Source organism: Phaseolus vulgaris, chromosome 1 (assembly GCF_000499845.2).
Source record: "Phaseolus vulgaris cultivar G19833 chromosome 1, P. vulgaris v2.0, whole genome shotgun sequence".
In the NCBI taxonomy this organism is placed as follows: Eukaryota; Viridiplantae; Streptophyta; class Magnoliopsida; order Fabales; family Fabaceae; genus Phaseolus; species Phaseolus vulgaris.
This window is the reverse complement of record NC_023759.2, coordinates 12,751,956-12,896,134: the sequence shown is the minus strand read 5'-3', so window position 1 is coordinate 12,896,134 and position 144,179 is coordinate 12,751,956. Positions and strand designations below refer to the sequence as shown.

The following is a 144,179-nucleotide window of genomic DNA, read 5'->3' as shown; positions in this document are numbered from 1 at the left end:
TTCAAAAATACTCATAATGATGGCTTCTACAAGTCTTCATGGAAGGATAAAAACAAAATTTCTTCAAAAAAATTTCCTTCCAAATTTTCAAAGGAAACCACTTCTAACCATAGAGTTCCTAAAGCTTCCACCTCTACCCTTAAGTCACCCACCAAAACCTCAAACACAAAATGTGTTAAATGTCTAGGTTTTAGGCACATAGCTGCAAATTGTCCATTTAAGAAAACCATGATGGTAAAAGGACGGGGGGTTGTTGTGACCATAGTTCCCAATCCTCAAGGTCTAGTTCCCCTACCTCTTCAAGAAGTCAAAGTGAGGGTAATTATGAGTTGCCTTGTGAAGGTGATTTGTTAGTAGTAATGTGCATGCTTGGACAAGTTCAAAAACCTTTTGATGAAAGTCAAAGGGAAAATATTTTTCATACAAGGTGCCTTATTAATGACAAATTATGTTCCTTAATTGTAGATGGGGGTAGTTGCACCAATGTGGCAAGTACAAGAGTTGTGGACAAGCTTGAATTACCTACCATCTCTAAGTCTGCTGACCAGGAAATTCAGCAAATTCCTGAAGAAAAATAGCAACAAGAATCAATTTTCCAACAGGTATAATAGCAAGAAACTCAATGACTTTAACCCTAACAAATATACCTGCTTTGGTTGTGGTGAACAAGGACATATTAAAGCTTATTGCCCCAATAATGAGAGCAAAGAAAGAGCAACAAGCAAGAAAGGTGAAAAGAAAGGCAAGCTGAGAAATCCTACACTGCTTGGGAAGATAATGAAGTTCACGAGGTGAATAAGCTAATCTCTGCTTAATAGCCAAGGGAGAATTTGTCATGAGCAGTGTAAGTTCCAACACTTCAATTTTTTTTTGAAAACTACAACCAACTTCTTAATGCTTTTAAAGAAACTCATGAAAAAGCTAATAGGCTAGCCCTTTCAAATAACCGGTTGAAAGGCTTGAATAATTGGTTGGAAAATATAGTCAAAGCATTGGAAGAAGAACTAGAAAATTTAAAAAATGATTTTGAAAATCTGGAATTGATTTACAAAAACTCTTCTTGCCAATGTGACTAAAGTGTTTGTGAAAATTGTGAATCTATTGAAAAGAAGGTTCATTGCCTTATGAAAACTGTGGATAAGCTTTCAAAAGGAAAATAAAATTTTGAGACTGTTCTAACATCTCAAAATTGTGTTTTTGGAAAATCTGGATTGGATTTCAATCCACAGAGCAAGAAAAGTGGTATTTCAAAGCCTTATTCAACCATCTGGAGAAAACAATCGATTGAAAAGTCGAAGCAACTGGTTGTTTCATGTTTTTACAGTATGGAAAAGGGTCATTCTGTCAGATTCTGTAAAATTAGAAAGTTTTTTGTTTCCAAAGGTATTCTTAAATGGGTTCCTAAGAATTCTAAGGATTCAAATGATCCCATTAATGCCAATAGACCCGAATTTGTAAGGGAACCAAATCTTGCTACTTGATATTGTTTTTGTGCAGGTATTCCTAGAGACCAAGAATCACTGGATTAAAGGATCAAGTCACAAAGGAAATGATCAAGTTTGATTTCTCAAGTACAACTTTTAATTGAACACTGTTCTTGGAATCTTGTGGAATTTATTCTTGACTCATGTACTATGATTCTTAAATTGAAAACTTTCTCAAAAGCTATGAATTCATTTCTTTCATTTTGTACACTTAGTTCATTTTTTTTTTAAAATAAACTCTCCTTTCAATCTTCATACAAGAATATGTATGTGTAGCATTCTGAATTTTCATCTTTGTCAAAGCATTTGATTCATGAAAACTCCAAATTACTGTCACAAAAAAACAGTCTATTGTTTTCACGAAACAACCGATTGTTTCATTCTAACAACATTTCATTGCAGATGTTTTAAATCTCTGTGCAGTGTTTCTGTTGTTGATTCATTCTCAAAGCTGTTATGGGTCAAAATTGCTTTTATTATGACTTTGAATACGATCTGGTTGGGAGTTATTTTCATCATAAAGAGAAATATATTCCATATCTTCTTGAAAATTTAAGAAATTTAATTACTAGTAAAAAAAGGCATGTGTTGGTTCTGTGCATTGTGTTTGAGGGCTGACCTGTGCCATTATTCTCTCTGAACATATTCTTTTTGCTTTGGAAAACAACCCCTAAAAGCCAATTTTGTTGACTGCTTTTATAGCTTATATAATTGTGCCTGTTTAGGTTGTTTTCCTTCACAGAATCAACCCATTATTTTCTCTGCTTTCACTTTGAAACTGATGTTCTCTTCTACCTTCCTGAAATTTCCTCCTTACTCAATGGACTCAACACCTCTTTCATCCAAAAGAATGAAGACCTTTGGTGTGAAAAGGGTTGGACGCCTTAAAAGCTGGTTTTGTGAAAAATACCTACATGAAACAAGTAGGAAGACTATCAACAATCCAAAGCTCATTTCATTTAATTGCTTGAAAGAGCAAAAACTGTCTAAAGTGAGGGATTTCCTGAAAGAACAACAGCTAAAGAGGTTCCTTGAAATGTCTGAAAATATCTATCCAGACCTTGTGAGGGTATTCTACACTAATCATCATATTGTTGGTGACAACCTTTACTCACATGTGAAAGGGATTGATTTGGAGATCACTCATGAAGTTTGGACCGCCATTACTGAACTGAAGTATGCTGGATTGAGGATAAATAAAGGGAATATTGGAGTGGTTGAAGAATTCAACAAAATGGAGTTTTATAGAAGCTATTTGAAGAATCCACAATCCAAAGTGAGAAACTTTTGTGTGGGAGGCTTAAGGCTAAATGAGAGGCTTATGACTTTCATTGTTACATGGATGTTGACTCCAAGAGGAAGTAATCACTTTGTGCTGATCGGAGGAAGATCTTGTTTTCATTTATTGCATCATGAACAAGGTTAAGATAAACTAGATCCACATCATCAAAGAACATATGCTGAAATCAATGAGGTTAAGTGATTACCACTATCCATATGCTATCCTTATTTCTAAATTTCTACATGACTTTGAAGTTGATCTTGAGGAGGAGCAATCTGAAGTGGTCAAAAAATCACTTGAAGTCAACAATGGCTCCCTTAGCAAGACGGGTTTCACCAAAATTGGTGGAAAGTGGGTCAGCAAGGATGGTGATCAAGATGGATCCTCCAGTGGAGGTCATGCTTAAGATGGTGGAGAAGAGCAAGCTGATATTGTTGTTGCTGGTGATGTTGATGTTGGATTCCAAGCTAGAGATGATGATGCTGGTCCAAGTGCTGGAATCATGGGAGAACGCATCTCCTCTATGTCTCCATTTGAAAGATTGATGCTAAGAAGGATGAACTACTTTGTTGATGAGCAAGGGAGTCATCACGAGTTCTGTGTGGCACTTTTTCAGAACCTTGATGAGTAGATTGAAGTTGTTCAAAATCAGATTTTTGAGCTACAATATGCCAGAGATGATTGAACTTTTTAGTGCTTTACTTTCGTATTCTGTGCTAATTCGCTGCACAATTTTTTATGCCGTTTTAATCTGTTGAACAATTGTTTTAATCCCTTCTTCTACTCTATTTGTGTAGACAAATAAGGGGAGAATTATCTGATTTGAATGTGATTTGTATGCTGATACATATCTGTTTTAATCTGGTTTAAATCTGTTTAGCATGCTGCTGCAGAAAACTCTGATTGTGCACCTCATTCACACTAGTTTTTCACACTAATTTTTCTGGTTTTCTTTATATGAAAATCACATGGTGAAAACTGGTTCATTTGTGCTAGAGAAACCTGGATATGATTGCTCTCTGGTACATGCATTTTGTCTGTTTTGCTGGTACTTTCAAGTTCAACAGAACAACACAAGCAAACCAGGAATTTGTCTTCATCAAATAGGGGGAGTTTGTTGAAGATAAGCTTTGATATCTCCAAATTCATGAAGATTGGTTGAAGGCCTTGCTGCTGCTTGTGTGTGTGGGTTATGGGTAGTTTGAATTTGTAAATCCACTCTTAGTTAGGATCCAAAGTTGGTTTAAATCAAATCCTTTAAAAAAAAGTGTTTTACAAAGAAGTGGAAAAACAACCAGTTGTTTTATCGTTTCAATTGGTTGTTTTACACTTAATGCTTTTGAAACAAGTTTTGACAAAGCTTGAAATTGGTTGACTTTGTTGTCAAACCAATTCAATTGGTTGTTTCGATATTTCAACCAATTTTTTTTTGAAAATCCTTAACAAAAAGTTTGGTAAATCTGTTTTAATTGATTCAAAACTGATTTGACTCCTTCATTAAATGTTTTTAACTACCTTTTTGGAGTTTAAATAGTTAGTTTTACCCTCTTGACAGGAAGATATCATATTACAATCTTTCAAATCAGTTTTCTCCAATATTTACTTTAAGCTTTGGTTTGACTTGTCTAAGAGTGAAATATGACTGCTAGGTAATTTTGAAATTTAAAATTGTGATAGCTGTCGTTTTGTTGTCAAATTAATATAATTGTAGCGTAGACTTGTCTAATGCTAGAGAGATGATAGTATATAAGTGGTCAAATGACCCCAAGTCGTCTCCCAACGAATCCAATAGTGATTCCAGTGAACAAAATTCAAAACCTATCGGTAAACAATGAAAATTAGCAATAACAGTAATAATAAAAAGAGGGTTAAGATAGTTATCCAGAAAATATAAAAGAGATTTGAAACAGCAAATAAAAATTGGTTGATCCCAAGTTCTTCCACAATTGAATTCTTCACAGATTTTCTAAAGATTAATCCTTTCTCAATCCTCGAACAGAGTTAAACCAAATTGAACATGCGCCGACCTAATTTAATTGAAATTCACCAGTAAAACATGCGTCTACTGATTTAATCAATACCCACTTAGTTCCATGCGTATACTCCATGAGAGTGCTTATCTGCTCTCTCTTAAATCATGCACCCAAGAAATTAATTAGAACAATGCGAACTAACTAAGAAACAAAAGTTTAAAATAAGGAAGACTTTCAATCATGCGTTCAACTACAACTTCTCACAAAAACCAGTTTTTCAGGAGATTAGACTATTAAAACAACTTATATAAAGAATTGAAAATAAAAACTTTTATTGACTGAAACCTCATAGCTTAATGGGAAAGTACAAAGAAATAAAAAAAAAAAAAAAAAGTCATTTTTGTACTGATAGGTTCCACTTGTTTATGTGTATAGTGTGCATGATCAATGCTAAACTTCATGTTATGTTTAATTTGAATTACGAATGCTTCTTTGATATGGTACGCTGAACTTTCGTCTCTAACGTCTGCTTGTAGTGATATCACTTATTTAAGAACTTTTCTTATAATTTATTTTTTCCACAAATTAAAACATATTAAAAATGAAAAAAAAATGAAAGAATAAAAAAAAGTAATCATAATTATACATAGCATTCGTTCCCAGCTTGATTGATTTCTCTTCGGTTATTTTCTTTTAAATTCAAAACTTTTATTATATTTTAATTTTTTAAAATAAATAAAAGAAAATAGATGAATGACTGAAATTTAATATATAATTAAATTTTTAGTTGTACATTAACTTCAATTTAATGTAAATATCTAATTGTAAAAATAGAAAATGTAAATAAATAAAACAAAATAAATATTTAAAATAGCTATGTGCAAATAAAAAAAAACAAAGGAACCTAATTGTTCTTCCTTCTTTGGACTAACAAAACTCACTAGCTCTTTTTCTCTCTCTCATTTCCAATGGAGAAATAAACCCCATCTCAAAGGTTATCTATTGCTTTTTCCTTCGTTTAGTAAATATTCGTTTTTTTTAACACCTCTTTGTTATTTAACACATGATGGGGGTAAGAGTATCCTTCTTTTGTATTCCATCACTCTTCTCTATAAGTAATTCTAGATCTGCTTTTATACTAAGGCATATTTAGCTGCAAGGTCCTCAGCAAGAGAGAGATCAATTTGCTGTGTTCATAGATATAAGACTATAGAAGAACCTTTCATAGAGTTGAACAAGGTGGATCCAAGGCATGGAAAGAGGCCTCTCCCTTCTGATCATGCATCAAGGGAGAACAGGGAAGGTTTCAACTTCCCTACCCAACAAGGGGAAGAACCTTCTTCATATCCCTTTCTACATCCAATCCATACTGCTCATGATAGCACTCCTTCTACACCAATTCCACAATATGGCCAAATAACCACTTCTACCTTGATTGAGACACCGGACCCATCTCAGCACCCTTTAAATCAAGGTAAATTAGCCAGGTTCATGCACTAACTTTGTATTTTTCAATTTATATACTCTCTTCTATGTTATACTATGCAACCCTATTTCTCAATATCAGAGATCTACTTATTTAAATGGGTTTTCAGAGTATTTAAGATTTTTTTTATCACTAGCATCAGTGCAAGTAGCAAATCTGAATCTCTCCTTGAAAAAGGAAAAAATAAATAAATTATAAAGGTTGTTGAGTTGATGCACATGTAAAATATGTTTTAACTTGAAATACATGCCAAGATAAACGAGTTGAAATGAGCTTCTAAGACTCCCTTTTGTCGATCTTGATCCCTTCAATATTATAATATTGATGTTGATTGTGGGGACAAAGAGTTAGGTATTTTCAGTGAGCAATTGGATTTGTTAGGGTGACTAGTTGATGTGTTTTCTTAAATGAGAAATTGGAGGAAACCAAAACAAAGCATTCTTGTGATTGATATTGTTACTATTTCGTGCAATAATTGAAAGGGAGAAAAAGACACTATAGAGGAGTTCGGCAGAGACCATGGGGGAAATGGGCTGCCGAAATCAGAGACCCTAAAAAGGCTGCTAGAGTGTGGCTTGGCACTTTTGACACGGCAGAGGCTGCAGCTGCTGCTTATGATGCTGCTGCTTTGAAGTTCAAAGGATCCAAAGCAAAACTCAATTTCCCAGAACACGTTCTTCTTGCTTCAATACCACCACCACCTTCACGTTCTACTCAAAACATTAACAGCAACAATAGTTATTATGCTTCTTCTTCACCTCTTGCACCAACACCTTCACCACCAGCTTATCAACCACAACCACAGGAAGAAGCTTTTCCAAATCTAATGCAGTACGCGCAGCTTCTTTGGAGTAGGGATGATGATGATCTACAACGTGTTGCTTCAGGCCTTCACCATCATAACCCCAATGAGTCTTTCTATGATTCCAGTTCTTCAACTTTGTTCTCATCCTCCTCCACTTCTGTGACTCAGTCTGATCAACAGATTGGAGATGACGCGAGTGGCTCCAAGGAGGAAGATTTTTATGGTTCTTGCTTTTTTAGAGGGAGTGATTTTCATGGCAAGAATTGAACATAATGTTAAGTGTAAGTACTATGCTGCGTGTTGAAAACCTAGCTACCTTTTCTGTCTATTGTTTTCATAATTCAAATAATGGTTCTTACACTTCTTCGGCTATAAACTCACATTTTCACATCAGAAGTGTCAGTAAAACAGTGATCTATATATGTTTCAGATATTACATGTTTTTACAAACCATGGTTGGTAGAATTCATTACTGTGTGTTTTTAAGTTTATCGGGCATAAGCATAATTATTATCATGTTTGTAACCAGATAACTATATATATATATATATATATAACTATTTCCAATATAAAACTTCATACCTATATAATAATTTATACAACATTACTTTTCTGTTTATATTTAGTACTGTTATGACATATAAATTGACATCTAAAGAAGAAATAAATACAAAATACATTGTATGAGTTTCTGTAAACATAGAAATTCTCTTCTTCTTTTTTGGCCAGTGGTTAAGAAAATAATGGATGAAGTATTCTTACTTAAATTATAGTGAAAAAAACACTGATATCATTAACTGTTTTATTTAAAAATATCTGTCGTTTAAAATAATTCACTGATCTTTACAAAATTTATTATATATTGATTATCATTATAATTTTTTGCCTTTGATGAACAAAAGTATGATTAAAAGAGTTCAAATATATAATTATTTAAGTTTGATTTCAATGATAGATTTTTTTGAGAAAAAATAATTGAAATGATATATATATATATATATATAAATAAATAAATAAAAGAAATATTGATGTTAGTCTTCTAAAATTTTTTTGGGAGGTTAACATCAATATTTGTTAATATATATATATATATATATATATATATAAAATGATGTTTTTGTCATATTTAGACTATATATTATAATTATTTATATAAACTTCTTTTCGTAGTTTGCAGTCATATCTTACGGCATGATTCAACTATGTATACAAAATTTCAAAAGAAAAAAAAATAACACGCAAATGAAGACTTTCAAAGGTCGAAAACGAAAGTGATCCCTCAATCTTTTAATAAATTTTACGCATGTCAGGCACCATTTTAGTATTGCGTGTATATATATATATATATATATATATATATATATATATATATATATATATATATATATAACCCAGTCACTATTTATAATATGTACAAATCTGCTTGATAGTATTCTAGTAACAAATGAGATCGTAAATGAGACACGCAAGAAAGAAAAAATGTGTAATTTTTAAAAATTACAGGATTAAGTAATTAAGATGAGAAATTTATATAACTTTATGTTATATGCTAAAGAGAATAGGCCTTCGTAAAAGGTGGATAAATTAGATTAAAAATTGCTTAATCTTGACAATTGTTTCAATGGCTCAACATAAAAAAATTATACTCACTATTAAAAGAAAATTATTAAATAATAGTTAATTTTAAAAATAAAAATAATAATTAATTAATATATTAATTAAATTAGATATTATTTTATAAATTAAAAATGATTTTTATTTAAATTAATTTTTATTATAAATAATAATTTATAAATTGGTATTTAACATTAACTATTAAGATTTTAACGATTAATTATTTTAAATTATAAATTAATTTTTTAGTTTATAAAATATAATCTATAAATCTAGTAATATATTATTTTTGTATTTAAATTAGTTTTTATTTAATAATTTTTTTTTTAAGTATATAAAAGGAATCAAGCAAGGCCACTTGCCTCTTTTTATTCATAATAATAGTTAAGGGTTTTGTATGTGTCATAGGGAAGAAGTCTAAAATACCTATAAGGGGTGAAAAAAGGTAGAAATAAATGTGTTACAATACGCTACCATTTTTATATGCGAAGAAAACATGCAAAATATGGTAACCGTGAAAGCAGTTTTAAGATAAATTACCATAAAAGAAAATTGGGTGGGATTGGAGTTAGTGATAAATTAGGTGGGATTGGAGTTAGTGATAAATTGTCCTTCCTGTAATGAAAATTCCATTCATATATCTAGGAATACCGATTAGGGAAGTTCTAGGAAAATTAGGTTGTGGGTTAATATGATACAAAAGAAAAGAAAGAGATAGTCATAAATTAAACTTAGAAAATTCAAGGGTAATACACGATGGAAGGGTAAAAACCTAACATTTACGGGTAGGACCTGTTTGATTAAATTTGTGCTCACTATCTCTCCTTCTACAAATCCTCAAAGATAGTCATAAATTAAACAGAAAATTCAAGGAAAATTTTTATGCAGATGAGGATCATATGGAAAGAAAATATCATGGGTTAAATGGTTTGAAATTAATAAACCAAAAAATTTAGGAGGACTTGATCTAAAGGATATAAAGATTCTTAATGATGCATTACTAGAAGAGTGGAAATGTGGGTATGCAACCGAAATCATTGGACTATGGAAAATCATACTAGAATCTAAATATAAGAATTGGAGGGAATTAAATCAACCCAAAGTTTCAAAATGTGAATTTGTATGGTGGAAATATTTGAAAGTAGTATGAGTAGGACAAGAGCAATCATGGTTTGACAATAATATCAAGTGGAGTATATGAAAGGGAATGAATTAGTTTTTGGCATTGATAAGTATAATTCACAAACAAATCTAGTTGAAAGATACCCCCAAATTATACAACAACTTTAATCTTAAAAAACAACAATAGCTTAAATAGGGACTTGGAATAATCATTGTTGGGAATGGAGATTTCAATGGAGATGAGACTAGTTTGATTGAGAAATACCTGAAGTCCAATCTTTTAATAATGAAATGATAAATTTCACTCCAAAGATAATTGGAAAAGACAATTAAAAATGGAAATCAAAGGAAAGAAAATTTGCTCATATACAGTGGAAAAAGACATATAATATACTGCAACGGAATGCAAAATGCAAGTATGAAAAAAGAGAAGTTCTTTAAAGCATATGGAAAACTAATTTTATCCCAAATGTAAAACATTTTTGTCAAGAGAACAAATTTGAATAGAATTGCAACTAGAAATAACCTGTTAAGGAGAAGAGTGCAAATAACCAACAATTAGTGTGTGTGTTATCTAATAATCAGATAAAACTATAAACCTCTTTTCTTAATGTAAGATAGGTACAATGGCTAGAAATTTATGTGACAAGTGGGTAAATATCACAAATGTGCCCCCAAGCAATGTAGCAAATAATTTTAATCATTTCAATATATCAAGTATAAAAAAATGGGAACAAAAATTGAAAAACCATGTGGACGACTATAATAAGAGACATATAGGAATAGAGAAATAATGTCATTATATGGATGAAATACTTTATGGGGAGGACTTTTTTGCAAATGCACAACTAAAATCTTAGGCAAGGATTGCAATTATAGCAAGAAGATAAAAATTCTCCTACTCTGACTAGTGCGTCTATCCAAGGACATGCATCAATAACATACAAAAATGAAATCTTTATGCATAAGATGTCATGCGAGGAACTTTGAATAATGACAATAAGGTGAGGATAGGGTATAAATATTAAAGTGAACAAAAAAACTCAAACTTTAGTACACGGTTCTTGACTGATATTTTCATATCCAATTGAAATTTCATATCACAAGCATCCTTTCAAAATTCCCATTATTGTAGTGCTCTCAGTGAATGCACTATGTTTTGGTTATCTTAAATTCATGTAATGATGAAACATGGAAAGTTTGCAATGGTTTCTTCTAGCATGATAAAATTTCAAGAAAATTCTTTAAATTAATGTCAAGTAAAGGGGTAGAGTTCCCTTTGTCTTAGGCTATTTTCTGTCTGTGGTGTCCTCTATATAAGTTGCAAGGTGTCAAACACCTACAACTCGGGATACCATATCATATGATGAACTTGTAGCAACTTCTTCTCATTAGTTGGGAAAACAAAAATGTTTGGAGTGTAGAGCATATGAAGTTCAAAACATATTGTAAGGAACAATAAATCCCACACCGAGTAGTTGAGCCAAGTGAAAACCAAACTTTCTGACAGATAAATCTAGCACTGAAGCTTCCTAGTTAGACATCTAGCAGCCCAAAGGGAAAGGAACTACTTAGCAGTAAACCCTGTGCTAGATGATGGGAAATTTAGTTATCTCAAGTTAGGCGAAGCTTTGGCAAAACATGTTCAAAGCATCATTGTATTATCTGGAATAACATGTTATAAATTCAAACATCATACAAAGTAGGGAGAGAGGAAATACACTTTTGACTATGCTTTCCTATTGACTTCGAGAGAGTTCACTTTCGGTATGATAGTGTTCATATTCTAAAAAATGTATTTTGCTAAATGCACACTAGTAGGAGTCATCATTTTTTGTATTATTCAAATGCATATATGCTTTTGTACAATCTTTTGTAAAAGTGTTAGAGTACTCCAAATACTCTATAAATTCTTTTTGCTAATTAATATATATATATATATTATCACTCTCAACAATAAAAAAAAAATTTATAAGTTCTATCAAAGTAAGTGATTTATGTCTTTTAAAGTAAGAAAGTATGTAAAACAAAAATTGATTATGTTTAACTATGAAATATTTAATTTAAATTTATTACGTGTTGATATATCTTTAATATCTTCATTCACCATATCATGTTAATTAAGTGACCAAAGTGAAATTTTACAATAAAAAGATAAAATTAAATAAAAAATGAGACTTTTTTTCAAAGAGTTGCAATAGTTAAGTAAAATATTAAAAACAAAGATATCAATCCCTTTATTGTGCCATTAATGTTATTTTTACATAATTGAGAATTGAGAATTGAGAATTGAGAATGACATTTATATTCAACACGACAAGAAAATCATTAAATAGAACATATTTTTAGAGATAAAAAATAATTAGTTATTATATTAATTAAATTAAATATTATTTTAGAGACTAAAAAAATTATTAGTATCTAAAGTAGTTTATATTATTAATAAATAATTTCTAAATTGGTATTTAATTAGTTACCAAAATTTTAGCTGTCAACTTTAGAATCTAAATTTTTTTAGTGTTTTAACCGTGCTTGAACAACTATAATACACATATTGGAAACCTTCCAACACCTTGCATAGCTTGCCACATCCTCGTTGGTCTTGAGCGACATGACATCGTTTTAGTGATCTCAATGTGGTTCGTGTGGTTCTCATCAAAACTTATAACACATGCATACCAGTAAACACCTTGCTTAAACACTTAACACAATGATGAGGATCTTTAGAGAAGAGAGAATTTTCTTAATCTCTCCCTTGCTTAAGCTTCAAGTTATCGCTTAAGCTAAAACACTTCATAACTTAAGTGCCCACATTTTTTTATTCAACAATGATGAGCGATGAATGTAATGATTATACACCATTTTATATTGCTTGACCGACATTACTTCACTCGTCCAATATTCAGTCCAAGAATACTTAATCAATATATATACTTCACATTTAAACATTATTTCCAATTTCATATTTGTATATTTTCACTATCATATACAATTATTACACTATAATACAATCACACATCTATAAAATCCATTTACTGTATAAATATATCTATTAGCTCCTCTTAATTGAATTGAAGAATATGTACTAGAAAAGCATTTCTTCAACGACTTTTAGTTACTTGAGACAGTCTAGGTAATCTATTAAAGCAAAACCTACACTATTAGGATCTTCTCTTAACAATCCACTAAAAGAGGAGAAGAAACCTTAGTAGCGGTGATTTACTTACCAAATTCAGGAACTAATTTGTCAAAAATAATCTTTAACCTTCCAACTCCTAAAAAAGATGATCTAGTAGCACAAGGACAATCATAATTTTCTTATTTTTAGAAAGAGTACAAGGAGAAGAGTTTTATAGAGATAATATTTTGGAATTAAATTAGAAATAAACATTTAACTTATATTTATAAAATTCCAAATATTTATTCATTTAAAACCTATATTAAAATAAAACATGGGTCTTAGACTCTCCCTTAACAATAACAAAATTTCATCCTTGAAAAATAACTCATTATGGAAAAGGTAAGGGTAAGACTCTCTCGTCTTGTCCTCTAACTCCCACGCAGAATCACAAGTCTTCAGGTTCCACAACACCTTGATCATATTGGTATCCCTACCCCTAAGTTGTCTTATCCAATGATCTTTGACCCTCATAAGGTTAACATAATAAGATAAATATTCCCTAATATGAACCTTATCAAGTTAACACATAAGTTAGATCAGGTACATATTTTTTGCAGGTTAGATAGATGAAATATGTTAGCCAATTTGGCGAGATAAGGTTGTAAAGAAACCTCTTAACCCATTGAAGTTATCATTAGCATAATTTGACACGAGTCAATGAACTTAGGTATCGACTTCTTAGATTTGGGTTGCTTACCGTAGAATAATCATAAGACAAACCCTAAAAGACACATGATCACTTCCTATAAATTCTAAGGTTCTTTTTCTCTAGTATGCATAAGAAGTCTTAATATGATCATGTATTTTCTAAACCTTCTCATTAATTTGCACTGTTTAGTCAAGCTAATTTCACCATCCTGATTCCAACATAGAAATGTCCTACATCTCCTACCATATAAAGTTTCATATGGTGTTATCATGATACGTGTTTGGTAGTTGTTATTATATGTGAACTCCGCCAAAGGAAATATATCCTCACAGCTTCCAAGATCATCTAACACACATGTACTTAACAAATCCTCCAAAGATCGAGCAATCATCTTTGTTTGACTATCTATCTGAGGATGATAATCTTAAATGAGTCTTAATCGAGTCTCTATAACTTCCTATAAAGTTTTCTAGAACCTAGAAGTTAATCTAGGATCTTTACCAAATACTATAATTGTAGGAACTCCATACAATCTAAAAATATCTCTAATGTAAAATTGTGCTTGCCTCTTCATAGATATCTTTAAGTCCACTGGTAGGAAGTGAGCACTTTTCATCAATCTATTTATAATGACTCATAGAACATCATGTTTCTATATTGTCCATGGTAAATGAGTAACAAAGTCTACAAAAATGATATTCCACATAGGTATATGCAAATACTACAACGTATTTCTTACTCCTTAGTACTCAACCTTTGTGTTATAACAAGTCAAACAAGATGAGACATATTTGGCTACATCAGCCTTCAAACTAAAGCACTAAAATGATTTCTTTCAATCAAAATACATTTTTGTCATACTAGGATGAAAACTCAATACACTTGTGACTCCCATCTAGAATCATCCTTCTTAACTCATCATTTGTAGGCACACATATCTTATCTTTGAAGCTTGACATCCCACATGATCCAAATGAGAACTCCTTAGCTTGATCAATACCTAATAAATCTATAGTATGTCTAAAACTAGGATCATGCAACTACTTTTCTAATATCATACCAAGAAAATCATTAGTTACAACCAATTATATTCCAACTAATTTGATCATATATCATTGCTAAATCAAATTCATATATTTGAAGGCTTCTATTAAATCCAACTCTTGGAACATCATGTGAGATACCTACATTGTCTTTCGCTCAAGGCATAACTAACCACATTCATTTTCTCGGGATTATAGTTCAACTAAAAATCATAATCTCTTAGGAACTTCATCCATCTTCGCTATCTCATATTCAAATTATGAAAATAGGTCAAAATACAATAAGGGAGAGTTGAATTGTGTTTTAAAAGTTTTTGAAATTACTTGACAGACAATCTGTCAAAACAATTTATAAAGATTTTGTTCGTAAATCTCTCTTTCTTTTAGTTAATGTAGTATGATAATATGAACTGAACAAAGATAAAGGGCATAAATATTTATGGTGTGATTTTTATATTGGATCGTGTGTTAATGTTCATTTCTCAATCAACTAATTGAGTTTCAATAGGCATACTACTACTACAAGATATAAATAAGTATTATTTGAACCTCAGTCATTCTTGGTTAAAATTAAGTATTATTTGGACCACAACTACTTTTGGCTTAACATGGAGTATTAATTGGAAGACAACCACTCATGGTTAAGATCAATTATTTTTTGGAAAAACAACCACTCCTAGCTAAGACCAAGTGTTGTTTGGAACACAACCACTCCTAGCTAAGACCGAGTATTGTTTAAACAATAATCATTCTTGGTTAAGATTGAGTATTATTTATAAAACAACCACTCATGAAAAGAGCGAGAGGTTTACAAAGATTGAGATATAAAGAATCACAGGTTCGCAAACTAGAAGGAGGTAGTGTCTTACGATGTATACAAATGGTATCACTCTTCTATATTTCTCTTGAACATGAATAATGTTCTTCCTCACAATTTCAGGGCTAAGAAACGTTAGATCTTATGCTCGTTCTTGTTTCAAGGCTTTCTTCAACCTTTATTCTTCAAAGAGATATTGTTTATAAAGAGTTTGATAACAAAAGAGTCACTGCACATCCTTGGTAGTCATTGTGATGGTATTCTTCTATAATTATTTATTGCATCTGAGTTTGTTTTGAAACTTCAAGACACATTAAATTCCCTCCACTTAGCATCAAATGTGTGTTGCATCTTTGGCAGCACCTCTAGAACATGGTAGAGCTTCACAGGTTTAGGTAAGTGGCTTATCACTATCTTTGGATCAAAGCATAAAGCCTGACACAACTAATTGACTTCACAAAATGAAGCAACCTTCAACACGTTCTTCAAGAGATATTGATCTATATAAGGCATTGCAAGATCTTCTTTGAACGAATGAAGAAGCGTATAATCCTTGCAGGCATAAAATAAGCATTTATTAAAGTTTGACATATACTATGAAATGTTTAAAACAATAGATGAAGTATATTTATTGTCTTATTCAAGAAAATCTTATTTAACTAAGTATACTCGCTTGAGTTTGTTTAAGCAAAAGCTTATCAGATGACGCATGTGCACAACACTTGCATATGTGAGACAAAGCGCATTTTAAACAATGCTTGCACTTGCCCAACCACACAACTTGCATCTATTGGGCTAGACTTGATCTATTTCACCTCACATGATCTGATACACAAAATTATGTTTTATACTTAGTTGTTTAAGCATACAATCAAAACAAAAAAGGGACCACTGAACTTGGATCTAAAATAACCTTTTATGATTAAACCAACTTTTCAAACTCTTGGTATCATTGAACACATTAAATCTCACACAATTCAAATAATGCCTCCAAGATTTCAATGCAAACACTACTACAACCAACTTTAGATAATCGGTGGGGTAATTCTTCTAAAGAACCTTTAACTTCCAAGAAGCATAAGCACTATTTTATTTTCCTACATCAACACTTAGCCCAAACCCATATGAGAAGCATTACAATAAACATTAAAGGGTTTACTCAAATTAGGAATGATCAACACAAAAGAATTGGTCAATCTTTGCTTCAGATCATAAAAAATTTCTCAAGATCTCTTTGTCGGGATAAAAGTTTAATCCTTTTGGGTTAACTAATTTAAAGAAAACATTATCTTCGAGAATTCCTCTACGAATTTCTTCTAATAACTAGCCAACCCCACAAAACTATTGATCTCTAATACTATCCTTAGACACTCCCAATGCAAAATGGTCTGTTGTTGTGTGATTTCTTAGCATATACACCAACATGTGGTATAATGATGACATCCTTTATATACGTAAATATGAGTTATTTGTCAAGGGACACAAGTTTAAAGTAAATATTGTGTGTACACCTCTTAAGGATTTAGATATGATTTAGGTATGAATTGGTTATATGCTAATCACATTCTTATATATTGTAGCCAGAAGTCGTTGATTTTTCTTGTTCTTTAGAGGAATGATTTAATGTTAGCTCATTAGTTTCGACAAGATATTATAGGTGGTTCTAATTGTTTCATGTAGCTATAAAAAAATAGTGATAAATGATGATAGTTGTATTGTCACAGATAGGACGAATATCAAAATCATACCACCCTGTAAAAAAGAAAATGGCCTTCCGCCTAGCTTAGCTAAGAGTTAGATATATGCGTGTTAATATAATCAAATCAATCATACAAGGGTCGGACATAAAATATGGCTCAACCCTTCACGGATCAACTTGATCAAGGCCCATTGTCCATAACTTGGACCTGAAACCTAGAATCTTCATTATAACAAATAAGTCATCATGTAAGAAAATTGTTGATCGCCTCTAAGTCAATCTATGCAAATCCAAAAACGGGCCCAGCGGGAATTCTGGGAAGGTATTTTGTTAGCAAAGTTACGAGATCCATCAAACAATACCGATTTTCTATTACTCCACATTTTTCGACACGTGTAAAAGAGTTTTTTTTTTCAATACCTAGGAGTTCCTTTTAAAAACTCAAGATGATCATGATTTGTCTATAAACATGGGACAAATCTGACGGGGAAAAAACACTTGAACAATCTAGTTTAAGGCCACTCAAACCCTGAACTAGAACAATATTTATGGGATGAACATTCATGTTGTGCATGAGTTATGGATGTCAATCCTGATGAGATCCCAAAGTTGCCACCTTAGCTGGTGATATATTCCCCATGGATCTTGTTTTTGGTGTTGTGCTAGTGTCTATGGATCTGTACCGAATAATAAAAACTAAGTTGGTAAAGCTGAAGAAGCAGGTAAATGATTCATCAAACTAAATGTTTATCCTTGGGTGCTCCAATATTATTAATGACAAAGAAATATAGATCATTAATACTATGTATTGATTATAAGTAATTAAATAAGCTGACTATAAAGAATAATACCTTTTAGCCATGATTGATGATTTATTGAATTGATTCTTGGATCATTTGTATTCTTCAAGATTAATTAAAGGTGTGGCTATTGGCATAACATAGTGAAGGCATGAGGATGTGCAGAAGACAACTTTCAAGATACGAAATGATCATTATAAGTTTGTTGTCATGCCTTTTTAAGTGATTAATGCTTCTGCTACACTCATGGAATACATGAATAAGATCTTCAGAGTATATCTAGATCAATTTGTGATGGTTTCATAGATAACTTACTAATATATTCATGTACTCATGGGAAACATGAGTCACATTTTAGGATAGTGTTGTGTTTGATAGAGAAACAATTGTATGCAAAGTTGTCCAAATATGAGTTTTGGTTATCATGGGTGCATTTCTTAGGGCATCTGATCTTAGTTGAAGGAATTTATGTTGATCCTTCCAAATATTTACTTTAAACTTGTGTCCCTTGACAAATAACTCATATTTTACGTATACAAAGGATGTCATCATTATACCATATGTTGGTGTATATGCTAAGAAATCACACTACAACTCTCTTAAAAGGAGTTTCAACCGTTTATCGCATAAATTGGACACAAATGAATTTGTTTCTCCATAATCATACAACAGTGGAAAAGGTGAACCTACAATAAACATGAACAATTGTACCAAGCTATCAGATTTCAAAGCCTAAGTTGCACTAATGACAAAGAAATTACCAACCACCATGTCTTTGTTCACCTACCAAGGTTTCTTCTATATTGAACTAAAAGATGTAGTATGAGTCCCACCTTTCCAATCCTTAGCTAGATGATCAGGCTTACAACAAATTACACAACTCTTTTTAAGTCTAAGTATAATCTATGATCATATGGGGTTCATTGCCTCTGTAACATCTCAAGCAGAACTGATGTTGTGCTCTTAACCCACTCCTTCAGGGAGTCAAAATCTTTTGGTTGAAATGTTACTTCAAGCAACAATTTCTTGCCCTAAGCAACTCATAAATATTTGGTTCTTGATATGCTCTTAGTTATATGTTATTAACTTATTAATACCATATAATTTTGTTGTGTACACATAAGAGATAAAATGAAATAAAGGAAATTTACATCACTTTATAACTTTTAATTGGAAAATATATATTCTAGTATAATATTGTGTCAATTAAGGTTTTATTTACATGCATATTGAGTCTAATAATATAAAAGGTGTTTATAATTTCATGCATATAATTAAGTGGGAAGGTGTTCATCCCTCCTTGCACTATACTTCTTTTTTGCAAAATGGTATGTAATCTAGAACAAGGTTAGTGTTGGAGTCAAGTGTGAGTCCCACTAGGTAGAAATGGGTAAGAAAAGAAACATATAAAAAGAAAGACCCACAAACTTATAACTTTAAAGTTTAGAGTTGAAGGTGGTGTCTGGGTTATTTATTGGGTCGGGTTACCCGATGATCCAACTTGACCCAATCCAACCCAATTAGATTGAGTTGAGTTTCATTTATGAATGGGTCAAACCCGACCCAACCCAAACTAATTCACCCTTATGCGAGTTGGGTGACGGGTTTAGTATGCCCAAGATCCAACTCGAGACCCACTCTTATATTTATGTCATGGACAAATTGTGTTATGTTTTTCTTTGTGTTTTGAATTAGTTTGAGAAAACTTATTATGACTTGACTTATTAACTTCCTTGAAGCCTTGAATTAATTTTTTTTCAAAATTGTGGTACTTTTTTAAATTAGGTTAATACTTAAAAACTACAACTTCTAATAAAAAAAAGTTTTTTAAAATCTTAACTCAAATCAATCTCCAACCATCCATAGTGTCATGGTCTCTTATATAAATTTTCTCATGACTCGTTAATGTCAAATCTCCCAATATATCTCCTAAAAAAAACCCAACAACGTGTCAATCTCGTTACTCAAGAATTGTAACCATCACATAGTTACGAACATGATTTGCTTGTTTGCTAGGAATAAACTCTTGAAAGTTATTATGAATCAATGTATTTGTTACATTTGATAAAAGTATCCCTTCGTTTTTATTTTTTATCATTGGTGGGTATGATAATACAAATTAACCTACCTAAGGAGCAGATTATTGGTTACAATTTCCTTGTCACTTGGGTTGGTAATTATAATAATAGTCTTGTTGGTTGACCAAGTGGATATCGAGACCTGGTTCTATGTAATAGGGAATGTCATGGAAAAACTTGAAGAAACCCATGGTAAAAGATCCAAAAGCTAGGACAATCGAGATCAATAAGTGATACACTTGAGAACCATGGAGAACAAGAGTTAGTACTAATTCACTTGATTTAAGAAAACGTGAACATTGTCGTTGCTTATTTTCTTAATTTGATGTGTTTGGATGTATTTTTAACCATGCATGGATCATGGGAGTTGTGGAAATTGATGTTTAGAATACATAAATAAGTTCATTATTGTATATAAATGTGTTTACAAACCCTAATCAAGACATTTTAGTCATAATTAAGATCAAACTCTTTTTACAAGATACGTTGTTAGTTAAACACCAATTTTAATAAAAAAAAAACTTCACAATTTTAAAAAATTCAAATATAATAATTATTTTTATTTTGAATTATTCAATGTTTTCAAATATTTTTGTTTGAATAAAGTAATTTAAATTTTGATTTTTTATTAGTATAGATTATTTCAATTATTACCAAATATAAAAAATATATTTTAATATTAAAAATATTTAATAATTCAAAAATATTTTTGGTGATGTTCTTTAATCCATATTGGGCAATGTTATTTTTTTTTTATTTCGGTTGTTTAAAGTTATTTCTTTTAGGTTGTTAGTTAGGTTTCGGTCAACTTTTTTTACCAATGTCGGCTAAAAAATTATCTCAACTATCTTTGACCAAAAGAATCCTAGTAAAAGTTTGCTAAAAGCTTCCCATTTAAATTAGAAAAATATATACCAGTCCAACCTATTAGGGACCTCTACGGAAAAATAATCTCTACAACGGTCGACTAAAAAATAAGTATTAATAACCTTCATGAAGAAATTATAGTTGACATAACCGTAAAAATATAATCTTAATTCCATTGGTTCCCAAAATTTTTACTAATGTCGATCAAAAAAATAATAGTGGCTACATCCACGAAAAATAATATCAATGTTAATAAAAAAATATAAAAATTCTAACTTATATTAATTAAAAATAGTTTTATTATAATTAAAAAAATCTAGCTAACAATGATTGAGAAATAGATATTTTAATTTTGGTTGAGAAAATCTTTATTAACGTTAGTCAAGAAATAACCTTATAAATATTGATTTAAACAAACTTTAAGTAATATTGATAAAAAAATAATCATGATTGACATTAACTAAAAAAATTTCTTCTGATGTTAATAAAAAATATAATAATGTTGAAAAAAAATCCTCATTAATATTAGTTTAGAAATAACATTATTATACATTGAAAAAAAAAAAATCTTGACGATGTTAGCTTAAAATTAATTACAATAATTTTCAATTTCAAAGAAATGTTTATTAATATTAGTGAAAAAACTATGTTGAATTGGTGATGGTGAAACATTAACCGGAGTTGTCAACATCTTAATTTCTGTATGTAGGGATATCGTGTGCGGAAGTGTGATAATTTCAACCAAAGATTATGAGAAATTAAAGTAACAAAGAAAATAAGAATGATACCAAAAAATTTTAGGCGGAAAACCCCTTTAAATAGAGGTAAAAAAATAGAGGTAAAAAAACCACCGGCGAGAGAGCCAAAACTTCCACTATAATGGTACTGGGAGTACAATGAATTCCTCTCAGACTAATAGATAAATAGCCCTAAAACAATCCTCTCTATATGGTTAAACACTTACACCCAAGAACAGAAAATAGAGAGTATATGAAAAGAGAGAGGAAGCAGGTGTGTGTTGTTTGTTTGTTGTGTGTTACATTGCTTGAAGGAAACCACTATATATAGTGATTCTAAGAGACAACAATAATAAAGACAATTAATGGTAACTAACCTCCCTTTAATAACAATTAATTGTGAACGGTAAGTAACCTCCCAATAATTTCAATTAATTGTCAACGGTAAGTAACCTCCCATTTATGCCAAGATAATGGTAAAGGTGAGTCGTAACCCACAAATCTCCACCTTGACTTGCCTTTGACTGGAACACTCTCTCGCCATGAAGCCTTGATTGAGTATGGATAATACCAGCTAAGTTCAGGCAATGATAGAACTTAGCCGGTGGAAGTGGCTTTGTCAACATGTTTGCAGGATTTTCCGTCGTATGAATTTTTTCAACAAATTATATCTCCTGTATCAACAATGTCTCAGATAAAATGGTGCTTAATTTCAATGTGCTTGGTCCTTGAGTGATACTTGTTGTTCCTGGTTAAGTGGACAACACTCTGACTATCACAAAATATAACAAGAACATCTTGTTGAAGACCAAGTTCACTTACCAAGCCTCAAAGCCATATAGCCTCTTTCATACCTTCTATAGCAGTGATATATTCTGCTTCAGTGATGGACAAAGCCGCAATGGCTTAAAGTGAAGAATACCAACTGATAGCAGACCCACATAGGGTAAAAATGTAGGCTGAAAGTGACCTTCTCCGATCTAAATCACCAACATAGTCAGCATCAACATAGCCAACTGCTCCTCCGAGATTGGCTCTATGTTGATCAAATACCAAACCAAGATCTAGAGAACCTTTCAGATAACGAAGTATCCATTTAACGGCTTCCCAGTGTGCCTTGCCTGGATTATGCATGAACTGCTAACAATGCTAACAGCATAAGCTAAATCAGGTCTAGTACATACCATAGCATACATGAGACTTCCAATTGCATTTGAATACGGGACATGTGACATGCGCCTTTTGTCCTCGTCTGATTTTGGACACTAATCTGATGACAACTTGAAGTGGGCGGCAATTGGAGTATTAACAACTTTGCAATCTCGCATTCCAAATTTGTCAAGCATCTTAAGAACATACTTCTTTTGTGATAGAAAAAGTTTTCCAGCTTGACGATCTCTATAGATCTCCATTCCTAAAATTTTCTTTGCAGGACCTAAGTCCTTCGTATCAAATTCACTACTAAGTTGGGCCTTTAACTTGTTAACTAAAGATTTATCTCTTGCGGAATTCAACATGTCATCAACATATAACAACAAGTATATAAATGACCCATCAGATGTTTTTTGAAAATAGACACAATTATCATAGCTACTTCTGGAGTAGCCATGTCCAACCATGAAAGAATCAAACCTTTTATACCATTTTCTTGGTGATTTCTTCAAGCCGTAGAGAGGTTTCTTCAAACGACATACATGGTCCTCCTTTCCAGGAACAACGAACCCCTTAGGCTGCTGGATGTAAATCTCTTCCTCAAGATTACCATGAAGAAAAGCAGTTTTCACATCTAACTGTTCCAGCTCCAAATCATACAAGGCAACTAAAGCAAGTAATATTCGTATTGAAGTATGAAGAACAACAGGAGAAAATACTTTATTAAAGTCAATACCTTTTTCTTGATCAAAACCTCTTACAATAAATCTTGCTTTATTCCTTGTACTCTCAACACCAAGGATCCCTTCTTTTCTCTTAAAGATCCACTGGCAACTAATGACTCGTTTTCCTTCTGGTAACTTCACCAATTCCCATGTTTCTTTTTTTATAAGACTTCAAACTTCTTCTTGCATAGCAATAATCCACTTTGTTGAGTCATCACTAGAGATAACTTCAGAGTAATTCTTGGGTTCACCTTCTTCACCCATCTCTTATGCAATAGTTAAAGCATAAGCAATGTTGGCAGATTCTGCAATTAATCTTTAAGTTGGTTTTCTTGGTCTCTGTTGTGGAAGTTCTTGAGCCATAGACCACGGATGTGGTAACCCTCGTCGTTGAGGTGGACATTGTTCATGTGGACTCAAATGTTCATTTGTACCATCATTACCAGTGACTTGATCATCTTAAGTACTAGAGGAATTGGGAACGTTTTCCTCATGAGCGGGTGTTTTAATCTCAAACTCCACATTCTCTCGAGCATCTTCCTGGTCACCTGTATCAATTGAGGAAATGATAGTATCTTTTATAGAAGAGAGCATAGCATTTTCATTAAAGGTCATATTCCGACTGTGAATTACTTTATGAGATTCTGGGTCATATAAACGATAACCTTTAACCCCTAAGCCATAACCCAAGAAAATGCACTTCTTAACACGAGGTTCTAATTTTCCCTCGTTTACATGAGAATAAGCAGGGCAACCAAATATTTTAAGATTAAAATAATCAACAGGGTTACCTGACCAAACTTCTTCTGGAATGTTGCAATCAATTGATTTGTTAGGAAAGCGATTTATCAGATAACATGCCGTTGAAGCCGCTTCAGTCCAAAAAGATTTCGTCAAACCAGAATGGGAGAGCATGCAACGAACTCTCTCTAGGATAGTTCTATTCATTCTTTCTGCAACCCCGTTCTGTTGTGGAGTACTTGGGATGCCTTCCTTCTTGCAAAAATCATTGAATTCATTCGAATAGAACTCAAGGCCATTGTTTGTCCTTAGCCTCTTTATCTTCTTGCCAGTATGATTCTCAATCAATAATTTCCACTCTTTAGAAGTGGAAAATGCTTCATTCTTATGTTTGAGAAAATGCACCCACAGTTTTCGTGAGAAATCATCAATAATTGTCATCATATAACGACATTTACCTCTAGAGGAAACTTTTGACGGACCCCAAAGATCCGAATGAATATAATACAAAGTACCTTTGGTTCTGCGTATGGCTTTAGAAAAACTAACCTTTTTCTGCTTACCAAAAATGAAATGTTCACATAAATCAACCTTTCCAGTACAGTGGTTACCAAGGTGACCCTTCTTCTTGAGAATTAGAATTCCCTTCTCACTCATGTGGCCTAATCTCATATGCCACAACTTGGTGTTATCTTTGTTGGGTGAGGCAACAGCTGCAGAACCTATAATTGTTGAACCCTGCAACACATACAAACTATCACATCGAATTTCCTTTAGTAACACAAGAGCTCCTTTAGACACTTTTAAAACTCCACCTTCAGCTGAGTATCTACACCCATGAGATTCAAGGGTGCCTAAGCAAATGAGATTTTGTTTCAACTCAGGGACATATCTGTCACCTGTTAAAGTTCTAACAATTCCATCATGTGTCTTGATTTTGATTGTTCCTTCACCAACAACTTTGCATTGAGCATCGTTTCCCATCAAAACAAGACCATTATAAACTGGTTCATATGTGGTAAACCAATATCTATTGTGAGACATGTGAAAAGTACAACCAGAGTAAAAAATCCATTCATTTTTAGACTTTTGTTCAGTGTTGGAAGCTACAAAACAATCCCCATCAGATTCAGTTTCAACAATACTGGCTTCAACAGATTTTTCTGGTTGTTTACCATTTCCCTTATCTTCTCTATCTTGCTTATTTTTCAATTTATAACATTCAGAGATCTCATGTCCCTTTTTCTTGCAATAACGACAATATTTGGAGTTCTTGCCTCTAGATTTTGACCTAGATTTATGTTTACTGTTCCTACCTTTCTCTTGGTTTCTCCCTCTAACTACTAATCCTTCACCAGAACTTTCAGAATGAATTTGAGTATCAAATTTTTCTTTGGCTAGTAAATTAGTCTTCACATCATCAAAGCTTAAGGTAAGATAATTACCGTATAACATAATTTCTTTGAATTGTCGATGCGAGGGTGGTAGAGAAACAATAAGTAGAACAACTTTATCCTCATCATCAATTTTAACATCCAAATTTTCCAAATCAATTATGACGGAATTAAATTCATCAAGGTGAGATTGGATGGGAGTACCTTCAGACATTCAGAGTGTAAAAATTCGCTCCTTTAACCGGAGTTTGTTTGCAAGACTTTTGGTCATGTATAGAGACTCAAATTTACTCCATATGCCTATTGTAGTTTTCTCGTTGATGACCTCACGCAACACCTCACGGGACAAGCATAATTGGATTGCAGACAATGCCTTTTCATCCATCTCATCCTACTGCTCCTCCGTCATAGTGGTTGGCCTCGTCATTTTACCTGCCAGAACTTTCTTTAAACCATTTTGGGTGAGAACAACTAGCATCTGGACTCGCCAGATAGCAAAGCTGATTTTACCATCAAATTTCTCAATATCGAATTTTGACATTGTTGAACAACAAATCCTAGTTGAATTATCGAAAAGCTCTGATGTCAATTTGTAGAGATATCGTGTGCGGAAGCGTGATAATTTCAACCAAAGATTATGAGAAATTAAAGTAACAAAGAAAATGAGAATGATACTAGAAATTTTTAGGTGGAAAATCCCTTTAAATATATGTAAAAAAACCACCGGCGAGAGAGCCAAAACTTCCACTATAATGGTACTGGGAGTACAATGAATTCCTCCTAATAGATAAATAGCCCTAAAACAATATGAAAAGAGAGAGGAAGCAAGCAAGTGTGTGTGTGTTGCTTGTTTGTTGTGTGTTACATTGCTTGAAGGAAACCACTATATATAATGATTATAGGAGACAACAATAATAAAAACAATTAATGGTAATTAACCTCCCTTTAATAACAATTAATTGTGAACGGTAAGTAACCTCCCAATAATTTCAATTAATTGTCAACGGTAAGTAACCTCCCATTTATGTCAAGATAACGGTAAAGGTGAGTCATAACCCACACAGTATATTATCAAGTCAAGTCGAGGAGAAAGTTTAAAGAGATAGTATGAGAAAAAATATATAATTTTTTCAAATTCTTACATTTTAAATAAAATTTAAAACTATTTCGTTTTAATTAAATTATCTTTATAAATTCTATCAAAATAACATATTTTATTATAAAATATTTCAAAATTGGTTTTAAAAATAGGTTATTATTAGGTACAAAGTGTCGTATTCAAACATAATGTTATTGAATTGAATCAATTTGATTCTTATCAAATGCTCTCAATTCTTTGTGGCTCATTCAATGTGTTGTGCCTTCAACATGATCTCATTGTTCTTCCATTTTTGAGTACTTGAAGGGTTCCTGTGATTCTTGATATTATGCTTTTAAGGATCTGCAGATGTGACTTTTCTTCTCCATAGAGGATGTCCTTGTTATTAATGCTTCATTTCATGTTTCCTATTGTGGCATCAATTTTTGTGACATATATAATTCTTTTGGGACCGCATAAGTTGCATAGACGAAATGCACGACTTTTATGTTAGCAAGAGTCACCAACATGTCTTTCAAGCAACAATAAACGTAATTCATCTTTTCAATCATGAACTATAAGTATTATTTCTTGTCCTTTCCCATCATAGTGGAAAATCTCAAAAATTACCTAGATTGGAAGGAAGCAAAGAGGATAGAGGAAATAGATTTTGAAGCATTCATTTTCAGATCAAGATAATTTCATTAGAAATCCTTTAGTTTAGATATATGGTTAAGTAAACATCAATTATTATCTTAATTTCATTTATAAGTCCTTTAGTTTAGATACGTGGTTAAATAAAGATCAATTATTACACTTCAATGGAAACGTGAACAAAAAGGTCAAAAGGAAATAAAAAAACGCTTCTTATTTAACCTAAGTCAGATAAAGTACACATGTGGAACCCTCACTGAGCTTCTTACTTTGTGGTTTGCCAAATAAAAGTTAAATTATAAAAAAGAGAAATGTCACTTTTTTATGACTGCAAAGTGAAAAACTTCCGTTTATAATGTAAAATAATCTAATTTTAAAAATTTTCATCTTTTTATATTTTAATAAATAATTATTTTTCTTTTACGTTATAATATGGTGGAGAATAATCAACATAAGATTAAAAAAAGTATAGAGTTTACCAAATTATTTCTCACACCACACTTTTTCGCATTGAGAATATGATAAGTCATAAACATTATCAAAATAAATTTAAAAAAAGAAATTATATCTAACTGTTTAAATGTATACTCTATGTATATATTTTAATTGAACTATATTTTTAATTTTCGTTAACAATTTAAAAAATATAATTTACTATCAAAATTTATACCCTCCAAATTTGTGTATACAATATAATTAATTTGGGAGTGTCCATTAATAAATGATGAGTAGGTTTCTTGGGAACATGATAGAGTAGATTTAAGATAATATTTTGTTAATTACTTAGTTTGGTCGATAATAGAAATTTTAAAGTAAAGTTTGAAGTGGAATTGTTTTGGAAAGTGAAATAATTTAACAGCAGTTTGAGCATATGAGTAATGATAGTGGGAGCAGAAAGGTGGTGAGTCCGAAAAGTTTGAAGTATGAAGCATAAGCGTGGGATTGAGGGCACTAAGAGACATGCATGCGAGTTCAGAAGTGCAATAATTGATTGCTACGTTATTTGCTTTCGGCTCCATCATCGTCAATTTTTGCGGCTATCATCTTATTCTCTTTTCTCTTTCTCCCCTCCACTTTCACCCTTTTCTCCTCAATACCATCCACATTTTCCTTCTCTTCTCCCAGACAAACCCTTTTTTTTATTGGGTTTCATCATTTATTTAATTACGAAATTGATATCAGATTATTCAAGATTCTATATTAATAACATAGAAAAATAATTTGTATTATAAATAAAGAATACTTTTTATTTAAAAAATAATAATTTTAAGTGTAACTTAATTTTACAAAATCAATTCATAAAGAAAGGCTGATATATATTTTTATACTATAAAATATTTTTACTTTTAGTTAATATGAAATGTCCTACGCTTATTTTTCTTGTCAAAATCTGTCAACTCGTACTTAAAACTATATATTTATAGATTATTCGATAGCAGATGATATGATAAACTCAATCAATTCTAGTTAGAATAGACTTTAAATAATTATAATATCATCTTAAAAAGTGAAATTAATCTTAACCTACTATTATAAAAAGTGAAATTAATCTTAACTTACTATTATAAAAATAACTTATAAAATGAGGTTTTATATGTTATAAAATATATTTTTTTTAATAAATATGAAGAATTTTCAACAAAGATTTAGGTTAAATTGAAGAATTTAAATTCATAACAAGCATGAAGGTTCATGCACGAGAGTTCTTGGGGTGGGTGTAAAGTTAAGAAGAATTCTTGGTTTGGTCCTCATATGGAAAAGTTTGTTGAAGAAATCTTCAACGGATACTCTTGACCTAGTTGTTTTGTTGGACTCCATTCAAATACATCTATCCATTTTGTATAATAAAGAAGGCCTTAAATTAATTCAAGTAACTATAATTTTGAGTTTTAGAAAAAAATATAATTTTTTAAATTCAGTAATATTTGTATTTATAAATCAAAACATTTGATTTATGAATACTTAATTTAAAAAATACCACCACATTATTTTTTACGTGGTGTGTCTATTTGTAAAACCATACTTACTAAAGAGTTTTTATTTTGTTTTTTTATAATAATTTATATGTGATTGAATGGGAAAGAAGAAAATATAACAAGATAAAAAAAACTAAGGTAATATGTAATTAATTTTTTATAAAAACTAAAATTATACATTTATAAAACGTTAAGGATTGAAGAGTGAATTTAGGCCTACTAAAACAAATTAAGTCTAAAATTTCGTGTAAAAGTTTTCTTCTTCGTATTTTTTTCATTTTTATATCTCTATTAATAAAAGATTTAATCAAGTCTCTCAATTTTAAAAATGTAAAAGTATAGTCCTTTCAACTTTAATCCATTTTTAAAATTCCATTTTTGTTTGTTAAAATTTTATTATGTGTAAATCATCAATGTTTATTTATTAATTTTTTTACTTATTATATGATTATATATTTTTAAAAATTAAAAAGCTTAATTAATTTTTTTATTAATAATAATATTAAATAAAATAAATAAATAATAAAACTAAAATAGTAACTAAATCATTTTTAAGCTTACCACTGGACACTAAAATTATACATTTATAAAACGTTAAGGATTACAGAGTAAAATTAAGCCTCCTAAACCAAAAGTAAATTTTAAGTCTTAAAAATAAATGTAATGAAGATTTAATTAAAACACATTAATAATGTAAAGTTTTATTTTGCTTAATTATTTTCTTTTTATTTTTTCTCCTAGTAATAAAATATTTAATAAAGTCTCTCAATTTAAAAATTATAAAAATATAACCCTTTTGAAGGTTCAATTAATTCTTAAAATTTCAACAACCGCGACATTTTGTTTGTTGAAATTGATGTGATTAGTTTAATTTATAAATTGTCACTGTGTCATACTCGTGTACTCAAGATCTGGATTTGAATTTTTACTTAACCAAAATGTTAATATTAACTTTAATAATAATTATTATTATAATAATAAATAATAATTTTAAAGTATTGAGTGGGTCGTGGTTTGATTTTCTTTGTAACAAAATATTAATATTGACTTTACTAATTTAAAAAATAATAATAATATATAATAATAAATAATAATATCACTAGCACAAAAATTATAAAAGAGCACTCCTTATTTAATGCGGCTCAGCGCTTAAACGCATTCGTAAAAAACACGGTGACATTTTTTAAATTAATTTGATTTACAAATGCGGTTATTCAAATAGCCGCATTTGTAAATCAAGCGCTTCGATTTACAAATGTGGCTAAAAGTAATAGCCGCATTTGTAAATCGAAGCGCTCTAAACCCTAAATCAAAAAGCTTGATTTACAAATGCGGTTTTTACGTTTAGCCGCATTTGTAAATTCTTTTTACCCTAAAAATTTTACGCGCCTCAACAGTTTCGTAGTTTCTTTCTCGTTTGCACTCATCTCTTCTTCGTTTTCTCTCGTTTGCGAACTCATTGTTGCACTGATCGAATGTATTTTGTTTCCATTGCTCCTCAACTGCATTGAACTTCATTGCTTTTAATGGCTTTCGCTTTCCATATTGCTTTCATTTTTAATGGGTTTCGCTTTCCATTGCTGCATTTGAAGGTACTGTTCCATTGGCTCGTCGCTCTGCCACTGCTTCCGCCGCTGCCGCTGTTCCTCTCTCTCCCCTTCCACTCTTCACCAACAACGTTCACCCACAAGGTTGGTTTTTTAATTTTTTATTTTTTTTTTGCATTTTTTGGATTTTGTTTTATTTATTATAATTTATTGTGTATTTTAAATTTTATATTATTTAGTATTTATTATATTTCGAATTTGTATGTTTTTTATGTATTATAATTTGTATTTTTCAAAATTTATATTATTATAATTTATAATTTGAATTTGTATGTTTTTTTTATGTATTATGTAATTTATATTATTTAGTAGTCAGTTGTTACTTTATATGTTATATTTAGCAATAATACGTTCTGGTATTGAGTCTGAGGGTGTTCGACCCTCGGCAAACGCGTGAAATAGAACACTGATATAAAAATTCTAATTATTCCAGAATATATAATATGGATAGAAATTGGATGAATTTTGTTCGTATAAGTGAGGAGTACGAAAGAGGAGTAGAAGAATTTATATAATTTGCACAACGTAACGCGATTAATAGTGGTCATGATGGAGCAAAGATCAGGTGTCCGTGCGTTAATTGTTTGAATGGAATGATACTGGATGTTAATATAATGAGGGAGCACCTACTATGTGATGGGTTTCTTCGATCTTATACAACTTGGACATGGCATGGTGAATTATTAAATTTACCACGTGTTTCCGTAACTGAAGAATACGTGGGGTCCACCATGGATGAAGTAGTACACGATGATGTAGATGATGATCAATTGGAAGACATGATTCGTGATGTAGGAGCTGAGTCTTTTGCAAAAGCGCATGGATATGAAAGTATGTCAAGCGATGCAGAGACTCCATTGTGTCCTGGATCAACTAACTTCACACGGTTGTCGGCGGTGTTAAGATTGATGAATTTGAAGGCAATAAATGGATGGACTGATAAAAGTTTCACGGAATTGCTTCAGTTGTTGAAGGATATGCTTCCAGAGGGAAATACTCTACCTAATCGTTATTATGAGGCCAAAAAGATTCTTTGTCCAATGGGTATGGAGTATAAAAAGATACATGCATGTCCTAATGATTGTATATTATACCGGAAAAATTTTGAATTGTTGAAAAGTTGTCCGAGGTGTGGGTTATCACGTTATAAGTTGAAACAAAAAGATGATGATACTATTGAAGATATATAAAAGCATGGACCCCCAATGAAGGTTATGTGGTATATTCCCATCATTCATTGATTAATTTTAATTTGTTGATGTTATTTTGCAGGCAAACTTTGAAATTCCTGATGTGGAACCGCTTCGATCAAAGATTATATCCAATATCGGACTAATATTTCGTACCTTTAAGTCAAGACTGACTTCGAGATATGTTTTTTGGGATCTTAAAGAAGAAAATCCATGTTTAAAGTACAAACATATTGATGAAGAGACATGACGTCTTTTTAAAGAAAGCCGTCAAAATGAGGCTTGGATGGTAAGTGAAGTAACTTAACTTTTTTTGTTTATATAACATTAATAAGTTTATCTTATTTACTTCAGTTTGTTTATTTCAATTATGACAGGATCGTCGGAAGAAAGCTCAAGAGATAGCTTTGAAGAATGTTACCCCGCACGTTATGTCTCGTTCGGGGTATCAAAAACTTGAGCAAACACTGATGGTGGAAAAGGAGAAATCTAAACAGGGGGCGTTGTCTGAGAATGTGGAAACAGGGGTCACTTCTCCTCCATCACCACCTTTTCGCCATGTAAAATGGAAGAGTGCCCGAATTAAAAAGTCGGGTGCACCAAGTTCTGAACAATCTGGGGTTATCATCGAAAAAATTGTAAGTTATTTTTGTTATTTTCATTTATTTTAAAGAATTAATTATATTAATGCTTGAAAATATGATTTTTGTGTACTCTTGCAGGATTCCTTGGAATCCGACGGTAAATTTGTTGCTGAAGGTCGTCACGATATACTGGTTGAAGCAATTGGACGACCTGAGCACTGTGGTCGTGTTCGTGCAGCTGGACAAGGGGTCAGAATTAAACTATATTTTGGAGTTTCAAAACGACAATCATCCTCCTCCTCCAAAGAGAACGAAACTCAAATGAAGACTAAGATACATGAAGAATTAATGGAGGAGATGAGAAAGGAGACTGATTTGATGTGGCTAGAGATGAAAAAGGAGAATGATCGAATGCGACAAGAGTTTCTATCGCAACAACTTTGTGCTGAGCCGATTGAATCCCTTGTTAGTCCCACTCCCAAGAGCACAAAGGGGAGTTGTGCGGCTCCTCCAACATCAGGGGATGATATCAATGGACAGACGAAGGATTGTGAGCTACTGGTAGTGGGCGGCAAACTTCCTCGGGTGGTGGCCCTTGGAAAAGTCTATCAAGACGCCACCACCTTACATAACGTTCCTCTCTCCCCTGATGTGGCGAAGGTAACAGTTGAAAAAGTACGATTTCCTGATGCTTGTGTTCCACTACCTTCAGATGAGGTATCCACTGTGGCCGATGCATTTCAAACATTCGTTGCCTGGCCCAGAGAGCTCATTCGATTTATGCCCGAACCTCATGTAATAATTTCATTTCATTATATTATTTTTTATTTATATTTATATATTACATATAATTCAATACAAATGTTCTTTATCTTGTAGAAACCTTTTCGGCCACCAAGTCCGGAGAAGAAACGTGAGGTTCCAGTTGACGATCCTATAGCTTCATTAGGTCTCATTGCTAGTCAGATTGGCAATGAACATTTCCCAGTTTCGTGGGATGATACATTTTTTCAAATAAACACTGAACTGCCACTGATGATGTACGACACAGATTTATCAGAATTTATATCTGGGAAACAGGAGCTCAATATAAGTATAATTCAATTTTTTATGATGTAAGTATCTTTACCTATTATTCAATTTACTTTATGTTAAATTATTATTGATTATGCTTTAACTAAAAACTTGTAGGTTTTTTGCATAGAGTCTGTATCACTTAGGGGAAGGAAAATATGTATGGATTCTTAGATCCTGCATATATTAATCCCGTTGGACCAAACTCATATGAGACTCAAGCATACATCACTAACACCCTGGAAAAAGAGGGAAAACAAATTTATTTATGCCCTTATATTAATGAGTAAGTTTAATTATATGTCATCAATTATTATTATTTCATGTTTTAAATATTTACTAACTCTTTTCATGGATGATATAGGCATCATTGGCAGTTACTTGTCTTATCAATGGTTGATAAGACTGCTGTGTGGTTCTGTTCCCTACACAAGAAGATTCCCACAAAATTTAAGGATATCATTGATACGTAAGTACATTATAAACTTAACTTTGTATATGTTACTAATTAACCATCTACTAACGAGGTTTTTTGTATTAACCAGTTCATGGCGTGAATATAACATCCTAAAAGGTCGATCCAGTTCAAATAATTTGAACTGGATAAGAATAAAGGTTTGTAATTTTTTTCTTTCTCTATTATCATTGTTTATCAATATACTAACATATTACTTTTTATTGAATTATAGTGTAATAAACAACCAGGAAGCTATGAGTGTGGCTATTACATTATGCAATGGATGATTACCATTATAAGACTAGGTGTTAAATCTGGTTGGAAAGAGGTAATAACATGATATGTTAAATCATTTTTATAATTCTTGAACATATATATATATATATATATATATATATATATATATATATATAAACTAATTTATGTCAACTATATTTTGCAATGCAGTTATTCACGGACGAAGCACCAATGAATTTGGAAGGCATTTCATATGTTAGAGATTCTTGGTCCACATATTTCATAAATTTTTATAACTCTACCATAGTTAATCAATAGTGTAGGTTTTATTATGTTTGATTACTATTGTAAATGTACATTTTGATTCTCTCAATTTATCTCTATATTTTTGTATTTGTCTGGCTGGGTTTGATCATTATATGCAGGTTAATTTATATGGTTTAGGGACAATACGAATTGAACTTTAAAAAAAAAAACACTATTTACAAATGCGGTTATTTACCAAAGTCGCATTTGTAAATCAAAAAGCAAGATTTACAAATGCGGCTTTGGTAAATAACCGCATTTGTAAATAGTGATTTACGAAAGCGGCTATTTACCAAAGCCGCATTCGTATATCTAAAACCCCTAAAACCCCAGCTCATTCAGAAGAATATACAAATGCGGCTATTTCAAATAACCGCATTTGTAAATCGTATTTACAAATGCGGCTCTATAGCCGCATTTGTATTTATCTGATTTACGACTGCGTGCTGATCAAATGCGACTCTATAGCCGCATTTGTAAATGTGAAATAACCGCATTTGATTAGCATTTCTGCGCTACTGTATAAAATATATTAATAATAAATAATAATTTTTAAACAAAATATAATGAAAGGATTGGAAAAGAGAGAGAATTGAATAGAAAGGATCAATTCGAATTGCTCCCCTAGCACTAGTACAAAAGACGAAATCTACGACATCATATAAAGATGGTTAATAAAAAACTGTCGTAATAATAAAAGAGGTGGTGGTATTTTTGTAATTTTTTTTAAATTTTTGTCATTTTTAATGACGAATCCCGCCTGAACCGTCATTATATGTGTGTCTGTGTGTAATCTGCGACGGATCCTCATGAACTGACGTTATATGTGTGTCCTTGAACCTATTCATTTGTGTGGGCTCCTTACACTCTCACTCCACTTCATCTTCATCCTCCTCACTCTTCCTCACGCCACCCCTGCAACCACCACGATGACTAGGATTTTGTGGGTATTTGGTGGTGGGTAATTAGGGTTTTTTTCTCCTAGGGTGATGCTCCCTCTTCTATGTGGCTAGGATTATTTTTCTCTCTAGCGTTGTGAGATGTGGACAAATTCTTTCGATTTTTATATTTTTTTGGGTGTCTCAAAGATCAAGGTTATTCTTCACAAGCCAAGTCATCTTATGCCACTCAAGCACAAAAGAAGACTTTTGCACAAGCCTTGAATAATGCATGTGATATCCCTCTTTCACATTTGTCTTCTCTTTGCATCAAGAAAGATTTTATATTTGTTCAGATTGATGAAGACGTGTATCTCGCAGGTCTTAAAAATTATAAAAATCACCTTCATGGAAGAATAGTACTATCCAAAGGTACAAATATCTTATCCATATGGACGTGTGAAAAAAGTTGGTTCTTTCTTGAAAATCTCTAGGATCTTGGAAAGTTATTCTCTGGAAAAAAGGTTTTATGAATTATATCTTTTTCTCCCCTTGAAGGTATTAAAAGATTCATAGTAGTATGGTCTTGGAATCTCAATCTAGGTGCAAAGACCAAATTTTGCTTTTATTACAGATATTGAATTTGAAAAGTTGCCTCTATTTTGCTTTTCATGCAAAATGATAAGTCATGATATTTCTAAATGTAGACAATATTCTGATAACCTCAATAGCACGACCAAAACGCCTACTATTGTTTCCAAACCTATTGTTGTACAATATAAACATGTGATTGTCCAGACCAAAGAAATTAATGATGCCCCTCACAAGGAAGTGGTTGGTGTCACAAAAAAAAGGAATTATGTGGTAGAGGTACAAATATATGATGTACCTATTTGTAATGCAAGGGTGGTGGAAGTTGAGGGAGCTTCTATTGATCTTGATACTCTTGTTGAAGTTGTTGTTAGCCAGGTGGATAGTGGATATCTTGTTGGTCAAAAGTTTAAGAAATCTACTGAAGATATGGGGGTTGGTTCAGGACCTCAGGATGATATTTTTGTTGATATTCCCTATTTGAAGATGTCCATTAATATGATGATTTTCTATTAAAATAAATAAATCATTGCCTCCTGAAAATTTCGATCTTTTAGAAGGATTCTATTATCTCAAATCTACAACTAATGCAATAAGTCCTAAATTAGTTGTTGCCAAACGAGTTACTTCTAAATCTGTTTCTCAAGATTTTGTGATGGAGTATGAATTGCTCCACGAGGTTCCAAGCTAAATTGATGGAAGGAAGCTTGAGGATTTGCATCGAAAGTTATCAAATGAAAGAAAAATGGAACTGAATTAAAGGAAGTGCAAAGGTTGCATGAGTTGCTTGAAGAAAATATTCTTCAAAGGTTTCCCTAGCTCTAGATTCTTGGAACTCTAGAAAAGAGAGAGTGAGACAAGATAGTAAGAATTTTGAATATGCAAAGTTTCTTTACTCATATATTAAGTTTGATTTATTACAAGGCAACATTTATTTATAGTGCTTATGGTTCTAAAGATGACTATTAGACTCCTAAATCCTCTCCATTCATGGAGTGACATGTGGAACTTGCTTCTTAAAATCCTCTTCTTTCAAGGAGTGACATGTGGCAATCCTTGCTTCAAGAAACTCTCAAATTAAAAGATGACAAATGGCACAAGGGACTTTAAAGAGTCATGAAAGAGGCGTCTACTTGGAATACTTATAATGGTGCCATGTGGAGTCTTGAGAAGAAGCCATGTGGACATCTAACTTGGCCTTAATTTATACTTTTTACAAATATTTACAAGGCTAAGAGATAGAATAATATCTTTTATAAAGTTTTACAATATTAGGTGCTCTTAGTTTGAGTTGTGGTGGCTAGATATGTTGGGATGACCCTCTATTAGGCTCTCCCTCTTAAAAAAGATTTGTCGTCAAATCCAGATTATAGCTTGGGTATGCCACCACCTTTATGTTTGTGTTTTAGCTTTTCCTCCAGGGTCAAAGATTAACTTGTTGAAACAATCAAATAGTAAAATGAATGAAATATGTACAACAAAATTAAGAAGAAAAATGGAAGAAAGGATCTTTATATCAAGGTCAATATACTCCTTACTTGAGAGATAAAAATATACTCTTTTTATCCAAGGAGTAATTTTGTTTTTATTTTTATTTTCCTATTTTTCTTCCTTGTGAAGTTGCTTAATCTTTTGATATATGTTTAAATTCTTCACCAGGTTTGTTTCTAAAGGAGTTTTTAGCAATGTATGGTTCATCTCCAAACATAAGGGTCTCTTTAATCGACTCCTCATAAAAGTGTTCTAAAGAAGAAGAGTTAATTTCAATGTTTGCTTCAGCTCCAAACAATGATTTTTTTTAATGAAGTTCTTCAAAAATACAGTAGGAGAGTTCTCCATGTTCACTCCCAGGAAAGTGAGGCGCGTCACGAGAACTTCTTACGTACCAAGGTTTTCCTAGCCAATGCTTACACCAAATATTGCTCACTAAAGTATTATGAAAGAGCCTTCAAAATAATTTTCCTACTAAAGTATGTGTATGAATGGCAAAGTAGACCTAAAGACCAAAAGCTCTACATCTTATGCCTTTGCTTGAATTTTATGCTTTGGTTAACTAACCTTGTTTTGTCTTTTTATGCATGATAATAGGGAAGGACTTTGATTACAAGAAGTTGTGCGCTAAGTTTGGAAGCAGGTTGAAGGGTGTTGATGTTGGTTTGACTGTTCCAAAAAAGGATCTGGCCCCGGTCTCTAACGTGGCGCCGATCACTATCATCACAATTCTCGAGACTTCCACGACAACGTGTCAACCCAACCAGTCGACCTCTGCTCCTTAAAGAATAGTGGTGCCTCAAGCATAACCAAGTGACCCTCATCCTACCAAGCTACCAATGTCAAGCATGATATATTGAGGAAAAACTCATGTTACATATGTCAACCATATCTCCACCTTGGTGGCCAACTCGAAATCTTTATGTCACATAAACTTGAGTGCTAATTAAGTCCAAGGTTTGGGCAGTTTCCCCAATCCCTATGATTTCAAACTTCTCAACAAGGTCGAATTGATGGGTAGGTGGTCGCCGTAGGCATGATCGCCGGTTGTGTGTAGTCGGAGGTTGCTGAAGTTATACGAGTCAACATGATCTTCGGTCGACGAAACGGCAATCTCCATGTGTGTAGTCGGTGGTCGTCGTAGGTATGCAAAGGTCAACATGATCGCCAGTCGACGAAACGGCGATCTCCATGTGTGTAGTCGGTGGTCGCCGTATGTATGCAAAGGTCAACATGATCGCCGGTTGTGTGTAGTCGAAGGTTGCTGAAGTTATACAAGTCAATATGATCGCCGGTCGACGAAACGGCGATCTCCATGTGTGTAGTCGGTGGTCGCCGTAGGTATGCAAAGGTCAACATGATCGCCGGTTGTGTGAAGCGGCGTTCTGCAACATGATCGCCGATCGATGAAACGGCGTTCTCCATAGGTGTAGTCGATGGTCGCCGATGTTGGTTATTTTTTAGGAAGTCCACTTACTGTATATGGGTTGGGATACCCCTGAAGTATCCCCTTTAATTTTATTTATTCATTGCTGAACAAAAAAAAAAAAAGGTCGAATTGATGGGAACATTGGACTCTATCGAGGTGATGATGGCGTGGAGCTTGGCTATCATTCACCATTTGAAGGACTTGGTGGGTAAGAGTCTGGACATTGTAAATAAGATCTAAGAGTTGGAACACCAAAATCAAAAGTTGTTGAAAAACAAAGTGGAGGTTAACTCTTTTTTGAAGATGTAAACTTTGGCTTTGGTGCAAGGCCAAGGTTAAATTAAAAGGCTAGAGGTTGTGGTCGAGTTGCTGAAAAAAATGTATGACACCAATAAGAGTAATAAGAGGATAAAGGTTGCGGAGGAGGTGACCTTGGTGAAGGTGAAAGAGGCTGAAGATAACCTGAAAGAGGCGATAACTAAACTCCGTGAGAAAAAAGATTGATTGGCAAAGGCTGACGTGTTGCAGAAGATAGAGATTGTTGAGCTTGGTGAGACAAGCTTAAATGGTTATGGTGAAGGGTTTAATAAAGCAATTCGACAAAAGTCTCATTTTGTTTCTAGTTTATATGTTTCTTTATTTAAAATTGAAAAGATGTCGTCAACGGTGAGTTGATCGACGTTTAGATTGTAAATGTCTTCTAATGAAATAGTTTTTTCAATTTGATCGAGTATGTAAACACTAACTGTAACCAAGAAATTTGGAATTCTATTAAATTTCCAAGTGTTAGTCAACTAGTTATGAATGAAAATAATAATCGACCAACTTTGAACTAACTAGTAGCACAAATCAAAATAATTGACTAAGTTTACATCGATTTGTATTAATTTGTAACTGGATAACTTTGAACCAGTTAATACTTAATGAATGGTTAACTTTGAACTGATTAGCACTAAAGATATAGTAATCGGCCAACTTTGAACCAACTAGTATAAGTCATAATTGGTTAACTTCGAATCAAATAACAAGTTATAATCAACTAACTTTGAATCGGTTGAACATGCAACTTTGAACAAATTGTAACACTCACTTTGAACCGATTGAATAATTAGTTAACTTCTAATCGAATAACAAGTTGTAATAAGTTAACTTTGAACCGACTAAACATGCCACTTTTAACAATTTGTAATCGGCTAACTTTAAACTGACTACATATGAGTTATAATTGGTTAACTTTGAATCGATTGATGATCGACAATCTTTTAACCAATTGGTAAACAATCGAATAATTTCATTAGCCTATCCAATATAGTGAAAAATAATTGAATTTTATTTATTCATAGATGTGTCTCATTAAAATCTTACCCAACAAAACTCTCCTTAGGGATAAAATTCGAGTTACGGAAAAAGAGTATATTATCCTTGTTACAAAAATTGATACAATAAAATGTCAAAACTTAACTAAAATAAATCTTAAGATGAATGGCATTCTATGTACGAGGTATCAATTTTCCACTCAATTATTCTAACATGTAGGCCCCATTTTGGAGAGAATCAACAATTTGGTATGAGTCATCCCAATTCGATGCTAACTTTCCTTCTTATTTGTATCTTCGGGCATCACCGACTTTACACCACACTAGATCTCATATTTGGAAATTTTGTTCTCGAACTAAGATGTTATAGTGTCTAGCTGCCCTAGCTTTGGCAGTCTTTTCTCGTACCCGAGCTTCTTCATGTATTTCTTGCACCATATTGAGCTCAACTCTTAGGTTTGCATTGTTGTGGTGCTTATCATAGACTTGTCTTCGCTAAGAATTTCACTGAGTTCGACGGGAATCATTGCATCTACTTTATAAGTCAAACGAAAATGAGTTTCTTTTTGTTGAAGATTGTGGAGTACAAGAGTCTCCCGACAATATGTCTTCGGCCCATAAACCATTTGCTTGGTCGAGCTTCTTTTTCAGCTCATTCAAAATCACTTTATTGGCTACTTTTGCTTGGCCACTTGTTTGTGGGTGCTCTATGGAGAATATGTGGTGCTTGATGCAAAGTTTTTGCAAAATATGCTCAAAATATTTATCGATGAATTTTCAACCTATGACAATAAAATAAGGCAAACCATGTCTGCATATGATGTTCTTCCAAGAGAAATTTAGTACTTGTTGAGTTGTGATGGTCTTAAAAGGCTCTGCTTCTATCCATTTGGTAAAGTAATTGATGACAATGATCAAGAGTTTCACTTGTCCCTTGGCCAAAAGGAAAGGACCGAGAATGTCCATTCCCCAGGTGATGAATGCCCAAGGTGTGATGATGGAACGAAGCTCTTATGGGGTAAGTGAGTGGATAAGCCCAAATTTCTAACATTATTTACACTTTTGTATAAAGGAGTGAACATCTTTTCGAAGGGTTGACTAGTAGTACCTTGCTCATAACACTTTTGATACCATGCACCAAGCTCTAGAGTGTAATCAACATATACCTCGGTGTAACTCTACCATAATGTAGTGTGCTTAATCATCCAAGCACTTCAATAAGGATAGAGAAAATCCTTGTAGAAACAACTCGTCATTATACATGGTGTAAAATGATGCTTGTTGTTGTAGTTTTCTGCCCTCAATTGCATCATTAGGCCATACATCATTGGTTAAATAGTTGATGATCAACGTCATCCAATTAGAACTCTCAACATTGTCATGAAAGATATCATCATGATCCCAAATTGGTGTGTTGAGCATTTATTGTATAAATGTCCTATGTTGACCGACCTTCTTAGTGTTGGCGAGCTTTGAAAGGACACCAAATTGATTGTTCGCGATTCGGGGTACATATATGATGTCAAACTTATCAAAATGTCTGATCAAATTCTTTGCAATATGATAATATTTTTGCAATAAAAGATATTTGACTTGTCTTGTCACAACTGGGAATTGCTATGACACTTGAGTTTCTTCACTCCTAACTCATGCGCTACTTTTAACCTTACTATCAAGGCTTCATACTCAGCCTGATTGTTGGATGTATCGAAATTAAAATGGATGGTTTGCTCGAGTGTGATTTAATCTAGACCTTCAAGTATGATTCCATTTCACTACCTTTTTTGTTGGCAGATCCATCAACGTTAAAATCCACCATTCATGTTTAGCATCGATTTGCGGTAATTCGACGAGGAAATCGATCAAGAACTGAGCTTTCATGGGTCCTTCGCCTTTATTGGTGAGTCTAACTTTAGATAGCTCCACTGACCAAGACTTCATTCTACTAGCAAGCTCAGGCTTTTGTAGTACCTACTTGATAGGGTACATGGTACGAATGATAATGTTGAAGTTTCTAAAATAATGCCTTAGTCTATGGGCTAAAAAGACTAAGGTGAGGATGAGTTTCTCGATAACCTGATACATTTCTTTAGATGATTGTAGAGTTCGGCTAGTAAAGTGGACAAAACTTTATTTTTAACCATACTCGTAAACTAGGACTGAACACACTGTTGAGTATGAAACTGCCAAATATAGAATTAAAGTAGAATGTGGAGGAGGACTTACCAAGGTTGGTAATGAATCAATGTCTCGCTTGATTTGAAAATCATTTTATCGCATTGTTTATTCAAATCAAACGTGTTGGTGCCTTTTAATAACTGAAAAAATGGTTTGGGCTTCTTGGCCAACTTGGGGAGAAATTTGGAAAGTGCAACAAACTTTCTATTAAGCTTTAGAGCAACTTGAGATTACTCAGGCTCTTCATTTTCAAAATAGTTTCGCACTTATTCAGGTTGGCCTTTATTCCTCTATGTGTAATCATGAAGTCGAGGAATTTTTTGTCTCCTACTCCAAAAGAAACATTTTTATGGGTTAAGGCGCATATTATGTGCTCGGATATGAGTAAACACTTTCTCCAAGTCGGTTGGTGATCTTTAGCTGAGGAAAACTTAATTACCATGTCATCAACGTAAACTTCCATGCTGGGTCTAATATCACATTTGAGCCACTGGTTGTTCCTAAGGAAGTATAGCAAGTTTGTGGAACATAAAGTCTGGATCAATGTTGGGCATATCAGCTGGGCTCCATGCAAATAAATCAACATTGTTAAGGAGCACTTGTTCTATCTCATTCCTCAGTGCTTGACAAATAGTTTTCCCAACTCGTGTTGTTTGAGTGGGAAGAGAACCAAGTTGTACAATGATCATTGGTTCATCAAAATTGGGTCGATTTTCTTCGGCCTTGGGGTCCAAGTTGACTTGATCTTTGACTTCTACTTCACTGATAAGATGTATTTCCTCAATATTATGAACTTGTCGAGGAACTTCTTGTTGTTTGAGATCCTCGAGAATAGGCTCTATTTGTGTTGCACTACTTGAAGTTGAGGCCTTTACCAAATAAGGTGTCACCCACAAACTCTGGGTGTAACATTCCCAAACTATCTTGGGATTTGCCTTTATTGTAATGATGATGTCATTTTCTATAGGAAACTTCATGGCCATGTGCGAAGTGGGCACTACCGTGTTGAGCTGATTGAGTTTTTGGTGTCCGATAAGCCCATTATAAGAAGAATATGCCTCAACAAAGATATACCTAACAGTCAGTGTGCGCTATGTTGCATTGGTACGAAAAGTAGTAAGTTGATTTATATATCCCTTGGTGTGTACTCATTCCCCAACGAATACTAAAACCAGATACGAGTAAGACTTGATCATTGAATGGGACAAATCAAGTTTCAAAAAAGTAGGCCAATATAGGAAATCAGTCGAACTACCCTAATCAATAAGAATTTTACATAATTGCCAATTGGTGATAGTAGCTATAACGACCACTAAGTCATCCTGGTCGGGATTGTTAACACAAAAATCTCTATCTGTAAAGGTGATAGGGGTTCATGATTGAGGTGTTAAGGAGTTCATTGAGTTAATACTCTTAAGATGTCTCTTTTGTGTTGCTTTTGAACTTGCCCGCCAGCGAATCCTCCTGCAATGGTATGAATAATTCCACGAACTTCTTCAGGATTTTGAGGTTGTTCCCTTTGTTGCTCTTTTGTGGGTTGAAGGGGAGGAGGAACAGATGTTTTTATTGGGATTGGTGCTCCTCGACCCTTACCTTGATATCCTTCTCAAAAATTGACCTTTACCTTCCTATCCTTCGTCTCATCATCCTCATCTAGATTGGTTGTTCTGTACAAAACGGTTTAAAGCTCCTAATCAGATGAGCTCTTCAATCAGGTCACACACTTTGTTGCATGCCTTGATTTGGTGATAGCTACATCACTTTGTTGGATAAATAAAGAAGGTGTTGGTGCGGGTTGAACTAGTTCCAGTTCAAAGGCTTCTAAAAGCATGAATTCATGATTGTCATTAAAGGGTGTATATGTATTAAATCTACTTACACATCTCTTCTTGTTTTGTTCCTTAGCTCATTTTCTTTCTTCTACATTTTCTTCTATACTAATATACCTGACAACTCGTGCTCTGAGCTCGTCCATGTTGATAGGTGGGTTAGCATATAAGGAGTCTGAGAAAGGTCCTAGTCAAAGTTCAACCTTGATCGAATGCATTGCCATAATTGGGTGCAAATCGGGATATTCAAGGAGGCTTTAGCAAACTAAGTCATATATTGTCACAATGGTTCTATCTCCTTATACGAGGGAGGCCGAATTCGTGACTAAAGGTTTGCAATCCGCAAACCGAGAGGAAAACCTTGTACACAATGTATCAAATTAATCAATGAAATGTGGGGTAAAGAGTAATACCATTCCAAATTTGTTCCTTTAAAGTGGTAGGAAACAATCTTTAATGTATCCGAAGATCATCTAAAACAAGACTAGCCTAAGTAAGGTAAGCCTTTATATGTGTTGTTGGGTTGGATGTGCCTTCATATGTTTCAAAGTTCGGCCATCTCCAAGAATTTGGTAACTGAGTTTGCATAATTTCATCAATGAAAGGATGAAAGGAAGACAATGCTCGTATCCATGCATTCCCCTGTGGAGGCAGGAGTGCCTTGAAAGGGATTCGCTGAAGACAGGGTTGAGGGACATGTGTTTATGATTGAGTACTCGGTGTGACAATGTTTTGGTTATTTGTCTCTGATCCCTTTCTATGACTTGGTAATTGTTGATTGTTTGTAACTCATCTGTGTTTTTCATTTTGGGCTTCATTGATGGTTAGATGTGACTCAACCTCATGTTGAAGTTATGGCGGTGGGTGCTGCTCAGACCTTTAAATAATTCAGTCATGTTGTATTTGTTGGCGAATGGCTTAGATTTCCTCACGATGTTGCTCCTAGAAGGTTTGAATCTCGTCGTGATGTTGAGCCCGTAGTGACTCTATGTCCTTATCTGTTGGTGGCGTATCCCAGTGATAATTTGTTGTACCGTGGTTTCATTCTTTTGCATCATGGAGTCCATGTGGGCTTTTAGAGCTTTGAGGATTGAGGAATCCATTGCAAAGTGGGATATAGTTGATGTTATTTGACTTCTTATGAATACCATACAGATATGTTGTTGTGAGAAAGTTTTACCAGGATCCATGGTGGACACCAAATATTCTTACCAAGAATAGGATGGAGTAGTCCGAGGTGGAGAATCCGGTTTGTGCTAACGAGTTTATCTCTTCCTTCAAAAATTTCCAAACTTTGAGAAGTCGAGTGGAAGTCTACCTGCAACAAAACTGTCCAACATGTAGTCAGTAACTGTATGAAGAATATGTGTAATTATTAAATAAAAATATTGAATGAGTGAAAAGTACTCCTTTATATGTTATTTATGAACTTATGAACCCATAATTTACCTAAGTAGCCACTTTGATTATAAAAATAAAATTATTACTCGTGAACACATTGAGACAATTATTATTCAATATTTAAAAATATATACGATAACCGCAAATGATTGAGTGTCACGTAGTGAGAAAATATAAACTATTTCATAATTTTAGTTACAACTCAATACACAAATGAGTATGTTTTCTTCCATCAAATGTTTTTAATTAAGATTTTTTTTAATAAGATAATGATCCATTCTCAATTACTCTTTGTTCATTTCCTAATAATAATCCTCTTCGTGCAAAAGTGCAATTTATTTTGTACATAAAGTCTTATTGACATGTAATTTTTTAAAATATTAATAAGTTAATTAATCATTAAAAATTACAGGACAAATTGTATTTAAAATATAATTTTTAATAAAATTTATATCTTAAACAAAGCTTTTTTATTATTTTAAGAAAATTCGTTTTCCAAAATACAATTTTTTTCTTCGAAATAATCACTTTAAAAAGCGATTTCAAATTCAAATTATTTTTTCATTTAAATCGTATTTTAGAACACCATTTTTAATTTAGAAAAATAAAATTAAAATCATATTTAAAAAATATTATTTATATTTATATTTTTGAAATATCTGCATTAGGCAGTTTGCAAATTTATCTTAAGAACTAATGGTCACCAAACTAGCAGTTACATGCAAACTTGTTTAGTAAAAAAAGTGCTTTCACTTTCATACAACAATAGCAACTATTTTATAAGTTATAATTCTTAAATTTTGTGATTATTTAATAAAAAAACCATAAATATTGTGCATGAAAATTAAACTTGTGCTCATTTTACTTAATTTCATTGTTAAGTAAAGTTAAACTTTTTGTTACTAAGAAAAGTAGTTATTAATTATTTCTAACGTTAAAAGTTCATAAAAATATTTACTAATTAGTAAATATAAATTGAATAGCAATTATACTAGTTCGGTTGAAGGAAGGGAAAAACAAAACCAACATTTTTATTAAAACAAAATCTGCCGTCTGTGGGAATCGAACCCACGACCACGTGGTTAAAAGCCACGCGCTCTACCAGCTGAGCTAAGACGGCTTGTTATTTAAAGTGTAAATTTAATTAATAACATATAAGTTTAGTAAAAATATTAATATTTTGTGTTCAGTACGTAAAAATAAATATTTTTTATTTTTAAAATTGTTACTGCATACTATTGTATATATTATAATTTGACAGATTATTTGAATTAAACAAGATTATTGGAATAATTCTATACAAGTTTGTATAAGCACTAGGTTGTGTTCGTATTTCCAGAATTTTAAAATAGAACGATATATATGAAGTGGGAATATGAAAATAAAATGCATTTTAAGTTGGAAAATAAAGAATCTGTTATTTTATATGTACATAGAAACTGAGATAGAAAATAATAGGTCAGCATTTAGAAATTCCGAGACTTTAGTCAAATTCTACATTTAAGCTCTAATAAAATAATTCGTCAATTTTTATTTTATTTTTTAATATTTGATTTATAGGTTTGTTGGTTAAAGTTTAATGATAAGACAATTTCAATATTTCACTATATAATAGCTTATTTAATTACTATTTTGTTAAATAATTCATTTCAAATTAAAATTTAAAAACTTATCTACAATTATATATTTTAATATTATATCATAAAAATAAATAATTTATTAATATATTTAATACTTGTAATATTAATTCTTTTGTTAGAACTCTTTTCAGAATTTTTTATTAGGAGTCACCATCAATATTAATATTAAAATAATAATTAGTATAATTTAAGTTATTTATGATGCATTCTAGTTATCCTAGTAAAAAAGTCATAACGAAAAAATTGTACATAAGAAAAATTTGATAATGATTGACTTTTATAACCGTTAGTCAAAGTTTGAAATAAGGGAAATTATGACCGTTTTCTAAACAATCGTCGTTGTATGTTCTATTTCATTATCAAAACCATTACATTTTCATACGTGTTTATTTATTTTTCAAGTTTTTTCACTCTTTTTAATTCTAAGTTCAACAAAACTTGGGATAAGATTTTGATTATGTGTTTAACTAATAAAATATAAAGTATTTCATCTTAATTAATAGATGCAAGCTATATGACTCAAGCTATATGACTCAAGTTATATGACTGGATAAATGCAAATGTTTTTTAATGTGTTTTGTCTAATACACACACAAGTGTTATGCACTTCATTTGTTAAGTTTTTTCTTGAACAAAGATGTAAGCATGTATACTTAGTCAAATAAATTTTTATTTGACCAGACAATAAATATACTTCACCAGACAAACATAATCATTGATCATTTCATGGTATGTATCAAACTTATAAATATTTATTTCATGCTTGTAGGAATTGTATGCTTCTTCATTTTTTTTCAAAAGGATATTGCAATGTTTTGTCAACATCAAGGTCTCTTGAATAACATTTTGAAAGTTGTTCCATGCAAACACATTTTCTGTAAGAGGCAAGATGACAATGTTATAGAGTCAACTAGTTCTATAAGGCCTTATGCTTTGCTACAAAGGTAGAAGGAAACAACCTTCCTAGGCTTATGAAAATCTATCATGTTTAGAGGTGTTGCTAAATAAGGTACATACATTTACCATTAAGTCAAAAACATTGAATGCCTCTTGCAACTTCAAAGAATGCTCAAACACGGGAAGAAGCAGTAGAAGAAGACCCTCACAATGACTAAAAATGATTTGCAACGACCATTTCCTTCCAAGCTAAAGAAGGTCTTTTGTGAAGATTGAAAGTTGAAAAAGGTCTTGCAACGTGAACAAGCTCTTATATTTCCTAAGCAATTATTAGCCTTGTAGTTATCAGATAGAATAATGTTCATGTTCGTTAGCAATCTAGAAGAGTGTAAAATCATTGTATTCATCATAAGACATCACCTCTTTTTCGAGAGAGAAATTTATTGATATGTGATCACTTTTTATTAAACCTTTTGGCTTTATCCAAGAGTGACTCAAGTCCTATTCACAAGTGACTATTGTCCAAACAATACTCGTTCTTAATCCGGAGTGATTGAGTTCTAAACAATACTTAGTGGGTTAGGTATGAGTAGTTATGTTCCAAACAAGACCCAACAAGTTAGCCAAGAGTAGTTGCATTCCAAAATTATATAGTGGGTTAACCAACAGTGACAGTGTCAAAGTGTCCAAAAAATAAAAAACACATCACAACACACACATAAACTTAAAGGGTTAGGATATATCAGACAAAGGTGAATTATCAACAAATTTATTCACAAAGTTCTTTCTCCTTATAATTTCATAAAATGTCGTAAACTTAGTCACCTGATGGATGGTCCCACCTAAAACTAATTTCTTCTATTTATGAATTTTACCTCTCATGCAATAATTCAAATTCACAATTAGTTCATTTTGTGTTGTAATTTGTGAAATAAAATTTTATATTTACATATTTTCTTGAGATACGTAATTGTATTTATGTATGCATGTATATATTTCTTTTCCGTAAATCAATATTATTCATTTGTTAACTATCTTAATCAATAATGAGTAAACTTCGATCATTAGACAATAAAAATTAGTCTTTTAAGATTTTTCTTCAAATGATTATCTTAGGGTGTTTTAATCCATTTCACATCTTCCTTTGCTATGTCTAACAAGTAATGTTAAAAATTCATATTTATGTGCTTTTTTTTAAGAGAATCTTACTTATAAAATACGTCTTCATATTCATGGGATTTATATATAAATTTACAAAATTTAGTTATATTATATTTAACAATGTTGTCTACTAGAATAATATAAAAAGAATTTACATATGGTATGATTTCGGGAACGTTAAAAAAATAGTATGTGGCCCCGTGAGAGAGATATTAGAGCTTCCATCATGTAAGATTAACAACGATGATCTATGTCCTCTAAACGTTATTGTGAGATTCTACATGTCCATATTCCACTGTAATCTTGAAAATGAAGTGGTCACCACCATGAAAAATTGTCCCAAAAATGGAGATGTCATGTATACTTATTTAAAATCTCTCTATCCTTTTTAAAGAGAAAATAGTACACATGAAAGGCAAAGGAATTGAGAATAATTATTAATAATTTGTATGACACATAGTGCACATATATGAATATACAGTCCAACTCGTTATTTGATCTATGTGCATTAATTTAGTCATTCATGTACTGACTAGTTAGCATAAATGAGCTTCACTGTAAATTTCCATTTAATTAAATCCCCAAGGTAAAACCTCCAACTACATATAATTTAAATTTCCACTTTCTCAAAATAAAGTCATATGTAATATGAAACCATGAATACCTTATTCAGGTCAAATTAATATCAATCAAACACACTAATAAGGTTAAAGACACCTCACTTGACTTTAAACGTAGGATAAAACTAAAATTATCTTTATTCAAATCAAATAAATATAAATCAAATAGAATAATGAGGCTACTAGGGACACCTCAATAAGAAGAGTATAAAGTGAATAATACATATAATAATTGTCTCATTTCCTTTCTTGAATACTTTTGCAATGATCTTATGACATTTGTTTCTTCTAAGTTTTTTGTTTCTTTTTCAATAATGTGTGTACCCATATTATGGTAATGTTCTTAATTATAGTGTAATTTGTAATGAGTACACTTTTCTCAATTTATAACTTTATTGTACATTTAAAAACTTTTAATATGCTTTATTTTCAGTTTTTAAACCATTTTCTTTTAATTGTAATAAATTGGTTTCTCAATGTACTTAATTGCTATAATTTTGTATATTATTTAATATGACATTTGCTTATTTTTTTGGCCACAACTTATTTTTTATTAATTCAGTGTGCTGGATTCTACATTTCTAGGGCGTCAAAATGAACATATGGTTTGCTGAATTTCAATTCTTCTACTATTTTATATGGTTTTTGAAAGTTTAGACAAATTTTGTTCTATTTTTTAATATAAACCCATATAAATTTCAGTTGGTTAGTTTTAGCTTGGACTTTTGTAACTGAGCTTATAGGCCTAATTAGAGCTCTTAGAGCTACTTGTACAACTGATTTGAAAGCTTATATAGATAGTAAATGAGATTTAAACAAAGAGACTAAATTCATTTGTTTGGTTTTTCTGTTTTAGAAATTGTTTATTCCTTTCATTTTCTCTTAATTTCAAAATTTCCTTGAGAGGGTTGAATTTTGTATTTAAAACTTTTGAAAACATTTTGCAAAGCTTCATGTCCAAGATGTGAACAAATATAATTTAATGCAAGTTAGATGCATTGTCAAGTAAGTTTTCTAAAAGAATTGTTTTAAGCTCACATCGTTAAATGCAATTTTAAGCTCACAAATTAACTGTTTAAAAAAATTTCTAGAGTTAGTTACAAATTGATAACATGTAATTGTCGAGTCACAACGAGACGGTGAAAAAAGAAACTTTAAAGAATAGAGATGTTGTCACCATAGTTTATTATGGAAAACTATGGAAAAAACCCAAATGAAAGGTCTAAAGATAAAAGGATGTTTTTGAAAAAGTGAACACAACAAGATTTCCAGTTCAAGCTTTCGAACGCAAATGTCTATAAGTGAAATATCAGTTATGGATAACTTTATCCAGAAGTACATTTTGAATTTTGGATATGAATATCCAGAATGGTTATATGTGTTCCAAATTTCTAAATGCATAAGGGTATTTTGAGACTTACGGATTTGTATATCCGGAAGCTAACTGATATGTTTTTTTTTTTCAGCATTGCCAATGGATACAGTGGACTCAAACATGGGAATTTCATGAGAGATTGATGTGTGGGATGGAATAGATGATGTTGATCTAAAACAATCAATAACTTATAACGCGTTAGATAATGAACATAGGGCACATGAGTGTAGTGGGGCGTTTACTACAAATGAGGGGTAAATGTTAGGCGTGTGAACCTTATTGTGTATGAATGATTTTAAAATTTGGCATATGTTATTGTAGGTATTTCGTAATCGATATGAGTTTTTAGAGTGGGCGAGAAGTGTTGGTTATAGTTATGGGTTTTTTATTGTTATATTAAGGTCAGATACATGGATGGGACAATGAGGAATGATGACGTACGTATTATTAGGTTGTGAGAGAGGAGGTAAATACAAACGGTATAAAAAGGATGTAGATATCAGTCGAACGGGAAGTAGGAAGTGTGAGTGTCCTTTCAGATTGAGAGGCAAACCAGTCAAAGATGGTCAAGGGTGGATGGTTGAATTAATTTGTGGTTCTCACAATCATGATTTGGCAGAGACATTGGTGGGTCAATCGTACGCTAGAAGGTTAAGTGTTGAGGAAAAGGCTATGATTGAGGATATGACTAAAACTTCAATGAAGCCAAGAAATATTTTACTAACCATGAAAGAGAGAAATGAGAAAAATGTCACGACGGTAAAACAAGTTTATAATGCAATAAGTGTTCATCAAAGATCATAACGAGGTCACATTATAGAAATGCAACAGTTCATGTTGTTACTGGAGCGAGACATGTATGTGCATTGGTGTAGGTGTGAAGAGGTGTCAAATTCCGTGCAAGATATATTTTGGACACACCCAAATTCAGTAAAGCTAGTGAACTCGTTTAACATTGTCATATTGATGGATAGTACGTACAAAATCAACAAGTATAGGATGTCGTTACTTGAGGTTGTTGGGATTACATCAACTAGTTTCACTTTTTCCGTTGCATTTTGTTTACTAGTAGTAGAAAAGGAAAATAATTTTTTGTGGGCCCTTGACAGACTTAAAAGGTTGTTTTTTAGAGTTGATTCATACCATAGGGTGCTGGTATGTGATAGAGATATTGCCTTAATGAATGCAATCAGAATTGTGTTTCCTAAAGCTTATAATTTGCTTTGTCGATTTCACATTGATAAAAATGTGAAAGCAAAATGTAAAATGTTGGTGCATCCAAGAGAGGCATGGGATCAAGCAATGCAAACTTGTGGATTATGATATTGTTGAGGCCTTTGAAGATCATGTCGATGCTTTTAAATTTGTTTGTTCTCCATGACATATATTTGTTGATTATGTGATGGCTACATGGTTACGTCGACATAAAGAAAAAATTGTGAAGGCGTGGACAGATAAGGTGATGCACTTAGGAAACACAACAAGTAACAGGGTTGAGGCGGCACATTGGAGCATAAATAGATTTCTTCAAAATTCCATGGGGGATTTATGTTTCTGCTGGGATTCGATCAACAAGATGATTATTTTACAACATAATGTAATCAAAGCTTCATTCCAAAAGAGTCTGCATGTGATCGGACATCGGTTTAAGGTTTAAGCTTACAAAAAATTGTTAGATTTTGTGTCTAAATATGCTTTGAACCTTATTGTCAAAGAGTTTGATAGGGTTAAATTTGTGGGGTTTGATAAAAAATAGGTGTGGTGGATGAACTCTTACATGTACTCATGGTCTTCCGTGTGCGTGTCAATTGGTTTCGTTAGGTGTGGGTATATGCCACTTAAATTAGTACATGTCATGTGGACTCGATTAAGCTTTGAAGATATTGCAACTCAACAATGTTCATATGAATTGTCAATTGACAAAGAGTTTGAGGTGATCACGAAGTGCTTCAGAGAGTTGGACGTTGCAGGTAAGGTTAACATCAAAACTAAATTGCAAGAGATCGTTTTTCCATAGAAGACATCTATTTACGCATCACATGATAAGATCAAAACAAAAGGTTTTGTAAAGATGGCTCGTCCTACCAAATTCATGAGATCAACTAAGTGAATCCCTTCTTATTTTGAACATGTGGATTTCTTACACTCACAACATGATAGTTGTTTGAATAAAAAATCTAGTGAAGGACATTTACCACAAATTCTACTAGCACAATCCATTCCTTTGCTTAATCAATTCCCTGTAGGGTATCATCCATACATTCTTGATGTTGTCAATGTTAAGGATGATGTTCATTGTGGGCATGGGAGAGGAGTCATGGGTTGTTGTTCGAATGAATTTGTCAAAAGAACTAAGTGAATGGAGACAAGAATATGTTGAACTGTTTGGTGGTGATGAACGATATGAATACTTGAAGAAGTCGCTTTTAGTTGACCACATGTCTATGATACCAACCACTAACACCCTTTCATTTGTACTTTGCATTTCTTCATTTAACTATGTTCGCCATTTATACTTGCAGGAGGAACATATAAGTGGATGACAATTCCGGACATGGAATACGTTGTTGCTAATCGGTATAATGTCATTTTTGTTTCATTGTCCATGACACAATCATTGAATATTTTTCCTTTAAGAACCAAGCACCAAGTAACTTCACTCATCACTGAATAATTGCAATTGGGTACGTGCACAAAAATCATTTTGTCCAGGTATACCCTAAACAAATAAAAAAGCAAGTCATAGTGCTAACTTAAAAGTTATGTAACTTATATTTATAACTTTTATAGGTGAAGCTGAAATATGGTTGTTTAATTCCACCTACATATATATTGTGGGCATCACATCATTATCCTATGGCCCAATCTTGGTCAACATACTACACTAGTCGGATACATGTTTATACAAAAATAATGTTTATTATACGACATTTCTAATCTTAACATTTGTAATAGATACTTAATGTTTATTTTTTAGGATGTTTAGCCTCTTTTAATACATGTATTCACCTCATTTCTAATGCATATATGCGCTTAGGGAAGTATCGTATACAATTACGGATGGCAAAATCCTGAACACACAATGGTGACTACGGATGACAAAATCCAGAACACAAAATGTTGCCTACGGATGGAAAAATCCAGAACACACAATGGTGCCTAAGGATGGAAAAATCCAGAACACACAATGGTGCCTACGGATGGAAACATCTGAAACACACAATGGTGCATACATATATGTAAGTCCAGAATTGAAATCCTTGCTTACAAATTTGACCATGCGGAAGGCACCATCATGCTTTTGTATATGGTAAACCGAAAGCCAATTGTTATGAGGTTTTTTTTTAAAGTGTTCATGAATTAAAATCCTAAACCAATTTAAATAACATAAGTAAAATCGACATGAAATGGTATTGATAAGGTCAAAAAACATTGTTCATGGATAGAAATATTACATAATCAATAGTCGTAATACATTATCAATCATTGCTACGTGAATGTCTCCTGACATACACAACTCTATCATTCGTCGCTCCACGTGCTAACATGATGGCTGCTTGTATTCCTTCCTACACAGGGGCTACCCTCCACCACATCACCATCATTAAGTAATGGTTGCAATGTCTGTGTAATTCTATGACAAATACAAGCATGAATGTGATAATATTAGAAAAAAAATAACAGAGATGAAAATGTTAATAATGGTTCATACATACCAGAGTAAGATGTTCAGGAAGTGTATCCTTAGGATGAGTTGCCACTATTCCGTGGGCAGGTGATTCTGAGGGTACGAGTATAGGACGCTCATCCTCCACCATGTTAATCACATATAGATGTGATACTGATCAAAAACTGTTGAACGCAAGCGCCAGGATAAAGTGCTACGTCCATATCATGTATGACATAATCATGCAAATGTAGGGGTGACAATGCGAGTTATCCCGCACCGCATTTTTCCCACAAAATGCGGGTTGGGTTGGTCAATCCCGCGCTAGGAGTACGGGCTCATTTCACTAGCCTACCCCGCATAAGAAGTATCCCGCGGGCCTGCCTGCATAAGATTTTTTTTTCAAAAGTTAAAATTTCATTAATTATAAAAAAAACTTATTCCTACTATTGAAAAACTTATTCCTTTTTTTAGTACATTAAATTCAATTTTTTTAAAATTAAATTAAATTAAATAAAGGTCACACTCCAATAGTGGTGAATGGGGTATGACTTTTTTTTTACAAAAAAAAAACTAATTTTTTATTTACGCGGGCCAGCAGGCCAACCCGCCCCGTCCCGTTGTTGGCTCGCATGGGCTGCGGGTTATGCGGAGCAGGCCAAAGCGGGTTAGCGAACTAGATTAGTGAGCTTACCCCGCACTTTTTGGTAGTGGGCTGCGAGCCCATCCTGCATTGTCACCCCTATGCAAATGTAACCATTGTCGGTCCATTTCATCTGTAGTAGGATCTTCATCTCTAACTACATATGGATGCCGAAGGATGAACTGCGCATATCCATACTGACAGAGAACACATTCTAGCATGTGCAATTGTGTCCAATTTCCAAGCCTCAAATAACCAGAGAATAACGATATCCACTCAAATGGACGTTCTTCCCTGTGCTCATCGTATGGGGAAAATTGAATGGAACCTGGTGTCAATGTATCTAGCTACAATCGAACAACAACAATTGAAGTAACTCTTCATGGTTCATACATCCTACACTAAGGTTGGTCTTCAGAATACTGGGCTTGCATACATCTCATCCCTATAAGCGAGAAGTGTTCATAAATTCATCCTTGTAATAATGTCGCATAACCAACTAGTTTCCTAGTCTTTGCATAACTACAATCTCCTAGTTGCTCATACATGTGACTTAATGCAGTTGTCGCCCAAGAATATCCCCCGGTCATCCTCAAATCGACAAAAAAACCAAGATAAATCACACTAACTGAAGTAGCACTCTTGCTGGCGAAGATAGTGCAACCAACAAGGTGAAGTAAATAAGCTCTAGCAACTACAGTCCACTGCCTCTTTGAGCATGCGTCCTCATACACATCTCTTAACCAACTTAGGTGCACATGAGCTTCCCGACAGTGTCTTGTCTCTTCAGATGCAACACGGAGGGATTCTACCAATAAACCATTCCTCGAATCTGCATGTAAGGTCTGGTGCGTGTAAAAATGACCGACAATGGAAAAATGCAACAAATTTGACACATCATCAAGAGTGATGGTCATCTCCCCGATAGGTAAATGAAATGTGTTTGTCTCTGTATGTCACCTCTCTACAAAAGCACAAAGCAATCCTTGGTCTAAATTCTCATAACTAACATGATTCAGACCACCTAAGTCATACATGTCTACAACAGCCTGTATGTGCTCATGAGGTGCTCCTAACTTATTTATCTTTCTCCCGTGAGAAATGACCTTCAGCTCACCACGATCCTACAATAATCAACATATATCATCAATTAATACATACATAACAAAGACACTCAATTGATGTTCATTACTTACCAAATCATCCCATAACTGTCTGGCCACATGATCTTCATAATTAATCACTGGCCCTCCTAGATAGCCTTCATCATCAATTTCAACTTACGACGCGTCTCCTTCTCTGGTGGCTTCTTTGTCTGTCACCGCTGAAGTCCCTCACAAACGCTACCTGAACATTGCTTTCGAGATGTGTGTAAGGTTCTGTCGCTACCTTAGTGACCAAAACAATCAACGTGCTTGGTTGCTAGGTTGGTGTTCGTTTAAGTGTGTAAGCTTCCGCATTGCCTCAATGACCAAAAGAAGGCAGATTCTCCCTACACCATATAACTTTGGAATGGCACCCAACATGTACATGCGAAATGTCTAAAACACCCTTAATGAAGTGGAAATTAGGTTACACTTAAATGCACCCAACACCCAACAACCAAGCACAATGCATGTTTAGGGTTTATTCTTCTAGACATTGAGCCAAACACACACGAAGGTAACATTCAGGCAGCGTTTTTGAAGCACTTCGGTTGCGACAGAAAGGGGAGGCATAGCAAAAAGGCACCAGAGAAGGAGATGCGTGGCAAAACTGTTAGCTTTCTCATTTCTTGTGGGTTCCGGATATTTATATCCATAACTATATTTTGAGTTTCAGATGTGTATATCCGGTTGAGTTCCGGATGCTTATGTCCGGATGAATGTTTTCCTTGGTTAGTTCCGGATGACAATATCCGTAGGCAAACATGACACTTTCAAATACCAATATCCGTAGGCAAAGCTGACACTTCTGAATGTCAATATCCGTATGCAAAGCTCACACTTTCGAATGCCAATATCCATAAGCAAAGCTGACACTTCCATATGCTAATATGTGACTTCTGGGTATTGGCATCCGTAAGCAAATATATGACAAGGGCAAAGTTAGATTTAAAATGTTACGTTGGGTGCATATAGAAAATGATATGGTGCAGGCAGAAATTGCCCTGAAAGAATGAAGGTTGCTTGGCTTGACGGTTGGGTTGTGTAACCTAATTTTCATTTCATTAAGGATGTTTTGGTCTTTTCACTAGGACATATTGGGTGTCAATCTAAAGTGATATGGTGTAGGAAGAATTTGCCAAACAATTAGTAACAAGTAATAAAAATATTGGACGTAACAAGTAGACCCATATTAAAATCAGATGAGATGTCTATGTCAAAAACGTGTGGCAATTCGTAAAATGTTGAGCCAAACGAATACTTTACATCTTTTTCTAAAAGAAAAATAGATTTGGAGGTGTATATATAAAAAACAAGGGGCAAATATAAAGAGGTTGCATCTAATAAATGAGACCAACATTACTATAAAACTGGTTTTGTGTATATGAAAAGGGGGTGGCGAGTAACAGAAAGACTGTTTCTTCATGCACCTCTATATGTTTTTTTGTTACCCCCATACAAAATGTGAAAATACCTTTTCATCCTTCTTGTGTCACCCCCATAAAGTAGCTTCCAGATTATGTAATCTGGACACGCATTTGAAAATAAACTTCCAGATTACATAATCTGGAAGCTAAAAAAGACTTCCAGATTATGTAATCTGAAATATTATAGAGGGATATTTTTGGAAAAACGAAAATGTATGCAGGTGAGAGAAGAACATATGCAGGTGCAGGAAGAAACCGTCTAACAGAAATGTTAGACTCAAAAACGAACTGGCCCATACTTTTGTTTAAAGAAGAAGTAGTGGAAAGGAAGATTGTTTCTTCCTGCACCTCCATAGGTTCTTCTACCACCCCCCTACAAAACATGAAAATATTTTTTTATCCTTTTTGTGTCACCCCCATAGAATAACTTCCGGATTATGTAATCCAAACACACATTTGAAAAAAGACTTTCAGATTATATAATCCGAAAACTAAAAAAGACTTCCAGATTACATAATCCAGAAGACTTTCGGATTATGTAATTCATAAGCTAATTACAAATTTGAAAAAAAAACTTTCAGATTACGTAATCCAAAATATTACAGAGGAGTATTTTTGGAAATAAAAAAATTTATGAAGGTGGGAGAAAAATATATGGAAGTGGAGGAAGAAACCGTCGGAAAGGAAAAAGAGAAAGCCCAAAATCTAAACAAAATAGAAGAAGCAATGCACCCACAAAACTGAAAAGCATCTCTACAGAGTAAGCACTCACTTAAATTAAAAACTAATATGTAGTAATAAAATGGAACTGCAACACTTAGGTCCACCCACATGCCTTTAATGCAAAAAAAATAAAACTCCCTGCACCTATGTAATAAGCATGAAATGCACCAAATTACTCAGAGACCTTGTTGCTCTTGAAGAATTGAAAATTGTGAATAATTTGGCATTCCACAACATTTCATATAATCATTCTTTGTTTTACATCTCAAATCTATTTTCAAGTTTCAAAATTACAAAATCAGAAAGAACTTATTTTTCTCTTAAGATTAAACAGTCTGAATGACTTATGGATTGCAAATTTAAAAAGAACTCCAAATAATTATCTTTGAAAGCAAAAACGAAAATGCTATACACACAATTAACAATATAATGATTTTCAATTTAGTGTGCCAAAATTTTGCTTTCAACACCTTCTCCGTGAAGAAGAAAGAACACAAATGTAGCATAATTGCCATTTAATAGAAGGAGGGCAAAGTAAGAAGTTTAAAATTTGTGGGGTCTAGGAAGAAGTTGGGAGGTACAAAAAGTAATATAGTATGAATTCTAAAACCAGAAAACCGAAAGCATTTTGGGTTGAGCATAAGATTCAAGGTTAAGGCAGTTTCTTCTTGCACCCCACAATATTATACAAAGACAAAAATAATCCTATTATTTTTTAGAAACCCCAAAATGCACATAAGACCCATACTAATTTTTCTTCTTTCATTGCCCACAAATTCCACATACGGATCCCATTTCTCTCTGAACAGCGGCGGCGCAGTTCTATTTCTTAGCACAAGAAGGTGTTTTTTTTTTGTGGTCGGTAGTGTCTCGAATTATCGTTTCTGCAGTTTATATCTAGTATTCCAGATAATGCAGTTCAGTAATCTTACAGAATCTGGAATCCGCATTTGTTTTTTCACATTCTGGATTTGGAAATCCATAAATCTTCTAGATTGGAGAACTCGTAAATCTTCTAAATTGGAGAATCTGGAAATATTTCGGATTGAGGAATCCATAAATCTTCCGGATTGTGGAATCTGTAAATCTTCCAGATCCATCAATCCAAAAGTCAACAATTTATTAACAATTTGCTTCCAAACACTTCCTCTTCTGGAAATCAACATGATTTACTTCCGGATTTATGAATCCGTAGCACACTCCACCACGGTTTCTTTTTCCAAATAAAAGGTCAAGGTCAGTTTTGAGATTTTAAAAATTTAGGGGGTGCGGGAAGAAAAACGTAGGGGTGCAGGAAGAAGAAGCCCAAGGTTAATTCTTCCTGCACACGCTGAACTGTGATCTAGTTTTAAATTTCCAAAATTGTCTTCTATTCTAGAATTAAAAAAATGAAATACAAAAAATACATTTTGGAAAAGCAAAATCCAGAATAAATTTTGTGTTCCAAAAATAAAAATCATATAATTGAAAAATGAAAATCCTATTCTGAAAATAAAATTTGGAAACGTATTCTAGAAAGGAATTTTGAAATCCAGTGTTTCAAAAATCAAAATCCAAAAACATATTTCGAAAAGAAATTTCAAAATTGTTTTGATTAACACCTCTTTTTTTTGTTTAAGGACATCTTTGTCATTTAACGTAAGCAAGGGGTGCAGGTTTAAATTTTCATTGGATGCAGGAAGTAATTGTGAAGATTCAAAATGGTTGAGCCCAGCCCAAAGCGGAGACAAAAATGGCACTGAATAACCACATACGTGACATTTTTGTTTTCTCTTTAGCGAGTTTCGTTGTTGTGTAGAAGAGGTATAATCGCAGGGCGAGAAGCAACGAACGAACGAAAGAGAAGGGTGAAGAAGAAACATGTTGAGGGTTGCAGCAAAGAGGCTTTCGTCTCTCTCCTCCTCTCCATGGAGGGCCAACCACGCCGCCTCCGCGGTTCTCTCTCAGAGCCCCGTCGCGCCGTCCCTTTCCTCAGAGGAACGCAGATCCGACTCGTTTTCGCTCCGACCCGAATTCTTTCTTCCCCTCAGAGGTTAGGGTTCTCCTCTCCTCTACTTCCTTTTATCGATTCATTAGAAGCTTAGAAATGATTCGTTTCGCTCGTAATTTTTTTGGATCGTTCTGTTATTTTAATCTTAGGGTTCTTCTTCTTATGATTATTATCCTTGATTGGATGTTTTTTTTTATGCTTATGCTCATCTCTAAAGCTTAAATTTTTATATGATCGATGTACTTTTGCCCAATTTACATAAGTAGGTTGTAGCATCCGGAGGCATTTCGCGTTTGTAGATTGCAATTTTCTTTGTTCCCTTTGGATGATAGGTTTTGGATTTTTCATGGATATTATGAGAAAATGGCGTGGGATTCGTTCTCGTGTTTTCCTCTTGGAATTGTGAATTTCGATTCCAAGCTAGTTTTTTTGTCTGTTATTTCGTGTCTTGACTTTGTGTAGTACTTTTTTCTTGTTAATTCGTGGGTGAGGTTCGGTTTGAGTTTTCTGTATTCCATTGGTTTGAGGAAGTTTATGCAACCTTGTTGTAGCTGAATGTTTTAAGGTCATATATTCCCTGTCTAAGCAATTTAACTCTTTCTGATGGAAGGTAACTTATTCTGCTTCTATGATGGATGTTTAATTTGATGACTGTTTATCAAAACTAGAAGGGGTACCTATGACAATACAGAATAGTATAGACGGTTTTCTACTCCATCGAATTTTGTTGAAATCAAAGGATGTGGTAAGGGATCCATTTTGGAAATTTAAAGAAAGGTGGTGAAAACAGAAGTCTGTTTTTCCTAGTGGTACGGATGTAATCTAACCAGTCGTAGAAGTTGCTTCCTACCTGTTTTTATTCTTCTATATGTGGGACTACTAATTGGTAAAGTTTCATTGCTATCTTTAAAAATAAAAAGGAAACTATGTAAATAGTTATTAAGTTCTGATTGTTCTATGTGTGTGCCACGTGTATCTATTTGTATTATCACTATAATTTGGCATTCTTCTATGATTTTGTTTGAACAAATTTTTTCAGAAGCATTTATATAGGAAAAGAAAATATGAAGGAAACTGAATAAGCTTCTCCTTTAAGCTAAAATTAGTTTATGCACAAGTTAATTTGTAGTAGTTTCATCATTTCAGCTTCTCCGAGAGTTTATGTTAACTTGTGCATAAAATATATAGGAATTTTTTTTTCTTCTTATTTTTCTTCTCCTATAAGTGTGCTATTCACATATCTATCCTAATAGGGTCTATATTACTGGATCAATGATTTTTGGCAGAATATTTATGATTTCTATTATTTGTTAATTATGCTTATGATTTACCACTCTTTTATGTCGCTGGATGAATACTTAATTGCAAAGTATTTATGAATTTTGTTATTCCTTAACAAGACTTGTGTGTTATGGTGGGCTGAATCTGCAGTTGCATGTTATTTTGGGTTTTTGGTTTTGTAGTTTTAATTGTGATATCTTCATATGTTGATTATTAGGGTTCTGCTTTGTTTAAGGCTTACTTTTTCTTTGATTGATTCATATCATTTTATCTTGTCCAGGTTTTGCTACTGAAGCTCTGATCCACTCTAAAGAAAACAGCCTTATTCCTGAAATTCCTGCAACTGTTGCAGCTGTTAAAAACCCCTCTTCTAAGATTATTTATGATGAACACAACCATGAGCGATTTCCCCCTGGTGACCCAAGCAAAAGGGCATTTGCCTACTTTGTCCTAACTGGTGGCAGGTTTGCTTATGCCTCCTTGGTTCGTCTCCTTGTCCTCAAGTTTGTCCTCAGCATGTCAGCAAGTAAGGATGTTCTTGCCCTGGCTTCACTTGAAGTTGATCTCTCCAGCATTGAGGCAGGGTCTACTGTGACTGTTAAGTGGCGTGGAAAACCAGTATTCATCAGGCGCAGAACAGAAGATGATATTAAGCTGGCAAACAGTGTTGATGTTGCATCTCTTCGTGATCCCCAGGAGGACGCTGACAGGGTAAAAAATCCTGAGTGGCTTATTGTGGTTGGGGTGTGCACACATCTGGGTTGCATTCCCTTGCCAAATGCGGGTGACTTTGGTGGATGGTTTTGCCCATGCCATGGTTCACATTATGATATTTCTGGCAGAATTAGGAAGGGACCGGCACCATACAATCTAGAGGTACCAACTTATACCTTCTTGGAGGAAAACAAGTTGATGATTGGTTGAAAACCTTGGGCTGGTTCGAAGTGGAATGAGTCCACAATTTTTTTGATTTATTGGATAATGTCGAAATGTGCCATGGATATCTTTGGCCTTGGACTTCTCATATTTTATGTTTAGCAAGTGTTATGTAACTCGGAAATTTGAGTATTACTGCTTGACGAGGACTTGTATGAATAATCGCCTGACTTTTTTGCTTCTATGGATGTTTAATATCTGATGCCCTCAGGCATATTGCATTGTATTTTTTGCATATCATCTTCAATAACATTTCTGCTTACCAAATAGGTTGTTTAATACGACATTTTGATGATTGGTTATGCGTTCATTTACAACATTGAGTCTTGTATAGTTGACTTGGTCATATGCTTTTACGTTATGGTATGAAATGGAGTTATCTTTTGAAGGCTCCTTAATCGTAAAACCCCCCTTTTTTTTGGCTTAACTAGTACGTGACCGTTGCACGGTCACGAAGTTTTACAAAAAGTTCAATTTTAAATTATAATATTATAAAAAATCAAAAAATTATAATTTTTTGGTATTATATTGAATCTGGTATTAAAAACACAAATATAAGTACAACAATTATTTAGAATTTAAAATAATTATTAGATGTAAAAAAGATAATTGAAATTAATAAATATGAAATTGACAATTTAAAAAAAATGAAATGAAATATGGTAAATAATAATATTTTGGGATAATTGTTTTGTTTTGAATGTTAACAACATAATAAATATATACATAGTAATAATATGAGTTAGTCATAAATTGGTCCGTGTAAGAATTTTTATTTATTTTAATTTTTTATTACAGTAGAACATTGAACCAATTTAATATTTGTATTGAATAATTTAAAAATTCTATTTATTTTATATTTTTATTGAAATAGTCATTAAATAATTTATGATTTATCTTTCAATTAAATGATCATTTTGGTTTCAATATTTTTTAGAAAAGTACAATTTCGTCATTACATTTCAATATGTTCAGTATGATTTTATAGTTTTTTAAAAAATTTAGTGCAATTCCCCTTATGTTAGAATGTGATTATTATAATAGATTCACCTCAATTCCCTTTTCACTAGTCTTCTTCTCCACGGTTTTTCCTTCTTCTCCCTCTTCTTCTTCTCCTTTCTTCTCTTCCATCTTCTTGTCTTTCTTCTTCTTTTTTTCCTTCTTCTTCTCCTTTCTTCTCTTTCTTCTTCTCCTTCTTCTTATTCTTCTTCTTCTCTTCCTTTTTCTTCTCCTCCTTCTCCTTCTTCTTCTAACATAACATTAAATATGTAGAGAAAAAACACATAGAAGAAAACACATTAATAAAAGCACGGACTAATGACATGATAATAAATTTAAATTCATTTTTCTTTTAAAAATTTAATAAAATATAAAATAAAATCATTTTCAAATTAAAATTCTAATTGTCGTATTTTCTTGCTCTTTCGCTGATCAATCAGCTTTCGTGCAAGTGATGTCAAATTCTTTTTCTTCTTCCTCCTCCTTCTCCTTCTTCTCCTCCTCCTTTTCCTTCTCCTTCTTCTTCTTCTTTTTCTTCTAACATAACATTAAATATGCAGAGAAAAAGCACACACAAGAAAGTACATGAACTAGACACAGATCAGTGACATGGTAATAAATTTAAATTTACTTTACTTTTAAAAATTTAATAAAATATAAAATAATCATTCCCAATTTTAAAACCCTAATTGTCGTTTTTTCTTACTCTTTCGTTGGCCAATCAACTTTCGTCATTGGTGTTGCTAGATTCTCCTGTTGGAATACTTGGAAATTGATATACTTCTCCACGATCTTTTCCACTAAAGCTCGTGTGAGGTTTTCACAGGAAAACCTCAAATCTAGAGGATTTGTCCACATGTCCAACTTGTCTAAATACTTGAGCTTCTGTCGATCGGTGTGCTTCTAGAAATCGACGAAGGTGTGGTTGAGATCGTTTAGGAAAGTTTAAATATCAATTTCAAATATTGACTTCTTACTTCCAATTCTGTAAAACAATAAAACGTAAAACAGTATAAAACATAAAACAAACTAAAATCCACACATGAAACTTCACGATGGAGAAATTATATGAAACTGAAAAGTCCTCACACTGAAAATGTTTAATATTATTATTATAAATATTGTTAATAATAATAAAAATAACACTAATAATAATAATAATAGTAATTTTATTATTAAAATTATTTATATTAATTTTATTATTAATATTCCTATTATTATTAATATTATTATTCTTATTAATATTTCTATTATTATTAATACAATTTTTATTACTATTAATAATATTATCATCATTATTTTATCGTTTTTATAAAAGTTCTAATGTTAGACATCACTGTGAAACTTGACATCTTAGCTAGGTCAACACCTAAAATAACAACAATCATATGTCACCACATGAAAAATATTATTAAAAGAAAAAATAAAGGAAATACAAGTAAATATGGGGGAATTATATCAAAATTCATATATTAACAAAAACAATACATAGGTAGGTTACACCTATTAATAAAGAACTTTAAGAAAATACTAGATGGAAGCCTATTATACCAATGAAATTGTTCTCTATTAATAAATCCTAACTTAGCAAGCTTATCAGCACATGTATTCCCTTAACGAAAAATGTGAGAAACCCTAAATCTGATTTTCCCACAGTAATTAAGACAAGTGTTTCACCTATTACGAAGCATCCAAGGAACATTAGTCCTAGCACCAAATGCAACACAAACCAAGGAAAAATCACATTCAAGTCATACATTAGTAAGATCCATCTTTTGAGCTTCTTTAATAGCATGTATAAATCCATAAAACTCAACAACAAAAGTTGTCTGAACATCAAGAAAAGCATAGAAACAACCAATAAACTCCTCCATACTCCCATAGAAAATACCTCCACAAGTAGCGAGACCAGGAGAACCCCTAACAACACCATCAGTGTTACTTTTAACTCAACCTAGTGAAGGAAACTCTCATCAAGCAGGAAGAGGATGTAGAACTTTACCACTACGAGTATTAATACCAAAAAACTTAAGCACATTGAAATCAAACATATCATTTCTCATAGAACTTTTAGACAAATTTCCCACTAGATAAGTGAGATCTTTAATGAACGAAATAGCCTTAGAATATTTGATAGAGTAAGTTCATTTTTGTTTATTTTTTTCTTTCCTCTTTTTTCTCTCTAAGATTTTGACCTCCTCGCTTATCAATTTGACGATTGGAGTCTGCCATTGGATTTCTGATAGTGAACTCTACAAGATTACCCAATCAAAATCTTGTATAGGGTAAGTTCATTCTTAACTCATTTTTGTTTGAGTTAGTTTTGATTTGGTTAGGTTTGTCTTTAGTTTAAGCTTGCATGTGATGATTTTATCTTCAAATGTAGTCTCTGTTAGATCAGGGTCCTAGTGGTATAGTTAGATTTTTTATCAGAACTCTATGGTGTAGGTTAGGCTACCCTTAAGCTTTTGGTAGTTTGGAGTTCTTAGGGAGCATCTATTCAAGTTCAGGTAAGGGAAGCTAGTTTAAATTGTCAAAAGAATCCTAGGCTAGAAGATCTGGATGTGGGGGTGACGTGGCCACCAATCTCAAATTTTCTTGCAGGATTTCTTGTTTTTTAGTAGATTGGGATTTGTTTGAGATTGAAATCTGAAAGTGTAGATGTAATAGATGTTGTAGAATGTATATGAGTTTGGAATTGAATGAGTTATTGAATGTATTTGAATAGTTTGTTGAGTTAATTCAAATGAAATGTTTGTGAAAATTGGTTGTTTGATTTTAAATGACTTTGATTTAGAAATCAGATATATATATATATATATATAAGTATGTATAGATTGACATAATAGTTAATTGTTGTTAGGGTGTATTGATTTGTCAAACCCGTAATGAGACATCTTGATTCTACTAATATAATGGAATCAAATAGATGAAATTATTCAATTGGTGAGAGTCGATGGAGGTTCATATGACTTTGTCTGCGGTTTGAAATATAATTTGGTCTTTCAGGTCATATGAATTTACCCTGTCATACTAGATGATGAGATATTGAGATGTTATGTGCATGGTTGTGTGGATTTCACATCAAGTAGTATGACATGTGCAGATCTCAGGATGGTAATTTCAATACACGAGTCTTCCAGAAGTAGAGTCAAGTGTCTATGTGTTGTGAGATAGTAGAAGTCTGACATGTGAAAAATGAATTGTGAATTTTAATAGACACTTGATGGTTTGAGAAATTGTATGAGACTTGATGAATTATGTTTATTAATTTGAAATTGAAATTATTTAGAAATATTTATATAGCTAGTTTACCCTGTTCTTTGTTTGTGTTTGTTTCTTTATTTGTGATAATCGTGTTTTACACGGGAGCATATGAGGTTGCAGATAATAGAGCTCCTCAGTGAACAACTAGAGGATGAGATAGCTTTCATTTGAATGCTTTGTTTTGTTTTGAAAACTTGTTGTGTATATATTAAAATCCCTAAAAAAAGGGATATCTTTTTGAGATAGTTGTACATATTCATATGTTAATTACATATTGCTTGTTTTACTTTTATTTTATTATATATGGGTAAAAAAAATTAAGGGCATGAGCTGGTTTCACTAAGTTCATTATCATTTTATCTTTATATCTTTTTGTTGTTTTAGTTGTTCTTAATCACTAAATTAGTTTTATATAGTTTACATAGTAATATTAGTGATTGATAAATTAAGGATGAAGGAACGGGTGTATAGTCTATTCTATAGTTAGCATGGATGAAGCATTTGCTTGATATATGGTTAATACTTAATTTAACGTTCTTGGTAAATTTGAAATTGGTTGATAGGAGGCATGAGTTTAATTAAATTAATTTAATCCTATCAATTGATTAGCATACCTAGAAAGTAAAGTATATATCTAGAAAGTAAAGTATTTAGTACAAATGGTTCTTCTTTATTATTCAAATTAAGGTGCTTATCCTTTGTAGAAAGTAAAGTATTTAGTATAAATGGTTCTTCTTTATTATTTAAATTTATGTGCTTATCCTTTGTATGTAGCTTGTAGCATTGACCTTCTATATAAACAACTATCTGAATTAGCCCATAAACAATGCATTTCGTGACTAAAATGTTCTAGTTCAAGAATAATAACTTTGTTTTCAATTTATGAGATTTTATTCTAAGTGGATAGATGTTAGTAGTATATATTGTAAATTCACTTCTTCTTCTAATTATAATATTTATTGTTTTTGCATAAAAGAAATTGAGAGAACTCCTACCGACTGAACAGTTGACTTCTTTGCTTTAGTCGGTACTGTCTTTCTTCACTCCTTCTCCTCTAACTCCTTAGGTTCGGCCAAAATCTACTTCTTTCTCTCCCGTTCACCACCTTCAGTCAAGTTTTGTTTCCTTTCTTTACTCTCAGTCGAGAAGACACCTGCAAAAGGTGTTTTGACGTTCAAGTAAGTGTTCAGTATTTGGTGCATTAAATACTTAATAATTACGTACCTTTTCCTTGGAAGTTGTGCTTATTTAAATGGTTTTGATGGACCCTATTATTGTTGGACCGAGATTAGTATATGAATCATGATTAAGAGCGTATTACCTAGTTCTCCATACGTTTTACACATGTTAATCATCTTTTGATCTAATGCATTTTAAACATGTCGGTTGGTCGATACCGAGTATTGAGACATCTGGGACTCATCTGGTCCTGACTAGTACACTTGCCCCCCAAGCTCGAGAGATGTTTCTCAAATAGTCTAGATATGACCATTGTGTTTCTCAAGGTTAGGTATGACTGGACGTGTTGCAGCATCGGCATTAAAGGGACGTGTCTCATGATTACTTAGGGCTTTTTAGGTGGGAAACCGTACGTTCAAAATAAAAACCATTATATGTGAAGCGATCTAACGAATCGAAATAGAACAACGTTTCATCACCCTTGGCGGTTGAGTCCCCAGTGGTCCCCTACCCCACGTTCTTCACTTCTTCTGCTCCGACTTCTGAATTCTTCATTGTGGCGAGGTGTTTTTCATTTTCTCCTAGAGGTTAGTGATGTCTTCTTCTAGCTCTTTCGAGTCTTTTTTTTTTCTTCTACTACTTCTAATTTGTCCTCCTCCAAAACTCTATCGGTCAGAGTGATCGAGGGTGTGCCACTAGGTGTTGGCCCAGTTTATGTTGACAACCTGGTGGGGGCGACTGATCATTCATCAGACCTTAGCAATGGTATGCGTTGAAATGAGATAATGATTCGGCAGTGGTCGTCGATCGATATACCCATGTTGTTGTAAGTGAGTCGACCCATCGAGAGGGATTTGGTTGAGTTGATCACAAAGTCACTGAGTATTTCACTCTATTTCGCGACTCTTCCTTGATCTTTACCTTTGTGGAGAGTGTATGCTAGCTAAAACCGGATGTCGTGGATGGTATTTTAGTTGTTCACTATTTTCATCCGACCGATACGTTTGCCACGGTCGGTCTGAATCTGAAGCCCCTTTCTTCTTTTCTTATTCCTGCATTTTTTCCAACCTTCACTCAATATCGCCCTACCCAGCTTCATCCCAATTCATGGGCCTCACTACAAGTCTTTCGGCTTGTATGTGACATGTTTCGTCTCCGTCCATCTACTCAGACTTTTTTACATTGTTATAGTTCTCACTCGATCAACGCTATAAGTTGGTTATCACTTACTAGTCAATCGAACAACATTCTTCTTGCACCTTATGCCTCGTCATACAAATATTTTAAAGGAAAAATATTTAAGGTTTATATTGAGCCGGAGGGTAAGGAATTCTTCTTCGACTCAGAGGGTCAATCCAAATTTCCCTTTCACTGGACCAAATCTCCAATCCAGTATAAGTAATGGCCTTGTTCGTCTTCGAGCGTCGAAGACTTGGAGGTCCCTGGCGTTTTTGATAAATTTTCGAGAAAACTTCCTACCCGAAAGCTCTTAGTCGTGTATAGGTCGTCCCATCAGTTGCGTCGAGAGGCAACTGCCCTTTGGTTGAGGAATAGCCTTGAGACGGTGGCCAAGAACCCCCCATCTATAGGGGCGGTTAACTTGGCACAACCTTCAGGCGGTAGCAACTGAAATAACAAGAAGAGGAAGATGGCAGCCACCACTCGGTCTAGTACCCCAAGGTGCCCGCCTCCACCTCTTGCATCTCTAATCCATTTTAGCCCCATATTGTAGGTCGCCACTGCTAAAGACTTCACTATGTTACTTGGTGGAGGTCTTCACTTTGTCGAATGAAGAGCATGTGGTGTGGTCGACACCATGTCGGTCAATCAATACTAATACCAAGACATTTGAGACTGATCCGATCTCGACTGACTTATTATAAAAAAATTGATGAATTAATCATTACTAAGTAGAGGATGCTCAAGCCCATGAAGCCCAAGCCCAACAAGGGGTCCAAGCCCAACAAGGGGCCCAAACCCAACGATTCACTAGGAGCATGGCAAGAGCTTTGGAACAGGAGTATAATAAGATGCCTCTTCTTATTTTTTTTATAGAATAGGGGTGCGGATGTAATAAATAGGTGTAAGTAGTAAGGGAGGCTAGGGGGGAGTGTAGATAGGAGTTAGGAGGTACCAAACTAGGAAGGAAAGTCACACTTCCTTCATGCACTAGTTGGCGCCGAATTTGACTCTCATTTGAGGCACATTTGGCTTTGCATTTCAGCACCTTATAGGCTATAAATAAAGGTGTTGCCCTTGTACAATTCATATTTGGATTTTGAATTAGAGAGACTATACTCAAATTTAGAGAGAAATTGTGAGTTTTGAGTCTTCTTCTTCCTTTGCCTTATCTTGTGAGCAATGGTGAGCTTCAAGTGGCGGCACTCCTTCACTTATCTTGGAACAAGGCTCCAAGTGGCGTGAATAGCTTCTCCAAGTCTCAAAATCCAGCAAGCTCCATTTCTATAAGTGTTCTTCTTTCATTTCTTTAATTTTCATTCGGTAGCTTCTTAGTTTCTAGTGTTTCCTTTCATTTGTACCGTTTGAAATTGTGTTTCCAGCTTTGTTTCTTTTGTTCGGTTCAATTCAGTAGCTTATTCTTACATTTTTGTTCGGTTTTCCTTTCTTGTTCTTCATCATTGTTGTTTGATTCCATTTGACAATATATGGACTTCCATATGAGCTTTGGTTTGGTGCAAAGTCTTGGTGAGTTCTTGAATTAGAACATTGATCCAATTCTAAGTAAAGTGTCATTTCATGACCAACTCAAGTTGTTCCTAAGAATGTCAAAGAATCATGTATTCTTGTTGTTGCATTCACATCATGTGGTATCTAGAGTTTAGGCTTGTTTCTTGCTTAAATTTTGAGTTGTATTGCACTTTAGTTTCAAGAGCTCTTTAATTCAAGTTGTTTACCATTCTGTTTTAGGATTTATTTTGAGTTTTCTTGCTGTTTTTCTTTTGTTACACCAAGTGTTTGTGAAAAGGATTATGGCACTCATTGTTCATATGAGTATGGCTGCTCTTTTGGAATGGCTTTCTCCTTCCTAGAGCTGACCTTAAGCTTCCTTTCACTTGTTGCTATATCTTGCTATATGTCTTTTAATTTTGTATTCATGTCAAGTTTTGTCTTAGTCATGTTATTCCATAATTGTCATTACTTCTTGTAGTACTTTTATTGCTTTGATTGTTTCTTGCTTTGGTTTACTTTCTGTTTTTGAGTTTTTTGCTTGATCCTTTGTGCATTTTCAATTTTAGATTTGAGTTCATGCTTGTATTCTCATTCTATACAAGTTCCTTTACATACTTTCCATTATGTCTTTGTTAGTTCATCTTACTGTTTTTCATTCCTAAATAGGCTCTTCTGTTTTCTTACAAACGTGCTACTGTTTTCAATTTACTGCAATTAATTGGCTCATGGGAAATTTGTGAAAATTTGGATTTACATTCTTCAAAGTGTTACAAAAGCATAGAAAAAAGAATTACTCAAAAATTCAAAGTACACAAAAAATGATAAATAAAATACGAAGAGTGTACAATACTGCCGAAAAGAATACGGTAATTGGGCAGCAATTTTAAAAATTTATTTCTCTCAATTGGCTTACTGTTTTTACCTCATTCCAGTGTCATTATTGAGTTAAGACATTGAAGTTTCTGTGGTTAAATTTTCACATGCCAGTTCGCTTTCAATCATTCCAGTTAAATCTGTAAACATAACACAGTTTGCATTTAAAAAAAAAAATTCCAGTAGCTGTTTTCTGTTTTCTTCAATCTACTCTAGCACTTTTCTTTAGGACTCTTTTTGTGTGCCTTCTTTATTCATTGAGTTCCTTATTTTCTTGTTTGTCTTTCATTCATATTCTTTCTAGTTTGTCATACATTGCTCTCTGTTTTTGGTTTAGCTTTTCTTGTTTATACCTTTTCTTGTTTGTCTTTTTTGTTCTTCTTAAAGTTGTGTGGAGACTTGTTCTTAAGTAAGTTGGTTTGCTGTGACATTATTTCATTTGAAGCTCCTCCATTCTACAAGAAAGGCTTGGTTGAGGACAGCATACTTTCTTGGAGTGGATTGAGTACTTTCTTGGGCATTTTCCAGCAACCTATATCTCACTTTTATTTGTCTAACAAGTTTCTTTCACTGTTTGTTTTCTGTTTTTTGTATTTTCTGCTCATGACTCATTTTTCTAGTGGAGAGTCTTCCAAACCGTGCTCACCCCAAAAGGCAGCCCTTTATGAAGAGTTAAAGAATGTCAAGCAATCCAATGCTCACTATCTTGAGGTGATACGGCAAATGGAGGCAAGGCTCCAAAGTTTGGAGTTAAACCGTGAAGAACTACATCAAAACCGTGAGAGAAGACCTCCTCCTCTTCGGCATTCTTCAAGGCACTCTCATTCTTCTCATGGTTATTATGAAGACAATGCAAGGCCAAGACATCATCACCATGAAGAGAGGCGCCAACATGTGGCTGGCCTTTGTTCTCCTAATGTAAAACTTCCTAGTTTTAGTGGTGAAAGTGATCCCAATGCATACTTAGGATGGGAGGCTAAGGTTGACCAAATTTTTGATGTAAATGGGGTTAGGGATGAGCATAAGGTTAGATTAGCTTCTTTAGAATTTTTGGACTATGCCATGCAATGGTGGCATCAATACCTCATGGACATTGACCTACACAAGAGGCCGCTCGTGGTCTCTTGGAACGATTTGAAAGCATGTTTACGCGCTAGATTCATACCCTCACACTTTATGAAAGACCTTATGTTGAAACTCCAACGGTTTCATCAAGGCACGCTAAGTGTGGATGATTACTTTAAACAACTAGACACGCTTTTAATTCGAGTTAATATGGATGAGAGTGAGGAAGCTAAGATAGCTAGGTTTGTGAGTAGTCTTCGAAGGGACATTCAAGACGTGGTAGAGTTACAAGAATATTCTTCTTTGGAAAATGTGGTGCACCTTGCTAGTAAAATTGAAAATCAACTTGCAAGGAAAAATGCTTTCAAAAATTCTTCTAAGGATAACTACTACCACTCTTCTTGGAAAAATAAAAATAACTCTTTTTCAAATATTCCTTCTAAGGACTCTACTTTCAAACCTAGGGAGTCTAAGCCTTCCACTTCCAATTCTAGGCCTAAATCACCACAAAAATCATCTAGTAAGAAATGTTTTAAATGCTTAAGCTATGGACATATTGCTTCTAATTGCCCTTCTAAACGAGCTATGTATATGCATGATGGGGTAGATAGTAGTGAGCATGGGTCCGAATCTTCTAGACATTCCTCACCTTCTAGATCCCCAAGTGAGAGTGAGAGTGAAAACCCACATGAGGGTGACCTATTAGTAATAAGACGCATGCTTGGACAAGTTTTAAAACCTTTTGATGAAACTCAAAGAGAAAATATTTTTCATTCAAGGTGTCTTATTAATGATAGGGTATGCTCTTTGATTGTGGATAGGGGGAGTTGTGCTAATGTGGCAAGCACAAGAGTGGTAGACAAACTTGGATTGCCTACCATCTCTCATGCCAAGCCCTACAAGTTACAATGGTTGAGTGAGGTGGGTGAGTTAGTGGTGAACAAGCAAGTCCTCATTACTTTTTCCATTGGTAAATATAAAGATGAGGTCTTGTGTGATGTTGTTCCAATGGAAGCTACTCATATACTTTTAGGTAGGCCATGGCAATTTGATCGAAAAGTTTTTCATGATGGCTTTACCAACAAAATTTCTTTTAACTTCCATGGGCACAAAGTCATTCTTAAGTCTTTCTCTCCAAAGGAAGTCCATGAGGACCAAGTCAAAATGAGAGAAAAGAGAGAGAAAGAAAAAGATATAAAAAATTCCAAGAGAAGCCTTTTCATATCTTCCCAACAAGTTAAAAAGGTAATAGTTACTCACAAGCCTATTTTTTTAGCTATTCCTAGACCTATTGAATATGAGTCGACTAAGGATAGTCCCACATGTTTGGACCATTTGGTAAAGGAATATGAAGATGTGTTTCAAGATCCTCCTAAAGGCTTACCACCTCTAAGAGGGATTGAACACCAAATAGACTTCATGCCCGGGGTTTCTTTACCAAATCGCCCTGCATATAGGACCAATCCCCAAGAGACCAAAGAAATTCAAAGACAAGTTGAGGATTTATTAGCTAAGGGGTGGGTACAAGATAGCATGAGCCCATGTGCTATGCCTGTCATACTTGTCCCAAAAAAGGATGGGACATGGAGGATGTGTACGGATTGTCGCGCTATAAATAACATTACCATCAAATATAGGCATCCCATTCCTAGGTTAGATGACTTGTTGGATGAATTACATGGGTCTAAAATATTTTCCAAAATTGATCTTAAGAGTGGTTTACAATCAAATTCGAATTAAACATGGTGATGAATGGAAAATCGTTTTTAAGACCAAATTTGGTTTATATGAGTGGTTGGTCATGCCTTTTGGCTTGACTAATGCTCCTAGTACCTTCATGCGACTCATGCATCATGTTTTAAGAGCATTCATTGACAAGTTTGTTGTGGTTTACTTTGATGATATTCTTATATATAGCTTGTCTTTAGAAGATCATGAGTCACATGTTAGACAAGTTTTAGAAACTCTTAGGAAGGCAAAATTGTATGCTAATCATGCTAAATGTTTTTTTGCATTAGATCATATAGACTTCCTAGGGTTTGTGGTTAGTCATAGAGGGGTGCATGTAGATAAAACAAAAGTTGTAGCAATTCAACATTGGCCTACACCCACCAATGTCAATGAAGTACGAAGTTTTCATGGACTTGCTAGTTTTTATAGGCAGTTTGTGAAAGACTTTAGTACAATTGCCGCACCTTTAAATGCCATAGTAAAGAAGGATGTGGTTTTTAAGTGGGGACAAGAGCAAGAAAACGCTTTTCAAACTTTAAAAGATAAATTAACTAAAGCCCCCATTTTAGCTCTTCCTAACTTTGCTAAGACATTTGAAATAGAGTGTGATGCCTCTAATATAGGCATTGGGGCCATCCTCCTTCAAGAAGGACACCCCATAGCTTATTTTAGTGAGAAACTCAAAGGGAGTCATCTCAATTACTCCACTTATGATAAAGAACTTTATGCTCTTGTTAGAGCTTTGCAAAATTGGCAACATTATCTTTTTCCAAAGGAATTTGTGATCCATAGTGATCATGAGTCCCTTAAATATTTGAAAAGCCAAAGCAAGCTTAATAAGAGACCTGCTAAGTGGGTGGAGTTTATTGAGCAATTTCCTTATGTGATCAAACATAAACAAGGTAAAATTAATGTGGTTGCCGATGCTCTTTCAAGAAGATATAACTTGTTAAATGTTTTGAATGTTCAATATTTAGGATTTGATCACATAAAGGAACTTTATCATGATGACTTAGATTTCTCTCTAATCTATCAAGAGTGTTCCAAGGGCGGTCACAAAGACTTTTTTTTACATAATGGCTTTCTTTTCAAAGGCAAAAGACTTTGTGTTCCCCAAGGATCCATAAGACAATCTCTTGTTAGAGAGGCTCATGAGGGTGGGCTTATGGGACATTTTGGGGTAGCTAAGACCTTAGAAACATTGCATGAACATTTCTTTTGGCCTCACATGCGCAAATCCGTACATACCTTCTGTGATAGATGTATAGCATGTAGGAAGGCTAATCTAAGGTCCAACCCCATGGTTTATATACCCCTCTTCCTATCCCTACAATGCCTTGGGTTGATATTTCTATGGATTTTATCTTAGGACTGCCCAAGACATCGAAGGGTAAGGATTCCATCTTTGTGATAGTGGACCGTTTTTCTAAAATGGCTCATTTTATTCCATGCCACAAAGTGGATGATGCATGCCATATTGAAAATCTCTTCTTCAAGGAAGTTGTTCGTTTACGTGGACTTCCTAGAAGTATAGTATCCGATAGGGATTTTAAGTTCTTAAGTCACTTTTGGAGGACCTTATGGGGGAAACTTGGCACAAAACTTCTGTTTTCTACTACTTGCCACCCCCAAACTGATGGTCAAACCGAAGTGGTTAATAGAACTTTGGGTCAATTATTGAGATGCTTTATTTCCGGGAATCCAAGGGCTTGGGAGGATTTACTACCTTGTGTTGAATTTGCTTATAATAGGGTAGTAAATTCCACCACTAACCATTCTCCTTTTGAGGTTGTTTATGGGTTTAATCCCCTCACACCTCTAGATCTTCTTCCCATTCCTGTACTTGATGAGGTTCTATGCAAAGACGGTTTTGAAAAGGCTTCTTTTGTTAAGGATTTGCATAACCGCATCAAGTTACAAATTGAGAAGAAAGTTGGTAAGTATGCTGACACTGCCAACCAAAGGAGAAAGGCATTAATCTTTGAGCCCGGTGATTGGGTTTGGCTTCATTTGAGAAAGGATAGATTTCCTTCTCTAAGGAAGTCCAAACTTATGCCTCGTGGTGATGGGCCTTTCCAAGTTATCAAGAGGATTAATGATAATGCCTATGAGTTAGATATGCCCACTACTTATCTTGGTAGTAATTCTTTCAATATTACTGATCTCACTCCTTTTGCTGCAGGTTTCCCAAATTCGTGGACGAATTCTCTCCAACCCGGGGAGTATGATGGAAACCAAGTAGAGGATGCTCAAGCCCATGAAGCCCAAGCCCAACAAGGGGCCCAAGCCCAACAAGGGGTCCAAGCCCAACAAGGGGCCCAAACCCAACAAATCACTAGGAGCATGGCAAGAGCTTTGGGACAAGAGTATAATAAGATGGCTCTTCTTATTTCTTTTATAGAATAAGGGTGCGGATGTAATAAATAGGTGTAAGTAGTAAGGGAGGCTAGGGGGAGTGTAGATAGGAGTTAGGAGGTGCCAAACTAGGAAGGAAAGTCACACTTCCTTCATGCACTAGTTGGCGCCGAATTTGACTCTCATTTGAGGCACATTTGGCTTTGCATTTCAGCACCTTATAGGCTATAAATAAAGGTGTTGCCCTTGTACAATTCATATTTGGATTTTGAAGTAGAGAGACTATACTCAAATTTAGAGAGAAATTGTGAGTTTTGAGTCTTCTTCTTCCTTTGCCTTATCTTGTGAGCAATGGTGAGCTTCAAGTGGCGGCACTCCTTCACTTATCTTGGAACAAGGCTCCAAGTGGCGTGAATAGCTTCTCCAAGTCTCAAAATCCAGCAAGCTCCATTTCTATAAGTGTTCTTCTTTCATTTCTTTAATTTTCATTCGGTAGCTTCTTAGTTTCTAGTGTTTCCTTTCATTTGTACCGTTTGAAATTGTGTTTCCAGCTTTGTTTCTTTTGTTCGGTTCAATTCAGTAGCTTATTCTTACATTTTTGTTCGATTTTCCTTTCTTGTTCTTCATCATTGTTGTTTGATTCCATTTGACAATATATGGACTTCCATATGAGCTTTGGTTTGGTGCAAAGTCTTGGTGAGTTCTTGAATTAGAACATTGATCCAATTCTAAGTAAAGTGCTATTTCATGACCAACTCAAGTTGTTCCTAAGAATGTCAAAGAATCATGTATTCTTGTTGTTGCATTCACATCAACTGACTTATTATAAAAAAATTGATGAATTAATCATTACTATTTTTAATTGTGAAAATATGGATTCTTCTTGTAATAATATTAGAGTTTATAAATTTTTGGAAGTTATTTACATTAATTGATTAAAAAATTAAAATTATAAAATTGACAACAAAATTTCAATGAATCATGTTTCTCACACGGAAGAACTTATAAGAAAAAGAAAAAAAAAGATATATATATATATATGTTAAGTTTTTTAAAAAATATTTTTTACTTTCAGTTCTTATAAATAGGTTTGTTCAAAATGTGTTAACATTCAACAATCAAAGTATATCGTTCAAATAAATTTGGAGAAATTTAATTATTTAGCAGGGTGTTTTTTTTCTTTAAAAATCAATGTAGTAGTTTGTTAGATCGTGTTAAGAAATAATTTTTAATTCTAATTCAAATTACTATTATAGATTCTATATAACTATTATTATACTATAGTAGAAAGTACATTTTAAATTTAATTTTATAAAATTAAATTAAAAATAAAATTTACATCCCTTTATATATTATAAAATATTTTTATATTTAAAAATACATCTCATCTCAACCAATCTTGTTCGTATAATAAAATAGTAAATTAAAACATGTGACTGCCCCAGAACAAACCTATGATAAATGTTATGTCATTGAACTTATCTATTCCAAGCTGGTTGGTTGGAGAAGACGGGTAGAATCAGAACACTATATTATATGAGACTTTGTTCCCTCCATTACTGCCACTCCTCACCATTGGATACAAACTTTGTCCTTTATTTTAGGGGATCAAATTAGGAGGTCCTAGTGGGATTAATTAAAACGATAGTCTAGTCAAAATTCACTCAATACTTTTGGTAGCTTTTGAAACGTAAACTGATCAAATAAAATAAATTATGACTTAAAGTAAATTAGGTTTTTTTAAGGCATGTTCAATCCATCTTTTAAATCTACTTAAATTGCATTGAGTTATTTTTTGTTTAATTCACTTAATCCGTATTCTAAAAGGCTTTAGACTAAATTATTATATTGCTGAGTTTTGAAATATTGGCTGCAATTTAAGAGAGATAGTAGAAAAATGACAGAAGAATAGCACTAGTTAAAATAAATTAGCATGAGGATTGGTCTCGAATAGATACGATGAATATGATCTTACATCATATCCTTATCTGCTTTCTTTCTTTATATTAGAGCCATGTCGATCACGTTTTTGGGTTTTTACTTTTGAAAAATAATTTGTTTTTTTCAATTACAGTTAAAGAATTTAAGCATGCCAAAAAAAAAATTATAAATCATTTGACAATGACACGAATACACTGATATGATACGGATACAAACACAGAAATACGTATTATTTCTAAAATATAGGATACGAGAACACGAATCTATATATTATATAACTATAAATTATATAAATTGACAATAATGATTTATATGTATTAAGTATGTTTCAAAAAAATTTAGCAGAAAGATTTTTTTTTATGGCTGGTTTGAAAAGATTTGTTCATTATTTTTATAATCATAATAAAAAATTATATAATAAATTTGAGTTTTTAGAAAATTAAAGTATTTTTTTTTTAAATTGTGTTAGACCCGTGTTTGAATTATCTTAAATCTAATAAATATTTTTTTAAATTAAACACTTAACATATAAGTGTCCTACGAGTATCGTGTCCGATACGTGTGTCCGACACGGACACATCATTTAAGAAAAATGTCCGAGCTTCTGTCATGGCACTTTCATTCTAAATTATTATCTTTTTTGCTAAGATTAGTTTAATAAAAATAAAAAAATTACAAGTTAAGGAAAAGGTAAAATTATGTAGAAACGTTAATAAATTGTGAAAAACAATTATAGTAATATTAGTTTTGAGGAAGTGGAGAAAGAGATAAGCAAGTAGTAGCAAAGGACAATAGTGTAATTTGAAGAGAATAGCTTATTGGACTTAAATACTTAGATTCAGAGGATATTCTGATTCAGTTTCATTGGGTTCTTCTTCCTCATGTGTTTTCCTGTAAGTTAAAGAAGAGGTTGTGGCTTTGAAATTGAAGCCAACCAAGATCTCTTAACCTAATCTTCAGGTAATTTTTTCTTGTTAATTCTTCATACCCTTTTTCTTCTCTCAGTTATCTTATAGAAACTTCTAGTTTTTCACCCTTTTCTGTTATTCAATATTTAGCTATATCATAGAGACTGGAATTGTATCTTTGTTGTCAACATGTAACTTTTCTTTTCTTTTTTTCATTCTACAGAGAAGAAGGAGAAGAAGAAGTAACTAATAGTTATACATGTTGATGAAATAAATATTAAAAATTGAATTCAGTATATATAATTGATGTTGAGTATTTGATGCTATGCAGAGTGCAAAATAGGTGAGAAGATGAACATTCTTCGTTCTTTTTGGAATAGTCCCACAGGCCTCAAAACAACTCATTTTTGGGGTCCTGCCTTCAACTGGTCCCTTCCTCTTGCGGTACATTCTCTTTCCCTCCCTCTAAATATGAGAGTTTATTCTTGCACCTCCATATGTTTTTTTACATCTCTATATAAAATATGAAAATATTTTTTTATATTTCTTCTGTCACCTTCATATTTTGGATATAATTCAAACTCGAAAAAAACTTCTAAATTACATAATCCAGAAGTTAGAAAAAAACTTTTAAATTACATAATCCACAAGTTAGAAAAGACTTTCAGATTATATAATCCATAAGCTAACATAAAAAAATGACTTTCAAATTACGTAATCTAAAAAATATTATAATGAAACATTTTTAGAAATACAAAAATTTATTGAGGTGGAAAAATAACATATAGAGATGCACGAAAAAACAAGCATATTTTTAATCTCACTCTAACTTATCTATTAGTTTTAATTAAATTTAAAGCAAACAATTTGTAAATTTGTTTTTATTAAAAAAATATTTTATTGAATATTTACAATATTTTTATTTTCATATAAATAATTTGTCGTCTGACAACGTCAATAGCATCATATAATTTGCTTTCCTCTTTTGATTTTTTACTCTTTGATCAATTTACACCTTTTCTAATCTTGATCAATTCATTCTTAAATCTGTAAAATAGTTAGACAAAAATTAAAAAATAGTTTGAATAGTCAATAAATCGAATTTTTTAATAAAAATTTAATTAAAAATATTAAAATTTAAACTAAACCTATGGATTGTATATTATCATTTATTTCTAATTAAATTTTATTTTCTTCATATTCAAACCAATCTATTGTTACTCTTGATTAACACCAATTTGAAGCAGAGTTTGTGAGTATTATTTATCAGGCAGCAATGGACACAAAGAAACCACCGGAAACCATATCTGTGAATATGACTGGAGGTTAATTACTTTCACAAACATTCATTTGCAATTCAATCTATTGTCTTTATTTCCTATTTGTATAACGTTTCTTTTCTTCTTCAAATTTCTAAAATATTAAATACTTTTTTACAAAATTAATATTATTTACGTTTCAGTATTAATACTATAATATAATTACACCAGTATGTGTTAATATTTCTTGTTAAGTTATCTTCTAATTTTCACTAAAAATAAAAAATTAAATTTAGAAATAAAAAATAGTTAATCACGGTATTAACTAAAATAGATATTATTTTATAAATTAAAAAAAATATTAATATCTAAATTAATTTTTATTATTAATAAAAATTTGTATATTAATTTTTAAATTAATATATAATATTAACTATCAATTTTTATTTACTAATTATTTTAAATTCTAAATTACTCAGATTAACAACTAATTATATTTTTTTTTTAAATTAATTGTCATTTAATATTTTTTAAAAAAAATTCTCATATATAAAAATATATATTATTTATTTTATTTTATATAATTTAACTTATTGTAAAAATTATAATTATTCTTATAATTATATATGTATCATTACTTTAACATATTATTAGGTTTACATAATTTTGTTTATTATCTAAAAAAATTAAATATTTTAGTTGTTATACATTTATCGAAGTTATGCTATAAAAAAACTATTATATAAAAATCAAACATTTTAAACATTTAGAGTTAATTTTACGCAAAATGCGGTAGTTTTGTTTTAATTTATTTTCTAATTTTGTTATGTTTTAAATTTTTTATATTGATGTTATTTTGAATTTTAAATTGTAACTTAAAATAATGACTTAAAATAAAATATAAAAAAAAAGAATTTGAAACAAATGAGAGAATTTCCATTGTATAATAATATAGATGAAATTTATGTGGTGAATAGTTAGAGAGAGCTGAAAAATATGTTTCAAGGGAGGAAAATAATTAAAAAAATATTAGAAGAGTTTATTTAATATATTTAAAATAAATGAATTGTTTTAGTGCAGTTATGTGTGTTTATTCAGCATCATTCATGAGGTTTGCTTGGGTGGTGCGACCACGTAACCTTCATCTTCTGGTATGTCATATGACCAATGAGACTATGCAGTTATATCAACTCTCAAGGTGGTTCAGAGCTCAAAGGTACTTAAATTCAAATATTTTTCTCACAATTTCAATTTCACAATAATATATATTATAAAGTTTACACTTTAGAGATTAATCAAATGGGTATATTTTTTTTAATTTATGAAAATGAGTAAACTTTTAACATATTATACAAATAAATTGGCAGTACTTTTAACATATATTTTCCAAAATATTCATATATATGTAATAAATAAGAATCACATTAATAAAAAATATTTATTTAAAAAAGTTAGAAGAAGCAAAAGAAACTTCAAAAATATTAGATATTTTTAATATAAATTATTAAAAAATATCTCAAAATAAAAATGTTTACATAAAATAATTAATCAAATTATTAAATAAAAGATTTGAAAATAAAAAAGATGTACATAAAAGTTGAAAAACATAAAAATTGAAAAAATTAAAATGGAGATGTATTATGTGTAGAGCTTTATAAAATTTAAAAACTAAAAAAGTTGACTTGTGAGGACTCTTTTAAAAAATATAAAGATCGTGTTTTTTTAACAGTTTATTTATTTTAAAATCGTGTTTCTAAGCCAGGACTTACTTATTACATTTTTTAAATTTATTTATTCTAATATATTTGAAAAACCTTACTTGTTTAGTGAATATATAACTAAAAAATGCACTAACTCGATTTTCATTTTAGGATTAACTCTCCAAAATATTAAAGGATTGTATAAACAAATATTTTAATGTATACTTTTCTACTAGACCACATACATAATGTCTTATTTTTAAAAAAAAATATGTATATTACAATACATATATGATATAATATTTATAAAAACTATCAGTTAACATAATTTGAAAATGATTGCTAATTAACCTTATAACCTTATCCATTTATATAGAGACAAATACATACACACTAATATTATTTATTTGTTTGTTTGATATACAGGGTGGAACAGAACAAAGAGGAAATAAATGTAGAATGAAATAAAATTGTTTGAGCTTTGAAGTTGAAATAAAAATGTCTTATAGCTTCAAAAACAAGTCCTTCTATCATTCCTCATTTACCTTTAATGTTTTAATATGCTTTGTAATCTTCTCATACCATAACTTCTTTTATAATAATAATAATACTAGACTTTTTTTATGTTTTTAATGTAGTTAGCAACCTAATTTTAATTTATCGTTAAAATTTGGTAATCAATTTTGAAATAATAATTTTTCAATAAATTTAAAAATATTATTTGAATATAGTAATTAGTATAAAAAAATGATTGAAAGGTAAAATATTCAAAATTTAATCCTCTGAAAAAAATAAGGGTGAAAATATTGAAGGAGAGTCTGTCAGAAAACTCTGCACATCTAACCATTAATCACACTCTGATCACAGGGTCATGGTTCATCCACCAGACTTCAGTTCCTGTCTCCTTAGAACTCAAGGATACAGAGGTACGAGCCTATAGAACAAATCCTGTTCAAGTAAGGTCGTGACCAAATGCATTAGGTTTGCCTTTATAAACTTGTTCTCATTTTTAAACTTTTTCAATGTGGGACTATGTTATCTATGGCGAACACTTCCTTTTTTAGAAAAAAATCTGCTATGCTATTCTCAGTAAACTACAGTGATCATTAGGACGGGTGAGTTTAAAAAAACTGAAATCAACTGAAAAACTTTGAAAGAAAACAGAAAACTAGACTAGTAAAGAAAGTCAGCATATTGTTCCTCGTAGCTTCTTGAAGTTCCATTATGGCAAATATGGCATGTGTGGAACACTATCTCTGAATACTACAATTATCATCAACAATAATAAACTTCAAACTCAAAATATAAAACATTCAAAAATTACACACAAACTCACCTCAACCTCCATAAGCATCCAATGCAAGCTCTTTCATTACCACCAACACCACTGCTTAAGAAAAAAAATGAAAAAAAATTTGGACCATTTCTCGATTTGTGCGTGTCATCCTTGCGCAGGGGCCATGCTAATCTTCTCTGTATCGTTCCAATTTTATCGGATGTCCCCGAAGGGACAAGCATAAGTGTAGTTGGCATCAATATAAACGTTAATGTTATGGTAACATTATACGGTGTGGGACTTCAATGGGGGAACTAAATATCTTGCAACACAGTGGAAGGAAAGTAGAGTATGTAGAGGAACATGATGGACTGGAAATAGAGAAAAATATGTAAAGGGTGTGTGTAGTTCTTTCCTAACCTCTAAGATGAGCAGAGAAACATATAAGAAGAATATATTGTAATATCTATCCTTCTGTTCCTATTTTTTTCACTTAATGTATTAAAAAAATAAGATGTTATCAGAAAATGATTACACATTGCACACTGAACAAAATGAAAAGATTGAAGTCTGACGTTACAAGAAAACGTTACAGAGGTCTATCAGGCTACCTATAGGTGTTTAATTATATATGCATAACAACTGTCATTTTATTTTCTCAAAAATTATTTCAAAACCAATTTATTTTATAAAAATAACTTCATTTTTATTCATGCTTATGTTTCAAGTAGAAAACTAGTATATGAAATCGTGCCCACGTTGAATTTTGTTTTTGTTTTTTATTTAAATTTTCATTTGGATTTAGTCGTGAACCAGAATTTATATAATCCACTAAGGAATAATACATCAAAATGAATTTTTAAATTTATACCAAATTTTTATTGAACTATAAACTTTAATTTATTTAATAAATATTAAAAACCTTCTTAATCTTAAAATAAAAAATACTTTGTATTTTCTCTATTTAATATGTAAATAAATAAAGAATAGTATTCTATTAATCTATTCTTTTTCATAAGCTTTTGAATTAAAAAATAAACATTGCTATAGCACATTTTGGGAGTCAACTACAATTTTAAGATTTCAAATATAAGATATTAAATATAATAAAGTTTTTAACTAGAAACAATAAAAGCAACAAAAATTGTAAGAAGTTAAAACCTTACATATAGAAATAAATGTCTTTTTATTTGGAGTTTAATTGTTCAGCTAAACTTAGTTTAGTGATATTTAAAATATGCAGTATTTAGATGTTTAATACTAGGATGGTTTTATTTAAACTTGGTAGTTTTCTTCTAATAAAATAGGTTAGAGACATTCCGTTAAAGTCATTTTAAAATACTTTACACAAAATAACTTAATAAAAAATTATACTGTAAAGACTTCGAGAATTCTTTTAATAATGGAAGTAATACGATTAAAATGGAATATGGATATTTTAATATTAAAGTAAAAAAATTATAAATAAAAAATGTTATTATTTAAGTTTCATTTAAAAAAAATCTTACCCTAACTGCACTACTAGCAACCAATACAACACATATACATATCTCCCAAGATATTAAAACACCCCCTCACATAACATAACATAATGTAGCAATGAAAAGCATCAAAATCATAGCTAGTGTGTTGCCTCTACTATTGGTTGTGCGATTGTTTAGTGTATATGATTTTGCCAATTTTGGATGAGTATAAAAGAAAGAGAAAGAGTTGTGTTTTCTTCAAAGTTGACTATGAGAAGGCGTACGACTCGGTCAGTTGGGAGTTCATTTATTACATGCTTTGGAGGTTGTGTTTTTGCGATAGGTGGATTCGTTGGATAAAGGGATGTTTAGAATCAGCATCTGTTTCAGTTCTTGTGAACGATAATCCTACCAAGGAGTTTCTCCCTATGAAGGGTCTCCGTCAAGATGATCCGCTAGCTCCATTTTTTTTTTCTTATTGTGGCAGAGAGATTGGCTGGGGTGTCAAGGATGGCTGAAGAAAAATCTTTGATTAACAACTTGGAGGTTGGCAGGGATAAAGTGAAGGTTAGTATGTTACAGTACGAAGACGATACTTTGTTTTTCTGTGAGGCTAACACCAAAAGTATTTTCAATATTAAGGCGATTTTGCAATGCTTTGAGTTTTCCTTTGGGCTTAAGGTTAATTTTGTGAAGAGCAAAATTGGCGAAATGGGGATGAGCCAACTTTCGCTTCGCCGCTTCACAGCTATCCTTAATTGCGACGTGATGGTTTCTCCCTTTGTTTACTTGGGGCTGCCGGTTGGTGGGTGCCATAAGTGTAGTAACTTTTAGAATGGGGTGATAAAGAAAGTTCAGGTCAGGCTAAGCAAGTGGAAAGGGAAGTGCTTGTCGTTGGCAGAGAGGATTTTTTTTATCAAATCGGTCATTTCTGCTATCCCATTATTCTTTTTGTCTCTTTTTAAAATGTCTTTCGGGGTAGCAGATAAGTTGGTAAAAATTCAAAGAAATTTTCTCTGGGGGTGGGGCGCTAAAGGAAGGAAGATTGTCTGGCCTCTTGGAATAAGGTTTGTAAGCCTCATGAATTCGGGGATCTGGGCATCATTGATTTAAAGGTGTTTAATCTGGCACTGCTGGGTAAGTGGATCTGGAGGTTGGGTTCGGATAAAGGTGGCTTATGGAAGGAAATTCTCGTTTCTAAATATGGCAGTTGGAGAAGTTTGAGAGAGGATGGGAAAAGTCGTAAGATCTCTCTTTGGTGGAAAGATCTAAAAGAGGTGTGGGCTTCGGAGGGGTGGGGTAGAAACTTTGAAGATAGGGTCGAGTGGAAAGTTGGGGATGGAAAGGATATTTATTTCTGGGAGGACAATTGGCTTGGGAGCGACGCGTTGAAGAAAGAATTCCCGAGACTGTTTTCTCTGATTTTAGTCAAAGATGCAAAGGTGGCTGAGCTTGGGTCCTGGTCAGATGGCATGTGGGTTTGGCATTTAGCTTGGCGTAGACTTTTGTTCGTCTGGGAGAAGCCTTTGGTGGAACAACTGCGTCAGGCTTTACTTTTGGTTAGGATGGTTTCGAGAGAGGAGGATAGGTGGGTGTGGAAAGGTGAGGGTCTCCAATCGTTTTCTGCCAGCTCTGCTTACTCTCTTGTAAGGAGAGATTGTGTGGTGGATTCCTCTTCGCGTTTCGGTAAGTTATGGAGTTGTAAAGTCGTACCCTCTGCCTTATTTACTGCTTGGAGGGTGTTGGAGAATAAGATCGCTACTAAGGCCAATTTGGTAAGGCGTGGGGCGGTGGTGGATAGCTCTCTGTGTTGCTTGTGTGGGAAGGAGGAAAATCATTACCGTCACTTGTTTTTCGAGTGCAGTTTTGCTTTGCGGGTTTGGTGCTTGTGCTTTAAGTGGCTAGATGTGTCGTTTGTGTACCACATAGATCCTATTTCAATCTTTGTTCAGTTCAGGATGAGCCAGTCTTCAAAGTTGATTAATGATGTGTGGAGCTCTATCTGGGTTGGGGTAGTGGGGGAAATTTGGAATCACATGAATTTTATAGCTTTCAACAGGGGGTGGCCGACACGTTTGAAGTGTGCGCTTTGATGCAAGCTAAGGTTTAGTCTTGGATTTCTGCAAATTCACGTTCTGCTCCGTTTCCCTTTTCCAATTGGTGTTTAGAACCTTTGGAATGTATGAGTTTGGTCGTTTGATGTGTTGTTAGGTTTTTCTTGTATGGTTAGCGATAAGGGTGCTAGGTCGGTGTTTTGTGCTAGTCTCTGGTTATTGTTTTCTGTATAAGGGTTGAATCACCCCTGAAGTGGTTCGCATTTTATATTTAATTATTATTGCCGATAAAAAAAAGGTTAATTTTTTTTTCTATCTTAACGTTTAAATCTTAATTGGTATAATGTGTTATCGATTAGTCTATAGAGTGAGAGATTATATGGATTTCATGTTAGTGATGTATGATTTGAGATGAAAGTAAATGAATAATTGTATATGATATAATGTATGATGTAGACAGAGTTATTCTCGGGAAAGAGAATATACGCTAAGATATATAAGATATGTATTGAATTCGAGATTCGTCTAAAAGGAAATATCCTGGCACTACTGATATATAGATGAAAATTATTAGGGGGAGAGTCGATGGAGGTCCATATAACTGAGTATGTAGTTTGAAAAGTAGTTCGTCTGACTAATCATATGAATTTACCCTGTCATATGTCATATGGGAGAATTTAGTTCCTATTTAATGTAGTTATTTTGAAGAGATACATAGTGAAGGTAGAATGACGAACTCTGAATCAAATTCAACATATGTCTCTGAAAAAAGTAGAGTAAATGTTATTTTGTGTGTCAGTAGCATTCTAGCATGATTTGTAAATCATATATGTTATGAAATACACTTGATTATGTGAAATATTTGAATAAGTTACAATAAATTTGAAGAGATACTTATTATATTTCATTAACATTATATAATAAAACAAAATTTAATTAAGTTTCAAATTTCTTATCAAGTTAAAATATTTTGGATTAAATTTTTCACTAATTTTTATTTATTTAATTGAATTTTTAAATTTTTAATTAAATTTTTGCTATATAATTTTTTATTAATTAAGTAATTCAAATTTTATCTTGTCAAATTATTTTTCTTATTTTCAAATTTGTTTAAACACTTAAAATTTTGTTATTAGTATAAAATACTATTATAATTAATATAAAACAACAAATATTTTTTATGAAAAAATATCAATATCACCTAGTTAAGAAAAACAAAAATATTATAAACTTGATTAAAAAATATACAAAATTAAAATTCAGTTAAAAATACTTAAATTTATAAAAGATTAGGGCATTTCTTGGTAATCTTAACCTGCACATGTTAAACTGCAATCGTAAAGCGCACCTGACGAAACAGAGGCCAATGAAATTATAAAAAACATAAAAGAAAATTTGGACCACGATTTGTGCGTGTCATCCTTGCGCAAGGCCATGCTAATCTTCTCTGTATAGATCCAATTTATTGGATGTTCCCGAAAAGCAACAACTTTCCTCCTTTCGCGGTATATAAAGTTCCTAACATGTATATATTTAGACAATGTGGGACTTTGGGGATAAACTACTACACTACCAAAAGCTTGCCGTACACAAAGAGAGCTAAAAATCTTAAAATACTGTTACAGAAAAGCTTAAATGGTGAGCATTGAGTAACAGTTTGAGCATAGAAGGTACAAAGGATAGCAATAAATTGTTCTCTTGCATTTCTTTTTAACTGTTCTTGCTTTTATTTCGTTTGCCATTTAACTTTATTTTTTCAATTTTTCTATTTCTTCTTTCTGTTTCTGTTTGTTTGTTTAGTGCTGATTTTAAATTAGAAGAGAAAAAATAAAAATTTAAAGTTGTTTGGTTAGTGTAAAATAGAATCAAAAAGTGATGAAAATACAAGAGTGTATGTATCTTATTTTAAAGGAATACAAATTATATCTTTTACCATTCATCTTTTTTTCCTATGCTTTTTTTGTCTTCATAAATTTTATTTAGGTGTCAATATATTTGTTTTGACACACTATAGTTAAGATAAATTGATAGGTTAATCTACTATTTTTTTTACTTTTTTGAAAAAAAATTATTAATATGTCTAAGACATTAAAAAAATCATTTAGTTATATAAGTTTTGCCCAGTTAATTTATGTTTTTAATGGGATAAATTGATAAGATTTTTACTTTAACATATTAAATTAGTTAATTATTATTAATAAAAATAATAATTTGTAAGTATCAATAGTTTAAATTATTATACAGTGTTTATAATTATTTAAATAATATAATATAAAAAGTAGAATTATTTAAATTATAGTATTTATATTTTGATAAATTTAAAAAATGGTTGATTTGATATAACTTATCCTATCAAATTGGTGATGTGGTGATGGGTTGTCTATTAAACCCAATTCACTTTGTTATCTATAATTTTATTATTATTATTATTATTATTATATTATATTGTTCATATATCATACACATGAAATCCCTTTTAAATAAAATGCAGGAAATACTTTTAATAAAACTTGTATCAAACATTTAATTAGAAATTAACAATACTTTAGTCGTGAAAAAATTATCTATAAAAACCTCAATATCTTATGTTAAGGTTATTATTTATATTTGATGTAAAAAAATGGTGATACAAGAGTTTTTTTTTTAATTTATCACCACTTGAAGTCTTATCATAATATGCTATTTAACAAAACTTATTCTTTTTTACTGCACCTATTCAAGCTATACTTGTAAAAAAAATAAAAGTTTTTAAAAGACAATTTAATCTTTCATTCTTATTTTTTTTTTCTTGTTTTTCATAAAAAAAACTACACTAAGTCAATAAAATTCAAAGAAGGTAACTAAGAAAAGAGTTTTACAACTAATACTCCTTAACATTTACTTAAATAAGTAAAAAGATATGAAGAGTTTTTTCCTTAAACCATCCAAACTCTTATACTTTGTGTTATTTTCATTGAGAAAAATTGAGTGAAAAAATTGCAATGGAATTGATTGATGTGATGAAAAAAATTAAATTAATTGGATAATATAATAAGTTATAAAAATTTGTTTGGTTTAATTTTAACAAGAATATTACAACACACCACCAAGAAACTCAGAACCACAACAAATAAAAACATAATGCATGTTTTGAGATTCTAATTAGTTTTCAATAATTTATGGTTACTGTTGTACTTGTTTGTAATTATGTAATTTTATAAGCATTATTAATGAGCCTAATGTTACTCATCTTATTGTGATTGTTACTTTTTTTTTTTCCTATTTGAATAAAATCGGCAGCAACTTTATTTTAGAAATTATTTTTTTCATTTCAAACAAAATAAAAGCATAACATTTCTACATGAGTACTCAATATTAGTCTTTTAAAATCAATATGTTTTTTAGAATATTCAAAGTTGTTATTTCTAAATATTACGTTTCTAAATAAAAATATAATAAATATATTATAAAATTTAGTTTATATCGTGACTTACCAGATAATTAAAATCTTCATCTACATAATACGTTAAAAATTATTGATTACATGTTGAGTTTGATAATTAAAAATTTTATTTACATCAAATTTAAAAAAAGTACTAACTTATTAATTATTATATTGAGTCTTTGGAAATTTTTTTCATTCACATGAAAAATATTATTATCATTTTAAGTCTTAAACTTACTTAATAATTAAAATTTTCATCCATAAAATGATTGATTATCACGTTGAATTTATTAATTACCATATTAATTTTTGGATTTACTTGGTAATTAAAATTTTCATAATAATTTTAAAAATAATTTATTATCATGTTAAGTGTGAAAATTATTTGATAATTACAAATTGTAATACAAAAATACGGTAAGGATTAAGAAAAATAGTCTTAGGGTAGAAGTGGTACAATTAAGATGACACTAGAATATTTTATTATTAAATTTAAAAGAGCATATAAATAGAAATTCAGTTATTCAGGTTTCATTTTAAAAAGAACCTACATCTCTCTAAAAAGGTTTTTTTTCCTTTCCTCTCTCTTCTTTCTAAGATTCTGACCTCCTCGTTCATCAGTTCAACGATCAGAGTCCACCATCAAACTCTTGGCAGTGAATACTACAAGATTGCCCCATCAGATTTTTTAGCTCAGGGTCCCAATGATATAGTTAGATTTTTTATTAGGACTCTGTGGTGTAGGTTAAGTTACCTTTAAGTTCTTAGTGGATTTGGAGCACTTAGTGAATATATGCTAAATTTCAGGTAAGGGAAGCTAGCTTTAATTTCCAATAGAACATTAGGCTAGAAGATTTGGATGTGGGGGGTGACGTGGTCACCAGTCTTAAAACTTTATTTCAGGATTGTTTGTTTTAAGTATATTAGAAGTTGATTGAGATTTGAATGTGAATTTTGATATATGGTAGATGTTATAAAATTATAATGTTGTTGAGTATTGGTTGTTTGATGTTGATTTAGAGTAATTATTAGCAGGGACTTTGTTATTTTGGGTGCACTCTGGTGTGTTTTAGCTCACTCTCAAATCTTTTCGTTCAAGCCAAAAGTCCTGGGTGCACTCTGGTGCGTTTTAGCTCACACTAAAATCTTTTCGTTCAAGCCAAAAGTCTTGGGTGCACTCTGGTGTGTTTTAGCTCACACTAAAATCTTTTCGTTCAAGCCAAAAGTCCCGGGTGCACTCTGGTGTGTTTTAGCTCACACTAAAAATTTTCGTTCAAGCCAAAAGTCCTGGGTGCACTCTGTGATATTTTAGCTCACACTAAAATATTTCGTTCAAGCCAAAAGTCCTAGATGCACTCTGGTGGATTTTAGCTCACACTAAAATTTTTAGCTCAAGCCAATTAAATATATATTTTACTATTATTATTTTAGCATAGTTTATTTTGGATTTTTATATTTAAATGATTTTTTGGATATATTTGGATTGTTTAGAAAGTTTTAAAATAGATGTTATGGTTGAATGGTGTATTGATGAGTTAAATGAAGTGTGCAATGATGTGAAAGTAAGATCAAGATATAGTATTTTCAGGAAAGAAAATATCGTGTGAAGATTGTTTAGAATGTGCATTGACTAGAGATTCGTCTAGAAGGAGATATCCTGACTCTACTAAGATAATGAAATCATATAGATGAAGTTATTGAGGTGGTGAGAGTCGAAGGAGGTTCATATGAATGGGTAAGTTGTTTGAAAGATAACTAACTTGACCTGTTACATGAGTTAACTTTATCATACTAGGAGATATATGATATTGAGATTATTTATGCGCATAGCTGTGTGGATTTCACAGTGATATAGTATGACAAGTGCAAATCTCTGAGTCTAAGTCAACGCACGAGTCTTTCGGAAGTAGAGTAAAGTGTTTATGTGATATGAGTCAGTGGAAGTCTGACATGTGAAAGATGAATATTGAATTTTAATAGACACTTGATGATTTGAGAATTTGTATGGGACTTGATGATTTATGTTTATTAATTTCAAATCGAAATCTAGCTTACCATGTTATTTGTTTGTGTTGTTTCTTTATCTGTGATGATCGTGTATTTACACAGGAGCATATGATGTTACAGGTGATAGAGCTCCTTAATGAGAAGCTGGATGATGAAAATATTTTATTTTCTTTTGATTTTATGTAAATATTTAAAGTCTTATAAAGAGAGATATATTTTGAAACATTTTAAGAAAGAGTTGTGGACATATTTGTATTTTGTTTATATATTTATTTTAATATTTTATACAGATTATAGATTTTAGATGTGGAAAAAATTAAGGATATTATAAATACTCATTAAAACAATTAAAGATTAGGGATATTATAAATACTCATTAAAACAATTAAAAATCTCAACTAACAAAGTCTTCTTAAAACAATCATGTAATTAACATTGTCAAATAGATAAGTTCATGAACATTTTCTTGGTTAGATGTTGTAACGTGCTAATATTTTGGATCTCATTTTTCCAACATTTTTAATAACAATAATTTGATTAATTCCTTTAAATTCTAAATTTAATTCAAAGGTACTGAGTTTAAATAGTAAAGTAAAACAATTCACTATTACAATTAAAAGATTTTAACTCAATTTTTGTATAGAAACTTATTTATTTATTTATTACTTTTTAATTTTAAGAAAATAATATTTATTTATTAATTTATAGTGGTTACATAAAAAATTTACAAGACCCCAACAACTAATAATGGTTAAATAAGTGGCAAAATTTTACCCCAATGAAAAATTGGAATAGTTTCATAAACAAATTGACGTTACAAGCTTTAAATTGATGTAATAAATAATTTAATTTATATAATTTTAACTTTAACAAGTCTTTAAATTGTTATAAATAAAAATTAATTGTAATAAATAATAAAATTACATCACTAATTGAAAGGGGTGTGCATAATTCATTATGTCTAATTAATTATGTCTATTGGGTTTCAAATGTACCATTTATATCATCATATCCTTTGAGATTCTCTATGGGACATATCTATCTCACTCTTTCATTTCTACAATGGGAGAATAATTTCCTTGAAACAAACTATAGGTACTCTTAAAATCAAATAAGAAAAAAAAAGATAGAAATGAAAAAAAAAAGTATAAAAATGAGAATAAGTAGTTTTAAATTATAAGGTACTTTTTCATAAAGATTTAAATTGATCACAACTAGTTTATTTGAAGGAGTATATAAAATTGATAAAAGTACATGATGAATTTAAAGTGAATTATGAAAGTTCTCTATTGCCCATTTATTATGATTTGAATTTGGAGGAAGTGTGGTGGGTTGGATCTTCTCATGCTTCCTCTCATAGTATCATTAACTTCATTCATTGCTGAAGTGGTGGTAAGTGGTGGTGGTGTGGATCTGGACCTCCTGGACTGGTTCTTGCTATTTGATGAGCACCATCAGATTTCAAGAATTTGGAACTTTCCAGAATCTTCTTTAGATTTGGAGCAACCTTCATTTGTTGCAAGGAGTAATAGTGAATTGCATCTGGACCAACTATACTTTCTTTTCTCATATGAGTTGCAATTGATATCACATTATCACTGAATAATGCCAAAACAACAATTATTATAATTGTTTTTGAAGAAATCATATGCAAATTTGCCATTTCTTAAAAACTATGAAAGAAATGATAGACAAGTTTAAAGCAAGATAAGTTAGTCATATATATATATATATATATATATATATATATATATATATATATATATATATATATATATAATCAATTCAATTCTAACTTATTAAAATCATATTTCCTTTTTTGGAGTTACACGCCATTTCCTTTGTTGAAAACAATATCTTGTTTTCAAACTTAAAAAAAAATACCACATTCTGTTTTGGAATTCAGTATACAATTTGACTTGTTTTAGATGCTTTCTAATACCACATATTGTTTTATATATTTACTAAAGTGGTGATAGCATTTATTAGAGTGATGATAAAAATACCAAATTCAATTTTGGAATATTTTCTAACTTCATAAAAATACCACCCTCTATTTTGAAATTCAGTGTACAATTTTACTTGTTTTAGATTTATTTTCAATGCCACATCTTGTTTTAGAAATTTATTAAAGTGATGGTAAAATTATCACATTCAACTTTGGAATATTTTGAAAACTACATATTGTTTTGAAACTTTAAAAATAATATCATATTCTATTTTGAAATTTAATATACAATTTGACTTGTTTTAGATTGTTTTCCAATACCATATACTCTTTTAGATTTTTATAAGAGCACAATCATTATTATACTTGTTTTAGAGGTCTTGCCAAGCCCAAAATTCCTTCTTAGGTCGTCAACAATAAAAATTATGAGAATATATTTACATAAATAATAAACTAATATATTTTTAACAATTTTTCAGTGTCACATCTTGTTTTAGAAATATATTAAAGTAATTATAAAATTTACTTGTAATGACAAAAATAGAACATTTAATTTTGAAATATTTTGAAAACCACTTCTCGTTTTCAAACTTAAAAAAAGTCATCACTACTAAAAATATATTAAATAAAAATTAATTTTAAAAATAAAATAATTAATTACTATATTAACTATGAATTATATATTATCTTATAAATTACTTTAAATATTGATAACTTTTTTTAATATTTAAAATAATATCTAATTTAATAAATAACTAATTAATTTTTATTTTAAAAATTAATTTTTAATTAATTCATATTTAATAATTTTCTTATGTTATACATCCTAATTTGAAATTCAATATATTTAACTTTTTTTTCAATACCAGATTTTGTTTTTCTTCTACAAATAATCATTATAATTGTTTTAGAAGTGTAAGTAATACCAAAAACATAAAATCTGAGGTCGTCAATGATAAAATTTATGGAAACGTATTCGAAATGGTATATATATTTATTCAAAATGTTTATGAATTCTAATTAGAATTAATGATATATTAACTAAAGTATCTGTTTACTCAAAGACTAAATGAAAAGAAAAATATGCTTTATTAGTGTGCGAGTATTACAATTCTTTCTTCTCTTCATTAATATAAATTGAGTAATGTTTTCTTATAATGTCTTCTCCTCATTAAATACTAATATAATGAATGGTATGAAAAAATTTCTTATAGAAAAATATATTTATTTAAAAGATCTTTATTATAAAAAAACTAGCGGAAACACAACACATGTGTAATCCGCATTTTTCTTTTCTATTCAACTCCCACGATGATAGAAATCTAACATGCATAAATAATGTTGGATGAGTTGAAATTGAAAAGTAAAAAATAACATGTAAAAGAAACATAATGAATTGCTTAATCAACATTTTTTTTCCTCTGGTTTGAATTTCTCTTCTTCTCCAAATTTTTTTCACTTCTTCCATTGGTGATTTTGGGATCGAAGAGATGTTCACGTTGAGGTTAAAATTTATTTGATGGTAGATATAAAAGAATGATGGTTTTACCAAAAAATAGAGTTGCTTGAAATTGAGTGGAGAGAGTGATTAAGAATTAAAAGTTATTTTATTTGATATGTGAGATTTGGTGTGATAATCGAATGAGGGTATGTTTTCTCTTTCTTTCTTTTGTTGTCTTAAAATAAGAAATTAAGGAAAGGGGGGAAGTTAGTTTGCATATAAAAGTTGTCCCTTAACATTAATTTAAAAATTAAAAATAAATTTATTTTTTAAGAAATTCATATGAAATGACAAAATACTCTATTGTACTAATAAAATGAGATATATTAAATAAGAGTATGAACATACAAAAAATTATATACACCGAAAAAACGGTTATGAAGAATTTTTTTATATGTATATATAGGTATAGATATATGCATTATTTTAATTGGATATAGTTTTTTTGTGATTATCTTAAGATTTAATTATGATAATATTAGAATTAAATACACTTGAATATACTTATTTATAAAATTAATATTATAATTTATATTATTTACAATAGTTAAATATGAACAAATTATATGAAGTAATAAATTTATTAAAATGATTAACCTCGTGATCTCTATTTACAGAAACTATGAATAAAATATTACATTTATTAATTATTAAAGATAATATTATTTTATATTTTCAATTAGAATAAATAAAACTTAAATATAGTTTTATTATAATTTTGATCTTATATATATAACAATGAAAATGAAAGAGAATATTATTGTACATCTCACAGTTAAGATGTTATTATTTTTATGACAGACTATTAAAACAATCATATAATATAATTTACGAGCAGTTCATTAAAATAAAATAATTTTTAGATTTATTTGATTAACTATTAATAATATAATAAAGGTATAATTACCTTATTTATTTTTATTTTTTTGGGGAAATAGTCAATTTATTATAGGAAGAGCAGAAGGATGCCATAGATCCGAAGTCGATGACGATGAGGGCATGATCTGTCAGGCCATTAGTAAGTAGGGGTGGCAATGCGGGCTGACCTGCCCCACATAGGTCCGTCCCGCATGTCCTGCATAAGAGTTGGTCCACATAAGAAATATTTATTAAAAAAAATATTTTTTTAAATAAAAATTTTGAATTTTTTTTATTTAGATGCATTAAATAAATGGTCTCATAATATTATTTTCATGAAACATGTGTAGTAAGATGTTATTAAAATTTTCATAATGTAAAATATGAGACTACATGAAGAAAATATGGGGGTGTAGAAAAAAAAATTATACATTTTAAAGTTATGCGAACCAACCCGTTCCGCCCCGCACTTGGCCCATGCGGGCTGCGAGTTATGCGGGACGGACCTAAGCGGGTTGAAATAAGCAACCCGCCCTGCATTTTTTTGCAGCGGACCGCGAGCCGGCCCATTCCACTTTACCACCCCTGTTAGTAAGAGCTCCTTCATGGACGACGATGACGAAAAGTCCTTTGTGGGCCCGAAGGATGTCAGCATGACCGTGTTTGGTTTCAATGACGTGGTGGTGGTGGAGGAGAAGGTGAAGTCGAAGGTGAAGAGCGTTGAGGACGCGCTTTTGTTGAAGAGCATGGGAAGAAGGATTTCGCTTTTAAGAAAAGGTTGGGCCGATTGGTTTGATAAAAAAAGTGATTTTTGGAGGAAGGAGAAGATGTTGAGGTCTGGTTTGGAGGGATTGAATCCTCTGCATAATCCCATTATCCAAGACCCTGATGATTTTGGTGTCACTAGAATCACCAAGGCTGATAAAATCATCAAAAATTCCATCTTACTCACTCTTCCAATTTCTAACTCTTTTCTCTTATAGGAAAATCATCTTTCTTAGTCCTTACTTTCAAGCTTCTTGCTTTAATTTCCAATTGTCATATTGCATGCTTCAAAACACTCATTCCAGATTCCAGTTGAATCAATTAATATGATCATTGATGTAAAAATTAAGATTTCAATTTATCAGCTATCTGGGTTTTGTTGGAATGTGGAGGTTGCATATAGGTCAAAAAATTGGCTGTGTTCACAGAGAAGAAGTTGTGGAGAACTAGAAATAACATGTTGTTAGGTATAAGGTAAATGAGCTCAAACCTATCCATGTCTTAGATATTCACGCAGATATATTATTCCATCACACCATTATGTAGTCACTGTGCTATTGGTCATATTTAAGACGAATTAACGCCATACTCTAGCTATCTTCAAATGCTACCAAAAGATCTATAAATACCATTTTATTACCAGTTTCAATCACATGCACCCTTATAAGGGTGACTTTATATGCTTGGGGAAAAAGTAGTTTCTAGAAATATTTCTTCTTGAAACCCAGGACACATGTAATTCACATGTAGTTGTTAAAAATATATTCAGTTATGGTCCAACTTAGCGTATTGAACAGTCGGTTTAGAAATGAAAAAAAAAAATCCTTCATCACTTATGCAAGTTTCTCTTAGCAATCTCTGCATTGCATCAAGAGTAAGGGGGGAAACTTTATGCTGACCTACCCACATTGTGCACTGAACTCCGATCACTGAGTACTTTGTCTAGTACAATTAATAAGTATATATTTTTGTATTAAAATTTTATTTTATTATTAATTATTATTATTTTATTTTATTGTAATATTTGTGTTAGATAAATTTATTTCATAAGAGTAAATTCAGAAATAATTCCATGTTGAGGTGACTTTCCCTTTGTTTCTCTTCATTTTAAGGGGAGCAGATACTTACTGTTCACACTTATATCTTTTCTTTCTCTTTCCCACAAAAATCATGGATCCAAATGACTGTTATCCTCTCATATATATGCTTATTAACAGTACATCCACAGAAGCAAACAAACCCTTATGCTGTGTTTGGATTGAGGAGTGGAAGTGTGAGGATTTGAGGAAGTGGATGTGTGAGGATTTGAGAAGAAAGTGTGAAGAAAGTGAGTGTGTTTGGATTGAGGTATGTTAGAATGCATTTATGAAGAAAGTTTATTGAAGTTTGTGAGTGATGTGATGGTTTTGAGAATATTTTTATTTTTTTAAAGGTGTAAAATGTAAGATTATAAATTCACCATTTTCGTTAAAATAATAGAATAATTATAATATTGGTATTTTTTGTGTGGATGAATTAAAATTATTAGTAGTATAATCCGATATAGTTCAATAATTAATTTCCAAAAAAAAATACAAGTTAGTTGACCGAAGAATAATTTAAATGAAGAAAAACAAAGGAAAAGACACATTTGCATGAGGTTATTTTCGAATTTATCCTAATTAAATAAATTTAACTGGCACAAAAGAGTTTTCTAATTAGATTTTTTAAATTTATGAATATTTAAATTATTTATTTCTGTATAACAATTTATAATTTGTACATATATTCAAAATTTTACATGAAAAATATTTTTCATCAAGTAACTAGTATATTTTTTTTAAATTAATTATTTAACTATATTGAATTATACCACTAATAATTTTAATTAATCCAAATTTAGACAAAAATATCTAATATTTAATTATTCTACTTTTTATAAAAGACAAAGATAAATTTGTAATTTTACATTTTACACATTAAAAAAATAATAAAAATATCGTCACAGTCATCACATCACTCAAACTTTCATCACGAATTCATTTTAGCATACCACAAGCCAAACAAAATCACTCTTTTCACACTTTCCTATCAAATTTTCACACTTCCACTCCTCAATGCAAACAGAATCTTACATATATGGGTAAATTTTGTGTCGTTTCTATGTAAATTGGTAAAATTTATAAAAAAAAATTAAAAAAATGAGTAAATCGTGATTTAAAATATGATTTTTTATTTTTTAAAATGAAATAGTGTTTTGAAGCACATTTTTATTTTTTATTTTTTATTTTAATTGATATCGTGCTCAAAAGTATGGTTTTTTTATTTTTTTAAATATTTTTTTTTGTTTTTCTATATTTTTTTTGGTTTATATTTAATAATAATAGTTAATTATAAAATTTTAAAAACAAATAATATAAAAGAATTCAATATGCATTTGCTTCATAAGTTTAATTTATATGCCATTATTATATATTCAAAGATATCTTTTTATTATAAAAATTTATGATTATTATTTAAATAAATATTTAGTTAGTTTAAGTAATTAATTAATTATTTTTTTTTTATTTTTTATTTAATTATTTTCAAATTTATTTGTAATTAAATTTATTTAAATAAATGATTTTTATAATAAGAAAAAATAAAAGGTAATTGAATATATAATAATAGTATATAAATTAAATTTAAAAAGCAAGTGCATGTTGCATTTTTTTTTATGTTATTTATTTTTAAAATTTTATTTAGTAAGTTAGATATAATTTAGGTAGTTTATTATTATAATTTAGATAAATATTTAGTAAGTTTAAGTAATTAATTAGTTTACTTTTGAAATTGTATATTTAGTTATATGTAATTGAATATAATTTAGATAATTTGTTATTATAATTTAAATAAATATTTAATTAGTTCAAGGAATTAATTAACCTATTACTGTAATTTAAATAAATATTTAATAATAAAATTGAAAAAACCAAAAAAATTGAAAAACAAAAAAAAAATTAAAAAAATAAAAAATTGTGCTTAAATTTCAATTAAAAACATAAAAAAGTTATACTTCCCAACCAGACTTTACTTAAAAAATATTGAAAATCATCTTTAAATGCACAATTTACCCATTTTCGTAATTTTTTTAAAAAATATCCATTTTTACAAAAATAAAACAAATTTATCCCAAATATGTAAATTTTCCATATGTATCTCTGTCTCTCTAACCAATGACGCACAACGTGACTACTTCCGTTAACATTAGTATGTGGCTACCAACAAATGACATTGTAATCGAGTAAAAAAAAATTAAACATAACTGATGTCGCAAAAACAATAACTAATTACTTGTCCAAAAATAATTCAACACTGATTTTGCACTTCACAACACATATTCTTAATAAATTATGACTTAAAAACACATATAATTAATTATTGGATTTTGGATAATCCATTAACTTAAAAAAACTCTCCATAATCCATTATGTGTGTATATGTTCAATGTGAATAATTAATTATCTTTTTCATTACTTACATCCAACTCAATAGAATCACACAATCTATCTATAATACGAATAGAAGACACTTTCTGGAAGTGACAAGTGGTACGCTGTAAAACTTACACGTGTGCAAAACCCAATTTCTTTAAATCTTCTCCTTCTTTATATACTTTTAGCGTTTCTCTCTCTCCTATTTCTCTACTTCCTGGTTTCTCTTTCTTTCTCGTTGCCTTTCGGCCTTCTTCATTTCATTTCGGCCTTCTCCTTCTCGAGGTGATTATTGCTTATGTTATGTGGATTCTGTTAATCTCATTTACGATTTCTTTGTTCCACAACATAAAAATGATATTTTTTTTGGTTTTTCTTATCAAAGTTTCGTTCTTTTCATGTTTTTGCTGATTCTTTTCATCTCTTTTACCGTTTCTTTGCTTCTTAGGTTTTAGACTACTTTGGGCTACTTAGGGTTTGGACTTCCACTCCAAGAGATCTCCTTTTTGTTCTTAAACTTTTTTTGTAAAGTTTTTTAGACCTTTTTTCCATCTACATTTTAGTTTGTGCAGCAACTGGTAGTGGAAGTGGAATGAATTTTCGTTCATATCCATCGTATGTTCAAGCACCAAGGTGAAATCTTTTCCTTCGTCTGTCCTCATGGTTGTTTTCATTGTTCATTTTTTTGCTGATTTAATCGTTTATGGGGTTTTTTTATTGGGCTACTTAGGGTTTGAACTTCCACTCCAAGAGATCTCCTTTTTGTTGTTAAACTTTCTTTATAATTTTTTTTTACAAGTTTTTTCCATCTACATTTCAGTTTCTGCAGCAACCGTTAGTGGAAGTGGAATGGATTTTCGTTCATATCCATCGTATGTTCAAGCACCAAGGTGAAATCTTTTCCTTCCTCTGTCCTCATGGTTGTTTTCACTATTGATTTTTTTGCTGATTTAATCGTTAATGGAGATCTGTTTTTTGGCTACTTAGGGTTTGGACTTCCTCTCAAAGATATCTCATTTTTGTTGTTAAACTTTCTTTTTAAACTCTTTCACACCTTTTTTCCAACTATATTTTAGTATTTGCAGCAACCGGTAGTGGAATGGATTTTTCTTCATATCCATCGTATGTTCAAGCACCAAGGTGAAATCTTTTCCTTCCTCTGTCCTCAAGATTTTTTTTTTGGCTACTTAGGGTTTGAACTTCCTCTCAAAGATATCTCCTTTTTGTTGTTAAACTTTCTTTTTAAAATTTTTTACACCTTTTTTCCATTTATATTTCAGATGTGCAGTAACCGGTAGTGGAATGGATTTTCCTTCATATCCATGGTATTTTCAAGCACCAAGGTGAAATCTTTTCCTTCCTCTGTCCTCATGGTTGTTTTCATTATTGATTTTTTTGTTGATTTAATCGTTAATGGAGATATTTTTTGGCTACTTAAGGTTTGAACTTCCTCTCAAAGATATCTCCTTTTTATTGTTATACTTTCTTTTTTAACTTTTTTACACCTTTTTGTCTGTGCAGCAACCTTTAGTGCAATGGATTTTCCTTCATATCCATATATCCATCGTATGTTCAATTTGGTTCTGGATGGAGGGAATTTTGTCAAATCCATGTAGTTTGTGAAGGCGATAAATTGATCTTTGATAGTGGAATAACCCCAATTCATATGATGGTGTTGTTAGTGCTGTGAAAATTCAAGATTTTGTTCTTCTGAATTTAATGTGCTGATTATAGAGATTCAATTTGTATTATAGAGTTATGTAATTTGCAAATTGTTGTAATGTCCACTAGAGAAAATTAATTCTATTTACTTTATTTTAGTTATCAAGTTTTGTTTACATGCATGGTCAAATTATGTAACTTCATATTAAATATTATTATGTAATGTTATTTTGTATTTTTTATTTCAATATGTTACTTTATAGTTTACTTTGAAAAGAGATGAAATGTGTGTTATTTTTTTATAATAATGTGTTGGCATAAACAAGTTAAACTTCATAAAAAGTTATTATTCAATTTAATGTATTTAATTATATTTAATGTATTTAATTTTATTATTTGCATTAATGTATTCTTAAAAAAAAACATTATTCGTATTATATTTCAAATTTCAAATTCAATTTTGTTTTTAATATTTGTGAATGGTTATTATGATTCTATATTATTAATATTAATATTTCATAATGTATCCATATTAATATCATATTAATATTAATATTCAATATTTACAATTCCAATATCATTAATTACCTTTCTGATTCCTATAAAATGTATATTATTTCTATTATTTAGCCTTTGATTCAAGTTTGAATAACATTCATTTTATTATTATTATTATTAATTATTAATATTTGTTTTTTGAAATTTTCAAAATTTACAATTCCAATATCATTAATTACCTTTCTGATTCATATCTTCTTTTTCTGACTTCTGCTGCACACTTATTTCCAATTTCATTATTATTATTATTATTATTATTAATACTCTTCAAATATTTAATTTTTCAGATTTCCAAAATTTAAAATTTCAACATCATTAGTTACCTTTCTGATTTATATAAAATGTTCATTATTACTATTATTTAACATTTGATTCAAGTTTGATTCAAAATCCTAAATAAATACAAAATTTAAATGATTTAATATTTTACACAAATAAAAATTATTTTAATTTATAAAAGTTAATTGAAAATTTATAAATATCAAATATCATTAAATAAATGTAAATTTCCAGTCATTTTGGTTTTTCAACTCATCCAATAGTTTACTCATTGTGGTTTCTTGCAATACTTCATTTATTGTGTTTTTTTCAGCTGCATGTAAAGTCATTCATTCTCATTTTTTATATCCTCAAAACAGTCCATTGAATGGAAGTGATTCTTTTTGTTGGATAAATAACATGTTTTATGTTCATTCTCTACACCATAAGACCTTTATTTTTGTTGTTTTGGTTTGTGTTGTTAATAGTCAAGGTAGGACCATAAGAAGTGTTTGGTTAACAATGAGGCTGAAAGGGGATAAATGTTTCATCTTTTATCTTTTTCCGGAGAAATTGTTAAGAAAGTTTGTATTTTTAATGTATTAAAGTCGAAGATAAGTTTGTTTCTTCATTTTTCACGTTTGCATGTTGATAAAGTTTTCATTTTTACACAAATATCTCATTTGGTTTAAAACACTTTCTCTACAAATTTTGGATCTGACATTCCCATTTTCTACTTTCAGTAAACTTAGATATGATTTTAAACCTTTATCTGCGTGCGTTGCATTGGCTTTTTTGTTTCTATTACCTTCTTGGCTTAAGTCATTAATGTTGATCTCTGCGCTTTCTATCTCACTTTTTCTCCTTTTTGATTTCTTTACGTTTTCAGTAATTTGTGAACGTCACCGCTACTTTCATAGGTTTGTTTCTTGATTTTCATGTTTTCAAACAGATTGCACAGTATATCAAGCACCAAGGTAAGATTTTTTTTCTTCTTTTGTACGCATGGGAAAGCAAGAATGCATCGTTCAATGAATTTGGTAAGATTTCCCGATTATGGATTTTGTTCTTTTATACTTTCGTTCTTTTGTACACATGGTTGCTTTCATTATGGGTTTTTTGGTTTTTTAATCGTTAATGGATTTTTTTTTGGGTAGTTAGGGTTTTGACTTTTTGTCCGTATTTCAAATTTTTCATCTGAAAGACATTTTTTTTCTGTTGTTAAACTCTTTTCTAAAACTTTATCTGACTCATTCTAAGGTTTCCACCTTTTTCTGTTTATGTTCTTCATCTGTGTATTTTGGAAATCTGTGTATTATTTCAGAAATTTCTAAGCAAGGATTCTTTTTTTGTTTGCTAAACAAAAAAGCTCTTTTACAAATGTCCGAAACAAACCTACCTAAAATTTTCATTTTTTTACGTAGTAGGATTTTCAAATCATGCTAGGAATTTAAAAAAGGTTGTACTTTGTGTTTCTTTTTAGTGTGATTGTTTATACATACATGTCCTGTTCAAATGTCTTTTTTATGCAACATAATAATTATATTTCCTGCAGTTTTCATGTTTTTAAAGTCAAGCAACAATTTCATTAATCGCAATGCTAAAAGTAAAAACATGTTCTTTTGAATCTAAAAGCAAATTGGTTTGCACGCTTTAAAGTTTCGATTTTTTATATGCTTAATCTCTTTTGTATAAAACCTGACATACTTATTTTGTTTTATTATTATTGATTCTTGAATGTGTTGGCATAGTTTTGTCTGATACATTTTTGTAAATGTGTTGGCATACCATTACAATAATTTTGAAAAAAAAAATTTATTTGAAACCCTAAACCTACCATACTTAAAGACTTCCAACACCAAAAATCATGTTTTCAATAATTTGACATATTTTTTTATGTATTTATTGATTTGTTATTTTATCCAATAGTTGGCATAATTTATTGTGACCAACTGCATATGGTTGTTTCCATACAAAAACACACATTATTATTTCAAATTGCAGGTAAGCAGAAGCCCATGATAGTGTATTGGCTTGGTGTTAAGAATAAGATTAACTTCGTTTTTGTACCATTCAAATGTTATACAATAGAAATTTAAATTAAATGTAATGTAATTTCCATTTAATATATAATGTGTATTTTGTTATCTCTTATTTTAATTTTAAAACGGTTGTGAATTTATTTATTGTTTATAATTTTAATTCGTTTTCTCCATAAAAATTTTGAAAGATATATTCATACTAATTTTTTGTTAATCAAATTAAACAAATATACGAATTACATATTAAATCTAAATAACATTAGATTTAAATGATAACAAAGATAATGGCATTTCCATTTAATATGTAATATCTATTTTGTTATTTCTTGTTTTTGTTAATGAAATCAAACAAGTATACAAATTACATATTAAATATAAATAACATTTATATTTAAATGATAACAAAGATAATGACATTGATTTTTATTTCATATTATTTTTATTCCATATCATTTTATGAACATTGAATAAATTGTAAGGCTTAAAAATTAATGAATAAAATGAGAAATAAATAATTGTAATTATAACTTCATTACTTAACACGAGTTATGTAAAATTATAGTTTTTCAGACTTTATATTGATTTTGCTCATGTTAAATTCTATTTTTTTTACTTTTAATTATGCCTTTCATTAGGTTTATTATTATTATTATTAGTTTTATTATTTATGTTACTACTAATATTTAAGTTTTGTGTATGAGATGTTATCATTTCCAGAAAGTATGTTGCTTAGAAATTTGTTTCTGTCAAATTTATTGTCTTTGTCATTTCCCTATATTATTACTAATATTTAAGTATTATTGCCTTTGTCATTTTCTATACTCTGACATCACTATTTTTTCATTGTCCAAGAAGAGTTCTCTGAGGTCTTAATTTTTGGGATTCTGCGTGATCTTCATCATCAACTTAAGAAATCATATTTTTTTTATATCTTCAATTATAATAATAATAATAACTGAAGATTTAATACAATATGTAATATTATTTATATAAATTATTTTAAACTGTATTAATACTATTATATTATTTATTACCATTACCCTACAATATCTGACATACATACAAACAGTATCTCACATTTATCCAAGACAAGTCATTTCACATTTCACGTCTTTATTTTTGTCATTCCAATGCTCTTTATCATCAACTTAAGAAATTATATATATATTTTTAATTGTCAATAATAATAATAATATCTTAATATTTTATAATAATACCTTAATATTTAATACAAGATTTAATATTTATATTTCTGATATAAATTATTTTAAACTATGTTTTATTTATGATTTCTGATATAAATTATTGGAAGCTATTTTTTATTATTGGAAACTGCGTTTTCATTATTCATTCATGATCTGCAGGTAAACATATCATCAGTGTGTTTTTGCGTCCTGAATTCTTCCAATATGTTGGTATAAATTTAAACATATCATCAGTGTGTTTTATTTAGATTGCTTTTTTTTCCTTACATGTTAGGTGTTTGATTTTATTTTATTTTATTCTTTTAATATTATTTAATTTAAGCATATTAGCAAATTAAATTCTTTGCATGATTAGAATAGACATGTATGTATTTAATTTTAGTTGTTGAAGGATTCCAATATATAGTTTTGCATATGTTCTTATCCGATATTTAGATTGTATTTTTCATTTAGTCGCTATTATTATTCATATGTTAACACTGTAATCCTGTTTCGGTCAAGAAACGTACTTTCGTATTATATTATATATTTTCATATTTATATTAGATTATTATGTTTCTTTTTTTTTTGGTGCACGTTTATTGTTTTTAGAGAATTAAATGCATATATTGATAACAACAGGAATGCAACTCAGGTTTCAATGACAGAAAAAAACGCACACATCTTTCCTATTGGAGAAAAAAAGGTAACACAGGATAGTATTTTTAATTATGTTGCTAAAGACGTTCTGTCTACTTAAACCAACTCAAAAGTAGGTTCTTATGTTGTTTTACCTTTCTAAAATAACTAATTAAATTATTTAAAATTATAAATAAATACAAATTCTAAATTATTAAATTTCATACTTAAATAGAAAATTACAATAAAAAAATTATTGAATGTCATACTTAAATAAAAATTTACAATATTTTTTTTATAAATTATTTAAAATTTTAAACACATACAAATCTTAAATTATTTAATGTTCAACTTAAATAAAATATCTAAAATAAATTAAATTATTAAATTATTTTAAATAATAATAAATAATAATTCTAAATTATTTAATGTCCTATTTAAATGAAAATTTAAAATAAATAAAATTTCAAAAATATCCAAAATCCTAAATAAACACAAATCATAACTTATTATGTTTAACCTACCAGGTATAAATTTATGTTTTTCTCAAAGTTTATAAATACCTTCTATGACATTAATTTTTTGGTAGGCCTTATAATGGAAGATGCTCAAATACAAAACATTTGTCTTCTACAAGTAGAAGACTTATTAATTTCAAATGATAAGTCTTTAAAAGACTTTAGCAGTATCACAACCTATTCATTCAGATTCTTATTTATGAGAATAAATCATTATTGATGAATTAAATCATGACAAAATAAAAATGTCTGAATTGCATTATTTTCTTTTTCAATCTCTAACTACTGAGCAAGTGGATCTCTATCAGAATATAATGACAACAATATTGTCAGAAGTTGGCGGTTTTTTTTTCTTATACGATTATGACAGCACATGAAAAACTTTTATGTGGAAAACTTTATCTCCTGCCATTAGATCAAAAGGGTTGATTGTATTGAATGTAGCTTTTAGCGCTATAGCTTCTTTGTCACTTTTAGGAGGGAAAACAACTCATTCTACCTGCAACATACCTCAAGGAAGTCTTCGTGCCAGATTGTTGATTGAAACTAAATAAATTATATGGGATGAAGCTTCAATGATCAATAAATTCTGTTTTGAAGCTCTGGATAGAACTCTAAGGATGTCATAAGGGCTGAAAGTCAAGAGAACGCTTATAAACCTTTTGGTGGTAAAGTCATTGTTATGGGAGGAGATTTTGGGCAGATATTACCTGTTGTAAAAAATGGATCAAGATATGCCATTGTGAAGGCAACAATAAACTACGCGGAGTTATGAAAACATTGCAAAGTCTTGAAACTTACAGAGAATATGAGAAAAAGCAGTGAGAAATCAATGCAAACTGCAACAAAAATAAAAGAGTTTGTTGATTGGATACTTCATATTGGAGATGGAGATATGAACGTAAATAAGTTGGGACAAGCAACTATTGAAATACCAGAAGCATTTTAATTCTACATGTTGAACAACCTTTATTGCAATTGCTTGAATTTATTTATCCAGGCTACATGCAAACTCTTAACTCTGATGGATTTTTTGACGATGGTGCAATATTGTGTCCTACTAGAGAATGTGTGGACCAAGTGAATGATTTATCCTCAATCCCTGGAGAATAACTTAGTTATTTAAGTTCAGACACCCATTGCCAATTTGATGAACAAGAAAATGCTCAAAATGAGTGGTTTACAACAGAATATTTGAATGATATCAAATGCTCAGGAATTCCTAATCATTTTGTTAAATTAAAAGTTGGAGTTCCAATAATGCTTCTAAGAAATACTGATCAAGCCAATGAACTTTGCAATGGAACAAGATTACAAGTAATTCACTTGGGAAGAATGTTATTGGTGCCAAAGTTATTACTCAAAAAAATATTGGTGATAAAATATTTATTCCTATAATGAACTTGACTCCTTCTGAATTAGGTCTGCCTTTTAAGTTTCAGAGAAGACAATTGTCAATATCTTTGTGCTTTGTTATGACAATAAATAAAAGCCAAGGTCAAACGCTTAATAAAGTTGGTCTATATCTACCACGTCTAATGTTTACACATGGACAACTATATGTTATTGTTTTCATAGTGAAATCCAAGAAAAGGTGGAAAATATTGGTTTTGGGTGATAATGAAAATACCGGTAATTCAACTACTAATGTGGTTTATAGAGAAATATTTGAAAATGTTTGATACATATTGTTACAACCATACATATCCTGTATGAAAATTCTTTAATCCAAAACTATTCTTATTTCTCATCTCTTTGTTCTAATATATGTAGATGAATTTAACAATTTCTATACGTTTCTTTTTTTTTGTAATAATAGGTTTCTTCTTATTTCTAATAGTAAATCTTTCAACGGGGCTATAATGGATAACCAAAAAATGTATAAATTTATAACTTTTTAATAAATTTAATAATTTTAATTGTCTATAATTTTAGTTTGATAAATTTGTTTTCTTCTAAATGGTTTTAATACAGGAATTTCATAGTACTTAGTAACACAGAAGTGCATATTCACTACAGAAAATAATTAAGATATTATACTTTACACAGGTTCTATATTATAATATTTTACACATGTGTTGTTACATAACGCTTCCTGAATAAAGTGATCGGACTTCAAATATGGTTTTTTATTTTATGTGTTATGTATGTTTCATATAACAATACATTACATATAAATATTCTTTGGATATACCGTGTATATTAGTTAAAGTATTCAAACATTAAATTATGTATTAAAAGATTAGTTGAATTAAAACAATTAATTGTTGTAGTACATTCAGATAGGAATTTGGTTGTTTGTTTACAAAAACAATCAGGACAGTCACCACATCAATGACATGAACAAAACTTAATAGACGTTTTTGTTAATTAAAATTAACCTGAATTGTATATTTTCTTTAAACTACTAAGACAGAAGCTATGATAGGTATTCAATCATTCTTCATAGTTTTAGATATTTCCATGTGTTTATTAATTATCGAGGGTTACATTCAGATCTTTTTTATTTTTTTTTTACTTTTTGCGATAATTCAATTAACGTGTTGTGCTAATTGAGATGTGTTGACATTAAATATAATATTGATCACACTCATATTATAGCACCTAAAAAAAACAACTTTGTAGTTTATTTTGTATTGTTTTTAGTATGTTCTGTTGTTTTACTGAGTATTTCTTTTGTTACAAAGCTTTAAATTTAACAATATTTCTTATTTCGTAAGTGTTGTTCTGGATATTATTTTATGATTTATAGGAAATTGTTGCAAAATTGTTGTACGAATTGAGTGTTAAATAGAGTTGTGAAAAAGTAATCAATCTGCTGCATTATTTCTCTATCAGTAATTACTATAATTCATCATATGCTGCACTATGTGACAAGTATTATGACAAAAGTGTTTATTTAATAATAGGAAGTAAGCATACATTTTTTTCCAAAATCATGCATATATGTACGATTATACATTTTAAGTTATGACTTGTTGTCTTTAGAAAAATGTGTTTACCACTTTCTATGTGATTAACATGTATAATAAGGCAGCTACACCAAAATATGAGTTTTAAATTTTCAGTTTTCATTACTACCTCATAAGCATATTGTATCCTATAGATAACAGTACATGTCGTTAATTTTTACAGTTATCAAATGAGTTAACTTAGTCACATCAAAATAAAACTTCATTTAGAAAACTCATTTTGTTATGAAGAGTATTCAAATAAAAGGTATATTTAATTAATAACTTTTATTATTTGCGTATTTAAGAAATCTAATTTAATTATTTTTCTAACATTATATGTGTTCATCAAAATATGAAATTCAAAGGAGAGAAACTAGCATCATCCTAAATTGATAAATAATTTGGATGTATTCTTAAATTATTTACTAATATTTAATGTAATTTTAATTTATAATTATAATTGACTCTACCATCATTCTTAATTAATTTAATTTTAATATATGATAAAAAATAGTTAATTTAATATATATAATTTATTATTTGTTATTATAATATTATTATTTAAATATAAAATATTTAAAATATTCCTATTGCAGGGTCAACATACATACTAGTAATGAGAAAAGAAGGGAACATGTTCCAAAAAAGGTGAAAACAAGTGTGATCTACTAGGATATAATCTCATTTTTTCACATTGTAAAGTAAAAATAGTTGTATGAACTCTCGCAAATCACCACTCATAAATTCGCTCAAATTAAGGATACAAACATCCATGAAATTAACATCTACTTCTTCTACAGTGACAGGAAATAAGTGGAATCAAACATAGTTATTTTAGTGTAAAAAAAATAATTTTTAGTTTGTCATTATTAATAAATATTTTATTAAAAAAATATTTTAATATAATCATGTTCATATTTATTATTCATAATTTCATCATGTTTTTATGAAAAAAACACAAAGAAAAATAACATAATTAATTAATAGATAATAATATATTGACAATTCACCATTTTTATATAATCATATTATAATTTTTAATATTATTATTGTTTTTTATATTATTTAATTTTAATTTTATCTTTTATTTTAAATATTTTACATCATATATACGACTCTAAAAATTATCAAATATTTTTTCTTAATTAATATAATGATATGAAAAGACAACAGGCAATATAAAAAATATCAAGGTATGTCTAAATTCACTTTCAAACATTGAAAATCCATTCAAATACTATTAAAATTTTATTTCTAGCTTGCTTATAAAATAAAAAATATCCAAACATTCATATGTTACAGTTCAAACCTAAATAATCTGTATAATTTTTTAATCAAACAATTTACTAAAGATTAATTGTAACATTTTTATAAACAATCCTTATAGCTATGGACAAAGTTACCTAATTATATTGTCTATGCCTTGTTTGGGGCTTTGTAGCTCTATACTGAGAATTCATCATTGGGTGGGGGAAATTGAAGCCAAGGTTGAAGGAGCACAAATAAGCATTGAAGGATTTTATTGGCAAGGGAAGGATGAGGAAGCTAAAAAAGTGACAATTTGTATGCAACATGGTAAACAAAAGTGACAATTTATTGACAATGTATGTCTAAATTCACTTTCAAACATTGAAAATCCATTCAAATACTATAAGGGTTTGTGTTGATAGATTTTTATTTCTACCTTGCTTATAGAATAAAAAAATTCAAATTACAATCCAAACCTAAATAATCTGTATAATTTTCTAATCAAACAATTTACTAAAGATTAATTGTAACATTTTTATAAACAATCCTTGTATCCATGGGCAGAGTTACCTAATTATATTGCTTATGCCTTGCTTGGGGTTTTGTAGCTCTATAATGGGAATTCATCATTGGGGTGGGGGAGATTGAAACCAATGTTGAATGAGCACGAAGAAGCCTTGAAGGATTTTATTGGCAAGGGAAGGATGATGAATCTTAGAAACTGTGGTTGAGACGGAAGAATGAGGTTGCAACTGAACTAAAGAAGAATAATTGTATGCTTTACGATAAATAACTACGAGTCTCATTCTCATGATACATGAACTCATTGTGAGACTGTAGTTGTAGTACATGCTAGGAATATTATGTATGCAACATGGTAAACAAAAGTGACAATTTATTGACAAGGTATGTCTAAATTCACTTTCAAACATTGAAAATTCATTCAAATACTATTAAAATTTTATTTCTAGCTTGCTTATAAAATAAAAAATATCCAAACATAAAGTGTTAAATTCATATGTTACAATCCAAACCTTAATAATCTGTATAATTTTCTAATCAAACAATTTACTAAAGATTAATTGTAACATTTTTATAAACAATCCTTATAGTTATGGACAAAGTTACCTAATTATACTGTCTATGCCTTGTTTGGGGTTTTGTAGCTCTATACTGAGAATTCATCATTGGGTGGGGGAGATTGAAGCCAAGGCTGAAGGAGCACAAAGAAGCATTGAAGGATTTTATTGGCAAGGGGAGGATGAGGAAGCTAAAAAATTGTGGTTGAGACGGAAGAATGAGGTTGCAACTGAACTAAAGAAGAATAATTGTATGCTTTACGATAAATAACTACGAGTCTCATTCTCATGATACATGAACTCATTGTGAGATTGTAGTTGTAGTACATGCTAGGAATATTATGTATGCAACATGGTAAACAAAAGTGACAATTTATTGATAAGGTATGTCTAAATTCACTTTCAAACATTGAAAATCCATTCAAATACTATTAAATTTTATTTCTAGCTTGCTTATAGAATAAAAAATATCCAAACATAAAGTGTTAAATTCATATGTTACAATCCAAACCTAAATAATCTGTATAATTTTCTAATCAAAATATTTACTAAAGATTAATTGTAACATTTTTATAAATAATTATGGTATCTATGGACAAAGTTACCTGATTATACTGCTTATGCCTTGCTTGGGGCTTTGTATCTCTATATTGAGAATTCATAATTGGAGTGAGGGAGATTGAAACCAAGGCTGAAGGAGCACAGAGAAACATTTAAGGATTTTATTGGCAAGGGAAGGATGAGAAACCTCAGAAACTGTGGTTGAGACGAAAGAATGAGGTTGCAACTGAAGTAAAGGAGAATAATTGTACGCTTTACGATGAATAACTATCAATGTCATTTTCAAGATACATGAACTCATTGTGAGATTGTAGTTGTAGTACATGCTAAATGGTATACAAAAGTGACAATTTATTGACAAGGTATGTCTAAATTAACTTTCAACATTGAAAATTCATTCAAATACTATTAGCGTTTGTGTTGACATTGCTTATAGAATAAAAAATATCCAAACATAAATTGTTAAATTCATATCTTACAATTCAAACCTAAATAATCTGTATAATTTTCTAATCAAACAATTTATTAAAGATTAATTGTAACATTTTTATATTGTTACTTTTTTATTAAAAAGATTTAATAATATTTTTTAAATCTCACTGGTTGAAAAGTTATACATTGAAGATGAGACATGGACACATAGATAATAAATGATTAAAAGAAACAAACAAAAACAAAACAAAAAAAGACAAAAATGGGAGTTGTTATGGCAAGACATCATTGCAAACTCTCCTTCTTATTTTGTGCGAGTAATGTAAACAACAACTCCACGCCCGTTCTTCTTATCCTTGTGGTATTGAGCACACCACTCTTAAACGTGCGTCGATTGCGACGCGGTTACTGGTTACTGCTGTTGTGGAGATCCAAGCCTTGACGTTCTTCAAGCTCAACCTTCACGACGCCGTTTGATGTGAGTTGATTTTAAGATTGCACATTTTATAGGTTGTACTTTGTGTTATGACTTTTTGTTTTAAGCAGAATATGGTGAGAAACCCATAGAAGATTCTCACTGGACACGAACTTAACCAAGTGGTTAAATAAGTGTGAAGGTTCACTTCTAGAGGGCAAAGAGAAAATGTAATTATATGGTGTTGATGATGATGAGGTGCGAAATTAAAACATATAATGGAAAGCAACAAGATGGAAAAACCAAAAAGGAAAAGAAGAACACAAGAATATAAGAGGAATAGAAATGGCGCAAGGAAGAAATAGATGAAAAGATAAAGGAAGCTTATGGATGATGATGGTGGTCATGCCACTTGGAGTGGTGGGAGACTCCAAGGTGAGTGGCGAAGAGTCGCCACTTGAAGTGCACAAACACCCAATATAATATCCACAAAAAGAGAGCACTCAAGACTGACTCAACACTCTAACAAAAAAATATTTTCTATTCAAAAATCAATGTGTGATTTACAAGAGGGGAGACACCCTGTTTATAGATACGAGTGCCTTAAAGAGGAAAAGAGGAAGTGTAGGGGTGTAAATGACCACAAGCTTTTAGAAACTAGGTCAAATGTGAGCACATAGGGGAGTCTTCTAGAATCTAGGTTAAAGGTGAGCACATGGGTGAGTTTCTAAAAGTTTGGTTAAAGTGGACTTTTGCGCAAACCCAATTTACTAAGTACACAATTTTCTAGCTTATTTTTCTAATCGAAGCTCAAAGTAAGCCCATTTTATTTACTTAACTTGTCTAGTAAGAAGATTAAAGGGAATAACAATTGATATTCTGGTTCATGTCACATCACATAAGTTAAAAAGTTTGTAGACTCAAGATTCAACAGAAAAGAGATAGTGGTGAAAAGGGTTGGTTTGAATGATTGAAAAATTATACATTCAAATGAGAGAGGAACATAAATAATAGATACTTAAACAAATAAATAAAAATAAAATAAAAAAAGACAAAATTGAGAGTTATTATGACACGCACATCACCACAAACTTTTTTTTTTTTGAGTAATGTAAGCAATGTGCTAAATCATATATGCACACTAATATATGATTCGATTATATGTATATCACCATTAATGTCTAATTATATGTACGCAAATAATTATACTAAATAGGTAAATTATAACAATAATAAAATTTAATAAAACATATCATTTAAATATATACCATTAATGTATGTACATAAAAGATAGTGTTTCATCATAAATTAATACATATAATTTATTTCTCACAAACTCCATATCGTTATTATGTATATTATGAAACGTATAATTAAACAACCCAAATGTACATATATCACCCAATATATAAATAATCAATATATGTTTAATTATATGTCTACATACATTATCATGATTTACAAATATCACTAATCTTAATTTGTAACTAATACAAAACTAAACTAAAAAGAAAGAAATATAATAATAATAATAAATAATGAAAAACTCCTGTAATCAATCCTAAAAAAATATTTAATTTTTAATCTTTTTCTTCTTTTCCACAACAAAGTAGTATTGCCACATCAAAACATGATTAGAAATTAAGGTGTGATACATCTATATGGTATAAGAAGAAGAGAACATATTTATATTAATATTTTATACACTATTATTTTTTATGTATCACACCCCAATTTATTTTCTACAGTGATTTTTTTACTAAGTACACCATTTTCTAGCTTATTTTTCTAATCGAAGTTCAAAGTAAGCCTATTTTAATTACTTAACTTGTCTTGTAAGAAGATTAAAGGGAATAACAACTGCTATTATGGTTCATGTCTTGTTCTTCCTCTGCTGAGGCTCTTATGAGATTTGGCAGGACCTTGTTTTGCATGTCGAGATGACAGACCTAGTTGTGAAGAGTTTGTGGTGTCCTTAGTCATTTGTTTGTCGAGTTGGTTTGTATCACCGTTGGAGGTCTCCACAACCCCGTCGGATTTCCTTGACAGTATGATAATATATGTTTAACTTGCTTGGTCTTTTCTAATAGAAGAAGGGAACTTTCGTTTGAGAGCAAACATAGGAACACAACGAATGACACTTCTCCTTCTTTTGCCTTCTTATTCTTCGAAAATAATTTCTCATAAAAAGATTGTGGGTTAGTCGTTTAAAATAAGAGTTAGAGGGAAGTGGGGAGGTTAATAAAAAAGTGGGAGAGTTAAAGAGTGAGAAGTTAAAATATTTTTGAAAGACATTATAACAAAATGCAAAGAAAAAAAGAAAGAATGAATGTTCACAATTTAAATTCAAAACTACTATGCTAACTGCTTTATCAATTACAAAATGACAAAATAACCTAAATAAAAAGAAAGAAAGAGCATTCTTTCACCCTCATTAGATTCTCACACTAAATTTCACATATCAAATAAAATAACATTAATTTCCACTAAGTATCTCCACTCCATTTGAAACATCTCTATTATTTGGTAAAATCATTATTCTTTTGTTATTTTAAATTTAATAATTATGATAAAACTATTTATTTTAAATTTTTTTTTATTATTATATAAAAAAAAGGAAAACACAGATGTGCATATATTTCCACTATTCTAATTAACAAGGTACAAATTAGTTTTTATTTGGAATAGCCACTTTTGTCCTTGGTGACCAAAATTCAAAACTAGCGGTCCCCTCAGTATTGAACCGGACAAGGTTGCAAGGAACAAGGAAGTGGCAGAATCGTAAATATAGAATTGGTGATATGCCTCTTTCGGTATTTCACTGCATCTTCTGAAAATCACATTTTCCCGCTCATTTCTTCTTGTTCATCTTCCTCTTCCTCTTCTTCTTCATCTTCATCTTTCGCTTTCCCTCTCTGCATCTTTTCTCTCTCCCTTTGCCTCTGTCGGCAACTTTCTCCTAAGTATTTCGGCAATGCCAGATTTAGGGAACCTGTCTCTGTCTTCGACTCTCACACTCTCTCACTGCTCCTCCGATGTCGCAGACGCTCCCGTCAAAACCCTACCCGATGCCTTCGTTTCGGAGCCTGCCTTCGAGCATCGGGTTGTTAAGCGCACCCGCGGCTCACTCGATCGGGTCAAGAAGCCCGCCTCTCACAAAGCCTTCCAGGATCGCCTCAAAGATCCCTTCTCTCATCCATTTCTTGTTGGCGCTCCCAAGATGGTATTTTTTTTACTATGTTTTCAAATTTTTTTTCAAATTAATGATTAATTATTTTTGCATGCAACTAATTGGTATGTGCGTGTGTTCAGGAGGAATGTTGTTTTTGCCGCCATTTTATCTACCCTGGTGAGGAGGTAGTGTGTTCGGTTCGCGGATGTGACGCTCGCTTCCATTCTGAATGTGTAAAAGATTCTGTTGGAGCTACCAGTCTGAAAAAATACAAGTGTCCACAGCATGTAGGTTTTTAGTGAATGCAACATTGGTCTCTTTCCTACTGACATCGACCCTCACTTCCTTAATACACTGATTTGCCTTTGGACATATGGATTACACGATGAATGGACACTTTTTTTTAGATATTAGCTTATCCATGCTTTCTCATGTGAATTATTGTTTTCTTCTGACTAATGAAATTTATAGAAGGTAATATTTGATTTATCATTTTGCTGATATTTAACACACTCAGTGAATGTTAGATTATTTGTGTCTTGCCATGAACTTGGGGTGGTATGAACACATGTGGAAAGGGAGATTGATCACAAGTTCTATAATGTTGATGTGTGCTAAACTCTTCCATAAGTACACGGTCAAACTTTTGAATAATTTTCATCATTTAACAAGAGCTTAATGAATAGTTATTGGATTAAGCTGTTTACTGAACCGCATCCACAGTCTTTTTCCTTATTTTGTCTTCCTTGTCTTGCCATTCTCTTATCGAGTCCTTCAATGGACAGGTATGCTTCATTTGCAAGCAAAAAAAGCACTTGAGGTGTGTACGATGTAAAATTGCGTTCCATAATAAATGTGCACCATGGCCAGATGCAGTTTTGCTGCTAAAAGATCATCCTGGTCTAGCTGTTTGCTGGAGGCATCCTTCTGATTGGCGCTTGGATAGGAAGGTCAATTTTTTCTTTTCACCAGAATCTTTTACTGTTTCTGCTTATTGATTATACTGCAACCTGCTGTATCTCCTTCAGCTAGATTCCCGCTCATATTCAAATTCAGTTATTTGTTCTGCTTAGAATATCTAATCTTGTGTTTCTTTATTTACCTCGTCCCATCTTTCCTTTTAAAAATATCTCGGTATTGGTTATGGTTCCAATGTCACTCCACAGTCGTAAGTTTTATTGATGTTTTAATTGACTTGCTTGTCACATGTGCAAATATATGCCTTTTAAGGTTTAAAACTGCTTCTACTTGGATTGATATCAATTTTTATAGCCTCACTTGATTTAGATATTTCTTTTCAAAGTTTTATTTTTTTATTGGTATTTTTCATTGATTAGGCTGGCTGACAGGAATGTTGTATTTGTTGGATGGGCAGCCTGATGCTTCAACAAGTGACATTTCGGTAAGGCTTGTGAAAAATATTTTACATCTAATGCACTTACATATATATATATCCTGTTCTGACCTTTTTCGATATTTATGGATGTAAGATGAATAATATATATCGTGTTTGAGAAAGAAAGGAATGTATATTATTAAATTAATTAATACAAACTTCTGAAGGATTCTGTATTTTAATGACTTTGATTGTTCATTATATATGCTGGTTTCTTGTATGTTTGAATGAGTGAAACCAGCTTCTTGCGTAAGAATTTTGTAGTATTGTTAATATATGTTTTGAAAATTTCCTCTCATCTTTTTCCAGGAAGTATTTTGTCGCTTGCCTCTTCCATTTATCAGTGAGGAGTTTAAGATCGATTCCTCCTGGAAAGACATGGACAGTAAGATGGAGCAGCCACCACCATATGTACACATAAGACGCAGTATCCTACTTGTTTTCTTGTGTGCTATAGGGAAGCAGCTATTATATTTAATAAATTTAGAATTTGTGTAGCCCTTTTAGAATGTTAAGTAAAAGAACTTGATTTTTATTCTTGGTCTAATTAATAGTTTTCAAGTTAAGTACTTCACTGCTCATCATGTTGCTAGCCTGAATTAATATCAGATATATACTTAGTAAAGAAGAAACGTAGTAATGTGGATGATGGTGCAGGGTGCACCAGTTGCAGTTCTACATGTTCTGATGATTGTGTGTGCAGGTACATACATGTACCGGAGTCTTTTTTCTTTTCGATGAAACTTCTTGTAGATGTAGATGATGTAGACATAGTGTAGGTCTTTTAATTATCATTGACGATGAGTTATTTTTGTATTGCTTATTCTACAAATAAATGATTCCTTGCCAACTCCTACAAACAGGTAAAGAACTAAAGTATCCTAAATGTATAATCGTAAAAGATAAAAAGTTAATTTTAAATCAAAGTGTATTTTGCTTTTAAAAATATTAATTTAGGCATTTGCTAGTAAAGCAATAAGTCGGGTTAAAGCACATCTTATCTAACATCGTTGATTTTTCTCCATCTATTTTTTGGGATGTACTTCACTTTACAGACTAATAGTACTTCACGATTGATTATTAGGAAAGTTGATTTCAGAATCCTTCACAATTTAGGAATAATACATCAAATTTTAATAAAACTTAATATTGATACTGGTCATTATTCAACACTGCTGTGTGCTAGCTCAGCAATATCAATTTACATGTTTTAATTACTGGGATGAAAATTTGAGTGACAATGCTGTCAATCTTGAATCAATAAATTGTCATTTCCCTCTACAACAAAGGAACAAAATATTTGAGATATTCTTTTCCCGTCATTTCTTTTTCACTTTTTTTGTCTACATTACAACAGTGATGGCTACACTTAATAGGTTGGCATATATCATAGAGCTGTTACCAGCGTAAAGCAAGCATTTGATGTTCGCTTGCGTTTAGAACCCCAACAGAAATCTAGCTTGTCAATTTTCTTTTTCGTCCCTAGAAAGCCTTGACAATTTGCTGCACCACAGTTGCATTTAACCTCTGGACCAAATTGCACAAATCTACAAAGCCAACAAACCAGATAATGTTAAACCTCTATTGTTGGAAGTTGCAGAGAAAAGATCCGACAGAGTAAACAAAGTTATCTGATAGATACCCATTAGTTAGTTATGTTACTAGTTTAGTTGGGTTAGATAGTAAAAAACATACAACGACATATGTTAGAAAGGAGAATGGGCCTGCAGCTAATTCACGACCACTACTGGCTAAAGCACACGAACGACTACGTTTGTGTTGTTTAAGTAGGGGCAGTCTTCGGATTTCGCCCCATTTTATCATAGATGGCCTCATTTTTCACTCACCTACCATTGAAGGCTAAAAGACATTGGTCTCTTCTCTCTTCAAGCAAGCTTGCTAACCTAGAGCACCAAATTGTGTTTCTGCCCTATGCATGGCACACTGGTTAGTTTCATGCCAACGCATGGCATTCAGAAGGAGTTTAACGCCAACATGGCACTTGAGTGAAGTTTTTGACCAACCCATACCACTCTAGTGGAGTCTCCAACTAACCCTCACACTGAAACTAAGAAACTTCATTCTTTGGTCTCTGAAAGTCCACATCTACGGTATACGGACACTGTTTAACATGGTTAACCCTTGTTTAATTAAAAACGTATATTTTTGTTACCTTTACACGTCAACAACTTTTCAAAACTTAAACAATGCAGACAACTCCATAGATGTAGAAGAGGTAGCGTAGAATATAAAATAAAATAACGTCTCATTTTTTTTGGTATGCAATCATAGAAAAAAAAATATAGGTTGGTCAAAATGGTGTGAATTCATAAACTTTATTTATTATTTTACTCATTTCATTAGAATTTCTCTAATTGTAATGCAACTCTCGTGTCCTATATTTGAAACATTAAGTGTCCGAGTGTCCTGTATTTCCATGTCAGAGTTTAAGCTATAGGTTCGCATCCTTTGTGATGTGTTTTATTTATTTCTAAGGGTCTGTGTTTTATACTATATTCTTTCTTTCATGTATATAGGATGAGGAATAATTCTTCTAAAGATATATTATCATATGAGAATATCTTTTTTATGTAAAAAGAAGTCTAATCATCTAAAGAAGTAATTAAACAAATATATCAGATTCAGATCTCTAAAAGATCTCGATTATCACATCATTCTTTTTCAAAATTATTGCTAAACCAACATCACAAGCATGATCAACATTAATGGATTGTTATTGTCCAATCACATTGATTATTACAAGATTATTATTATTATTATTATTATTGTCTTTGTTATTATTATTCTTAAAATCACCATTAATGTCATGATGATCAGTGTCACTAGTAAAAACCACTGCAACAACTACTGCTAACATCATCAACGTCATGGTCACTACTGCAACCACTACTACCATCATCATCTTCACCATCCTTAACACCACCACTACCAATGTCCATACAGTGATAGCTGTGGCAGTCATTGCATTGGTGGCAAATATGGCAATGGTGGCACTAACAAGAACGGTGGTGATAATAACAATCATGATAATGATGGACTAATAACAATCTCCAAAAAAATAGTGTACTAATTGAAATATTTTTTATTTGTTTAGTGAATATTATAGAAATTTGATCTTACGTATTTTAATGCATTTTGTCCCTTTCCATTTGAGAGTCAAAATTATTCATTACCTAAGAAAGGCATTCTCATGATGCTTAAGGGCAAGAAATGGGCATCGGTCGATCAACCAAAATTGCAAGAAACTCTAAAATTTAAATAGCTTTCTTTAATGAAAGCAAAGCCACGAAAAAGAGCTTGCGCAAAAGCTTACCGTATTTACTATTTGGTAGAGATAAGAAACAGAGGGCTAAAGGCTACCTACCCTAAATGCAGGACAGAATGTCACTTAATATCTGCCAAGTTTTGTTGTCAACAGGATTAGCTAAATCCCTGATTTATTTCTTTCTTACTGATGGCCCTGTAATTTCTCTATAATATTTACTTGCACAGATTTACGTACATTTGAACAGCTGATTTACTAGCCGTTTTATTTCATGAATTGACAGACTTGCACAGTTGTAAATTAGGCAAAGTATCCTTATATAGTTATAGACTAAGTTTCCTTGCATAACATTAAAAATTCTCATTAAATGGGGTCTCTCGATGATGAGAGGTATTCAATCAGATTTGATATGGTACCAAAGCTTCAGAACATATTTGTCACCCGGATCATCTACTAATTTGATTTTGGTTGGATACTTAGTACATGATAACTACAACATTTCTTTCTCTATGAAATGCTTCTCTTGTACAAGTGTCGAGGAAAATGATCATGAAGGGAGCTAAAGTGGGAAGGCTATTTCCTCTGCAATTCCTAGAACCTTGTTTTTGGCCAATTAATAATCGGAGTGAGGTGCAGCATAAGATATTAGACCACCCTAACACTCAAATTTTAAAATATTTGTTTCTGCATGGCTTTCTTTGAAATAATTATGATCCTAAATTGTCTAATAGTTATTTCATGAAACTAGGCAAAAGCAAGATTCTTACCCCTCTCCTCATGGTAATCATGTTACCAAATGTTCTAAGAGTTCATAGTTATGGGGTATTTTGCCAAGTGCTTCTCATGGTTATTATAAGTATTGTGACGTTTGTTGAGATTATAGTCAATTCACATGAGTATAGTTTCTTCGCCACAAGGATGAGCTATTTCACATTTTAGACATTTGTTTCCTATGTTCAGTATTAGTTTTCTAAATGTCTAAATTTTATGATATAACAATGGTGGTGGATGTCTCATAAATTTCTCAAATTCATGTCCTTGTACACCTCAATATATTGGAATGGCTGAGAAAGAACCGTCATTTTTTGGATGTTGTATGCACTTTGCTTCTAGAGTCCTTGATGCCTTCTAAATTTTGGGTAGAGACTTTATCAATTGCTGTTTATCTTATTAATTGTTCCCATCAGAAGTTCTGGAATTTGTGTCCCCCATATTATCAGCTATTTGGTCCAGAATTGAGTTAACATAATTTACATCTATATGGTTGTTTTGTTCATGTACCATCTTTTTAAATAGGATTCTCTCAACGATGAGCTATTTAGACAAATTTTATGTATGTCACCATAGAGAATTGTCTACTCTCTCTCAACCAAAGATTAAAAGGGAACGATCAAATTTACCTGTAATCATATGTTAATGGCTCTCCAACTTCTATTGAACGAGCAGCAAATACACCCACACGAGTTTCGCCATCTACTTGCCTAAAAGAAACCACATAAGTTTATACCTAAATATAAAAGGGATGTAGCCAATAAATAGATAAATATATTCATTTTGTTAATTGACAGCAAATATGCCCAATTATTGTCATACAACATATCTGCAAAGAAGGAGCTTATCATAAAGAAGAAAACCTACTAATTAACGATGTTACATGTTAATAACTTAAGCAGAAGAGTATAGACCATTTCATCAATACAGCAGTAAAGGTTTATAATATAAACATTTTTTTAGGTGGGCATGGTCCTTAGTGCTTAAAAATTAATCAGGACCTAAGTAAAGAATTCTATATTAGCATCCATACATATTCTAAGCTGAGAACGTGCAAAAGTAAGATCACGGTATAAGAAAAGAAAGGTGTCTCATAGGTGAGCATTAACAAACACTTGTAGAGTAATATGGAACATACAATTCACTTGTGCAGGAAATGGACTGCCTCATTTCCCTTCATACTTCCTGCTAAAAGCCTAAAGTAACTATTTCTCCTGATGTTTGTCAAGCTATTAATTTAAGTTGCATGTGCACCGAGATGCCAAATCCTCCCATGCTACATATAACAAACTTTGGTCAACCTTGCTCCATAAATAAATTTGTCCCTCCTCTGCAAACTGTTAGGCACAAGCAAATACAACTCGCTGACAATAAGACAAGATTACTGGGAGGAGGTTTAAAAATAATAACTAAGGATATAGTTGTAAGATAGCTTTTACAGCTAAGAGTTTGTTTAGCAAATAAAATCCCTTTTATAGGAAGCTTAGAGGGAAAAGGAGTTAGTTTTGGGAGTTTAAAGAGTTTTGTAACTGAAATAGTCTTGTGGAGAGGAGAGTGCTCCTTCGTATATTTTGTTGTACATTTGGTGAAATAAAGAGGTTCAGATTTTCCATTCATTGTTTTTCTCTTAAAGTAGTGTTGCTTCCTAACAACTTTAGTCTGACATTCCAGATCTGAGTGCATAATGGAAAACATAGGGGATGCTTTGGAGAAATAGGCCAACGAATAGAGGAAGGAAATTGCAGACATGATGTCTCTGGTGAAAGAAAACATACACATGAGAGAGATAAAGGAACTACTTCTTGAGGTCAAGAAAAAAGAAACTGTCAGATGGAGGAGAAAAATAAGTCAATAGGGGCAAGAGAGGACATCAACAACAATGGATTTAATAAGGCCAAGGAAGAATCATTTCACCCTAAGGTGAAAAAGGTGGAGCTGCCCATGTTTGAAGGGAATGATCCACAAAGTTTCGAAGTTCAAAACATCAAAGAATCAGAAAAATTACATCTAGCCTTCAGTGGAATGGAAAGAATTCAGGCCGTTGGTTCAAATTCTGGGGACAAAAAACCAAAAACCCTTCTTGGAAATATCTTGCAACAACACTGTTAAGAAGATTTGTTGCAATAAGACAAACCAAGAGAGTGGAAGATTTCATCAAGGATTTGAAATCTTGGTTGTCTCAAGACAATCAAACATCAGAAGATCAATTGATGGGGTATTTCTTCACATGGAAACATCAGAATATACAAAATCAGGTTTCGCCCGCATGACTCAAAAGACCAAAATCAAGCTATAGAAATTTCATATGATGTGGAGGAGACTATGAAGGATACCCAACACATTAGCATAATCAAGAACCTAATTAAAGTTTTCATTATCAAGGTGGGAGACGAATTGTATCTCGAACATACCATCAATGAAGCACACCCAGTACACACTTGTCCAATGGGTTAGGACAAACATGGCATGGGAGTTGGAAATCTTTCTCTGGTTGACAGTGGCCAAGTTTGGTAAGAGCCAGGAATTAGAGAAACTAGAAATCTTTCATACCTTGAATACGTCAAGAGAAGGGATGGTCCTTTTAGTTGAAGATGAACTTATTAATGAAGCGGGATAGAGTGCAATTAGAGGTAGAGGAAGAGGATTTTTGTTGAAAGAAAGGAGGATGAACATCAAGAGTTATATTATAAGTGGTTGAAGTTATCAACTTGCTAGGCTAGGGTATGACTCGACCACAAATAAAGAAATTACATGGGGAAAGACATGGTCAAAAGGTTTTGATTATAATTGATATTGGTACACAATTTGGAATTAAAGATTGATCTAACAAATTCATATAAGGTTACATTGGGAGATGAGTACAGAAAGCAAACTCGAGGCCAATGAAACAACTTGAATATGAAGATGGGGGATTATAATTTTTTATGGGAGATTTTTTTATACAAATTAGGGGGAGTAGATATCATTTTGGGGATGACTTGGTTAGCCACTTTAGGAGACGTCAAAGTCAATTAGAGGACCCTTACTATAACTCTTTTCTCATTGAGATCAAAGGGTTAAAATCAAAGGTGATCCTAGTTCATCTAAGGCTCTTATTCATTCCAAAGCATTGTTGAAGTTAACAGAAATAGAAGGTATTAACCTTTGGATAGTAGAAGCACAAGGCACAAAAAATTTAGAGAAGCATTAAAGGGAAGTGTCTATAGTTTTGCTTCTTGCAACCAAGGATGGGCAACTTCAACAAATCCTAAAAGCATATAGTATTTGAAGAACCTAAAGGTTTACCTCCTACTAGGGCAATAGACCATGACATTCCTATCAAACCAAGAACAAATCAAGCCCTTGCAAGTATCTTCATTTTCAAAAATATGAGATAGAGAAGCAAGTAGCAGCAATGTTGACAATTGGCATCATCCGTCCTTGCAACAATCCATACTCAAACCATGTGCTTTTAGTAAAAAAAAGATAGGAGTTGGAGATTCTGTATTGACTACAAAACCTTAAATAAATTTCAGATAAATTCCTCATTCCTAAGATGGAAGAATTTTTAGATGAATTATATGGAGTTAAATATTTTTCTAAAATAGACTTAAAGGGCAGACTATCACCAAATTAGGATGTATGAGCCAGAAGATATATGCACAAAACAACTTTTAAACAACATCAAGGGTTATGATTTTTCGGTTATGCCTTTTGGTTTAACTAATGCCCCACCCAACTGCTTTTCAATGTGTAATGAATTCAGTTTTAAAACCATTTCTTAAATACTTTGTTGTTTGACGATATTTTACTAAAATAGACTTAGGGATAGGCTATCACCAAATTAGGATGTGTGAGCCAGCTATACACAAAACAATTTTTAGACCACATAAAGGGCATTATGGATTTTCGGTTATGCCTTTGGGTTTAATTAATGCCCCAACTACTTTTCAATGTGCAATTATTCACTTTAAAACCATTTCTCAAAAGATTTGTTTTGGTCTCTTTTGACGATATTTTGATATACAACAAAACATGGCAAGACCACCTTCACCATGTGAGGCAAGTGATGGAACCCTGCAACAAGAATGTTGTGACTAGCAAGAAAAAAAAAGTTGTTTTGGGAGACAAGAAATAGGTATTTGTTCATGTTATTTCATAGCAAGAACTTTCCACGAACCCTTAAAAGATTGAAGCCATAATGCAATGGCTTATTCCAAAAACTAGCAAAGTCATGAGAGGTTCTTCTGGAACTAACAAGGTATGATCAACATTTATACGAAATAGCCAAACATTTGATAGCTCTATTAAAAAATGAAATTTTGAGTGAACTCAAGACAACCTGAGTGCATTAAAACATATGCAAGCAAGAAGCTATTACTACTCCTCCCCTAGTGATGTCTGATTAATGTAAGCCTTTCTCCATAGAATGTGAGGCTTCAGGAAAAGGATTGAGGGTGGTTTTATTTTGTTGCATAATATAGGAGAATTATTATGTAATTAAGTGCAGATTTTATTCTCTATTTATTAGGACATATTTGTTAGTGATTTGATTTGATTTATACAAATTTAATCATCCATTATTTCTTACTTTCATTACCTATTATTTTCTTCTTTAATTAGGTTGTAAACAGCATATAAATTGAGACTGTAATCACATTTGTAAATCACATCAGAAATACATTCCATCTATTTTTTTCTATTTCTTTCAACTTGGAATCAGAGCTCTTGATCCGGGAGACTCTACTTCTACAATTCTTTTTTTCAGCAGCCTTCATTGCTGCAGTTACTTTTCTGGGCAGCATTCATTGTTGCAATTACTTTTTTGAGCAACATTCATTTCTGCAATTACTTTTTTGGACAGTCTTTATTCCTGTAATTTTTTTCCCCTTCGTTGACGCACTACCACTTTTTGTTGTTGACCGTCACTACCACCGTCAGCCGACCGCCACCTACCGTCGACCACCGTCGTTGACCAACGTTGATCGCCACTGCCGGAAAAATTTTCCAACGTATTTTTTTCAAACAAAACCACCACCAGTTTTTTCCTACAAAGCCTAATCGATTTTGTCTTATTGTTGTCAACTCTTACCAATGTCAACTAAAAATACAACCCCTCTTAGCTCCAATGATTTGGAGGTGTTGCAAAGCAACTATCGTCTCGATGAAAACAACTACCTGCAATGGGCCCAGTTGGTTCGTGCTACTCTCAAGGGAAGGAAAAAATTGAATCACCTAGAAGGGAACCCTCCAGCCAAAACTGGTTCTACATATGAAGATTGGGACGATGAAGACTCTCTCATCATGACCTGGTTATGGAATTCTATGACACCAGAGATTAGCCGAAATTATGTTCTTCTCCACTGCTAAGGAGATTTGGGAAAACCTTTGTCAAACATACTCTTTGAAGAAAGATATTGTAGCATGTTACAAGATAGAAAACAAGATCTTCTATACTAGCCAAGGGAGACTGTCAGTAACAAGCTACTAGGGTATGTTGAATGGTTTATGGATCAAATTAGATCAATATCAAAATTTGAAAATGAAGTGCACATATGACTTTATCGCACTAGCACAATTCCTTGAAAGGATGCAAATAATTAAATTTCTTTCTGGATTGAACTCTAAATTTGATCCAATTAAGATTCAGATTTTGGGTAAGAAAAAACTTCCTCCTCTGTCGAAAGTTTTTCACATTGTACGAGGGAAAGGGACTCAGAGGTCAGTAATGTTGGATGGGGGCAACTCCGTTGATAGTTCAGCTCTGGCTGTTGGCAACTCTGTTGATAATTCAGCTCTGGCTACTGGCAAGAGCCTTATAAAAGGTCCATTTTGTTCATTTGGAAAGCCTCCCACAAAGGTTAATCGTGATGATCGTTGGTGCAATTATTGTAAGAAGACGGGTCATACTAAGGAAAGGTGTTTCAAACTTCATGGAAAGGAGAAGATCTTGGAACGTACTGGAGGATTCAAAGGTACCATACAAAGGCATGCTAATCAGGCATCATCTAACTTTGAAACTCAAATAGCATAGGAGATCCCATCACTAAACAAAGAAGAATTGGAACATTTACAAGCTCTCATGAACTCTCTTAGTAAGACTTGCTCTTGTTCTTTAACCATGAGTGGTAAGAGTTCAAGCTTCTTATCCTTTAATGCTTATAGTACTGAGAATATTTGGATTATAGACTCTGGTGCTACTGATCATATGACACCTCATTCCTCTTGTTTTTCATCCTACAATGCCTTATCTTGTAACCAACATATTCCTGTTGTTAATGGTTCCAATACCCCCATTACTGGTCGTGGTAACATCCACCTCCAACCTTCCTTTCCTTTAAAAAATGTGCTTCATGTTACCAATCTATCTAATAACCTTTTGTCTATTCATAAGATTATCCAATATTTAAATTGTGCAGTGATATTTTTATTTCTCATTGTGTTTTCGAGGATCTTGCCACAGGGAGGACGATTGGATTGGCTAAAGAGCAGGGCGGGTTATATTACTTACAACAAGAAGAAAATAAAAAGTGTTGGACTACAGGCACACACTTCTAGTCTTTAGCAAGGCACAAAATCTTGGTCATCTTCTCATATATGACTTCAACACAAACGTCTTGGTCATCCTCCTTTTAGTACCTTAAAGTCCTTATTTCCTGTTTTATTTACAAAATTATCATTTGAGTCTTTTCATTGTGATGTTTGTCAGTTTGCTAAACACCATAGAACAACTTTTTCTCCAAATAATAATAGAAGTTCTAAACCTTTTGATCTTATTCATTCAAATGTATGGGGACCTTCACCAATTCGTAATATCTCGGATGCAAAATGGTTTGTCATTTATTAATGATTGTACTCGAGTTACCTGGATATTCCTCATGAAAGATAGGTCTAAAGTATTTCACTTGTTTGTAAATTTTTACCAAATGATTCAAACACAATTTGAAAGTCCAATTAAGAGATTGTGTTCTGATAATGGAAAAGAATATGTGAACCAAAACTTTTCTAAGTTCCTTAAGGAAAATGGAGTTGTTCATGAATTAACTTGTGTGGACTCTCCTCAACAAAATGGGGTTGCTGAAAGGAAAAATCGTCATCTCCTTGAAGTTACTAGAGCTTTACTTTTCCAAACTTTTGTTCCTAGTTCTTATTGGGGGGAAGCAATCCTGACCACCACTTATTTGATCAATAGATTACCCTCTCAGGTTCTAGAGGGTGTTAGCCCGATTAGCTTATTACCACATTTTATCCTTTTATTCCTATTATGACTAGTCTTCAGACTCGTGTCTTTGGTTGTGATGCTTTAGTCCATGTTCATAGTCTTTATCGAGTTAAGTTCGATCCTCGCGCCATCAAATGTGTATTCATCGGTTATGCCCCCCACAAAAAGGGGAACAAATGTTATCACCCTCAGAGTCGTAAAGTTTATATTTTCAAGGATGTCACCTTCGATGAAACAGAGTCTTTCTTTCCTAATTCTCAGCTTTAGGGGGAGAGTATTCAAGAAGAAGCTGAGAACCTTGAGTTGTCACCTTTTCCATTGTTGCAAGATTCCATTCTTAGGGACAATGAAAAAGGCCTTATGCCAGAGAAGAATAATGAAGACAAATACTTTGGAAAACAATATCAACGAAGGCAACAAGAACCCGTCTTGGTCAAACAACAACTTCAATTGTCTGAACCGAAGGTAAGTACTCATACCTATGAGACTCTTGAGGACACCTTAAATGAAAATAACCTAGATGATTTACCTATTGCCTTGAGAAAAAAAAAAGATCTTGTACCAAATATCCTATATCCCAATTTGTGTCTACAGAAAAACTTTCTATACAGCACCAGAGTTTTCTTTCAACTATTGATTCTATCATAATCCCTATATCAGTACAAGAAACCTTAAAAGATGAGAATTGGGTTCGAAACATGAATGAAGAAATGAGGGCATTAGAAAAGAATGAGACTTGGGAGATTGTAGAGAAACCAAAGGATAAGAAGGCAGTGGGTTGTCGGTGGATATACACAGTTAAGTATCAGTTTGATGGCACATTGGATCGATATAAGGCAAGGTTGGTTGCAAAAGGGTACACTCAAACCTATGGGATAGATTATGAGGAGACTTTTGCTCAGTGGCAAAAATGAATACAGTTAAAATTATTCTCTCCTTGGCAGCACACTTTGGTTGGGAGATGCATCAATTTGATGTTAAGAATGCCTTCTTGCATGGAAGCTTCGAGGAAGAAGTATACATGGAGATTCCACTTGGTTATGGTGCTATTAATGAAGGGGATGAGGTGTGCAAACTTGAGAAGGCCCTATATGGTCTTAAACAATCACCTCGTGCTTGGTTTGGAAGGTTTACTCAAGCTATGGTATCTGTGGGGTACCGACAAAGCCAAGGTGACCATACTCTGTTTATAAAACATTCTGAGAATGGTAAACTCACTCTACTTTTGGTTTATGTAGATAATATGATTATTACAGGTGATGATGAGATTGAAAAACAAAATTTGAAAGAGAGATTGTCTGCTCAATTTGAGATAAAGAATCTTGGGAAGCTGAAGTACTACCTTGGAATAGAAGTTGCTTACTCGAGACAGGGCATCTTTATTTCTCAAAGGAAATACATCCTTGATCTTCTCAAAGAGACCGGTAAGTTGGGTTGTAAGACCACTGGAGTGTCAATAAAGCAAAATCATAGGATTGGAAATGATAAGAAAAACCCAAAAGTAAAGAAGACACAATATCAAATACTTGTGGAAAAACTCATTTATTTATCACTCACTAGGCCAAACATAGCCTATGCAGTTAGTGTGATTAGCCGATCTATGCATGATCCAAGAGAAAGACACTTGTAGGCAATAAATAGAATTATTCAATACTTAAAAGCCTCTCCAGGGAAAGGTTTGCTATTCAAAAAGGGAGAAAACTTATCCATGAAAGTATATACTAATGTTGATTATGCAGGATCAATTATTGATAGGAGATCCACCACAGGCTATTGCATGTTCTTGGGTGGAAACCTGGTGACATGGAGTAGCAAGAAACAAAATGTAGTTGCAAGATCAAGTGCAAAGGCAGAATTTAGAGTCATGGATCAAGGGGTTTGTGAACTACGATGGATGAAGATCCTACTTGATGACCTCAAAATAAAATATGAAGCTCTTATGGGTTTGGCATGTGATAATAAGCCCGCTATCAATATTACACACAATCCAGTTCAACATGATCGAATAAAGTACATAGAGATAGACCGACATTTTATTAAGGAGAAGTTGGATAATGGTCTTATAGCCACTGAGTACATCCCTTCAAGAGTCCAATTGGCAGATATGTTTATGTTAGGATCCCAAACAGAAAACCCAGAATCCCTCCCAAACACAACAAGAAGAAAGAAAACTCTGTTTTATTACAGTGCAGAACAGAACACCCAAAAGGGTTACAAAGGAGAATAGCTCCTTTCACACAGGTTTAATCCTGTCAACTTCTTACAACAATTCCGATCCCCTTCCCCACAGCAGGTTGGTCTTTATTTAATGACCCCCTCACCACAACTAACTAACCCAACAACTAACTAACCCGCTCAACCCTTATTTTTAAATTTCATTCTATGATACACCCTCCCAGTGCTGTCTTTATTTTCCTGCCTAACATTACTCATTTCTGACAAAACAACCTTGTCCTCAAGGTTGAAATCAGGTCACTGCTCCTTGATGTTCTTTTTCCAAATCTTCCTCAATCTGTCCCCACCCAGAATGATTCACCTTTGTAGGGTCTTCCTCATCTTCTGCGCAAATGATAACCCTCAAATTCTTTTCGGGGCAGCGATGTCCGGGACCGTACGCCCCTCCACAATGGAAACATCTTCCCTCTTCCCTTCTTCTCACATATTCGGGATAGGGAAGGGTCCTGGACCCCCTGTTTCTGGATCTTTCTCCTGGCCGAAACTCTCTATTGGAAGAAGAAGACTCATTCCTTGCTGTGCTAGCCAAACTAGACGAGACTGGCCCACTATTTCCCTTATGCAAATCTGTGTGGCATGTTATCCCGGTGCTTCCTTGATAATGCAGAAAAGACGCATTATTCCTATGCTCAAAACTGCTAATTTTTTCTTCCCTAAAGGACTCCTCAACATCCAGCGCAATCTCCATGGCTCTCATCAATTCTTTGGGGTCGTGCGGTCTGATTTGGTTACGAATCTTGGACTGTAATCCAGAAAAAAAATACCCAAGCAGCCGTTCTTCCCCAATTTGTGGTGCTTGTGACACTAACAACTCAAAATCTTGAATGTATTCATCAATTCTTCCACATTCTGTTTGATCTTTGCCAGCTTCTCAAAAACAGAACTTCTCTCCTTTCCCCCAAACCTCCTATTCAGCGCCATGGAAAACTCTTCCCAAGAAGGATTCTTGGAGTTCTTTCTCCAAAAACTGAACCAAGGACTGGCGCTTCCCTCCATACTGATGAAGGCCAGTTTTAATCTTTCACCAGCTGTCACATTCTGCACCTCAAAGAATTTTTCAGCTCTGGCCAGCCAACCCATTGGGTCCCCGCCCTCAAAAACCGGTAATTCCACTCTCCTACCCCACGACTTCATCTCTCCTTCATTCATCTTTTCCCATTGGCTATCCTGTCTTGATGGTTCCTCCACTCTTTCCTCACCATTCACCGAACTCTCTCCCCCTTCCGACCTTCTATCTCCTTTCTTGAGATCCCGCAACATTTCTTTGATTTCTTTCAACTCCAGCATGCCTTCTTTCAACCCCAGAATTTCTGCTCTTATTTCAGCATTCCATTTCAATTGCTCGCTGGTAAATTTCTCTACTGCTGCCATCCTCTGTTCCATCTTTTCTTCCTCACTCTCTGTTTTTTTTAGATCCGGCAGGTCGGACCAAACTGTTAGGATCCCAAACAGAAAACCCAGAATCCCTCCCAAAACACAACAAGAAGAAAGAAAACTCTGTTTTATTACAGTGCAGAACAGAACACCCAAAAGGGTTACAAAGGAGAATAGCTCCTTTCACACAGGTTTAATCCTGTCAACTTCTTACAACAATTCCGATCCCCTTCCCCACAGCAGGTTGGTCTTTATTTAATGACCCCCTCACCACAACTAACTAACCCAACAACTAACTAACCCACTCAACCCTTATTTTTAAATTTCATTCTATGATACACCCTCCCAGTGCTGTCTTTATTTTCCTGCCTAACAGTTTACTAAGGGACTTTCCACAAAACAATTCAAAGATCTTACTTGCAAGCTGGGAATGATAGATATACATTCAATAGCTTGAGGGAGAGTGTTGCATAATCAGGAGAATTATTCTGTAATTAAGTACAGATTTTATTCTTTATTTATTAGGACAGATTTGTAGATGATTTAATTTGATTTGTACAGTTTTAATCATCCATTATTTCTTACTTTCATTACCTATTATTTCATTCCTTAATTAGGTTGTAAACAGTCTATAAATTAAGACTGTAATCACATTTGTAAATCACATCAGAAATACATTCCATCTATTTCTTTCAACTTATTCCAAGACAAAATTTCCTTCCTTAATTAGGTTGTAAACAGTCTATAAATATAGACTGTATTCACATTTGTAAATCACATCAGAAATACATTCCATCTATTTCTTTCAACTTATTCCAAGACAAAAAGACCCATAGTTTATTTCAATAAGGGTTTAGCATAAACATCTCACCAAATCTATATATGAAAAATAGCTTATGTCTCTAGTCTTAGCTATTCAACATGGTGTCCTTACTTCTTGGGACAAACATTCATAGTGTATACACATATCAGAAAAGGCACGTGTTAGTACAATGTATCACAACTCAGAATCAACAAAACTAGCTAGACAAGTTATTAAGGAATGAATTTGACATCATTTATAAAGTGGGAAAAGCAAATTGAGTAGTGATCACCTTACAAAGGGAAGAAGACAAGAAGTTGAAGCCCATATCTAAACCTTTTTGGCAATATATTGCATCTATTGATGAGGACATTAATCTTAATATGGTTTTGTCAAAAATAAAGGAAGATGTTTAACCAAGGATCCACTAAAAATAAAAATAAAAGAGACCATATTTGAGAGAGTTTGAATCACACCTCTGTTACGCTCTCATATTTTTAGTGTTAGAATTTTGATACAATGAGTAGAAGGAAGAGCAAATATCAAAAGCCAAAACAAGAGTCCTAGGTAAAGAGATAGGTACAACTCATAGGCATTGCATGTAGTAGTTTTCCAATACAACTACTTACTACCTATATTTAATACCTATTCTAACATATCCAAACCTCCACCCCCATTAAACTTTGTAACATGATTGATTGTATTACAAAGGAAGATTAGTGTTGGCAAGATCGTCTCAATGGATTCCTAAGTTACTACAACAATTTCATACCGAGAGACATTCAGAAATATGTCGCACTTTTCACCATGACGAAGTATGTGGCAGCCTATCATGTATGCCAATGTAGTTAATATTTGACTTCATCTCCAACAAGGCTTTTGCAACCCTTATTAATACCTAATGTCACAAGGGAAGATGTTAATATGGATTTCATTGTGAGCCTACCTAAATTTAAGTGTTTGGTACTATCTTGGTGGTGGTAGATAGATTGAGCAAGTATGGTCATTTCATCTTAGTAAACACCCATATTCAGCTCTCTCTATTGCTGAAATATCAATCTAGGAAATAATTCGTTTTCATGGGGTACCTAGTTCAATTGTTACTAATCACAACCCAACATTTACAAGTTTATTTTGGCTGAAGTCATTTAGGCTACAAGACGCCAAGTTGAGGATGAGTACCAACCTTCCACCACCAACTATCAAATGGACAAACCAAGGTCCTCAATAAGACCTTAAAAACATATCTATATTGTTTTCATTTTAAGCAACCAAAAGTTTGGAAAAATACTGGTACGATATCAGTTTCCAAAGTGTCCTTAATTGCACTCCTTTTGAGGTGGTGCATGGTCATCCTCCTCCTTCAACATACCTGAAAAAACTTTGGTGGAAGGTGCGACGCATGACCTTATGAAAAGAGATGACACTTTGAGACATTTGAAGCTTCATTTGCAAAGAGCAAAAGCTCAAATGACAATTCAAGCTAATGTTTATCACAAATTTTCCAAGATCAAACTAAGTGATTGGGTGTATCTAAAAATTTGGCCACATAGACAAATCTTTGTGTCTAATAAACTTCCCAAATTGTTAGCAAGTTACTACAGACCATATTGTTTCTTTAGCAAATCGATGAAGTGGCTTTCAAATTAGAGTTACCACAACAAACTCAAATTCATCTGGTGTTTCAAGTATCTTAAGAAGGCCATCAGGTAACACTTTGGGGAAGTTGCTCTACCTCTAAAATTGCAAGGAACTACAAAATTGTTCCTTCAATCTTACATTCAAGGAAGACACAAGATCACCAAAAATATTACTTCAATACAACAAGTGTTAGTGCAATACAAAGGAAAACAACTAAGGAATGGATGTGGGAAGATTTATCTACTATTCAAAATCAATTTCCTAATTTTAACCTTGAGGACAAGGTTAATTCTGAGGAGGGTGGCATTGTTAAGAAAAAGCAAATGCAACATGTTGACACTAAAACAGGGTTACAAGATAAGAGGAGATTTAAAAACAATAACTAAGAATACAATTGTAGGGTAGCTTTTACAACTATGAGTTTGTTAGTAGCTAGGATCCCTTTTAGAGGAAGCTCAGAGGGAAAATCGTTAGTGTGGGAGTTTTAAGAGTTTTGTAATTGGAATAATAATGGAAAGGAGAGTGCTCCTTTGTATCTTTTGTTGTACATTTGGTCAAATAAAGAGGCTCAAATTTTCTATTCATTGTTCTTCTCTAAAATAGTGATGTTTCATAACACCAACAAACTTCAAAAATAATTCAATTAATTGGAACCGCTGAATCCAATCAGCCCATGTTTTGGATAAGACTTAAGCGAATATAATTTATCCATCTAACAATTTGTGAAGCAAAGTAGTCATAATGGTCTTAAAGAGTCAAATATATGTTCAATCTCATTTAGAATATAGCAGCATAGTTACAGAACACCAATTGATAAACTAACAAAACATAATATTGAACACAAATCACACACCAAATAGCAATATACAAGCTACCCTACGAAGAGTGCCCTATCTACAAACTAAAAAATACACTATAATGAATGAAGACAGGGAAATGGTAATTGGTAGGATTGTGTTTCACAATGTATAACAAGAAAAATACTCCCTCCAGCCTTTTCTATAGGCTTAATTAACTAATTCATTAGGATTTAAAAACTGAGTTAATTTGGTTAATGTCGTAAATTTGTTATAAATTTATTGGTTCTCCAAAATTATCCTTAAAATTAACAAGACATTTTTTTCAAATATTTTATGTTTTAATTTTTTTAATCTCACATCATGTGTGTGTATATTTATATTTATATTTATATATATATATATATATTGCTTTAATTTTTACTAGCTATGCATGTGAATAATCAAAGTAAATTTTAAAAAATGCTCTATATACAAAACAAAGTTAAACTCCCAAAGTGCCTAATACATTGACATACTTTACTTACAATTAATTGAACTCAGAAAAAATGACTGGTAAAGGAAATTTTATGAAAAAATAATTAATGTGGAAGACATGCCAGATTGGGTTTATAAAAAGGACCAAATCAAACATTGCATTTGGTTCTTCTAAAAAGGACCGAAGGACATAATTCGCTATTTTAGAAACAGATCACGACAAAAGATAGCTTATGGAATATTGCAGAATTCAAAAGAAATCTAATAATCTAAGAAATGCATCCCATGTCCTTTTGTCTCGATTAACAAAGAAGATACGTGATTGACAGCATAAATGTTATCTATACCAGCCACTTTCTAAGAAGTTGAAAAGAAAAACCAGTTCAGTATCTGATCTAAAACATGCATACGAAGCACATCCTATTTGAGTACATGCTGTTATCTGAGATTGTTTACGGGTTTCTTTGGGAGGGAATAAGCACACCATTATAATTAAGGGGTTTTTTTTCAAATGTCGGCAAATCTCGTGCTAAGGCTTGAGTATTCTATTAATATTCAGTTTGCCTGTAAAAAAATATTTCATTACATTAAGTAAACCAAAGTACATAATATCAGGTTATACTTCACACAAGTTTTTAATAATAATTTGGTTCACTAGGAAACAGCATATCTGTTGATTAATCTCTGAAGAGTGAGAAAATAATGCAGCCTAGGATGAGTTTGATGCTATTTGACACTAACCACTTTTCCAAAACACAGTTGGGATCGCAGCTATGGTTCAAAAAGCGTGAAGTATTTCCTTTGAAAGTTGCATCGATTGTGAAGTCTTTCCGAATCTCACACATGTAAAAATTATGTACACCCATGTATTTCATGTCCCAGAGCCTCTTCTCACATAAAGCATCGTCAATTACTGCAGCATAATTTTTTCTAGTTAAATGGATTAAAGGCATAGCATAAAGATATAAGCTACAGAAAACATGTGGTATAGAAGGTCATATGCTTTTAAAACTTTCCTGAATAAATGACATTTTATATTTTCTGAAGGACGTACTCAACTATGGTTACCAAAAGAAAGCAACATAAACAATGTTTGACATTATGAAACTAGAAGCCACATAGAAATATGAACTACCTTCGCCAATATACTCAACTATAAATCCACCTTTATCAATGGTTTCGGCGGCCTCCACTCCCCATCCACAATGTTCAGTCTAAAAAAAAAAGGACGTGTAATAATTTGTACCAATATTTTTTAATTCTTGAGCCTAATAGAAGGGAAACCCACAAAAAAAATATAAACATGCTTCAAAATAAAAATATATTGTGTCCATCTTGATGCAGTAAAATTTCACACCTTGACTATCTTGATCTTTTTATCCTTGCGAAATGGACGATTATTGCAATTTTCAGAGCAGCGACATGCTTTTGAGCAACTTATGCATTGAACCCTGATGGATGATATACAATAATTAATGTATAAACCTGTTGATTAAATCTTACTACTCAAGCATATTAGTATTAAATGTTCACAACCAATTACAGTGACACGTAATGTGCCACGTTATATTAAGTATATAATTGTCAGTGTACAACACTACAACCTCTTTAATTCACAGAGAGAAGGTGATCATAATTTTATAGACCAGACAAACAATATTTCTCAGTGTAATTTGTAAACACAATAGGAGTAGCAGGCATCAATATTTCTATCCTTCATGTCTGGGATCAAAAAAATTTCAACGTAAAAAAATCATTTATTTGTAGAATAAGCAATACAAAAATAACTCATCATGAATGATAATTAAAAGACCTACACTATGTCTACATCACCTACATCTACAAGAAGTTTCATCCAAAAGAAAAAAGACTCCGGTACATGTATGTACCTGCACACACAATCATCAGAACATGTAGAACTGCAACTGGTGCACCCTGCACCATCATCCACATTACTACGTTTCTTCTTTACTAAGTATATATCTGATATTAATTCAGGCTAGCAACATGATGAGCAGTGAAGTACTTAACTTGAAAACTATTAATTAGACCAAGAATAAAAATCAAGTTCTTTTACTTAACATTCTAAAAGGGCTACACAAATTCTAAATTTATTAAATATAATAGCTGCTTCCCTATAGCACACAAGAAAACAAGTAGGATACTGCGTCTTATGTGTACATATGGTGGTGGCTGCTCCATCTTACTGTCCATGTCTTTCCAGGAGGAATCGATCTTAAACTCCTCACTGATAAATGGAAGAGGCAAGCGACAAAATACTTCCTGGAAAAAGATGAGAGGAAATTTTCAAAACATATATTAACAATACTACAAAATTCTTACGCAAGAAGCTGGTTTCACTCATTCAAACATACAAGAAACCAGCATATATAATGAACAATCAAAGTCATTAAAATACAGAATCCTTCAGAAGTTTGTATTAATTAATTTAATAATATACATTCCTTTCTTTCTCAAACACGATATATATTATTCATCTTACATCCATAAATATCGAAAAAGGTCAGAACAGGATATATATATATGTAAGTGCATTAGATGTAAAATATTTTTCACAAGCCTTACCGAAATGTCACTTGTTGAAGCATCAGGCTGCCCATCCAACAAATACAACATTCCTGTCAGCCAGCCTAATCAATGAAAAATACCAATAAAAAAATAAAACTTTGAAAAGAAATATCTAAATCAAGTGAGGCTATAAAAATTGATATCAATCCAAGTAGAAGCAGTTTTAAACCTTAAAAGGCATATATTTGCACATGTGACAAGCAAGTCAATTAAAACATCAATAAAACTTACGACTGTGGAGTGACATTGGAACCATAACCAATACCGAGATATTTTTAAAAGGAAAGATGGGACGAGGTAAATAAAGAAACACAAGATTAGATATTCTAAGCAGAACAAATAACTGAATTTGAATATGAGCGGGAATCTAGCTGAAGGAGATACAGCAGGTTGCAGTATAATCAATAAGCAGAAACAGTAAAAGATTCTGGTGAAAAGAAAAAATTGACCTTCCTATCCAAGCGCCAATCAGAAGGATGCCTCCAGCAAACAGCTAGACCAGGATGATCTTTTAGCAGCAAAACTGCATCTGGCCATGGTGCACATTTATTATGGAACGCAATTTTACATCGTACACACCTCAAGTGCTTTTTTTGCTTGCAAATGAAGCATACCTGTCCATTGAAGGACTCGATAAGAGAATGGCAAGACAAGGAAGACAAAATAAGGAAAAAGACTGTGGATGCGGTTCAGTAAACAGCTTAATCCAATAACTATTCATTAAGCTCTTGTTAAATGATGAAAATTATTCAAAAGTTTGACCGTGTACTTATGGAAGAGTTTAGCACACATCAACATTATAGAACTTGTGATCAATCTCCCTTTCCACATGTGTTCATACCACCCCAAGTTCATGGCAAGACACAAATAATCTAACATTCACTGAGTGTGTTAAATATCAGCAAAATGATAAATCAAATATTACCTTCTATAAATTTCATTAGTCAGAAGAAAACAATAATTCACATGAGAAAGCATGGATAAGCTAATATCTAAAAAAAAGTGTCCATTCATCGTGTAATCCATATGTCCAAAGGCAAATCAGTGTATTAAGGAAGTGAGGGTCGATGTCAGTAGGAAAGAGACCAATGTTGCATTCACTAAAAACCTACATGCTGTGGACACTTGTATTTTTTCAGACTGGTAGCTCCAACAGAATCTTTTACACATTCAGAATGGAAGCGAGCGTCACATCCGCGAACCGAACACACTACCTCCTCACCAGGGTAGATAAAATGGCGGCAAAAACAACATTCCTCCTGAACACACGCACATACCAATTAGTTGCATGCAAAAATAATTAATCATTAATTTGAAAAAAAATTTGAAAACATAGTAAAAAAAATACCATCTTGGGAGCGCCAACAAGAAATGGATGAGAGAAGGGATCTTTGAGGCGATCCTGGAAGGCTTTGTGAGAGGCGGGCTTCTTGACCCGATCGAGTGAGCCGCGGGTGCGCTTAACAACCCGATGCTCGAAGGCAGGCTCCGAAACGAAGGCATCGGGTAGGGTTTTGACGGGAGCGTCTGCGACATCGGAGGAGCAGTGAGAGAGTGTGAGAGTCGAAGACAGAGACAGGTTCCCTAAATCTGGCATTGCCGAAATACTTAGGAGAAAGTTGCCGACAGAGGCAAAGGGAGAGAGAAAAGATGCAGAGAGGGAAAGCGAAAGATGAAGATGAAGAAGAAGAGGAAGAGGAAGATGAACAAGAAGAAATGAGCGGGAAAATGTGATTTTCAGAAGATGCAGTGAAATACCGAAAGAGGCATATCACCAATTCTATATTTACGATTCTGCCACTTCCTTGTTCCTTGCAACCTTGTCCGGTTCAATACTGAGGGGACCGCTAGTTTTGAATTTTGGTCACCAAGGACAAAAGTGGCTATTCCAAATAAAAACTAATTTGTACCTTGTTAATTAGAATAGTGGAAATATATGCACATCTGTGTTTTCCTTTTTTTTATATAATAATAAAAAAAAATTTAAAATAAATAGTTTTATCATAATTATTAAATTTAAAATAACAAAAGAATAATGATTTTACCAAATAATAGAGATGTTTCAAATGGAGTGGAGATACTTAGTGGAAATTAATGTTATTTTATTTGATATGTGAAATTTAGTGTGAGAATCTAATGAGGGTGAAAGAATGCTCTTTCTTTCTTTTTATTTAGGTTATTTTGTCATTTTGTAATTGATAAAGCAGTTAGCATAGTAGTTTTGAATTTAAATTGTGAACATTCATTCTTTCTTTTTTTCTTTGCATTTTGTTATAATGTCTTTCAAAAATATTTTAACTTCTCACTCTTTAACTCTCCCACTTTTTTATTAACCTCCCCACTTCCCTCTAACTCTTATTTTAAACGACTAACCCACAATCTTTTTATGAGAAATTATTTTCGAAGAATAAGAAGGCAAAAGAAGGAGAAGTGTCATTCGTTGTGTTCCTATGTTTGCTCTCAAACGAAAGTTCCCTTCTTCTATTAGAAAAGACCAAGCAAGTTAAACATATATTATCATACTGTCAAGGAAATCCGACGGGGTTGTGGAGACCTCCAACGGTGATACAAACCAACTCGACAAACAAATGACTAAGGACACCACAAACTCTTCACAACTAGGTCTGTCATCTCGACATGCAAAACAAGGTCCTGCCAAATCTCATAAGAGCCTCAGCAGAGGAAGAACAAGACATGAACCATAATAGCAGTTGTTATTCCCTTTAATCTTCTTACAAGACA

General features: G+C 31.9%; 6 protein-coding genes and 4 non-coding genes across 15 annotated transcripts; 4 read left to right on the top strand and 6 right to left on the bottom strand.

Moving 5' to 3' along the window:
- Window positions 1–3,734: 3,734 nt before the first annotated feature.
- On the top strand, window positions 3,735–7,480 carry LOC137815539 (ethylene-responsive transcription factor ERF113-like). Its single transcript, XM_068618656.1, has 3 exons — window positions 3,735–3,788; window positions 5,865–6,213; window positions 6,708–7,480. The coding sequence occupies exons 1-3, from the start codon at window positions 3,735–3,737 to the stop codon at window positions 7,295–7,297; spliced, it is 993 nt and encodes a 330-aa protein (XP_068474757.1). The 3' UTR covers window positions 7,298–7,480.
- A 39,492-nt stretch (window positions 7,481–46,972) lies between these two features.
- Window positions 46,973–47,045, bottom strand: TRNAK-UUU (transfer RNA lysine (anticodon UUU)). The gene has a single exon. It is a non-coding gene; the product is annotated as a tRNA-Lys (tRNA).
- Window positions 47,046–55,975: 8,930 nt separating this feature from the next.
- Window positions 55,976–56,845, bottom strand: LOC137815538 (protein MAIN-LIKE 1-like). The gene is made up of 2 exons (XM_068618654.1): window positions 56,429–56,845; window positions 55,976–56,275 (listed from the first exon to the last, which is right to left on the bottom strand). Exons 1-2 carry the CDS (start codon window positions 56,843–56,845, stop codon window positions 55,976–55,978), a joined length of 717 nt encoding a protein of 238 aa, XP_068474755.1.
- Window positions 56,846–60,972: 4,127 nt separating this feature from the next.
- LOC137813603 (cytochrome b-c1 complex subunit Rieske-4, mitochondrial-like) lies at window positions 60,973–63,656 on the top strand. Its single transcript, XM_068615951.1, has 2 exons — window positions 60,973–61,255; window positions 62,775–63,656. The coding sequence occupies exons 1-2, from the start codon at window positions 61,084–61,086 to the stop codon at window positions 63,416–63,418; spliced, it is 816 nt and encodes a 271-aa protein (XP_068472052.1). The 5' UTR covers window positions 60,973–61,083; the 3' UTR covers window positions 63,419–63,656.
- A 16,621-nt stretch (window positions 63,657–80,277) lies between these two features.
- LOC137813602 (mitochondrial pyruvate carrier 1-like) lies at window positions 80,278–93,911 on the top strand. 6 transcript variants are annotated; one of them, XM_068615946.1, is made up of 7 exons: window positions 80,375–80,491; window positions 80,663–80,681; window positions 80,771–80,883; window positions 81,710–81,764; window positions 82,779–82,914; window positions 84,266–84,324; window positions 93,725–93,911. In XM_068615946.1, exons 3-7 carry the CDS (start codon window positions 80,791–80,793, stop codon window positions 93,757–93,759), a joined length of 378 nt encoding a protein of 125 aa, XP_068472047.1. In that variant the 5' UTR covers window positions 80,375–80,491; window positions 80,663–80,681; window positions 80,771–80,790; the 3' UTR covers window positions 93,760–93,911. The 6 variants fall into 6 exon arrangements, with proteins under 6 accessions (XP_068472049.1, XP_068472048.1, XP_068472046.1 ...); XM_068615947.1 differs by lacking the exon at window positions 80,663–80,681 and having other exon boundaries at window positions 80,352–80,491; window positions 93,743–93,911; XM_068615945.1 differs by lacking the exon at window positions 80,663–80,681 and having other exon boundaries at window positions 80,352–80,491.
- Window positions 84,214–84,364, bottom strand: LOC137816769 (small nucleolar RNA U3). The gene has a single exon (XR_011081881.1). It is a non-coding gene; the product is annotated as a small nucleolar RNA U3 (small nucleolar RNA).
- On the bottom strand, window positions 84,808–84,910 carry LOC137816774 (U6 spliceosomal RNA). Its single transcript, XR_011081886.1, has one exon. It is a non-coding gene; the product is annotated as a U6 spliceosomal RNA (small nuclear RNA).
- LOC137816781 (U6 spliceosomal RNA) lies at window positions 89,576–89,678 on the bottom strand. The gene has a single exon (XR_011081890.1). It is a non-coding gene; the product is annotated as a U6 spliceosomal RNA (small nuclear RNA).
- A 24,621-nt stretch (window positions 93,912–118,532) lies between the features above and the next one.
- LOC137813601 (histone-lysine N-methyltransferase ASHR3-like) lies at window positions 118,533–121,124 on the top strand. The gene is made up of 6 exons (XM_068615944.1): window positions 118,533–118,919; window positions 119,009–119,155; window positions 119,654–119,818; window positions 120,244–120,270; window positions 120,574–120,691; window positions 120,874–121,124. The coding sequence occupies exons 1-6, from the start codon at window positions 118,671–118,673 to the stop codon at window positions 121,041–121,043; spliced, it is 876 nt and encodes a 291-aa protein (XP_068472045.1). The 5' UTR covers window positions 118,533–118,670; the 3' UTR covers window positions 121,044–121,124.
- A 251-nt stretch (window positions 121,125–121,375) lies between these two features.
- LOC137813600 (histone-lysine N-methyltransferase ASHR3-like) lies at window positions 121,376–143,183 on the bottom strand. Its single transcript, XM_068615943.1, has 11 exons — window positions 142,786–143,183; window positions 142,550–142,696; window positions 141,887–142,051; window positions 141,435–141,461; window positions 141,014–141,131; window positions 140,738–140,831; window positions 140,206–140,299; window positions 139,984–140,062; window positions 139,590–139,761; window positions 124,951–125,031; window positions 121,376–121,811 (listed from the first exon to the last, which is right to left on the bottom strand). Exons 1-11 carry the CDS (start codon window positions 143,032–143,034, stop codon window positions 121,652–121,654), a joined length of 1,386 nt encoding a protein of 461 aa, XP_068472044.1. The 5' UTR covers window positions 143,035–143,183; the 3' UTR covers window positions 121,376–121,651.
- Between the last annotated feature and the right edge of the window lie 996 nt (window positions 143,184–144,179).

Coding starts and splice junctions, on each gene's coding strand:
- LOC137815539 (XM_068618656.1), top strand. CDS start 3,735: ATGGTGAAAACTGGTTCATTTGTGCTAGAGAAACCTGGATATGATTGC. Junction 3,789..5,864: donor CTGGATATGATTGCTCTCTG/GTACATGCATTT, acceptor AAGTAATTCTAG/ATCTGCTTTTATACTAAGGC. Junction 6,214..6,707: donor TCAGCACCCTTTAAATCAAG/GTAAATTAGCCA, acceptor AATAATTGAAAG/GGAGAAAAAGACACTATAGA.
- LOC137815538 (XM_068618654.1), bottom strand. CDS start 56,845: ATGACCATCACTCTTGATGATGTGTCAAATTTGTTGCATTTTTCCATT. Junction 56,276..56,428: donor ATGCAAAGACTAGGAAACTA/GTTGGTTATGCG, acceptor GTTCGATTGTAG/CTAGATACATTGACACCAGG.
- LOC137813603 (XM_068615951.1), top strand. CDS start 61,084: ATGTTGAGGGTTGCAGCAAAGAGGCTTTCGTCTCTCTCCTCCTCTCCA. Junction 61,256..62,774: donor ATTCTTTCTTCCCCTCAGAG/GTTAGGGTTCTC, acceptor TATCTTGTCCAG/GTTTTGCTACTGAAGCTCTG.
- LOC137813602 (XM_068615945.1), top strand. CDS start 80,791: ATGAACATTCTTCGTTCTTTTTGGAATAGTCCCACAGGCCTCAAAACA. Junction 81,765..82,778: donor ATCTGTGAATATGACTGGAG/GTTAATTACTTT, acceptor GTTTTAGTGCAG/TTATGTGTGTTTATTCAGCA. Junction 84,325..93,724: donor TAGAACTCAAGGATACAGAG/GTACGAGCCTAT, acceptor GTATTTACACAG/GAGCATATGATGTTACAGGT.
- LOC137813601 (XM_068615944.1), top strand. CDS start 118,671: ATGCCAGATTTAGGGAACCTGTCTCTGTCTTCGACTCTCACACTCTCT. Junction 119,156..119,653: donor AATACAAGTGTCCACAGCAT/GTAGGTTTTTAG, acceptor TTCAATGGACAG/GTATGCTTCATTTGCAAGCA. Junction 120,271..120,573: donor CTTCAACAAGTGACATTTCG/GTAAGGCTTGTG, acceptor ATCTTTTTCCAG/GAAGTATTTTGTCGCTTGCC.
- LOC137813600 (XM_068615943.1), bottom strand. CDS start 143,034: ATGCCAGATTTAGGGAACCTGTCTCTGTCTTCGACTCTCACACTCTCT. Junction 142,697..142,785: donor TTGTTGGCGCTCCCAAGATG/GTATTTTTTTTA, acceptor GCGTGTGTTCAG/GAGGAATGTTGTTTTTGCCG. Junction 141,462..141,886: donor ATTGGCGCTTGGATAGGAAG/GTCAATTTTTTC, acceptor TTGGATGGGCAG/CCTGATGCTTCAACAAGTGA.